At 37.2% G+C, this 113,673-nt stretch overlaps 8 protein-coding genes across 11 annotated transcripts; 4 read left to right on the forward strand and 4 right to left on the reverse strand.

The window, feature by feature from the left end:
• The first annotated feature begins 3,113 nt into the window (after positions 1-3,113).
• LOC120632803 (DDB1- and CUL4-associated factor 12) lies at positions 3,114-14,144 on the forward strand. Of its 2 annotated transcripts, XM_039902814.1 has the most exons (10): positions 3,114-3,482; positions 4,859-5,015; positions 6,959-7,111; positions 8,209-8,330; positions 9,318-9,417; positions 9,935-10,085; positions 10,933-11,090; positions 11,511-11,667; positions 13,447-13,544; positions 13,949-14,144. In XM_039902814.1, exons 1-10 carry the CDS (start codon positions 3,385-3,387, stop codon positions 14,099-14,101), a joined length of 1,347 nt encoding a protein of 448 aa, XP_039758748.1. In that variant the 5' UTR covers positions 3,114-3,384; the 3' UTR covers positions 14,102-14,144. The 2 variants fall into 2 exon arrangements, with proteins under 2 accessions (XP_039758748.1, XP_039758749.1); XM_039902815.1 differs by lacking the exon at positions 3,114-3,482 and having other exon boundaries at positions 4,990-5,015; positions 6,942-7,111.
• A 10,957-nt stretch (positions 14,145-25,101) lies between these two features.
• LOC120632759 lies at positions 25,102-29,295 on the reverse strand. The gene is made up of 4 exons (XM_039902749.1): positions 28,689-29,295; positions 27,732-27,918; positions 26,369-26,591; positions 25,102-25,285 (listed from the first exon to the last, which is right to left on the reverse strand). Exons 1-4 carry the CDS (start codon positions 29,256-29,258, stop codon positions 25,201-25,203), a joined length of 1,065 nt encoding a protein of 354 aa, XP_039758683.1. The 5' UTR covers positions 29,259-29,295; the 3' UTR covers positions 25,102-25,200.
• A 3-nt stretch (positions 29,296-29,298) lies between these two features.
• On the reverse strand, positions 29,299-31,176 carry LOC120632760 (tubulin-specific chaperone A). Its single transcript, XM_039902750.1, has 2 exons — positions 30,872-31,176; positions 29,299-29,448 (listed from the first exon to the last, which is right to left on the reverse strand). Exons 1-2 carry the CDS (start codon positions 31,078-31,080, stop codon positions 29,319-29,321), a joined length of 339 nt encoding a protein of 112 aa, XP_039758684.1. The 5' UTR covers positions 31,081-31,176; the 3' UTR covers positions 29,299-29,318.
• A 4,171-nt stretch (positions 31,177-35,347) lies between these two features.
• On the forward strand, positions 35,348-42,200 carry LOC120632648 (myogenesis-regulating glycosidase-like). Its single transcript, XM_039902597.1, has 9 exons — positions 35,348-35,397; positions 36,232-36,330; positions 36,981-37,148; positions 37,557-38,217; positions 38,383-38,575; positions 38,820-38,929; positions 39,509-39,764; positions 40,877-41,033; positions 41,999-42,200. The coding sequence occupies exons 1-9, from the start codon at positions 35,373-35,375 to the stop codon at positions 42,184-42,186; spliced, it is 1,857 nt and encodes a 618-aa protein (XP_039758531.1). The 5' UTR covers positions 35,348-35,372; the 3' UTR covers positions 42,187-42,200.
• Positions 42,201-45,125: 2,925 nt separating this feature from the next.
• On the forward strand, positions 45,126-54,660 carry LOC120632744 (myogenesis-regulating glycosidase-like). The gene is made up of 9 exons (XM_039902731.1): positions 45,126-45,150; positions 47,288-47,404; positions 48,736-48,942; positions 49,359-50,019; positions 50,723-50,915; positions 51,477-51,586; positions 51,923-52,196; positions 53,120-53,276; positions 54,383-54,660. Exons 1-9 carry the CDS (start codon positions 45,126-45,128, stop codon positions 54,658-54,660), a joined length of 2,022 nt encoding a protein of 673 aa, XP_039758665.1.
• A 3,393-nt stretch (positions 54,661-58,053) lies between these two features.
• On the forward strand, positions 58,054-66,992 carry LOC120632639 (myogenesis-regulating glycosidase-like). Its single transcript, XM_039902587.1, has 9 exons — positions 58,054-58,111; positions 59,204-59,323; positions 59,589-59,798; positions 61,501-62,164; positions 63,032-63,224; positions 63,795-63,904; positions 65,171-65,429; positions 65,601-65,757; positions 66,338-66,992. The coding sequence occupies exons 1-9, from the start codon at positions 58,096-58,098 to the stop codon at positions 66,610-66,612; spliced, it is 2,004 nt and encodes a 667-aa protein (XP_039758521.1). The 5' UTR covers positions 58,054-58,095; the 3' UTR covers positions 66,613-66,992.
• An 890-nt stretch (positions 66,993-67,882) lies between these two features.
• LOC120632591 (nucleolar protein 6) lies at positions 67,883-87,206 on the reverse strand. Its single transcript, XM_039902514.1, has 15 exons — positions 87,107-87,206; positions 85,867-86,668; positions 84,607-84,879; positions 83,302-83,572; positions 80,894-81,112; positions 80,101-80,205; positions 78,062-78,204; positions 76,503-76,682; positions 75,276-75,434; positions 74,076-74,376; positions 72,638-72,888; positions 71,783-71,997; positions 70,723-70,914; positions 68,936-69,037; positions 67,883-68,258 (listed from the first exon to the last, which is right to left on the reverse strand). Exons 1-15 carry the CDS (start codon positions 87,116-87,118, stop codon positions 68,121-68,123), a joined length of 3,363 nt encoding a protein of 1,120 aa, XP_039758448.1. The 5' UTR covers positions 87,119-87,206; the 3' UTR covers positions 67,883-68,120.
• Positions 87,207-88,184: 978 nt separating this feature from the next.
• On the reverse strand, positions 88,185-110,954 carry LOC120632537 (probable isocitrate dehydrogenase [NAD] subunit alpha, mitochondrial). 3 transcript variants are annotated; one of them, XM_039902363.1, is made up of 7 exons: positions 110,563-110,810; positions 110,318-110,485; positions 108,990-109,168; positions 102,477-102,692; positions 99,044-99,179; positions 97,893-98,006; positions 88,185-88,763 (listed from the first exon to the last, which is right to left on the reverse strand). In XM_039902363.1, exons 1-7 carry the CDS (start codon positions 110,689-110,691, stop codon positions 88,536-88,538), a joined length of 1,170 nt encoding a protein of 389 aa, XP_039758297.1. In that variant the 5' UTR covers positions 110,692-110,810; the 3' UTR covers positions 88,185-88,535. The 3 variants fall into 3 exon arrangements, with proteins under 3 accessions (XP_039758297.1, XP_039758300.1, XP_039758298.1); XM_039902366.1 differs by lacking the exon at positions 110,563-110,810 and adding an exon at positions 110,817-110,954 and having other exon boundaries at positions 88,187-88,763; XM_039902364.1 differs by lacking the exon at positions 88,185-88,763 and adding an exon at positions 91,605-93,432.
• Positions 110,955-113,673: the final 2,719 nt, after the last annotated feature.

The following is a 113,673-nucleotide window of genomic DNA, read 5'->3' on the forward strand; positions in this document are numbered from 1 at the left end:
AGCTCAACTCAGATACATAACCACTGTTATTTACCTACTTTTAAGATTTACTTTGTTACATTGTACTTTATTTTACCCTACAGTTAGCATTATTAAAGAAAAAACAATTATAAACTGTAGTGTTTTCTTTAAAGGTATCATAATTTTTCTGTGTAGAGTAAGTAGGTACCTTACTGTATTTTTTGCTGTGCTGAGAGTTTTTCATTATTTTGAAGCATATCCTTCAAATATACATATATAAACATAAGCTATTCCTGAATAACCTACATGTATTATAAGATAATAAAAATATTTTAAACGATATTAACTTTTCATTTATTCAATAAAAGAAAAAACAAGTTGTCTTAAATGCCAAAAAGGGTAACATGAATTAATAAATAAGAAAAAGATACTGCATAAATAAATAATGCTATGCAATAGCTTTACCGCGGGACTCGCCGAGTGCCACATGTTTTTTAGCTTAATTTAAATTTACTGGAAGATGGTGATAACAAAAAAATTAATTTACCCGGCTAAGTTTGTTGTGGGCTCTTCTTAGACCAGGGCGCGTTTGGAACCCTCGTAGCTTTAGATTTAAGTAGGCGAACGAAGTTATCACCATCCCGTCTGTATACAAAAGTGTGCACATTTTCTTTTACCTCGGAAACTTCTTTTCCGAGGTAAAATTTGCGAGGGATTTCAAAAAGTGACCTTGCACCTATTATAGTCCAGTCAACAAGTTCAAAACTGTATATTTAGTAGAATGATTAAAAATTAACACTAATTATAAGTATATTATCTATGATGAACACTAGCACTTTACATCGTAATAATATTAAAAATTCAAAATTCAAAATTCATTTATTTCAAGTAGGCCTAATATAAGCACTTTTGAAACGTCAAGTCTGTCTGTGTGTAGTGACTCTACCACCGGTTCGGAAGGCAGATTGTACCGAGAAGAAGCCGGCAAGAAACTCAGCAGTTGCTCTTTTCCTACATTAACAATTTACATTTTACATTTCAAAATTAATTTTTCTATCTTGTGAGAGATGAAAGCGGAGCCGGATGCTTCCAAGCAACCTTGTCATTAAGAAATTCATCAATTGTATAATAACCTCGCTGTAATAAATGTGTTTTACATTCTTTAAACTTATGCATTGGTAAGTCCAAAATTACCTTAGGAATCATATTATAAAAGCGTATACTCCGTCCCACAAATGACTTCTGCACCTTTCGCAGACGATATTATGCAGATGTCACTAATTTATGACCATTTCTTGTAAGTCGACTGTTTATATCCACTTTTTGTTTATAAAGACTAATATGTTGTCTTACAAATACTATATTGTTATAAATATATTGTGAGGCTACCGTAAGTAGTAGTACTAATATAGTAATATAATAATAGTAGTACAGTACCTTATTTCTTTAAATTTTTCACGGAGGGATTCACGTGATTTAAGTTTATAGATTGACCGTACAGCTCTTTTCTGCAATATGAATATAGTTTCAATATCAGCAGCTTTGCCCCATAATAAGATCCCGTAAGACATCACACTATGAAAGTACGCAAAGTAAACAAGTCTTGCTGTTTCTACGTCAGTAATCTGTCTAATTTTCCTGACGGCGTAGGCAGCCGAGCTTAGTTTACCTGCTAGTGTATCTATATGGGTACCCCACTGAAGCTTGCAATCTAAGTTCATGCCCAGAAAAACTGTGGAATCTTCAATTTTTAGTGATTCTCCATTTATTATTATATTTTTATTAACTTTCTTTACATTTGGTAAAATAAATTCCACACACTTCGTTTTTTTTGCGATTATGAACCCATTACCAGTCCACTGCAGGGCACGCCGAACGGGTCTCCTTCCGCAATGAGAAGGGTTGTGGCCGTAGTCCACCAATCTTCACGCGCGCTGGCCAAGTGCTGATTGATAGTCTAGTCGACCAGTTGAAAATGGTTCAAATATAGATACTGCTTTTAAAATATGTGCGATAACTCATTGGATCCGGAATGGCGCCTAAAATGTGCCAGAAGCATGTAGCACAAAAGCACATATAAAATTGCAAAGGTTATAAACAATTAAAGATGAAAAAAAATTACATTTCGTATTTTGACAATATATCATAAGCTATAATATACACGCTTTTGGCAGATTTTTCTAGGCGCCATTCCGGATCCAGTGAGCTATCGCACATAATTTTATGAGCAGTATCTCTATTTTGTACCATTTTCAACTAGACTATCGTGGCCTTCACACGCCTTTGAGAACAGTATGGAGAACTCATAGACATTTACTCACGATGTTTTCGTTCACCGTTGAAGCGAGTGATATTTTATTGCTTTGAACGCACAAAATTTATAAAAGTTAGAGGTGCAAGCTGGGATTAGAACTCGGCCCCCTGAAAGTGAAGCCAAAGTCCTACCCACTAGGCTATTATCGCTTCATCGCTATCACAAAACGCCAAATAATTTAATAATGAATTTTATAGTTTTTTTATATAGGTAGGTACCAAAAGTTTTGTTTCACTGATTGCTTAAACAGCCAACGAATAAAATATTTCGTTCGCTGGTTGTTAATCTTTCATATAGCACAATTTATTACCGTTAACAAACCAGTTTTAAAAAGAGGTTGACCTACTTTTTACCAGTTTAGAGCAATACCTCATGAATAACTATAGGTATATTGATTTCTCAAATTTGTATTCACAGGAGAAAAAAGTTATTAAATCTGTGATGAAAAATAGAAAGAACATAGTACAACCGAATGCTAGAGCGAGATGATAGGGGTCACTATCAAAAATTTTATGGGCGCTTATTTTCCAAAATAACAAGTTATATGTGTAATTTAGAGTTTTTTTCAAGTGAGTGATTAGTAAACCGTAATTATTGAAAATATGTAGAAAAGTTGCAAAACACTTCAAAGGAAAGTTTGATACTGTATCTGTAGTTTTATTGCTGTATCTTCATAAATTACCGATAATATGCATTGTATAGTGTATACACTTATGTGAATACATATAGTTTATATTAATTTTATGGTTCCGAGTAATAGACTACCCAGTGCAGGAGTAATGCTATGGCATGTTATTTGACAGCTTGTCAAGCATTTTTGCTAGTATCTGTGGTAAGGTTATTATTTTTCTATTGCAAATAGTACGTGATTATAGAGACAATCTTTATCTAATTTAGATATTATAAATTATATTGGATGTGTTTTGTTTAACAAAGTGCCTAATGGTGGAGAGCGAAAAGTATCCCTATAATGGAAACAAGATCGCAATAATGAAAGATGTCGCATTATGGATCCATGTACAACAGGACAAAACGAAAGTGACGAGTTGATCGTTTTTGTGCTTAGTTTTAATAATTAAAGGCTTAGGTTTTGTTAATTAGTTTATAAAATGGCGCAAACTGTGCGACGTGCCATCGAGGGGAGGTATCCGTCTTGCTACCTCACCAATAGAATAAAGGAAAGAAGAGCCAAAGTCAAAGCGTTAAGGTAAAAACATTTTTATTTCTTTTGCATACGTAGTGAAAAGAATATCGATTAGCAAGAAAAAAAAATTTTATTCTTATTACTTGAATAATTCTAATGGTGTTTTTAAAGCGCTTTCAACGAAAGAAACGAAAAATAAATTGTGTGTATATTTCCTAGCAATTCTACAGTAAATAGCTACATACCCTGACAACAATAATCAAATTACGTAAAATATTATGCATTGTTGAATGTACAACTTTGGGCTATTAATAACCATGCCTAGGAAATTAGCTTTTCCATGAACTCAAATTTGAAAATTTAAAGCATTGTAAGGTTGCCTGTGTCAGATTTTTACAATGTATAACTTGGAGGGCATGCTTGTAAACAATTTAATCTGGTCCCTCCACACTTTTATCAATCAAACGATGTGACATTGTAGGATTGTTCACCCTTATAGTCCCTGGCCCATAGCTAAATGCTTCATCACTTCTTATATGCAACCCAAAGATTTGAACAGCCCTTTTATCTATTTTACCCACCATGTGAGTACCTTCAAATCATGAGTGAAAAGGCATCTTCTAGGACACCACTACATTTTAGGCTACCCCCTGATCACAATTTTTTATATGTGTTGAAGCCTTATGTTAAATAACCATCTTTTAAAAGTCTGCTTTCTTGGGGTTAAAAGAGTTGTCAAATCAAATTTTTAGTTCCAGAGATATTTGCATTCAACCAAACTCTTCAGCTTTATTATTAGTGTAAATAATGTTGAGGATGAAGAACAAGCTTGCAGACTAGAGACCTTATTTCTTTGAGGTATTGTTGCATCGTCTAAGTCTGAATACAAGAAAATGCACCCGAATTTATACCAAAATACCCACTGACACAATGTTGTGATCATTGGCTGTGAATCAAATATAAATTTAATTATCTTTTAAATGATTTATTAATTAAAACATTGAAGGAACATGTTGTGAGGAAACCTTCATGCCTCTCTGAACATAACATTCTCAAATGGATGTGAAGTGAACCAATTCACACTGAGTCAGCGTGAGTGGACGATAGTACCCTTCTTATTCTCAGCAGTGACTCAGAATAAGAAGCCCCTGTAGTGAGCTGGTAATGGGTTGATGATGATGATGATTCTTTAATTTAAAAAACAATTATGAAAACATTATTTAAAATGCTAATCAATTTAATAAAATATCTGGAACATATTAATTTATATTTAGCAAAAGTTTAGTTGTTTCCCCACTTTACAAGATTAATCTAACAGAGTTATGTATTTAAGATCCATATCACTGTTGCATGTCATTTATTATTAAAAAATCCCAGCTGACTGACATTAATTATGCTGACAATAATGATTATTAACTGACAGTAGCTTTATCTTCCAGGCTAGAACAACAGCGGAAGCCGGACAAACCAGAAGATTTTGTGTGCTATTCAGACAGCGACAGCGAAGAAGAGACTCCCACACAGCAGCACAAAATTTTGTCCACATCCTACAATTTTGTAGACTACATAAGATCAAGGGAAATATTAGCACCAGAGGTGAGATTCTTGTTCATGAGGTATTGTTCCACATAAGCTTCTTTAACTGAATGATTTATTAATTCCTGAATAATTTTGTGTTTTGACAATTGTTACATATGAAATTTTATCATTAGACTGATTACCTGCCAGTGGTAATATCAACCACTGAAAAAAGGAAAAATATATACTATATAGGTTTGTGTATTTGATAATAATAAAGCTTTATTTATTCTATCTAATTAACAAAAAAGTTTCAATCCTTACAAACTACTCTTAGTTTATGGTAGTGTGATTTTCAATAAACTCTTAAGTTAGTGTTGGTATGTTAGTCCTTATGTTAAATGGATCCCATAGGGTGAATGCCTTCTCCATATCTTTCCGCACTCTTCTGTCTTGTGCAGCTTTCATCCACTCTGTCCCAGTGATGTGGATTATATCATCAGCCCATCTTTTCTTAGGTCTGCCCATGTTCCTTTGACAGCTTTGTCTTACCCTATTTGTTAGAATTGTAGTTCATCTTTCATCTTTGCACCTGGAGTCAAGTCATTTCAATAGTTAACAATTTGCAAATATTTGTTTTTTTCTTCTTTAGTGTATTTGGATTTTGGTTAATTAATTAAAAACTACCAGTCGTTTTTTAATAGCTCATAATATTTTGGAAACCACAAAAATAATCCTTGACATTAATCAATATAAGTTTTATGAGAGACCTTGATCTGAGATTTCTTCACACTGTTCTCAAAGGCTTGTGAAGTCTACCAATCTGCTGTTCGGACTTTGACGTTGTGGACTACAGCATTCTGAGAGGAAATCTTTACTCTGTAGTTAGCTGGTAATAGGTTGATAATGGTGATGATTTTATATAACCCATGCTTTTTTAGAATGTATTTATAAAAAGTGACCCAAGCTGTCACATTTGCATAATAGAATTAAAACTTGACCACACTCTTAGCTTGTGGTAACCAGGCTGCACTGTTAGGAATTAAATTCAAATTCAAATTCAAATCTTTATTTGCGTGATTGCAGGTTAACAAGTTTGATCTTATAATAAAACAAAACAAGTTACGTGCTACAATCTGCCATTCTATGGCATGCAAATTATAATAACACCTTAATTATAAAATTATTTTTCCAATTTATACAAAACGACAGAAAAATTAAGGTATCAAAAAATTGTGAAATTAAATTACAATGTCAACTTAAAATTAAATAATGTAAAGTAATATTGGATAGAAGCATTTCGTTACTTTGCGGAAATCCATGATATATTATCAAAATTAAGCTTAATTTGCTATACTCCGCGAAAAGCAGGAGAATCTGTGTGGTGTAATTTATAATTTCTTCAATCCTTATACTCCACACCAAACAGATCTTCGGCTTTGGAAATTATAAATTACACCACACAGATTCTCCTGCTTTTCGCGGAGTATAGCAAATTAATCTTAATTTTGATAATGTAAAGTAAACCAAAATATAAACCTAGAAATACAATAATTTAAGCCTTTAGTTTTAGATATTCGTCTACTGAATAAAATTGACGAAGCATAAGCTATTCAATAATTTCAATCCTAAAGTATTTGGTAATTTGTTATAAATTGTTATTGCCATACAATAAACATTTCTTTTATATAAAGCCATTAGTCAGTTTCTACGCAACATCGTAACGGAACGCTAAATCGCTCAGAGCAGCACTATTTTGTCGGTAGTGGTGTAACAAGACACGGCCTCCCACCGGACCTGACCAGGGAAAATTCAGAAATTATAACCTCGGACCCCTGACCTGCAACATAAAACCATAGCGCTCAACGCTGCGCTAAGGAGGGTGTCAAATGTTCGCACGGCCGTGTATTGGGCGAAAGAGATAGCCCAACATCGGCCGCCTTTTATAAATCTATTCTTTAATAGCGCGGGTTATACTACTCTTTACTTTAGTTATTCCAGTAGTGATGCTTTGTGTCCAGCCGCGGTCGGTGGAGCCCTCGTACGCGACCCGTCATATGCTTACCAACGACATGTTCCGCGAGTCGCCCGTCAACCTCGGCAACATGAATAAGGTGTTCTGCTCGCAGTGGCTCTCCGACAGACAGGTCGTCTTTGGGACAAAGTGCAATAAGGTGAGTTAACAATAATAATCTCTTCTTCTTCTTCATCGTATGCTCATGGCTGAAGGCCGTGATCATCAGTGGCCTGCATACAGGGTGTGCACAGGGTATGCGAATATAAAATTAAGTAAATCTTCAGTACGAGTTATAAATACTTAAGGTTAGGCTTTTTAGAACTCTTGCAATGCCAATACTTAAGTTTTTTTATAACTTGTACGGGAGATTTTCTTCATTTTATATCATCTGCATACCCTCTATGCCAGCTTTTCTTATTAATGCTCGCCAGGCGGTACGATCTAGAGCCTTTCCAAATTAGACTTGGTAATCGTGCGAGTGCATACAAATGCTGTCAATCAATTGGGTTGATAGTCTTCCTCTGCTACTCTTACTCTCCACGCGGCCCGCTATAATAAGGCGTTCTAACATGAGAGCTGTCTTTGAGCACATAGAAGAGAGAGATGGGTCTGGATCTTCAGCTCCTACAGGATAGACAAGTTTGTGTCCGGACACCTAACAATTTGTGCCAGCACTACATTTTGAATGCATCAATTCTGAAGGGGATATATAACTATAATAAGTTTTATTGACAAAAAGAGAGAGAAAGAATAACAAATAACTAAAATGTATGCTGCTTCCCTGTGGACAATTAAAATTAAAATTGATATTCATTTATTTAAGGCTTCTCCCATAGGAATAAAAACAAAATATATAAAATTTCATTGATTTATTTTTATGGTAATTAAAATAACCACTCTTTGAACAACACATTACAAACAAACATTAGTATTTACAAAAAATTAAATTGAAATGGAAAATAAAATCAAAGATGAAATTAAAAATAAAACCAAATCATTTATTTTTAATCTAATATTTCACTTCCTCGGCCCTGTGATGCATCATGGCAGTAGGTACCTGCCAAAGAATACTGAAACGCTGATTTTCAGGACCCAACATACTAGATATGTGTATATATATATATATATATATATATATATATATATATATATATATATATATAATGGGTAGTTGAAATAAAGTAATATAATTATTACTATATATATACACAAATATAATTATATATATAAATACGATGATGATGATGATTACAGCTCATGGTTTACGACGTCCGCTCCCGCTCGCTCGACGCGATTCCCACACTGCGTCCGCGCGCGCCGTGGCCCGGCGCAGAGAACCAAACTGGCATACACGCTCTACAAATCAACCCCTCTAGGTAAAAATATACAAAAAATAAAATTTGTTCTCTTGAATACTGGCTATGTTTATAGTAAAAATTATAATTATGAAAAGAAATATTAATTAAAGAATAATGCCAAAAGATATAATTAGGTCATGCTTTGAGAAAAAAAAACGTTTCATTAACTCTTATGCCAGTTTGCCAACTACAATTACTTTGCAAAATCATTGACAAAAAACGATCAACACAATTCTACCCGCGTTAAAGTGTTGTTTTTTTTTTTTTTTGTAGATCGTCAGCTTTCAGCTTTCTTTTTACAAGCCAGTTCGAAATAGGAGAAAACTTAAAACAATGGTTGCAAAAGTGCTTTTACGATATCCCAGAATTTCTATATATTCATTTTACAAGAATTACCTATGCAATGAAGGTTTATATTATTATTAATTTTTATCTTTACCTTTATCCTTTATTCTTAATTGAAGTGTTATATAAAATTAAAAAATAACAATCTGACGATAAACAATAACTTTGACAAACCATTCTCCAATATTACAATCTGACTGGAATTTTAATTTAATTTAATTATTCTGTTTTGTTATAACATGTAAATTATTTAACATTATAATATTGTAATCTTTTAGTATAACAATGAATAAAGGAAAGTAAATAATTATGTTTGAAACACCCTGACAGGATCTCATATACCTACATAATAGCAAACTATTTTAAATAAAGGATGTACAATTAAAGTTAAATAAAATCTTCGATAAGTTACCTCCTTGTTGCCATGCTTCGGAGTAAAGAGTTCCATTCTTAAATTACACGACAGCTAGGAGTGTAATGAGATATAATTTTATTTGGCAGATAGATAAAGATTTTCACACAACTTTTGACGGGCGCTGCTCGCATGTTTTTGGCCAGTACAGCAATTTCGATTAATCTGGAAGAAGGTTGTCAAAATAATGCTCAAATTTCCAAGCATATTAAAGAATATATTTAAGTGTAGGAATAATACAATTTCAGAACGTTGCTGGCGACCGGCGGTCGCAACTCGTGTGAGCTCGCCATATACAGTCTGCCCACACTCGACCCCGTGTGCGTGGGAGAAGCGCACAGAGACTGGGTATGTGTCAGAACCACGTAGTATGCGTTGCGAAGTTTTTGTCATCCTTTGAAACGTCAAACCTGTAGTGGATCTAAAACCGGTTCAGATTGCAGATTCTAAAGCAAGAAGATGGCGGGAATTTTGGGACGTTTTTTGAAAAAAGTGAATTTTAAGCAATCTTGTCATTATCAATTGCGTATCTGTCCTTTATGACCCTTCTTTAGCTTCTCACACTGTCAATAGTATTTATCAATAAACACGTATAAAGGTTGCAAGTATCTTTTATGAAAGTTTACTATGTCTCATGAAAAGGTTGCAAGTGTCTTTTATGCAATTTAAGTACGTCTCGTATACGGACTTATTAAAAATAGGTTTACTCCATAAGCAATTTTAAAAAGGTTAAGTATTTTTGTATCTTTCCCCTTTGCGCAAGTCAGGTTTTATTTATTTATTTATATTTGTCTATCTTTCGAGAGCTCAAAAGCTATTCGCGTACCAAAACCATCGGTCATAAGCATTTGGCGCGTCTTTGCAGATCCTGGACATGTGCTGGCTGGACGACGAGTTCCTGGTGACGGGGTCGCGCGACTCCAAGCTGGCGCTGTGGCGCGCGCCCGCGCCCGCCGCGCAGCCCGCGCCGCACCACGGCTACGTCGCGCCCGTCGCGTTGCGTGACTGCAAAGCGGGTGAGTTGCTGGGGATGGGGTCGCGTGACTGCTAGGCGGGTGAGTGTCTGGGGACGGGGTCGCGTGACTGCTAAGCGGGTTAGTTGCTGGGGGCGGGGTTGCGTTACTGCAAAGCGGGTGAGTTGCTGGGGACGGGGTCGCGTGACTGCTAGGCGGGTGAGTGTCTGGGGACGGGGTCGCGTGACTGCTAAGCGGGTTAGTTGCTGGGGGCGGGGTTGCGTTACTGCAAAGCGGGTGAGTTGCTGGGGACGGGGTCGCGTGACTGCTAAGCGGGTGAGTGTCTGGGGACGGGGTCGCGTGACTGCTAAGCGGGTTAGTTGCTGGGGGCGGGGTTGCGTTACTGCAAAGCGGGTGAGTTGCTGGGGACGGGGTCGCGTGACTGCTAGGCGGGTGAGTGTCTGGGGACGGGGTCGCGTGACTGCTAAGCGGGTTAGTTGCTGGGGGCGGGGTTGCGTTACTGCAAAGCGGGTGAGTTGCTGGGGACGGGGTCGCGTGACTGCTAGGCGGGTGAGTGTCTGGGGACGGGGTCGCGTGACTGCTAAGCGGGTTAGTTGCTGGGGGCGGGGTTGCGTTACTGCAAAGCGGGTGAGTTGCTGGGGACGGGGTCGCGTGACTGCTAAGCGGGTGAGTGTCTGGGGACGGGGTCGCGTGACTGCTAAGCGGGTGAGTTGCTGAGGGCGGGGTCGCGTGACTGCAAAGCGGGCAAGTTGCTGGGGACAGGGTCGCACGACACCTAAGACGCGATTTATAAAACATTATCAAGTAAATAAAAAAGATCGGATGGACGGTTGAGCCGAAGACAAACAAAAACACTTTCGCATTTATAATATTAGTATGCATTCCGCAGGTCAGAAGGTCCGCGCGATCACGTTCAACGAGAAGTGGCGCGAGATCGCGGCGCTAACGCTAAACGGGTACATCCACGTGTGGAACGCGGCCACGTTCCGCCAGACGCTGTCGCGCAAGCTGCCCTCCTGCCAGGACCTCGTGTGCCTCGCCACGCAGGTCAGCGCTCCACTGCCTTCACTTTTAAATCACATTGGCAATATCGTATAATATGTTCTAAAGTTTTGGAGGCGAACACCCTCGAACATTCTTATCTGCAAAAACTTGTAGTGAAATAATAATAAAAAAAAACAAATGTTAAAGGTGAATCCTTAGGACTGATTAAGTGATTTATAATTTTCGAATTGGTGGTTTGTGGTGAATTTTAAAAAAAAGTTTAAGGTGAATATTTTGGGGGTAGTTAGGTGATTTATAATTTTCGATTTTTCTCCCGTCTTGTCTGTGGTAGATTAAAAAAAAGTTTAAGGTGAATCCTTTGGGGTAATTAAGTGATTTTGGTATGTACATCAGATTTATAATTTCCGAATTTTCTCTTTTGTCTGGTCTGTGGTGGATTAAAAAAAAATAATAACGTTACAGGAGAGCGGCATCTACGCGATCGGCTGCAAGTCGTACACGCTGCTCCTAGACTGCCGCACGCTGCAGTCCGTGAAAAAGATCACGTCGCGCTACAACAGCTGTGGCATCCGCTCCGCCAGCTTCCGTGGCGACATGCTCACCATCGGCACGGGGCTCGGTGAGGAAAATCGGCTAGTTCTATCTTTTTTACCACAGTTTAAAAAAATTTTTTTTTTCGTCTAATATTTCTTTTTTCAAATAGTTACATAGATGGCACTTTTGATGCGTAAATTACATGTAAAATATGACATATAAATGAGTTGACGGCGTTAACTAAATTCGTCAATTTAAAACTGAAGTTACGAGGGCTCCAAACGCGCCCTGGTCTAATGATAACATTGGGAGAGAATACCAATTTATTAAATGTAAAAAATACGCAGAATTTAGAATATACAGAAACCGTGTGCACGACAAATATTGAAGAGTCAAAAACCACTCCATTTTGGAGTGGTTGTTCGAATAAACTGCTAGTCACTTAATATCAATATAAATAATTAACAAAAAACAGATTTAAGAATATGCAGAAACTGTGTACACGACTAATATTGAAGAGTCAAAACCACTCCTCTTTAGAATGGTTGTTCGAACAAACGGCTAGTCACTTCATACCATTTAGCAATTGACAGTAATTATTTTACCTCTAATGTTCTAAGCACTCACCATAAAATGGGAAAATGGGAAAAAAATTGTGAGCTAGCAGCATTCCGCAGGTATAAAGTGAACGTGCGCTGGGCGTTTCCATTGTCTTTTGACACAATGCACTGCATACAATAATGGCTGAATGAGGATTCTGTATGTTCTTAGTCAATGTTAAAATGCATACGAAAATTTCGAAACTGACAGGATTTGAACCTGCTACTCTGGCAAGTGCCTGAACGCTTGACCATTAAGCTACAGCTCTCCTACCGCCGAAGCCGAAAATGGGATAGGGCATATACTAACTTTACATCAGTCTTATAGCGACCGTACCGCCATCTAGCAGGAAACATTGTAGTTTTCAAAAGTCCATATTAAAATTTATTTAATTTATTTCGTCCATATACAGGTAAAAACACTAGTTACAAATTAGAGAAAAAGCAATTTGCACACTCTTGTATAAAAACCGTTATTTGTGGTTTACAAATAAAGTGTATAAATAAAATATTAAAAATAAATAAAAAGTGTCTCATTGTAATAAGAACCTACTAGATGGTGCTACAGTCGCTATAAGACTGATACAAAAGGTTTAAAGTCACGTGTATGGAGGGTAGAGGTAAGGAGAGTCATCTTATATGGGAGAAAAGTTGAAAAAGTGTCCAGTGTATGCGCTAAATAACAGTTCAAAATCCTCCACAATGGCGCTGCATGCACAGGGTATGGTATGAATGTAGCAATCGTAGATGTATTGAAGTATGCCGAGTTAAAAAATTTAATTTCATTATCGACTAAAGTAGTCAATTATTGAGAATTTCAACAACTTACGTTGTACAAAATATTGTGGTAAATATAACCTTACTTCCTTGTATCTCCATACTTCCTTGTTTATTTTTCAAGCCTACTCTAACAATATTTATATTTGGCGCTTCTTTTAAGAGTTACCCTGATGCAAATGTGGCGCCATCTTAATTTAATACATTTTGACGACACTTTTTCATATACACAGATGACTCTCCTTACCTCTACCCTCCATAGTCACGTGAGTCTTAAGACTAAATAGAACACAATGACCTTTGTGATCACTTAAACTTGTCCCGGAATTAAATGTTTTATTGTATGATTTATTAAAGAAATTATACTTCAGAAAAAATATTTATTTTATTTTTTTATGTAAATTCGCCAGGTTTCTCTTGTCAACTTTATTTATTTCGAATTATTTTATATCACATACGCTATATTTAACCTAGCCTTTTCTTTTCAGGTTTACTAATGTTTTACGACTTGCGAGCGGGCAAATATTTAGAAAGCAATATCCACTCGTCCAAAACCGTCACACTAAAAGCCTCCAGAGGATATGTGGTGAGGTTTCATAAATATATTAATTTATTTTTATCTATTTATTTGGAAAGCATTTTACATAATTCTAATTAGTTTAGATATTAGAATAATTTGTAGGTACATATTTACTACGTACATTTCCCGAACGGTTAGATGTTTATTTATTATTGATGTTAACCTTTTATTATATTTGTTCACTAGCGGTTGCCCGCGGCTTCGTCCGCCTTATTATTGGTTTTCCATGAATCCCGCGGGAACGGCACATTTTTTTAGGTATATCTATCTCGATCGTCAAATTAGTTCAGTAATGTTAAACATCTATCCATCCATCCATATAATCTTTCGCATTTATAATATTAGTAGGACAATACCTACCGACTGCGCCAACTTTATGATCAAATTGCTAAACCTAACTTTCTTTACAGTTTCCGGACGAAGAAGCGGACGGCTTCAACCAAGTCAAATACGTACCAGCGATCTACACACACTGTTACGACGACAGTGGGACTCGGATATTTACCGCGGGGGGCCCGCTGTCCGCGCCGCTCATAGGAAACTACGCGGGGATATGGCAATAGCGGCACCTGTTCCACCGATGGTACCTACCATGAAGGTCACCATAGTTCACCACGGATGGTCACCATGAAAAATAAGTGCCAACGATCTACGATTAGATCAACGGCCGCAGGAAACTACACACGGGATATGGCAATAGCAAAAATACACATGCACTTCTAATGGCTACCACAATATGATAGCAACGGTCACGCCAGTATACTACTAAAAGTAAACACAGTTTTGTGTTTACGGTCATGAAATTATACTTCTAAAGGGAGAAGAGAGCATAACAACAATAACGATCGGTAATATTCGCCGCGGAAGGCAGAAAAATTAAGAATAAACTTAAGATGACCATATCTCATCAACCCCCATGGCCAGCCCACTACAGGGCACGGGTCTAGTCTTAGTCCACAACGCTGGCCCAGAGCGGACTGGTGGACTCAACACGCCTTTTAGAACGTTATGGAGAATCTCTCAGGCATGCAGGTTCCCTCACGATGTTTTCCTGCTCTGTTAAAGCAAGTGATATTGTAATTGCTTACAACGCACAGTGACGTGCACTGGGTTTCTTACCAAGGTGTGCATACAGTAAGGCAAAATCCTCCTCTTATACAAGTTAAACATAATTTTTTGGGTTGGCAGTGCTTTTATACATATATGAAGTGCACGCCACTGACAACGCATATGACTTTAAAAAGGTTAGAGGTGAGTGCTGGGATTCCAACTCGACGCAGCACAAACTGATGGCAACTAGTTAATAAGTTGCTACAGTATACTGAATGTTACTTCAATCAAAGCAGTATATACTGCAAAAGGTCACCATTACAAATACATGTCATTGACGCACTTTTACGGTGACAGAAGCACCCGGATATTCTCGTGGCGGGTTGATATAGTGACACGACACATTTACTACCATTTGTTACCACAGTACTGATCACCGTTCTACTAACTGCACACCACGATCACATACTACTGTTTGTGGAATTCTATAGTTTATCTATGGTCTAAAACTGAACGTCCATTGGTTGTTACCATTACGCGATAATCTGGGACAATTAAATCTTAACTACACACGAAATATGAAGGGTAGAGGTAAGGAGAGTCATCTTATATGGGAGAAAAGTTGAGAAAGTGTCCTGACACTGCGCTAAATAACAGTTCAAAAATCCTCCACAATGGCGCTGGTGGATGCACAGGGTATGGTATGAATGTAGCAATCGTAGATGAATTGAAGTATGCCGAGTTAAAAAATTTAATGCCATTATCGACTAAAGTAGTTAATTATTGAGAATTTCAACAACTTACGTTCTCCATACTTACGTTGTACAAAATATTGTGGTAAATATAACCTTACTTCCTTGTTTATTTTTCAAGCCTACTCTAACAATATTTGGCGCTTCTTTTAAGAGTTACCTTGATGCAAATGTGGCGCCATCCTAATTTAATACATTTTGACGACACTTTTTCATATACACAGATGATTCTTCTTACCTCTACCCTCCATGACACGAAATTAACATCGTGACGTCAATTTTAACACTTAGAAAAAGGAAGTTATCAACAGGACTGCCATTTTTATATCACAATAATCTAATAAGTAACCGTTTATTCCAAGATTGCGACGTTTAGAATTAAATTGATTCATAATCAGTGCGCAATACTGACTATCTATATATTAGTATTTAAATTTTAAAAAGCGACGTTTTAAACGTAAGCGCGTATAATAGTGAAATTCGACTGTTTTTTTAACATTCTTAAATGATATTTTATAGCTAACAATATATATATATATCTCGTCGCAATTTCCAGTATTGTATAAAATTTTATAAACGAATTTAATCTTATAAATTTGGCGCCAAAACGCTTGGTTTGGGGTCACGTGACTGCAATGGCGTCACGAGTCTATAAAAATGTAAACTGCAGTGTCGCGCGTTTAAGTCTAGTTTTACGTGCTTATTAATGTGAAACGATGTTTTATATCCTATTTTTGAATATATGAGAAACATTTCAAACATGTTCAAACATGAATCCAAGATACACTATATAGTAAAACGCGATTATAAAATTTAAGTCCCTGGTCTTTATAACAATAGCGATTCCACATTGTTCACAATCTTGTGACAGTTATAAGACTAAATAGAGAGTCGACGAATCACTGAAATAATTTTATTGTAAGATTTATAAAAAAAAATATACTCCTTTTAGTTTTCTGAAATGAAATATTACTAAAATATAATTACTTTATCATTTATTGATTTACATTTTTTTTATTCTTACCATTGTTAAATTATATATTATAATTCAAAAAAATTCAGAATTCATAATTCAGTTGAAATAAATGAATTTTGAATTTTTTGAATTTATAAATAAAAACAGCACTATTTAAAATTTATAAAAAAAAGCGACCAGCGGTGAGAGGCCTCTAGAGTGAGGAACCTTCTCACAATATGCGTTCTTTCAACGACTGCCTTCAGAATCCGACCCTTGATCCAACAACCAAGCGAAAGCTTCTTAAGATGTTAACATTGACTAAAACGACTATCGGAACAATAAAGGTCGACTCAACACTTCACTTCACAACGGTAATCGCGCGAGCAAGGTCCAAGTATTTAGATACTTCAAAAAATGATTATCTTTATGGATTACACTAGCACAAGTGATATTTTTAATACATTCAAATACCCTTAAATGCCTATTTATTCTAGTGTGTGTAATATTGTGCTACATTAAAATATATTTAGATCATTGTGAAATGAACTGCATATTTATAACTATATAGGCCATTGTACATTTACATTTATACAAAATAAAGAGCAATAACATATTGGCAATAAGTTGTACAAAAGACTTAATTATAAAATGTATTAGGGAGTAGGTTAGATTTCGCTAGTTCAAAATTAATTGAAGTTTGGAGTGAAAAATAAATGATACAGCAGCCTTAGTATAGGATTTTTGCGTCTCAAATTCGTCTAAATTTTTACAGCCAGCATACAACGCTTTTAAAAAACATTTCTACGTGCAGTGCCGGCCACTAGTGATGAAAGTAAAATTTCGTTAATTAATTTCAATTGAAGTCATATTTTATTAAAAGCTTGTTCTTCAATATATTAAAGTACATATTGATCGTTAAAAGTAAGATTATATCAATTGTCATATTACAATTAAGTATGCCACAAGGTGCACACTATATATGTATATTAAATATAAATCTATTTTGCTGACTCGCTCCATATACACAGTGGTTTGCACATGGTTTCAGACTAAGATAAAGCAGAAAGTTGGGATGAAATGAAAAGGAAACCCTTTTCATAAACGAGTTATGTACAGGGTTATCCAAAAAATACCACAAAGCTCTCGGCCTTGTAGTTTAAAGTAACAATTTTTGTTCTACGACTTATTCAATTCATTATTAAATAATTTCATACAAAAAAATATCATATTACTTCGTAATAACAATTCGTCAACGTCGCGTAGTCGGGTCAGTGACCGCGCGATGGAGACGTGGTTCGCGCGCTATTGTCGATGTTTCATTAGAGTTGTAACAAGTATATTTCACAAACTATCGATTTAAAAATAAGTAATACTTAGAACAAGTTGTTAGTGTTAATATTAACAACTACAGGTCGAGAGCTTTCTGGAATGAATTATATAACCCTGTTTATTTTTTAAGGTAGGCAGAGCTTCTGGGTTTGAATGAAATGTTTTACGTACCGGCGTAAGATAGTACGAAAAAAGTTAATGCCACTGTGTATTTTTTCTCCCACATATAACGTACTATGAGTCTTTACATAAAGACGTCGTAAAAACTTAATTTTTTAATTTTCTTAAAAGAAGTTATTGATTGCTGAACGTTTCACTTCCATAAAAATCTACTAGTACACAGTTTGTGATTCTAAAACATAAAGTCCTTTTTCCGGCAACAAGCAAATCCTATACTAAGGCCTTAGCGTAGATACACAATCAAAGATTTGAATCTTTAGATATACACGCCCTAATGCCCGATTTACATTGGTCGAGTAAAGTACGGCAGTCAGTGGTAAAAACAAAACTTATCTCATAGAAATAGAACGACATAATGGAAGATATAACAATTATCTCGTGGCTTGCATGTCTGCCTACGGGACAAGACTGTTTGTACTTCTGCCTGGTAAAAGCCCGTGACCAGACTACTGACATTCAGAGCATTCCGGCACGCGTCGCTCAGGGTACGGGTTTAATATACCCGCTAACATGTTAGTCCGCTACCATCTTTGACTACATCATCACTTAACACCTGATTTCGGACTGCAGTCTAGGGCTAGTGTAGTGTAATAAAAATAACGGACAAGTAACTTTAAATATAAGTGGGATTATGCAAAAATTGTTTTCATTATCATGAAGCAGCTAGAAGTGTTAGACCAAATAAATAAACCAAAATGAATACGACAGTGCAGTGCAAATATCTCTTAAAAATGACACGCGGCTTTTCACGTTACACATCACTTACACATTGCAAATTTGACTGTTTATACCAAGCCAGTGCCGAGTCAAGCGACACGCATGAGTATAATCGGGCGCACATGAGATGAACTTGCTTCTAACGAAATAGATATCAATTATGTTTATAACTAGTTAATTTACTACAGTCTGATCAGGCTACTGTACTTGTCTACTTCGCTAAACACTTGACAAATGTAAATCGGGCATAATTTCACACTGGAAACTTTTCAACGGTAAATGAGTAAGCTCATTCAAACGTGTGTGGTGTATACCAATATATGTTGACACGCGGTTATACTAAGCACTCTTTCTAGTAGGGATCATCTACAGGTCGACATGGAGCCTTAAAACGTTGAAAGATCATATCTACGATTGAAATCTTTGGATAAGCAAATGTAGCGGTAAACTCTAGCTCTTTAGAGATTTCCAATGAATTTGTCAAGTCTAATTAACTTTGTCACTCTTTAGTTTAAATATATTTTGGATTACGACTTCAAAACAAACAGAATAAACCACCTTTTACCAAATTGCTTGGTAAACAAACTATACATCGCTGGTTGTATCTGTTATTTTAACAGATACAACCTGCGATGTATAGTTTGACTTGAAAACATAAAGTTTGTAAAAATTGGAAATCCTTAAATAATTAGAGTAAACGCAAGTAACGCAGGGCCATACAAAAACTTGTATTAAATTATATTATATAATAATTAAGAGGATTTTAGAAAAGTCAACTAATTTTAATGTTCTTTTATACAACGGGCGCAGTTTTATTGTTGTGGAGTACCACCGGTGTAAAATTACAAATCGTCGATATCATAAAATAGGTCGCTATAGATCTATAAAAATATTCCACAAATGTCATTAATTACAATGACTTGTGGCAAGAATTTCATTGGCTTATGGCATGTATTTCATTGATATATGGCATGAATTTCATTGATATACGTCATGAAATGCATTGATATGCGGCTTGAAATTCATTGGCTTCCAGAATCAATTTCATTGGATTGTGGCAAGATTTTCAATGGCTTATCGCATGTATTTCATTAATATATGGCATGAATTTCATTGATATATGCCATGAAATGTATTAATATGCGGCGTGAAATTAATGCAGAATCAATTTCATTGGGTTTTGTCATGAATTTTATTGGTATTTCTTGTAAATATCTTGGTTTTCGACCAATGAAAATGCGTCCTACAAATGGCTGTAAAATATACTGTTAACTAATTTATGGCAGTGAGAGTAATCACCTTTGAAATTTCAGTCTTCCATCACCCGCGATCCTATTTTCTGATCTTTAAATGTATATGGGACCACCCCTATCCATACCAAGTGATAAAACGAGGTAAAAATTAAAGAAAATTAAAATCTTTCAATTCACTTATAATGTGTAACCAGCTCTAATGTGACACCAAATGCATGATAACTAATGTGTAAACCACATCAAGAAAATGGTATCAGGAACACACAACCTAGAACATGTGTCACATACCTACACACCTGTAATACGAAGTTATACTTGAACAACGACGTACCGTACCTAAATACATCTTTTCTTACTTTTATAAACAATCAATTCATTACTGTTTAGTATATTATTTATTTTAAAAATATCACAAATGTTTTTCTTTTAATTCAATTTAACACAAGTGTTTTTTTTTCTATTTTAAAAACACTAAAGAAGTAATGAAAAGATTGTATCCATGAGACTAGTTATAAAAAAGTTGAGTGTAAATATTTTAAGCGTCCAAATTAGAACTTACTCGTGTTTGATATCTGTGTATTTTCTGTACAAAAAAAAAGGGTGTTGTGTACATTTTGTCGTGAAGTTTGTAACAAACAATAAAGTTGCACTAAAAATATATCTAAATATATAACTATCGGCAGGCATTTACCAATAGAGTGTTTATCGGAAAGCTGCGTACAGACTGGTGGGTTATTTCGACCTTATTGCCAAGACCTTGTCGTATAAGCGACAGATAAATAGAAGTTTCTATTGAAACGCGATCGTGACGGCGACAAAACCGACGAAGTAACAGTATTGGCGTAGTGCAGTACACTATTGCGCGTTTTCACTAACGACTAAACAAGTAACGCGTAATCAAAGAAGATTCCTAGAAATACGTTTACCTTTCACCGATCGATTATCGCTAGGCAACTCATAACCTAACTTGTCTACGAGTCTTGCAACAATCATATTTTTCATTATTCGCATGGATTTAAAGAAGGTTATAAAAAAAACGAATTTAAATATTTTTCATCTGTCAAGTGTCAGGTGTCAGTTTACGAGTTCACTAAACAGTACGCACCATCGGTTCAGTGTCGTAACTGTAGATGGCGCCTCACGTCGTTAGTCATCCTAAAGAGTTAGTGAAACTTTTTTTTCTTCACGCATCATCAAAATCATTAGCAACAGGCATATATTGAACATATTAAGGAAAAAAGCTATCTCTTAATAATAATAAGCGTAGCCCATATGCATTGAAATTAACATTTGAAGGAAATACAATTCTATCCTAAAATTAATTCCAATCACAATAAAAACTATTAAAATTAATATATTTAGACTGCAGACGCGTAGATTTAATTCGATCACAGCCGCGATAACTTAGATAGCCCTCAATCCTGGTTTCATCATCATCGTAGTCGACTTTTGCGCGATTTTTACTTATATGCAGAATGTAATAACAATAACGTTTTATGCTACTTTATATTTAATGAGGTAAAATCTCGATCTTATTTAACCTATACAACAACATAATCTCTATGAAAAAGTCTTCCATCTAATGATCTTCCAAAAGTTATTAATGTACAGTAAAGTTTATTATAGGATAAATAATATCTTATAGAGATCAATCCTCACTGCTTTATTAAACAAACACATTTGCGCTGGCTGGGACACTTTAATAGATTGACTCCTTCTCGTTTAACGCGTCAAGTTCGTCAAGTAGCACACGCAAAGAGAACTGTGGGTAAACCGCGGCTACGCTTTAAAGCGAGAAATATGGCCGACGCCAGAATTTCATCACGAAGATTGGGGGAAGCCGACAATACCGCATGGTTTGTTTTTGCACTGAGGATAGCGGTGAATCAGTCTGGACTGCGTCTGTGGGCGTCAGTTTTTGCTGTAGCAGATGTGGACGAAGTTTTCGCTCCCAAATTTGTATGTCACAAGAGAAGACAGTATTTGGGTCGTCTAACACAGGCGACAAGGCCTTAATGATAGAGCTAAAAAGAAGACAGACAATATATTGTTACAAGTTAAGGTTGAACAGTTGGAAATATTAAAATAGAAGATATTAGAATCAGCTCCATAAATTTTAATATTTTAGTTGTTGGTATTTAGCGTAACGACCATCTATAAATACTGAGTTTACCCGATAAATGGACCAATGTTTTAAGCGTGGAAACATTGTTTCGCTTGGCGCAAGACCGCGAGAAGCTCGCTGAGCTGACGGCCAACCTCCAGTAGTGGAGAAGCACAAAAAGAGAAGAGAGAGAGAGAGACTAAATGATAACCAAATCTTGTTATCTGGATTAATATTACATTACAATATTTACTTAAATACACTAAACAGTGAATGATTAAGTCAGATGATATTTAATAATTATTGAGAAAAGTTAGGAATAAAATACATAAGTCGCGCGATCGGTCGCGCTTTCCATGTCGTAGGTATTCGCTATTTATATTTGAATACTGCTTTTACCATAAAACCTATTAGGTCGATCTATCTTTGTCGCGAGTCAATGTGAACTTCTATTCGTGCAATGAGACAGGCGACAAAAATGCATTTATATAATTTTACAGTTTTTACGTAGGCAAAGTCATCGTCCGCATGGGTTGGTTTCACCAGAATAAGGTAACACTTAATAATTTGTACAGCAACAGAATCGTGTTCCGTCGCTGTCTGAAAGAAAACTAACAAACGAAAACATTTTTTTCATTCATAAAATTACTGTGATGTTTACAGGCTGTGAAAAATGTTATGCTATTTTGTCGCGACACACGAATCTATCGCTTATACGACCAAGACCCAATGAAAAGTTTAAAAAAAAATATCCTATTAGAATACGTCTTGCGTATTTTAATATCACCTGGTACCTTTACGATGGAATTTAGCTAGCCAGTCTGTACGCTGCCAAAGTCTTATCGTCAAACTAAAGTGGTGCCTACACTATCGACAGAATAGCAACGTTAAAAATTCGCGCATTTGAACCGACCGCTATTATTTCGCCAGTGTGAACCGCCCTTACCATAATTCTAAAAAAAAAAAAAAGGTCATATTAGTATTTAAAACAATTTATATAATATAGTGTATTATGTAAAATTAGAAGTTTGCTAGATGATTGTGTTCTTCCTTAAAATTAATATGCCTACCGTTCACTTAATATTGAAATGCTCTAACGTCAAAGTAAAAAGGACCTTATTTCCATGTCTTAAAGCCTTATATGTAAGTATATATGTATATCGAACCCATTAAAGAAGGCTGGGTCACAGTAAGATGGATCTAATATAACTCGCTTTAGAGTCGTAAATTCTATACTATTTATTTTACCAATATTGCATCCAGGGCTATTTAATTTGAGCTTTAAAACACGGATTATAAGTTTCATTTTAATTTGACGTCATTGTTTCGATACTCGAATTATCGATTGCCTAGGAATGCGAGAGTTCAAATCTTACGACGCGTCGCGTAAAAAGAACTCTGGAGGTATAATATAACTGCGGAAGGTGCATTTAATACAAATTAAATAAAACAGTTTTTATTCTTTAGTTATGGTATATTATACGTAAGCTTCAAATTTAATATTATATGTATCTCCGTTTATTGTTTTCGAAAAAAACGAGTGGGAAACGGCGGTAGAGCTAGCTCCTTTTGCAGATGCTAGTCCTGAAACTCAGATTGAGCAAAATGACAAAAGTCCCCTTTTTCAGATTGCACAAAGAACACCAAATAATGGGGCAATTTTTTTGTATGGGGAAGTTAACAGAGGGATGTTATCAAGACAACTGAAAACTTTGGCGGTGTTTTTGTTACTTGTCAGTTTTCATAGTTATCGGTAGGGCTGTCACTCAGTAGATATAATGTAGGTATCGAAACAAAGCCTATTAATATGTGTGAATTTCTATTTTTATATGCAACTATTTATTAAAACGTGCATTGTTGTGATGTACACAACGATCCACTATGCTAGAAAAGTAAGGAAATCGACAGTTCGTTGGTAATAAACATATGACGCCCTCTTCGGAATTAATTGATAAAAGTCTTCAACAATCAATTTAGTTTGTACACAAAAATCAACATACTATTACTTATTATGATTGCACTCATTTCTACTTCTGCGCAGGCCTACCACCAGAGCTATTTTTACGTGATCAACAAGTGACAGGATAAGGGTCTTACTAGTATCGCTTACAGCAGCATAGTTTTAATATTGTTGACGTTTTGTCTCAGGGTTTAATGTTCTTAAACGAAAAGGCGCCAATTCAGATTTGAAGAGTACAAAGAATAACAACTGTCAATTTTGTCTCAGGGTTTAATGTTCTTAAACGAAAATTCGCCAATTCAGATTTGAAGAGTACAAAGAATAACAACTGTCAATTTTACAAGTAGTTTCACATTTACAGCGTTTCTAATAAATATGGCGCAAAAGTTAGGTAGTGTTTTTTTCTGTAAGTTACCGTGTGAGGATCACGGCTTAGCTATTGCGAAGTTATGCCACGTTTATTTCCAAGGCCCTAAATGTTTTTAAAGCAACCTTGATGTCGATGGAATCCTCTTTGTTTATTATTGGACATAGTTTAACTACCTCTAGTTAAGGATCCTCGTTTTAAGGCGTCTAGGCACCTATTTCAATTGATATTTTAAAATAATACTGCCTTAAGCGCTAGTAGTAAGTGTCTTGTAAGTTCAACTGTGAAGGTACTTTAGCAACGGTGAGTTAAACGGTAGACCTTTATATATAAAGAAATTGTAAATTTTTAATAAATTAATATTCAATTTGTATACTCTCTGTGTAAGCATTTATTTTATCTGCACGCGCCTATGGTGGAACTTCACATCCCTATTTAAAGAAGGAACTACCTGCCTTCCTTTGGATTCATCACATCCACCTATTACCGGCCCACTACAGAACACGTCGAGAAGGGGTTAAGGTCGTAGTCCACCACGCTGGCCTAGTGCGGATTGGCTCCACACACCTTTGAGATCATTATGTCGAACTCTCAGGACTGCAGGTTTCCTTCACCGTTGAAGAAAGTGATATTTTTATTTCTTAAAACGCACATAACTTGGAAAAGTTAGAGGTGCGTGCCGGGATTCGAACTCGCTCCCCCGAAAGCGAAGTCAAGCTCATACCCAATGCGCTATCACCGCTTCCTTCGGGTTCAGATAGGGGCAATTTGGAATCTTGTGATCTCTGTATTGTCTCAGACATGTGACCATTTTTTAACACAAGTACAAAAGAGGCAGTCTTATTTCTAACATGGCAAACACCGTAAGCAATGGAGCCAAATAAAAAACAAAATTAATTATTACAAATACAATTTATCGTCAAGCATAAACACATAAAAACATCAATTCTACAAAGTTTATGCAAAAATATAGTAAGACTTTCAAGTCGCAACTAATTCGTTGAGTTGGGGACAACCCACCCCATGGGGAGAGGGGTTGATTCCGCACCTTCATCTATGTAGCAATCCCATTGCGATCTGTAACAATTAAACTAAATAACTTTAAAAAACCACCGACTTCAAATTACTTAATTTTAGTTTGAGCCTTTTGAGCTATTTTGAGCAGTTTTCAAATTACAAGAGCAAAGTGCCTCCCATATTATGAACACCTAAGATAAGTCATTGGACCTTATTTTTAAATATAAACTAATTTGCAAGGTTATGTTCAAAATATGTAACTAATTAGTCTAACTTTATGGAAGGGAAAAAAATATAATTGTTTGGCGGAAGCAACTAAATATCATTAAACTTTTACGGGGAGGGAATCTGCATGCCTGGGTGTTCTCCATAATGTTCTGAAAAATAAGTCTACACACCTGGGCAGTGTAAAGTCAAAGTCAAAAATATCTTTATTCAAGTAGGCCCACAGGTGGCACTTTTGATGCGTAAATAAGAATTACACGGTAGTGAGATGATGGCGATAACCACATTCGTAAACTTAAAACTAAAGCTACGAGGGTTCCAAACGCGTCCCGGTCTAAGAAGAAGCCCACAACAAACTTAGCCGGGTGTTTTTTTTTTGTTCTCACCATCTCACAATGTCATTTTAAATTATTAGAAGAGCAACCTGGTTAGAGCAATAATTTACACCCAAGCTTTTTTATCGTTTACGTAGTCCTATATACTATAATAGGACTTTTCTATAAGCTTACGTTTAATACAAACTTTGAACTTTTTAAGAGACCTCCAAGATGTCAATTGGTAGTTTATTGTAGAATTGTAAAGAATTGTAAACTATTCTGATTCTGAGTAAGAGGGTACCCGTGACCTGTAGTGGGGCCGTTAAAATTGTAGTTTTATTTTAAATTCCACTACAAGTTCGCCCTTGACTGCAATCTCACCTGGTGGAGCTAAGCGATTTAGTGTTCCGGTGCGATGACGCGTGGAAACCGATTAGGGGTATGGCTACAATACTCCCTGACAGTAAGCCCGCACCATCATCTTAGATGGCGGGATTGTAATAAAGTCCGAACTTTGAGACATAAAATAAAATAGTCGGCAATTTTGCTGCAATAGACTAAAACTGTTGGGTGTCAAAAACGTAATATATTAAATACATACCTAACATCAATAAACCTCGCCACATCCCCTTTGAAATCGACCTGAGGGTACACATCCCCACCGAACAACACCTGCCTCCACTTCACCAAGTTGCCTTTGACCTCGGTCTCCATTAAAGTTGAGGAATCTGTTTGTTTGTTGTTCTGTGCCATTTGAGCTCGCGACTCTGATTCTTCTTGTTCGTACGTAAGAAGTTTGAGTTCCCATAGTTTTTTGATCCGTTCTGTTGAAAAAGAGATTTTATTGAAATTACAAACTGCAGCGTAGCTAACGAGCGGTTCGCATGATGGTAAGTGTTTTCCGCAGCCTAAGAACATCTTCAGCGCCAGACAAGCTAGCATTGAGGATTTTTTATCTGTACCCCATCATCATATCAACCAATTACCGGCCCACTACTGGGCACGGGTCTCCTCCCACCATGAGAATAGTAGTTAAGGTTTTAGTCCACCACGCTGTCGCAATGTAGATTGGTGGACTCCACACGCCTTTGAGAACATTATGTAGAACTCTCAGGCATGAATGAATAAATGAACATACTTTTATTGCACACCACAAAAAGTACATAAAAAAGTATAACAAAACAACGTATACAACTTGGCTCGCAGATTGCAAGGGCTATTTTAATTACTTAAAACGCACATAACTTAGAAAGGTAGAGGTGCGTGCTGGGATTCGAACTCGGCCCCCCAAAAGTGAAGTCGAGCTTCTACCCACTGGGCTACCACCGTCAAATAACTCCAAATGCCAGAAGGGTTACTGCCATTGCTTAAAGCAGTACTATAATAATACTAGGTTTGCGTCCGCGTTTATGACGGTGTTAACAATCCTGTGGAAATGTTTTTGTGTCCTGGGATAAAAAGAAGCCTTGCTCTGTGTCCTTTTAAGTTACTCTAAGTCAAAAACCAAGTTGTAGAACAAACAATTTTGTTGATATATGATATGATTGAAAGATGGAGGAGGCCTTTACCTGCAGATGGATACCCAACTAACTTTAATGCATGTATATTATTTAGATTTTCTTTATTTGGTTTATTTCTTTTTTTTTTTTTTGTAAATCGATGTTTAATATGTTACTTTTGATTATATAGCTTATTTATTTATTATTTTTATTTATTTATGCTATGATTGTTAATTGTTGATGCACTTGTTTCAGAATATCTTATAAAACCATAATTTTAAGATAAATTGTAATTTTTCTTTGAAATTGAAAAATATCTAAATGGTTGAAACAAACTTTTGATGAGCAAATCTGGTAAACTACAATTAATTTTTTCATCAAAATGTATGTTATACTCTTACTAAATATTTACCAGTTTTATAAGACAGTCTGATGTTGGCAGATGTTTTCTGAATGACTACTTACCAATATTATTTTGGAAGGTAGTTGCCTCAGTATCTGATACATCTTGCCCTCTCCCTCTAGCAGTGTTCTGCCGCGCTTTTCTTAACTTCAGAAGTGCTTCTAATTTTGCTATACTCTTATTGGCATCGTGTTTCTTTCTTATTACTTCTTTCAAGAAGATGTCAGCTTGAATTTTTGCTTCTTCCTCCTATAAATAAGATCAAATAAACCTTTAGAAAGCGGAACCGGTGATACCGTGCCGTAGTGGGTTCGGCTTTGTTTTCGTAGAGACAGAGTTCGAACCCGGTACGCACCGTTGACTTTTGGGAGTTATGTGAGTTTTAATTCAAGCAATTTTAATATTGCTTTAAACGGTGAAGGAAAACGTCTTGAGGAAACCTGCATGCCTGAGAGTTCTCCATAATATTCTCAAGAACATGTGAAGTCTACCAACCCCCTTCTCATTCTGAGAGTAGACCAGGGACCACTACCGGGTTGTGGGCCGGCAATCGATTGATGAGGATGATGATGATATCTTTCCAAGTATGGACATGGTCCTAAAGATGTTTTACAACTATATCTTACTATTACTATCCTGTGGAAACCACTTTTTTCCTTGGAATAAAAGTAACCTATATTACTCTTCGTGCTTTCAACTAAGTACATGCCAAAAACCAAGTTGATTTGCTAATGGCGATGCTAACAAAGAAACAAAAACACTATCGCATCTATAATATTAGTAAGGCTGATTCAAAGACAATTAAGAAAATGTCTTAATAAGTTACGCCTAATCTAAGGAATTTCGTAACATAAACCATTTGCCAATACATAGTTATTAGAGTTTGTGAAAAGTTGTTTTTCTAAAGGTATGGATCAAATTATTAGACATTCGATTTAGACAATACCCTGGTTTAGTGAAAAGAAAGAGGGATAAATGAAAGTAATGATATCTTAAGCATCTTCATAGCTCATAATCACCTGTTTAGCTCTCTGAATATCATCTTTTATTTTCTGCAAATTCTCATCAATCTTGCGGGATCTCTCTTCCAACTGCTTTGTTCTTTCCTTCTTTTCTATCTTTCTTTCCTCTTTGAGCCTTTTCAGCCGTAATCTCTTTGCTGTTCTTTTTGCAATAAGCTTCTTGCTCATATCTAAATATGAACTGCTTAGTTTTGCTATCACACTTTGTATAACATTTTTATTCACTTTTATATTATCGAGTGCGGCCTTCCATTCTTCTTCAGATAATTTATCAATATTGTTAGACAGATTTCCTTCTTGAATTTTCATATCATTCAATGATAAAACTAATTCATAGATATTGTCATGAAGTTCTGATATGTTAAGTGTATTAACTTTTCGCTTGACCTCATTAGGTATGCGATTTTCAAACTTTTTCAAGAAATCCTGGTCAGTTAGTTCAGGGGTTAATGAAAAAGGGGTGACAGGAGGTGGAGGGAAGGGAGGTAAAGGATAATGTGTGGGATTAATTTGAAAATTTTGGAATGTAAAATTGCTGTTGTCATAAAAGCCCGACATATAAGACATGATTATTATATTATTAATAATTATAAATATGTAAAAGTGTTATTAAAGCTTCTGTACAGGTTACGTTGATTTAGGCAGCTGGCACTCAGCGTCTTTTAATGCTTGTTCGGCTGCTTGGTAATCTTCGTGCTCTTTGAGATCTTGTTCTGTGTCAAGAGTGTTTTTAAGATCTGTGAATGCTTTTGCTAACCTGGAATAAGAGGGATTATTATTATTATATGCCATGTGGTGCTGGCAGATCAGAATGAAGTTGCCATCGCCTCTCTTTTACCCGTGGGCATGAGGCAACTAAGGGTATGTTACCGAGAATGGGCAACAGCTGAACACAGTTCTCTGTTGCTACTACTAACTGCTGCAATCACTTCTACCCAGAGCTGTGATCATGGGTAAAACTTCCTGTTGAGACAGGCCTTTAGCAGTGGACTGTTAAAAGCTAATGCTTATTATTAACTTATCTTCAACTGTTTTAGACCAGTTTTCTGATTTATCTAAATTTGATGAAACTGCCCAGTTTTGTAACACCTTGTTGGTCTAGTTATTAGACAGCTATATCAAAGGGCCATTGCCCTGGATTACATAGAATTGCTACATTTGAGTTTTATATTTGAAATTCTCAGCTCAAGCCCACTAACAAGTCATAGTAATCATAATACTCCATCAACCACCATTAAATAAATAAATAAATATATTAAGACAACACACACATCGCCATCTAGCCCCAAAGTAAGCGTAGCTTGTGTTATGGGCACTAAGATGACTGTGGAATATCTTTATAAACAATATAGATAAATACTTAGAATATACAATATAAACACCCAGACACTGAAAAACATTCATGCTCATCACACAAACATTTTCCAGTTGTGGGAATTGAACCCACAGCCTTGGACTCTGAAAGCAGGGCAGCTGCAAACGTCATGGATCAGCCCTGTCTCTAACACCCTGTGAGGCCTGTTCAACAGTGGAAGTTAAAAGGCTGTTGATGAATGAATTCCTAGTGATAGCACAGGGCCACTCATAGTGCCAGTGAGTCATGAATACATTGGACACAATTGAGTGGTATAGATAAGGACTGGCAACATCGCATGTTCTATATAGAACAGGAGAGTATGTTACAAGGCAAATAAAAGGCTAGTTCAAAAGGCCTCTAAAGTTGATCACCCATACAGTCGGACTAAATTTCAGATCAATTCAGTGATTTGTGCTGCAACATAGTGACACAAATTTGGGTTTACCTAAACTAAATTAAAAACTCAGCTTATATCAATATTTACTCATGGCAAAAATTCATTTATCTGATATACTTTAAGTAAAAGGTTTTACTCATGGCAAAAATTCATTTATCTGATATACTTTAAGTAAAAGGTACATGGTTTGGATTGGACTGAGAAATAAACAAAAAGTTATTAACTACGACTTTTTCTTTATTTCTTATGTATATACATAAAAAGTAACGTTCGGTTCGGTTAATAAGCTATTGAAAAAAGCTTTTATAACCTACAAACCATCTGCAACCACAAAGACAAATATCTCAGTAAATACGGTCTCTGGACAAAAAATACACTTTACGGGACCATCCCGATGTGTAAATTAAAATTTAGAACACAACTCACCGCCGTTGGCAGTCAGGTACCATCATAAGTGACTCCTGCAGAACTTCTTCCTGCTTCCTTATATTGTGTTCGTCCTGTCCTTCGTCTTTTATCTTTTGTATTCTAATTTTTTGCTTTTCGGCCTCCTTTTCGTAAACAACCTTTTCCTTTGCTATACGCTTAACAACGCCGGTTTTGATCTTTATTTGCCTGATACGGGGATCTGCCATTGTATAAGACGCGCTCGGTTTTAGAAATTTGAATTTTTGTCTTTTTCGAAAAGTGAATCAGTCTGAATCATTTGACGCAAATTTGACAGTACCTATAAAACTAGTGACATTGATTGTCATTTTTTTTAACGTCAGATTTGACCTTCCTGCCATACTTCCTGCGGCCCTAAAACCGGTCACACGGCTCTGAGCTCGAGTTCTTCCGTCTTATGCAAGGAGGATACAACCGTACTGCGAGCGTGCTACAGGAAATGGAAAATAATCACAGAGAAAATCAAAAGTAAGAGAAATGAAAGTTTGAAAGTCAGGGACATATCGTGTGCCATCACAAATGCATAAATGTAGTGTTATATTCTCTTTGAAATGCACAGTGCATTTCAAGGCAAACGAAAACCTAGCCGAAGGCGAATTTTCTTTCTGTAAAATGTTTAGTAATCTTTCATTATAAGTACCAACTCACTATCTAGGAACATTCAAAACCCCTAATATTTAGCCATTGTTGCATGAAGAGCATTGTGTCAAAAAAATTGAAACACCATGCGCACGTCGTATTTCTCACCCGCGCCTCGTAGTGTTGCTAGCTCACAAACTTTTCCCATTTTTTTCATTTTATGGTAAATGTTTAGAATATTAGAGTTAAAATAATTACTGTCAACTGCTAAATGGGGAGAAGTAACTAACCGCCTGTTCAAGAAACACTACTAAAGTGGAGTGGTTCTTGATGTTTCAATTTTAATCCTGTACACGCTTTCTGTATTTTCTTAATTCTATGAGTACAGCTAGCCCTAATGGTTGCCGACATCCGATAGGACTGGAAGATGTTGAGAAAATTCGTATTCTCTTAATACCAAGGCAATCAAAATATTACGGCTACTTTTTCTAAGCAAACCAGACGCACTGTCAAATTGTATGTTATTCAATAAAAAAAAATAACGAAGGTAGACGTTGCCCGCGTTCTTCGTACACGTTTGTATTGGTTTTTTTACAAGTTTAAGTCGTTGTGTTCCTGGAACAAAAATTAGCCTATGAGAGGTACATAGGCTACTTTTTCGTCCGTTCAACTAACTCTATGCCAAAAATCAAGTGGATCGGTTGCTTGGTTAAGGCGTAAAGGAAGGACAAACGAAGGTACAAACAAACACAGTTTCGCATTTATAATATTAGTAGGTAAGGATTGTGACAGTGCCAGATTGAGAAGTCCTCTTTAGGGTGCCTTTCCACCAGAGATGTGCTATGCAGCTATGCTGCGAAGATGTGAAATCTACGCTACGAAAATATGTGACTGTTTCCACCGATACTAAGCTATGTAGCTGTGCGAGGAGGATGCGCTATGAAGATGCGCCGCCGCAAAGTAGCTGCGCGAGAAAGAGACGCAGCTCGAGCTATGAGATGTATCGATAGTTGGGAAGTGGCATGTCTACTTTCAGCGACAGACGCGGGCATACTGTAGGTACTCTGCTCTGCACATAGCTACACCACTCGCAACGGCCCATAGCAGGCATCCATAGCACGGATCTTTCCATATAAAAACATATCTTAGTTGAATCCGTTTCCACCAGGGCCAAGCTATGTGCACCAATGAATATGATTGGTGGATATCAAACGCATCCATAGCAACGTAGCATAGCAAAAAAAGCAGCCTTATGCCCAACCAATCCACGTCCGACATAGCTCAGCGAACAATCGAACAATCAGTCGAACAATCGATGGACGTCGAGGTCCTAAGGTGATAGAATGGCCACACCACACCGTTAAACGTAGCGTGTGTCGGCCCTCAATAATGTGGACAGAAGACATCAAGCAAGTCGCTGGAAGCCGCTGACAACAAGTGGCCCAGTACTCCCTATGAAAGACCTATGTAAATAAATAAATACCTATAATAAATAAATATATTACTACAATCCACACATCGCCATCTAGCCCCAATGTAAGCGTAGCTTGTGTTATGGGTACTAAGATAACTGATAAATATCTTTTATAAATAATATACTATACATAAATACTTGTAATATATAGATAAACACCCAGACATTTTCCAGTTGTGGGAATCGAACCCACGGCCTTGGACTCAGAAAGCAGGAACGCTACAAACTGCGCCAATCGGCCGTCGTGAACGTAATGTCCAGCAGTGAACGTAAATCGGTTGAAATGATGATGATGATGACGATGACTCAGTAATGGTTGGATTTGAATCCGACCATGTGTCTTAAGTACCATGTAATATGCCTGCCTGTGAAAGAAATTTAATGCCAAAGGGTTTTTGCTTTTAGGGCACTTATATTAAGCACTAACAAATAAATTATATTATGTAAAAAGGAATAAACAAAATACTTGATATGAATGACTGTATCTTATCAAATAGCCAATTGATTTCTTTTTATTGATAAAATGCCTGGCGAACTCGCTTGGAAGCTACTTCAGATTGGATTAAATAACTCAAAGTAACACCATGAAATAAAATGTTACATCTTCATGCTCTAAGAAACGTATGATAAGGTTTGGGGTTCCGTACTTACTTTAAAATATCTTAGTTAAAATAAAAATCCAACCACTCATCGCAACTTTTACGAACAACGAATTTAAGTCACGAACCTTTTTAAAAATGCCTGACGCATACGACATCGTTCGACTAGTTATGTGAATCTTGTACTCAATAAAACACTAATAACAAGCTACTCAGCTAATCAAGTGAAGCTCGCTCGTTGACTTTGTGGGAATTTGGTCACCATCCAGAACTTTCAGAACGTGCATTAAGAAAAACAATCAACCAACATAAAAATAACGGTTTATTCATTAGTTAGTAGTAGCGTCTCGATAGCCTATAGCCTAAATAACCAATGAATATTGGTTCTTTAGGCTATGTGCCCGCGTATTGCCACTTCAACTTAGAGACTCGTTGAGTTTCGTCGGTAACTCTGCTGCTTCTACGGATCTCGGAGTATGTCTAAGTGATAGAACAAGGAATGACCTTGTTCACTCATCACTTCATATACTCCGAGAATAGTTTTCTTTATTGCCCACCGAGTGTCTCTCGAGTCTGGCTAGTAAACGACCGATTTAGAGCCGTAAGTCATTACTGGCCATAAACACAATTCGAAGAATTTGGAAAAAAAAATACCTTAATGCATGAAGACCAAAGTCTTCGAAGGAGTATATAAGTATACTTATTTTAATGGTCTATGTAAATGAGTTAGGTGCTAGATGGTTATAGTCGCATCGACTTGAAATTCAGTTTTACAAATCGCATGGGAACCATGGATTTCCGCAGAGTCAAATGTAACCTTTATATTAATCCAGGGTATAATCTATAGCCATTTCAAAATCCAATCAATTTCGTTTAGTAGTTTATGCGTGAAATAGTAAAACATCCATAAGTCCTCCTAAACTTTCTCGTTTATACTAGCCTTTTACCTATAGTATATACCTATAGTATATACTACCTGTTACCCGCCACATCGACCCCGTATGCGTTTTTAAATCGTATTTTAAGTTGTCTTTTAAAAATATTCGGGTGTGCTTTTAAAAGGCTTCAATTTTTTTAAACTCTATATAACTTCTGCATTCTGTCAGATTGAAACGAATTACTTAACTGCTATATAAACCCATGATGATAAAACTATTTATTTGAATAAGAATTCAATTAATATAGGTATATGCCCTCGCGTAATATATCTAACTATCTCATTTGTTATGTTTTTTGTAGGTAGGTAACAATGAGTACTTTGATCATGTAATACATAATTTTTATGAATAATCAATAGTTTTCTCAGCACACGCCAAGTAATGTTAAATGGCAAAATTTTGCTACTTTGGGTTCCATTATTGCAATTTTCTTAATGACCTGAACTTTTTTGAAAATAATATAGCCTATTTTATTTCGTGGTAGGTTTGCTTTCTTTTGGAGAAATTAGATCCAATACCGTCGCTTCCAATTGGGTACAAACAAACAAACAAAAAATCTTTCCTCTTTATAACATTACCACAGACGTAGGAAGAAGGCCAGTAGGATAACCTAATTATACCTACATACTCATCTACCTATATACAATATACCTGTTTATCTACGTGTTGAATTGGTAAGGGTAACTACCGGGAATTGGTGTACAGAACACTTAAGATAGAAAAAGTATTGTGGAACCATTCTTTTACCTATAGATACAAGATTTTAAGATAGGTACTTAGGTCTGACATGCGTTATCCAAGCGAGAGGAGCCGATAAGAGTTGATAGTGGTAATCATAAAAGTAATGTACACCTTGCCCCGTCGACCCACAAGGCAGGAGGTCTGCCAAAATGAAGTTGTTGCTACTTCTGGCAGGTATGTCTAGAATAATCTTTGATATTTTTTAATTCACTGATCTTATACCCGCGCGTCGTATTAAACCATGTCAAAATGAATCATCATTATCAGGGCACGAATATCCTGCCACAATGAGATGTTGTTAAGGCCGTAGTCCACCACGCTGACCCAGTACGGATTGGTGGGTCAGCGTGTTCATACACCTTTGAGAACATTATGGAGAACTCTCAGGTATGCAAGGTTCCTCACGATGTTTTGCTTCACCGTTGATTCCTGCTGGGCGCCGCGAAAGTGAAATCGAGCTTGTAATCAATGCGCTATTACCGCTTGCTCCGCTGCCCAGTATTGCAACTAAGTAATTGGTGGTCCTGCAATCCTACTTAATATTATAAATGTGAAAGTGTGGATGTTTGTTACTCAATCACGCAAAAACGACTAAAAGGATTTGGATGAAATTTAGCATGCATGTATCCTTTGGCATAGGCTACCTTTTATCCCGATTCCTTTAGTAGTTCCCGAGGGAAATTTGAAAACTGTTAACGAGTGAATCTTTAGACCTAATCTGAATGCCATGCAGGCGAAGTCGCGGTCAGAAGCTAGTACCTTATAAATCGTAGTTAGTTTTCGCGCGCTCGAATACCTAAACAGGTAGAAAATTTAGCTTGAGGCACTCAGTTCATATTGGAGCACGCATACCTAATAGTGTACTCTTTTGTTTTCCTTGAGCAGGTGCCTTATCGCTATGTAGCGATAAGGCCGCCAAATTGTATACTTTTTGTTAAATTTTTACTTTTAATTTGTTATGTTTATGTGGTGTACAATAAAAGTGTATTCATTCATTCATTCATTCAGGTTTGGCAGTGGCACTGGCAGTCCCCAGGTTGCCTAAGGCACGCGACTTTTATGTGGAGGAGCGTGATGATGATGGTTTAACATTAATCGTCCTTACGGGTAAGTTCTGAATTATTTTTTTACTCATCGATATAAGCCAAGGGCTCCAAATTAGGCCAAAAAGAAGAAATAAAAAATCCTCAGAAGATTTTACAATGGGTTAAGGAAAAAAATAAAATATATATATATATAAAATTTTATCTATATATAAAATATATAGATAAAATGTTTTTAGCATTAAAATTATTCATTGTAAAGTCAACCTCTCCTGAGGATGCTCCGGTGCTCCGGTATGTTCGTAGAGAGTATTTGCCGAAGATCTGTTTGGTGTAGAGTATACCTAAAGATTGAAGACGTTATAAATTACACCATACGTTTTGGGTTGCCTTCGCGGAGTATAGCAAATTAAGCCTCATTTTCACAATATCTCTCATCTCTGTACAAATTTTACAATGAATAAAACTGTATCGAATTATTGGTAAAATAATTACTATCAACTTCTAAATGGACTGAAATTACTAAACGTCTGTACGATAAACACTACTAAAGTGTGCGTGAGCGGTTTTCGTTGCTTCAATATTCGTGGTGTACACGGTTTCTCTATGTTCTTAGTCTATGCAACAGACATAATTTTTGTGAGAGAGTCGGACTAGCACTTTGCCGGTCTTCTGTGGTGCACAATAAAAGTGAAGTCATTCATTCATTTGCAGAAGGCGAACGCATCGTCCTTGGAAAGATCGGCAGGAAGGTAGACAAGCAAGACGATGAGGTGTTCTTCCAGATGACAGAGGAGCGGGATGCAGCCAGCGGCGCATACCACGTCACTATCACGTGGGACGGCCCCAGTGATAGGGTGTTTGAAGACTGCTTTGACTTTGGTGAGAATACCAATAAGTTTGATATTCCTGTAAAATCCACCACCCATTTCAAGAATTCTAAGCTTAATAATACACAGACAAAAATCTAACATAAAATTATGATAGGTGACAGTAGACTTCTTCAGCATTTGCTCCCTCCCAAAGTGGTAGACCTCTGATCCCGTTTGGATAAGCATTGAGACTTTATCAATTTCAATGTCCAGCTTTGTAAAACTTGATTTTTAAAAGATTTCTTTTATAAGGACCACCAAATAAACAAAATAGCTCTTGACTTGTTTGAACGAAAATTGCTTTTAAAATCTGTTCATTTTTCATAAGTTTAAAAGTACTTAACTTGTCGTCGACAAGAACTCAACACAATAAGTAACACTGACTGTGTTATAGACTAAAAAAAATTTAACATTTCAGGTAACAGACAATGGTACGGTGGCCCAGAACAGAAAGAGCAATACTGGCCAATACAAACCTCAAAAATCGAGAAATATTCGATAATTTCAAAGGAAGCCGATAATTCTGCAGTCTCTGAAAGATATTGGGTCAACTCAAATGGATGGTACATTTACATCCAACCAGAGGCACCCTTATTCGTGGACCACCACAATATCTTGGATAACCACATTTGCTTCGTCGCTGAGGTTGCAGCTCCTTATTCTACAAAACGTTTGCACAATGTTCTGCAGTACGACCTTTGGTTCTTCGACGACGTTAAGCAAGCGCATCAACACGCAGTTGACACGTACTTAGGTAAACCATCAGGGATTCCCGACTACAGAATGATCCAATACCCTGTTTGGTCTACCTGGGCAAGATACTCTAGAGAAATTGACCAAAGCAGTCTTTGGGATTTCGCCAACGAAATTAAAGACAGTGGGTTCCCCAACGCCCAATTTGAGATCGATGATCTGTGGGAAATTTGCTACGGATCTCTAACTGTTGACGAGAGGAAACTTCCTGATTTAAAACAACTTGTTCAGGATATTAAGGGTCTCGGATTCAGAGTTTCGATTTGGGTGCACCCCTTCATCAATAAGGACTGCGAGCCGTGGTACTCCGATGCTTTGAACAAAGGGTAAGTTAAAAAACATATCATATAGCATACTTAAAAACTATTCACGGAAGGCAGAACTAACTGTAATATATACCTATTTAAAGTTTTGATAATTCCGTTGTTTTAGTTGTTTTCCGAACCAAATTTCTGTTCGACTGAAATACACCCAATATATATTTTTTGCAGTTACCTAGTCCTGAACGAAAATGGTAGTCCAGATAGCTCCTGGTGGAACAACAACGGCTCAGTGCCCGCCTACATCGACTTCACGAACCCTGAAGCAGCTGACTGGTACAGCAAGAGAATCCAAAACATTTTGGATACTTACGATATTGACAGCATTAAATTTGATGCTGGAGAATCTAGTTGGTCTCCTCAGGTAAGGAAAGGTCTTTACACAGTGTGTTGCAACCTTTTGAAGCCATAATTTTGGACCCATAAGTTATCCTTTTTCTTGATATATAATAATGTCAGTTAGATTTATAAATCCCTGATCGCGTATCATTCAAAGCACGTTTACATAAAGTGAACATTGGAACAAGGTACTGGAATCAGGTCTGCAGCTTCCTAGAAGTCTTCTTTATTAGTTTATTTTATAAAAAAATATTATTTATTATTTCTAGATTCCAGTTCAAAATGGCGATATTGATCTACATCCCGGACACATCGTGCAATCTTACGTGAGGACTGTTGCCCAGTTCGGACCTATGATCGAAATCAGATCTGGAATGAGGTACGTAACTTACAAAATCGGTAAATTTTATGTTTATAGTTGCAAAGACCGAAACCAACTAAAGCAGAAGTTAGTAAAAAGTGCGATTACATATTTCCCTTATTTCCGCTAACAACCAACTTTGCTCGACCCATAATCCCTTAGCCATAACCAATGCCAGTGCCGGAGTTTAATTTCCAGTTACAATGATTAATCCTAGGGTTTCTTACACTTATAATCTTATATTTTTTGTATAGTGATAGAAATAAAATGTCCCTAAAACGTTCGGTGGCCTTTTTGGTGCCAGTACTCAATTTATATCTTGTGTCATTTAGTAAATAGGACACTTTAGAATTATTATCCTAAGGTATCCCCTGGAGTAAAATGAAACTTTCTTGATTAAGACTACCACATTACCGAGATATCCCCATTACTTAGATATTGCACACTGTAACGTACTACTAGTATCACTTTACTAGGAGTATTGAAAGTAGTGGCCTATGGAGACAACTGGCATACTGGATTCAATGGCTGGTGTCCCAGTTTAATGGGGGACACAATCTACGGATATGCAGGATTAAAAAGACAATATTTTTCTAGGACCCAAGACCTCCCAGTGTTTATTCGTATGGTAGACAAGGACACGTACTGGGGCTACAACAACGGGCTCATCACCCTCGTAACCACGTTGCTCACCATGAACCTCAATGGCTACACACTGGTGCTGCCCGACATGATCGGCGGCAACGGCTACAACGACAAACCTTCCAAGGAACTGTTTGTGAGATGGTTACAAGCTAATGTATTCATGCCCACGCTGCAGTACTCCTTTGTGCCGTGGGATCATGATGAAGAGGTTAGTAATTTTTTGCTCCAGAAACTATCCATACTAATATTATAAATGCGAGAGTGGTGCCAATTGTTCAGTTGTACACGAATCCCTTAAATAAACTAGATTGGTTTAAAACTAGGGCTATCCTTTGAGCCCCAGGATACTTTGAGACCTGTCAATTTAGTTTGGATTGAAGATTTCTGTACTATAGCGGCTCCAGGGTCTGTTCGTTTCTTTGCTAATTATTTGGTACCCAAGTTTGGCTCAAGCACATTTACGATGACAAAATTGTGCATTTTGGAGACGGACTTATAATACTTTTTAGTCTATAAAAGCAACAGAGATTTAAAAATAGGCTTGGTTGTCGAGAGATTAACCAATCTAATCGACTTTTAGATAGATAGCTTTATCTCTAAATTAGCGTCCGTGATATATATGATTATTAATTATCTTATAGAAACTAACAGTTCCACTGGTTTATTATATAACCAACGGCAATGGCAACAACTAGATTTATATTAGTAAGTTAGGATCAATCTAGCTGGTAATATCCCTATTATAAAGTTCTACCGATGCCCAAAAACTATGCAGCATCAGATAACTGAAATATGTGCAGGTGCAGTTTTCAGTAAAGCCTAGGATGTGCCTCTTATTTTTACTAAGAAGTAACGTCATGCTTTAGGGTTAGAAAGTTCTAGAATTAGCTTATAATCGCCCATCGCAGAAAGAAGTGGTTGCCAGTACGTCAGTAAATATTATTATCGAACTGATAAGAAGTGGTTTCGCTACTCGTTAGTACCATGTCGTGTCGTGGAATTTTTTGTGTACCTAATGTTCCTATCATTATTATCAACCCATTAGCAGCCCACTACAGGTCACGGATTTCCTCTCAGAATGAGCTCTTAGTCCACCACGCTAGCCACGTTATGGATAACTCTGGCAAGCAGGTTTCCTCACAATGTTTTCCTTCGCCGTTAAAGCAATTGATATTTTATATTTCTTGAATTAAAAACCATTCATCTTTTTGTTCCAATCCAGGGATTCACGGCCTGGTCTGTTATCCCGGGATAACAGACCAGGCCGTGAATCGTTCGTTACTTTATGTTTCTAAATTACATAAATACTGATTTGTTCAGGCGGTTGAGATTTGCCGTCGCTACACGCAATTGCACGCAGACTACGCGGATGAGATCGTTGCCGCCATGCAAGCTTCGGTCGACAAGGGTACTCCGGTCAACCCTCCCATCTGGTGGATTGACCCTACCGACCAAGAAGCCCTAGCAGTTGGAGATGGTAAGATATTTCTTCGGAATTTCCTAAGCTTATTAAGAAGTATTCTGATTTCTGTTGATATGTAATCAACCGGAGCTATCTGGCTAGTAACCGACATAATCGCTCAAAGAGTTGCGAAGCTAAAGTGACAATGGCTGAGGCACCTAGCTCGGAGAATCGATAGACATTGGGGTCTCAAGGTGCTGGACCTGGTGGTGACCTCGCACCGGTAAACGCAGCGTTGGTTGGCACCCTGACTAAGTGGACGCACGACATCGAGCGAGTCGCAATGAGCCACAGGACCCAAGCAGCAAGACCGTACTAATTGTAACCGTAACTCCCTACAAAAGACTCCCTATGACCAGCAGTGGACGTCCATTGGTTGACTGATAATCAACCATTGCGGAACGGATTCCAACCGTATCTTCTCTGGCAATCCCCACTGGAGTGTATTAGTAAATTCAGTAAGGGTTTACATAACCAAATAAATAAACTTCAGATTTTCTTCAAATCAATGATGAGAAAGCCTAGGTCTAAGTCATAGCGGACTTGCTTAGAATGTTTATTCACTCTTACCTTGAAGGTATACTACTACCTATTCATCATCATCGTCATCATCGTAATCATCATCGACCCGTTAACGAGGGTTACAAGGGATGAGTCTCCTCTCGAGATGAGAATGGTTAAGGCCGTGGTTCACCACGCTGGCCATTGCGGATTGGTAGACTCCACTCGCCCTTGAAAACATTTTGGAGAACTCTTTCCTCATAGTGTGTTCCTTCACCGTTAAAGCAAGTGATATGTAATTAAATATTTAGGAACGAATACTAAGCGCGTAACATTGATGCCGGAAAAGCACACCTTAGTGTTTCGTATCACAAACGCGGGTAGAAGCACTATTTCCCTCTCTTCCTATAAGAGAGCATGAGACTAGCAGAAGATAATTATTTAAGCTGATGGTAGACTATAGAAAAATATTTTTTCAGAATTCCTCTTGGGCGAACGCATACTAGCAGCGCCAGTGTTAGTTGAGGGGGCAGTATCTCGAGACATCTATCTTCCTAAAGGCCAGTGGCGGGATGGTGTGACTGGCGAGCTGGTGTCTGGACCAACATGGCTGCGGGACTACCCAGCACCGTTGGACACTCTGCCTTACTTCACGCTTGAAGACTAAGATCTTTTGTAAAACATAACTTATGTACATATTTAAAGAATAGAAGTACACCAGTAATACTTAAGAATTTTCTAGTTTTATTTTAATTCCTCAACGCGGCTTTTCGCTTTTACTGTATCGTCCTTACAATGTAATATAAAAATAAATTTCGCATTTTAAAATAAATTTTTAAATGCGAAAGTTGCTGCGTGCAGAGAGACAAAAATGCAGTTTTTCAGGTACGTGATAACTTGACTTTGACGGCCGATTGACGCAGTAAGCAGCGACCCTGCTTTCTGAGTCAAGGCTGTGGGTTCGATTACCACAACTGGAAAATGTTTGTGTGATGAACATGAATGTTTTTCCGGTACCTGGGTATTTATTTCTATATTATAGGTATTTATGTAGACTATTCATAAAAAATCTTCGTCAGCCATCTTAGTACCATAACATAAGCTACGCTTACTTTGGGGCTAGATAGGGTGTGTATTGTCGTAGAAAAAAAATACTATAGTATGATTTTTCATGTAGAAAGTAACCTATTTGTCGACAAGACATACCTTAATACATCATCTAAAAATGATTATTGATTTTAGTTTCTATGAAGAGCTAATAAGAGATTTAGATCTGCCCCGCAACCCAGCAATTTGTCTGGGATAGAGAGCAACCTGGCATCGGTTAGCCCATACCCTTGTACAAATAAATCATGTGAATCCGTGGCTCTGTTGCTAGAAAAGCTCTGAAAATACAAAAAGACAGAGACATACTGTGGTATCATCGTCATCATCATCATATCAACCGATGAGCGCTCACTGGGCATTGCTGGACATAGGTCTCCGAATCTCTAGGTGTTATAAGACCGTAGAGGTCTTATGACACCTAGTAGGGTCTATCGACGTTTTAGACTTATGTACGCAACTCCAGCAGAGATACCAATATCCTTCCCCGATCCTTCCTCTTCAGATTCGCTCTCGTTAAATCCGGTACATCTACGAATCCCTTAATTTCTGAGCATAGGACTTTCAAACATGTACCTAATAACAATACAGAAGAAAGTTATACTTATAGTACGTGACGAGTATAGTATTATCGACATATTTTATAAATTTGTTGCCTAGTAGGTAAAAGGCACTTGATATTGAAATAAATGGTATTCCCTAACTCTACATGAGCCTGTTCAAGATTTCCACTTATCATGATATCTTATCTGTCCAGTGTCCAGTAGTATCGGAACATATAGGGCCTTTGCATAATCTCATCTAAAAATATAATTCAATGTTTTACTCTAGCTTTTGCACACGACTTTACGTTTTAGCTTAGCTTTGGACTATCCTTTTTTGTAAAAATAACATTGATCAGTTGCTGTATGTCATCATCATTAATGGAATCGACAGAACAGAACAGAACACAGATCAGTCTACTGCTGGACTAAAGGCTTCTCTCTCCCAACGCGAGGTTTTGCCCTTAGGTACTTAATCACCATGCTTAGCAAAAGTGTTGGTGGTCGAGCTGGTGGCAGTAGCACAGAGCTACTGCCCGCTCTCTGCTTTATTCCCTTAGTCGCATCGTACGACAACCGCGGGAAGAGGAGCGGCGGCGACAAATGTTTTCTGTACTCCGTCACCACACGACAAATACTACGTGTACATAGGACATACTGCAAGTTCATCGAGAATGAACAGAAGAATGATATTCTGATAATTTTTGTATGGTGATTCGTTCGGTTCGGGCCACCTTCCTCATCATCATTCTCAGCCCGTTAGTATCAACTATCCGGGTTCAGTCTTTCGCTCTCACGGACGAGGATTGTGACCTTTCACACAGCTCGAAAACGGATTGATGGGCTTCATCTATCGAGCGTCCCTTGAACATCTACATGTCCAAACCGCTGTTCTATCTAAATGGAAAACTACTACTCTGATTTTCAACATTTCCTGAAGATGCATCCTACGTTGAACATATTATCCCTATTACCCCATATTTGAGCACGAGAATCAGAACTATCCACCAGGAATATACGCAACATTGAATATCTAAGCTTTCAAGTTTTACAAAAGTTAGATTACGAGTTAGAATTGAAACATCATCTACGTACTCCAAATCGTTTTTTGCTGAAAATTTTACTGTTCAACGATTATTATTGTCACAAGCTGATAACTGATACATTTAGGCGTAAGTAAAAACCTGCACAAGGCATTTTTTTATAGTTACTAGGTAAAACATGCGGCTAAGTTTGTTGTGGGCTTCTTCGAAGCTTTAGTTTTAAGTTTACAAATGTAGTTATCGCCAACAACTCATTTCTTAGTCTCATATTGTTTTCAAACCAGAGTAGGCATTACCCTTGCGCATGCAACTGAATGCGGTTCGGTAGATTAAACGGGACCGACGTCGTCCATTATGGCCCGACCCAAATCGGTCTAAGAAAGCAGTAAGGGCCACTTATTTTGACGCCCTCCCAGGCGCAACGGTGAGCGTTGTGAATTTAAGAACGAGGTCCCGCCGTAGCGGGTTCGATTCCCAGCAGGAGCATTTTGGGAATTATTAATTTCTGAATTTTCTCTGGTCTGGTCAAGTGGGAGGCTTTGGCCGTGGCTAGTTACCACCCTAATGACAAAGACGTGCCGCTAAGCGATTTAATATTCCGGTGCGAAGTCGTGTAGAAACCGATTAGGGGTATGACTACCATACTCCCTACCGGTTAGCCCGCCACTATCTAAGACTCACTTACTACCAGGTTAGATTGCAGTCAAGGGCTAATTTGTAGTGGAAATAAAAAAAAATACTTAGTACTTACTTATTTAGTCTTATCGGAATTTTGCTGAACGAGATCGATCAAAATTGAGACTGCAATATCTAAACAAACGAAATCTCCGATAACACACAGAACAATTCCATTGGACACAATCCCCCGCGAGATAAAAGTGTCACGCGCGACAGTCTCTGGACCAAACTGATCCGAGATGGCAGCTCTTAGGATATTAATAGGTAGGTAGCTCTTGTTTAACTTTTAATGTGTTAATGTTTTAAACGTGCCGTGTATAGACGCGGCAGTGAATCAAATCTTATGTGATGGGCAGGCTAGTGTATTGACCTGGACCAAAACATCCTCGGTGCATTCGCAAGTGGGCTGTGCATTCGTGAGTATCAGGGAAACCCCCCTGACACTCGCGTGCTGTCTCAGAGAGCGAGTCATCCTTAGGATAGGTTTCAAGTAATTTTAAATACAAGTTTGTGATTCAATTGTTAAGTACTAACATAGGTAGACTTAAGATATATTACTAATAGGATACTATGGATCACGTGATGAAATGGCAATGGCAAATGGGCAGGTGCTCGACTTCCCTTTCGGGGCGCCAAGTTCGAATCCAAGCATGCACCTCTAACTTTTGTAAGTTATGTGCGTTTTAAATAATTAAAATATCACTTGCTTCAACGGTGAAGGAAAACATCGGGAGGAAACCTGCATGCCTGAGAGTTCTACATAATGTTCTCAAAGGTGTGTGGAGTTCAGCAATCCGAACAAGGCCAGCGTGTTGGACTAGCGTCTTAACCCTTTCTCATTGTGGGAGGAGACCCGTGCTCTGCAGTGGGCTGGTAAAAGGTGGATGTGATGATGATGGACCACGTCCGATTTTAATATTTTAAAGTGGTGCATGCTAGTGGGTATGACTTCGGCTTCCCTATCAATTAGAACCGAGTTCGATCCTTATGAAAGTTTTAACCAATTAAATATCACTTGCTTTAACGGTGCAGGATAAGATCGTGAGGAAACCTTCATACCTGAGAGTTCTTAATAATGTTTTCAAATGCGAAGACAGCACGTAGCCAGCGTATTGGACTATGGCTTATGCAATTTTGTGGGGAGATCTATGTGTAGGAGACTTGGCCGGTAACAGGTGGTATGCAGATGATGTATATAGCATTGGTGTAAGTTAATTACTGCTTCGATTTAAAATAAACTCTTGATTTCATTAAGTGAGCCACCCGCTGGGTCCGTCAATTATAACTACTAATAAACCTCCATCCCACAATAAGTTACGCAATGAGTCCTGTACTGAACCAAATCGAGTTACTACATAGTTATGGTATAAGGAACAATCCATGACAAGAAAAAAAAAATGTAGTAACCAGTATAATGGATCAATGATTGTGCGGTGATAGCCCAGTGGGTAGAAGCTCGACTTCACTTTCGGGGGGCCGAGTTCGAATCCCAGCACGCACCTAAAACTTTTATTAGCTATGTGCGTTTTAAGTAATTAAAATATTACTTGCTTCAACGGTGAAGGAAAACATCGTGAGGCAACCTGCCCCCTTAACCCCTTCTTTGCCCCTTCTTACCCCTTCTTTATTAGATTATGATAAGTGCTCAACTCTTTTGTTTATTCTACTTCAAGGTAACCTTTGACTGACGTTTCAGCTTTAATGATGATTCAATTCGACTTACAAGAAATGGTCATAAATTAGTGTCATCTGCATATCGTCTGCGTAAGGTACAGGGATCATTTGTGGGATTGAGAATACGCTTTTATAATATGATTCCTAAGGTGATTTTGGACCTGCCAATGCACAAGTTTAAAGAATTTGTTAAAACACATTTATTACAGCGAGGTTACTATACAATTGATGAATTTTTTAATGACAAGGTTGCTTGGAAGCATCCGGCTCCGCTTTCAGCTCTCACAAGATAGAAAAATGAATGTTAAAATGCAAAATGTAAATTGTTGATGTTGGAAAAGAGCAACTGCTGAGTTTCTTGCCGGCTCGGTAGAATCTGCCTTCCGAACCGGTGGTAGAATCACTACAAACAGACAGACTTGACGTTTCAAAAGTGCTTATATTAGGCCTACTTGAAATAAATGAATTTTGAATTTTGAATTTTCAATCTAAGATGGTACCGGACTAATATGTTAGAGGTATGGTAGTTATATTAAACTCAAACTCATATAGCTCTATACGGTTTTCACGCGACATCGTACCGGAACGCTAAATCGCTTCGCGGTAGCTACCACGCGCCACAAGTAAAAATATTATAAATTATAAAGCCTCCCACGGCCACCTCGGCGATCACCAGTGCGTTAAGGAGATTTACAAAGTATCTATTTAAGTTACTATCCTACTACAGGTTTTCTGGCGCTAACCGGTTGCGCCTTCTCAGCTGAGGTACCTCTTCGAGCTGATGGAATCGAGCTCACTTTAGAGCCTCAGATCACTGGCGGATTCCTCCTCGTTCTGACTAAAGGTAAGCAGTTCTGAAGACGGCACTTCACCTCATTAATTACGCATTTTCATTAGTTTGCCTCAGCAGTCAGCATGCGTCAGGGGAATTTACCACAGCCGTTAGTGAGTGGTGAACTTTATGGCGTTAACATACAGTTTTTACTGTCTAGTGCTATGCTCAATCATGCCAGGACGGCTGAGTGGTTCTTGATGACTTGAGATTCTAGTCCAAAAACGCATAGTTAACATCAATACAAACAAAAATAACTCGTAGAGTGTACATACTTGTACATACTTCGAAGATATAAGCATCCAAATTTTTTATTTTTTTTTACTTCATTCTCGTCTTTGAAATAAAGGTTTAACTTCTCTTGAAATGAAATGAAATACTTTTTTTGAAGAAAATATGCATGTGCTTTTACAAAACAAAACATTCTAACGGCCCATAGCATAGCGACACTTTCAGTTAAGAGCCAAAATACAGATTCTCAAAAATCAAATCTTATGTTATAGTGAAATACATGACAGAAAATAGAAGCCTATCAATATTCAGTGACAACACACAATCTTATCACATTTCGCGCGGTACTCAATAGCATCAACGGCATTTCTGACGCATCATGCCCTTCAATAATGAGATATGAATTGTGCAATAGTTTTTTTAACAACCACTTGTAGGTACCGACTACCGCGCCTCTTAGTACGTATTTTTTTTTTAGAGGGGGGGGGGGGGACACACACCCTCATCTATTTTCACTTCTCAAAATAGATAGTGGTTATGTCGGACTCGTACCGGCTACAACCCCACGGTGTTAAAACAATTCGCCTGGTGGCAGGGAATGCTTTTGCACACAACCGCGACATATTATTTTCTAAAATAACCTAACCTTGCTTCTCAAATACATTTGGATCCATAATGGCCGTCTACAACATTCCGTTTTACGCTAACTAATTCACAAACTATATGAAATATATACCTAGCTGCATTTAGTTTATTACAATCGAACCATTTGTTTTTCTGGGATAAAAAGAAGTATCTCTCCGTTTTTAACTAGCTCTGTGCCAAAAAAAAAACAAGTCGATTGATGCTGAGTTTGGGCATGAAGAACATCATGAAGAAACCTACATGCCTGAGAGATAATTATATTAATAGATAATGTTGTCAACGGTGTGTGAAGTCTACCAATCTGTACTTGGCCAACGTGGAGAACTGTTGCCTAAACCCTTTTCATTCTAAGAGAAGTATCGTGCCATGTAGTCATGGGCTTATGAAAATGATGATAATGACGGAAGTGATGATTAGCAAGGATGGGAAAGATAATATTAGAATATGTATTTTCTACCTATTTGCAGGTGATGAGAGAACTGTCTACGGTCACATAGGTCGCACCCTTTACTCAGCTTACACCTCCGAGGATGTGGAGGGCGGGGTGAACATATTCATTGGCACAGCGAATCTAACAGTGCGCACAGTGCGCGACGACGCAGTGGATGCCAGGGGAATCAAGATCAAATGGGACTCTTATGAACCAATAAGATTTGAAGACTGCCTTGATTTTGGTAAATAATATAATTATATAATAGAAGCATAGAAGCAGATTATTTACATAAACATAAATCTTAACATCTAAGCTAAATCGCTTGACGGCACGGCGTTGTTGTTTAGGTGGTAACTAGCCGTGACCTTGAAAGCTCCCTCCAGGCCCAAATCTCAGTCTCAGAATTAAATAAAAAACTCAGAATGAATAAACAGATTGTTAAAATTTTTAAACCTGAGACTACGGCCCATTGAGACCACATTCGTTGTAAAATTTCTCCGCAACAGCAATAAATAAAATTGCGACTTTTATTAAATAAACTGCAATTTATTTACTTTTTTGGAGAACTCTGTAGTGTAGTAGTGTAGGTACAAACATGAATCATTAAATCCTGCTGTTATTTCATAAATAATATTATTTCTCCACACTGAATTCAAGGTTCAAAACACTGGTACGCCGGACCAATGCAAATAGACCAAATATATCCAATAGAAGGTGCACACCAGAACTACAGTGCCTATGTTTCCAAAGAGTTGGACAATGGAGCTATCGTCGAGAGATATTGGCTAAACTCTGCCGGAGAATACATTTACGTGAACCCACAAGTGCCACTATTCGTGGACTACAATTTGATACATCCCAACCATATATGCTTGGGAGCTCAGCTAGCAGCGCCATATTCAACAAGAAGAAACTACACGGAGCTGTCTTACGATTTCTGGTTTTTGCCTAATGTTAAAAAAGCTCATAAACATGCTATTGCTCACTATTTAGGCAAACCGTCGGGATTGCCAGATTTCAGAATGGTCCAGCATCCTATCTGGTCAACATGGGCTCAATATTCCCAAAATATAACTGGAGAGAAAGTCATAGAATATGCAAATCAAATAATAGCACACGGATTCAATAACTCGCAATTAGAAATCGACGATCTATGGGAAACTTGCTACGGGTCTTTAGAAGTAGATACGAATAAGTTCCCAAATCTAACACATTTGGTCGAAGAGGTTAAGGCCCTTGGATTCAGGGTAACAATTTGGGTTCATCCATTCATTAACAGCAACTGTGATCCGGTTTATACTGATGCGCTAAATAATGGGTGAGATTGCATTTTCAATTAAATTTGCGTATTGATCACTATTTTTTCTTTTTTTCTCGCTCTTACTTTTTCTGTAAGTTCTATACTTTCTCTCTGACCCTATCTACTGAAGCCGAGGATTGAATCCCCAGAAGAAATAGGGCTGCGTGTTTCAAAATTCAAAATTCATTTATTTCAAGTAGGCCTAATATAAGCACTTTTGAAACGTCAAGTCTGTCTGTTTGTAGTGATTCTACCACCGGTTCGGAAGGCAGATTCTACCGAGAAGAAGCCGGCAAGAAACTCAGCAGTTGCTCTTTTCTAACATCAACAATTTACATTTTGCATTTTAACATACATTTTTCTATCTTGTGAGAGCTGAAAGCGGAGCCGGATGCTTCCAAGCAACCTTGTCATTAAAAAATTCATCAATTGTATAGTAACCTCGCTGTAATAAATGTGTTTTAACAAATTCTTTAAACTTGTGCATTGGCAGGTCCAAAATCACCTTTATTCCCCGGTGTTCTTTGGGGGTAGGTAGGTAATGATTGCTATTAGAAAATTCTAGTTACCCTTGAATTCCAGATTCAATTCTATAGAAATATAATTGAGAGGGGTACCAACTTTTTTTAGGTAATGTATTTGTTTATTAATCATCATAAATGAACTGTACCTAGTTTGAAAGTTATACAAACTTTTCCTACTTAGTTTTATTTCATTGTAGGTATCTAGTCCTAGATGAAGCGGGCACAGCGGCTGCAAACTGGTGGAATCCAAACGGCTCCATCCCTGGTCTGGTGGACTTCACCAAGCCGGCCGCGGCTGAGTGGTGGTACAACCGTGTTAAGAATCTCATCGACACTTACGGCATTGATAGCATTAAGTTTGATGCTGGCGAGAGCAGCTTTTCACCACAGGTATTTTCGAGCATGCATTATACCAACTTACAGAGTGTATTGTTGTTTTTTTAATCTCAGGTATAAAATTACTTGTAACATTATTACAATCATCGAGCCAATGTGAAACAGATTTCTTCAACTCCTGCTGACAAGAAGAATTAATAGAACTCTCATCTCATCTCAGTAAACTATTAAAAGCGATTTCTTACAGATGTTGACTTAGAGATCGTTCCAGTTTCTGACTCTTCTTCTACTTGCCCTTATGTTACTCGTATATATATCTGGGTTTGGCATAACATGTATTTTACGTATTTAAAGCCAGAGTTGTTGTTTAGATTTTGACATATTTTTACCACCGACTGCCTGTCTGAAGTCAAATCTCATTTGGAATGTCTTTCGGTTATAAGGGGTAAGGTTGTGGTCTCCTTTTAATTATAAAGTCAGTCAGTCTCCCTGAATATCCGCATTTACCGCATACGTTTTTGATTCTGCATGAGACAAAGCGCAACCGAGCCGTCCTAAATACGAACTATTGGAAGATATAGCTATAGGAACCTACGAGTATGTTATATGTTCTAGATTGCTGTTCAAGAAGGTGACATAGACTTACATCCCCATAACATCGTTGATGCTTACGTGCGAACCTGTGCTCGATTTGGAGATATGATAGAAGTGCGTGCTGGGTTTAGGTAAAACTACAATTTATTTTATTTACTTATGAATTAAGAAGCCACAACTCTTCTCATTTTGGCAGGAGACCCTTACCCTGTAGCTGGCCAGCAATTAGTTGATAATGATCAGTTTTTATCGGAACATATCTTTAATAGATGCCAAAAAAAGAGAAAAGTGGAATTTGCTCTGTTTCAGGGGTTATTTCAGAACGGTTCTAGTGGTTTATCTTATAGGAACCCTTTCTTTAAATGCATTGCCGTAACGTTTGATTAAATTATTAATAATTTATTAGTTTAGGCTATAATTAGCAAAGTATATTAAAAAAATATTCATTAAGTGTGATTAATTTCCAGGACGCAAGACCTCCCCATTTTCGTACGAATGGTGGATAGAGATTCCATCTGGGGTTTAAACAACGGTCTTCCCACAATCGTCACTACAACTATACAGATGAATCTCAATGGCTACTCCCTGGTGCTTCCCGACATGATAGGAGGGAATGGGTACAACCTGAACCACGCGCAGGCAGATCTGCCCAGCAAGGAGCTGTTTATACGCTGGGCGCAAGCTAACACGTTTTTACCAGCCATGCAGTATTCTTTTGCACCTTGGAATTTCGATAATGAGGTAAAATTATATTTATTATCAACTAGCGGTCCGCTAACATGGTCTGCGCATGAGTCAACCTCAAAAAAAATATACATACTATGCTGTCAAGGATTTTTTTAGAAAAGAGGAATAACTCCGTCATACATTGTTTTCGCACGCAACGGAAAGTCACAAAAGGAATATTTTTCCCCTTTTTAACTTTTTATTGATGCGCCGCTCCTGTTGACCGTATAACGTATGTTACAAAGCATATCTTCCTCGATAAATGATCTATTCAACACAAAATGATTCTGTAAATTTAAAAAAGTAGTCCCTGAGATTAGCGCGTTTAACCAAACAAACTCTTCGGCTATTATAACTTTAGTATAGATTTCAGAATCTCTGAAATTCTACATTCTATTGACGGGTTTTTTATAGATTAACTACAATACTCCCCCTATTGCACGTAACTTCGTTTGGGCGAGCCATCTACATTCCCATCTTCACTATGTATATTTCAATGCAAACATTCGTCAATAAAGCTATAGCTCTGTAGCGTTGCATAATGAAAGCTATATTTTTACATCCCCCGGGAAAATCCTGATGTTTTTCGGGGACAAAAAGTATCCTATAACCATCTCCAATATGCTATAGGTATATGTATTGATTAAATGAAACGAACATAGGTAATAAACAACCAATCAAATACACAATCAGAGATATTTTCTTATTCAAAAATATGAATGCTTTGCCAAGAACATAAAAAATTTGCCAAGATTGGCAATATTAAATACCTATCTTTTATTTCATGTGTTACAGTGTCGTCAGGATGGATCAGGGTTCACCTTGATTCTTCAGGGCTTGAATCATATAAAAAAATATAAGGGTCATCTGAAAGATAAAACATTTTAAATTGTCTTATTTGTCCACAATTTTAACTCTATTTAATTATTTCGTGTCAGACAGTGGAAATAAGCAAGAAGTACACAGAGCTACACGCTGAATACGCAGAAGTTATATACGCAGCTATGCAGGCCTCCGTGGAAAATGGCTCGCCAGTCAACCCGCCGTTGTGGTGGCTAGATCCTACGGACGAAGAGGCCCTCACCATATGGGATGGTATGTTGATGGTGAACTATGTTAGCATCAACTAGGTATAATGGTAGGTTCAATCCTTCTCCGAAGAAACTGAAATGCTTATGGGTACCTATAGGATTATAATATTAAGGATTACTTAAACGAAAAAAAGCTTGGGTGTGAATTGCTCTAGCTTCATAGCTTAATTTAAATTTACTGTGAGATAGAGATAACAAAAAAAAATTACCCGGCTAAGTTTGTTGTGGGCTCTTCTTAGACCAGGGCGCGTTTGGAACCCTCGTAGCTTTAGGTTTAAGTTGGCGAACGTAGTTATCACCATCCCCTTACAATTATGTAAACATATATGTATGAACGCTTCATAAGTGCCTTTGATAAGCCTACATGAATAAAGAAATTTTGAATTTGAATACCTGATAATGGTAGTTTACTCTAGTTTTTTATTATTGGATTCACGCATAAGATTTCTTCAATACGAAAAAAATGCATGAAATGGAGATACATTGCTCTACAGCTATTTGCCGTTTAAATTTATAAAAAGTAGCGGGCTAATTAGTTAGAGTATGGTAGTCATACCCCTAATCGGTTTCTACGCGACATCGCACCGGAACGCTAAATCGCTTAGCGGCACTTCTTTGTGGTAGATATGTAGCCACGGCCAAAGCCTTCCGTTAGACTAGACCAGAGAAAATTCAAAATTTATTTAATCCCAAATTGTCCCTGCCGGGAATCGAACCCGGGACCTTCTACTTAAATCCACAGGAGAACGTAAAAAGGTTAAATCAAAGCCAAACTCCAAGCTCAAGAGTAGCAAGGGGGGCCGCAACCTATCCTAACCTATTGTAAGGGGAATCCTCAAAGCCTCGATTTTCTCTTTAAATTCAAAATTCTAAAAATTGAAATTCAATATTCATTTATTTCAAGTAGGCTGAAAAGTCAAGTCGTCAAGTCTGCTGTGTGTAGTGTACTCTACCACCGGTTCGGAAGGCAGATTCTACCGAGAAGAAGCCGGCAAGAAACTCAGCAGTTGCTCTTTTCGAATATCAACAATTTCCATTTCACATTTTAAAAACACATTTGAAAGCGGAGCCTCTCCATCTAATATATTAATTTTTCCCATAAACTTTCAGAATATCTTCTGGGTGACAGGATCTTAGTTGCACCAGTGTTGAATGAAGGCGTCACAGTCCGTGACATCTACCTACCCGTTGGCACGTGGCTGGACCAAGGTGACCCCGAGAAGGTCCATGAAGGGCCGGCTTGGATCAGGAATTACCCAGCCCCCATCGACGTGCTGCCGTACTTTGTGAGAGAACAGGACGATGTACCAGATATGGCGAACACTCCTTCAGTAGCTGTTCTATTGATAGTTTTAGTATTATCTGTAGGTTTTAATAATTTACGATAAAAATGGTGTGTGTAAATAATGTTAAAAGTACTGTTTCTAATAAATTGTTGAGTTTCAGAAACAAAAATTTTTTTTAGTATAAATTTTCTTTTTTTATTTACGTGATTTTTCATTTATCAGTAATCAGACTCATTGGACAAAGCCATACGCGGCGACTGAGGTAATAAAACAGATAACATAATATGTCAAATATTACCTACTATAAAAAAAATATAATAGGAAAATACAATTAAAAACAGCTAGTTTTCGGAGAGGTTTTACTTACCGCTGATTAATATTGAACTTAATTAGACGAAACTGAGTGGCAAAAGATTATTTGTATGATTCAAAAATTATTTTACCTGTTTCTGGTCGTCGATAACATTTTGTTCGTTTTCAGTTCAAGGTTGCATAAATAGCTGAACTACCAAATTAATATTTAAATTACTTCACAATGTTTCACAACAATAATTTAACCTTAACAATAATAGCTTATCATAAGTACGTAGGCACCCTGAAAATGCTTCTTGAAATCTTGAGGAGTTTTGTCAGCGATTAGGTACCTTCTGCAAGTTGATAGTCATAATGACGTTTTGGAATCGTCACTTCCTTATGGTATACGCACAATGATTGGATGTATAATAGTAGTAGAGTATATTGGATAGAAGCAGGCGTTACTTTGCAGATATCCATCCATAAAGTCTACATCCCCTGAGTTTACAATGAAACAACAAGTATTCATTGTAAAGTCAACATCTCCTGAGTTTACAATGAAACAACAATTATTCATTGTAAAGTCAACATCTCCTGAGTTTACAATGAAACAACAATTATTCATTGTAAAGTCAACATCTCCTGAGGATGCTCCGGTTTCAGAGCGAAACGTGCGTAGAGGGTGCATTGCCGAGGACCTGTTTGGTGTGGAGTATACGGATTGAAGTACCTAATTATAAATTACACCATACAGATTCTCCTGCTGTTTTTTTATTGTTTTTTTTATGTACCATAAATTGTGATTGTGAACGTAAGATACATAAAGTGTACAAAGGAAAGTTTATCCCTACAAGAGATCTCTTCCAGCTACCCCAGGATGTGAGTAAGATGATTTGATTGTGGTATAGGTCAAATAAAGGTACAATATACTTCATAATAACTACTAAGGATATTTAATATATCAAAATAATAACAAAATTATACAAACTTATACAATAAAATTTGAATATACTATATATACAAAATACATAAAAATAATATGATTAATATTTATATACTTAATATAAATATAAATATATACCTATAATAAGTAAACAGTGATAAATATACTAAGACAATGATAGATAATGTTCTGTAATGTACGAAAACTAGCTGTTCGTGGAGTATAGCAAATTAAGCTTAATGTTCATAATACAAGTAGTTGAGCATTTTGTGACAGCTCGTCCGGGGAAGTACTGCCACAATGCTATATATGTTTATTTTATTATATATTTATTTTATTAATTCTTATATGTGTATGTTATATAGTATGTAGTATATATATATATATATATTTTTGTCTTGCCTCTTGTGTATGTTTCTTCTTCTTGTATGCACTGCCTATCTTTCATGTTTTCTATTATTACTTTCACCAAGGGTTGCCGGTAAGAGATTGCTTTTGCAATTAGGCCGCCTTTACACACAACTGTATTTAACTTTTTTATTGTAATTTTTTTTTATTTCTTTTAATTTTACTTGTAATGTGTTTCTTGTATTGTTTCTAAGTTAGTGCAATAAAGTAGGTATATTTATTTATTTATTTAAACATCTTTATTGCGTAATAAAGGAGAAATTACAAATATAGTTAAACAAAAAATTAAAAGCAAAAGGCGACCTTGTGTGAAAAGTGATCTCTGCCAGGTAACCTTACCGATAGTACACAATAAAACATGAGAGACGGGAAATCGCAATTAAAATAAACAATACATAAATTTACACACTTAAGTACATACTACTAATAACTAATATAATAAATTATTAAAAGAGATAAATAAAATAAGATATAAATAAATATATACTAAATAACAAATAAATAAAAAAATGTTGGATATTTCTGCGGACTGCGGCCAAGCACCATTGCTGCGTTCTGGTCTGAAGGGCGTGGTTGCCGGTGTAGTTACAGCACGTGATACTTACCACGTGCGCCTCAGGTTGACGGACACATGACGGCAATTCGTAGGTCGTACTCTTTGCATGCCCTTCGGAATTCTATTTCTAGGCGCGTTTTCACTTACCATCATATCAACCCATTACCGGCCACGGGTCACCTCCCACAATGAGAAGGGGTTAAGGCCGTAGTCCACGACGCTGGCCCAGTGCGGATTGGTGGACTTTACAGACCTTCGAGGACGTAATTGTGTAAAAGTAAAAGAATTATCCAAGAAAAAAGAAACATAAAAATAGAAGCAGAATACAAAAGCAGCCTTATCGCTTAGTAGCGATATCTGCCAGGCAACCTTAGAATTAGGAAAAACAAAGAGCAGAACAAACTGCAGGTAGTACAAAATTTTAAATAAATACATACGAATAACTTAACACTAATATAAACTAATATACACAAATGCATCTAACATATAATAAATATTAAAAAAAACACTAATAATATATTATTTACCACATAATAAATACTTAGATAAGAGTAAATGTACGGGAGCTATGGTGATACGCTCGACCGTAACAATAGGAAGATCTTCCTCCGAGCGGGTGATCGTGCTCGGGGACCGAGGTATGAACATTCATTTTTGGAAGTTATATATATAGGCATTCTTCGTGAGCACTTCGCTAGCGCGATGCAGGATTTTTGTAGCGCCATCTAGTTCTGTGATGTGGAGACCGCTACAGTAAATAAATACTATTAGAAATCGTCTTCAGTTGGGCATATAATCCTCTCAACCTGGTTACAGCGCCCTCACAGGGTTTTATTTCAAATGTAAACATTAGATTGACATTCTTTTTGAAAAATATAATAATTATGTAATCTATATGACATTGTAATGGACTTGTATTTGAATAAATAAATAAATAAATATATAATGACAACCGCTTTTTAAAATAGAGCCAGTGACGTTATGGACAAATCCCAGTCATGCAGGTAGGAAACCTGCAATGTTTTTCCTTCATATTATGAATTCCCATATTTCCACCGCGTAGAATCGAACCCAGAACGTACACTTGTAAGACCATAGCGCTTACTACTGAGCCAGGGAGGATGGTAAAATAAAGTATTTATTTTTGGTAGGGTTTCGCTGAACTCCGCGAAAGAGTTCCCAGTCAATGAGAAAGGTATCCAAAGAGCCTCGTAACTTCTTCACGTATTATCTATAATTTTAATACATGATTAACACACAGATAGTGTGTTAAGTATATGTGTTCATAATAACATACAATAGCCTTCAGTGGGACAGTGTCTGCCGGCTGAGCAAGATGTTCGGGACACTTGGTGAGTGCAGGTTTACAAGATAACTGAAGGCAGGGCCCTATTGAGAAATTATAAGATACTAGCTGTTGCCCGTCTTCGTTTGTTTTTGTTTTTTGACACATGGACATTAAATTTAGGTGTAGTTGTACTGAAATATTTAAGTTGTGTACTCATATAAAAAATCCTCCTATCACTTACAAAAAATGGTAATCGTTATAGGACGAATCGGAATCGCATTGTTAGTTAATTTATATGCTAAAGGTTAACGAAGAACATTTTATTATTTTGTATATAGTCCTTGTGTAAAACCGTCAAACTTTTCCATCACCTCTCCCAAACTGAGCTTAATTTCGTAATAAAAAGTATCCTATATTACTTCTATTACCTCCAAGAATATGTTTCCAAAGTTTCATGATGATAGGTTCAGTACTTTTTGCGTGAAAGCGTAATAAACAAACTTACATTCACATTTATAATATTAGTAGGGATTTACTCTTAAGATGCTAATTATGCCAAAATGAGGTTCAAAGAACATATACTATCCTATATCTGCTTTCCGAATACAAGGCTAGCTTGGGCAGGAGACAATTATCTCCCCGGGAAAGGATAAAAATCCATCTTCTCCCATAGCTTTATCAACTCCCAGAGCTCTAGTGCACAAGTGGAAATTACATCCAAATAATATATCTGTAATAAATAAATGGGGGTAAACTTCTCCTATTCCAAGTTTGTTAGATTTTTGTGTTAGATTTAGCGTTCTGGTGCGATGTTACGAGGAAACCGATTACCGGCCTGACTACCATACTCTCTAACAAGTGAGCCCGCTACCATTTTAGACTGCATCATCACTTACTACCAGAAGCGTGCATAGAGGGTATGCACAGGATATACAGATGATATAAAATGAAGAAAATCTCCAGTAAGAGTTATAAAAAACTTAAGGATAGGAATTGTAAGAGTGCCTCTATGCACGCCACGGCTAACTACCAGAGATTGCAGTCAAGGGCTAACTTGTAGAGGAATAAAAAAAAAAATCAATGCAATAGTACTTCGCGGGATAAGCTTACAAAAAGCTCTGGTACTTACTCTGTTTTGACACTGATTGTTTTGCAGTGCTAGCTGCGCTAGTCGCGGGCTCGCTAGCGGTCGACGTGGCCTTGGTGAGCGAAGAAGAACTCGGCGTGCGGGTGCAGGACCACACGAGCGGAGGCCTCAACATAATTGTGACCAGGAGTGAGTTACCTGCATAATCAGCCACGACTTGGAACACCTTTTAGGCACTTTTTCACAAATTGTAAATTGCAACTTCTAAATTGGAGAGTCGTATCGATCTATTAGTGCTTTCAGAATGCCGTTACTGCTGATTCTATTTCTATTCTATTCGATTTCTTCTGATGGCAAAAAAGTTACAGTATGAGCCATTTTTATCTGTGAAACCGAAACGCTAATAGTTTTTAAGCCCGGGGCTGGGATTTCTAGCTGTATGCCATGTGTGCAGACAACTCCGCAAGCACGCTCATGTGGATCGGCCGCTACGCCGGAGTAGCCACGGGCAGCGTGGTGGACGAGGATCTGTTAGTGTACTTCAGCAACAACGTGAGCGTGCGCATCAGCAGCCGCCAGATACAAGTGCCCAAGAGAGGAACTGTCATCAGCGTCGCGTGGCGCGCGCCGACCAATGCGCGCCTGATCGACTGTCTCAACTTAGGTCAGTATATAATAATAATTTTTCCAACATCAAAAATTTACATTTTAAGTACATTTTAACATTCATTTTTCTATCTTGTGAGAGATGAAAGCGGAGCCGGATGCTTCCAAGCAACCTTGTCATTAAGAGACTCATCAATTGTATAATAACCTCGCTTTAATAAATGTGTTTAAACACATTATTTAAACTTATGCATTGGTAGGTCTAAAATTACCTTAGGAATCATATTATAAAAGCGTATACTCAATCCCACAAATGACTTCTGCACCTTTCGCAGACGATATGCAGATGTCACTAATTTATGACCATTTCTTGTAAGTCGACTGTTTATATCAACTAAACTGAGTATAAACTCGTATGATAGTTACCAGTGCTCTCCCCAGTTAACAGTTGCAATAAGAGATAAGCTTTGTGCTTATAATTACAAAATTTCAAAGTACTTAATAATTAATATCTAGTCTATCTAATAATAGTAGTTTTGTGAGTATATGAATGTGTGTATTTATGTGTATGTGTACGGTAGGTATTTTATTCTTGTATAGAAAGTAAATTTTCAGTCTTATCATAATCTAAATCTAGGAGCCACTTATTTATTTCTTTTTTACAATTATGGGAAGATAGTGAGCCAATGGAAAGAACCTTATTGCATTTATTGTACAAAAAACTACCCAGGAAAGCAAAAACATTGTTAGAGAAAGTTGTGCTACGCATAGGAATATCACATACTACATTTTTACGACGTTTATCTTTTAATTTTCGTAGAATATTAGGGTCTTTCTCTTATACTGCTTTAAAATAACCTTTTGTATAAATTTAACTGTCTTACTGTGAGAACTTTACTTTCTTAAAATAACGTAGTAGTGGGAAATCTATAAGGTAGAAAAGAACTAACTTTGACTGCCCTCTGTGCTCGCTCCAACTTATGAAGCCGGGTTTTTGATGCACCTCCCCAAGAATCAATACAATACGTCGTAGTATAATCTTACAACTTTTGCTCCGCGATATATCTATCCATGGACGTGTTTACCAAAAGGGCAATGGTGGAAAATTATGTAGAACTCGCAGGCATGCAGGTTTCCTCACGATGTTTTCCTTCACCGTCGAAGTAAATGATACTTTTAATTCCGTAAAATGCACATAACTTAGAAATGTTATAGGTGCGTGCTGGCATTCGAACTCGGCCCTCGAAAGTGAAGTCGAGCTCCTGCCCACTGCGCTATCAACGCTTATGAATTTACTTAAAATATTAGTAGTTAATGCAAATAGTAGGTACAGCACATAAAGCCGCCTGCGGCTGCACTTCCGGCATTGAAAAAAAATGGTTTTTCACTTTGTTTATATCATGCCTTTATAGTTTCTCCATTCATAATAATTACTCACATAAACAAACCATTGCAATTTTCAATAGCAATTATTATAGGGCTTCCAAATTACCGATCCAGCTCAATAAATTTTAAAATACCCTACGTATCTATAACTAGAAAGCTTTATAGCAATTAAATGTTTATGATCGACGTCGACTTCAATGTCGGAACAGAAGCTTGTCAAAATATGTGCGTTTTAAAAAATTAAATATCACTGGATTTAAAACTGCGGAAAAACAACGTGAGGCGATACTTCAAGCCTGAGAGCTCTCCATAATGTTCTCAAACCGAAACCTTCTCATTCTAGAGGAAACCTGTTGAATAATAATCATTTATAGGTACAAACAACTGGTACGGAGGTCCTCAGCAGAAACGTCAGTTGTGGCCGATCGATAACCTCGTGCTCCCGGACTACTCCTACGTCACCAAAGAGGCTGACAACTGCGGTATTGCGGAGCCCTACTGGCTCGGTTCCGACGGCACATATCTGTTCTTCGACAAGAGAGTCCCATTGTTCGTCGACCAGAACGTCATACAACAGAGAACGACGTGCTTCGTAGCTGAAGTGAGAGCCCCGTATTCATCCAGCAGAAGGGACCGGTTGGAGATGCCCTACGTAATCGGGATTTTCGACAACGTCAGAGAGGCGCATGAACACGCAGTCGCCACGGTTTTGGGCAAACCAACCGGGTATCCTGACGAGAAGATGATCAGATCTCCTATTTGGTCTACGTGGGCCCGCTACAAAAGCGCCATCAACCACGACGTGGTACTGGAATTTGCGGACGAAATCAACCGTTACAATTTCTCAAACAGTCAGTTCGAACTTGACGACCTTTGGGAGATATGCTACGGTTCTTTGACGGTTGATGTAAACCGTTTCCCGAATATGTCGAATACAGTGAGCGCTTTGAAGTCGAGAGGATTCCGAGTGACCATTTGGATGCATCCTTTCATGAATAAGGGCTGCGAGCCTTGGTACACTGACGCGTTGAATGACAAGTAAGTTTAAAGTAGTTTTCCTATGTATTAGTATCTATGAACTTTTATCCGCTAGAACAGGGCTATCCTGGGAGGCGTAGAAAGTACTGAGTTGCATAAAGGAGAATGCCAGAACACAGTTTCGTTTTTTAGTAATGTATTGTATTGTATTAAACCCTTCAAAATGAGATAAATTCCAAGAAGGCACCTTATAAGTACTCGTACTATGTGGAACCAAATCCTATACTACATCCGGCATTCTCCTCTTGGATAGTCTTTGTGCAAATGCTTGTCTAAAACTTTGAAAAATTTTGTGGAGATCACCAAGCTCAGCCATCCCATTGTTGGTGTAATTTTATTTTTCTTAATTCTTTGTTAAAATTGATTTTTAGTAGGGTCTTTTTAGATATTTTTTTTGCGTCTATCTGCCTAACTAACAAGTACCTAAATAGATAAAACCTTTTCCTAACTAATTGAAATAAACTAGTTAGGTAAAGGCGCGGGCGTCGTGACAAATTTCTTAACTCGTAAATGCGCCGCTCATCCGTGGAAATCGGAGGGGTGATGACAACTCGAAAAAAACAAAATTCATTGATTCCAATGAAACCTAGTTAAGAAGCACTTTTAAAAAGTCGTCTGTTTGTAGTGACTCTACCACCGGTTCGGAAGGCACCAATTCTACCAAGAAGAGCCGGCAACCAACTAAGCAGATTGCTCTTTTCAGAACTGTATTCTGGTCTGCCCTAACCACCGTAAAGATATATTAAAGATCAATTTATTAAGCCAACCAGTCTGCGCTGGAGCACCGTGGTGGGACAACTCTCCTATGAGAGAGGAGGCGTTAGAAGGTTGATGAAGATATTGTATTGAAATTGTGAATTCCTTCAGCTACCTGGTCCTCTCGGAAGAGGGCTCAGAGGTAACGAGCTGGTGGAACGACAACGGTACCACGGCCGCCTACGTGGACTACACAAAGCCCGAAGCCCGCAAGTGGTACAACGACCGGGTACAACTGCTACGGGACCAGTACGGCATCGACAGCTTCAAGTTCGACGGCGGGGAGACCAGCTGGTCTCCGCAGGTAACAATGAACCGCAAACTTCATTTGTTTGCTTGTTTGTACCCAATAGGCGCAACGGTGGGCACTGTGAATTTAAGTAGGAGGTACCGGGTTCGATTCCCGGCAGGGGTATTTGGGAATTTATAATTTCTGAATTTCCTCAGGTCCGGTCTGGTGGTAGGCTTTGGCCGTGCCAGGTTACCACGCTACCGACAAAGCCGTGCCGTTGAGCCATTTAGTGTTCCGGTGCGTAGAAACTGATTTGGGGTATGACTTCGATACTCCCTAACAAGTAAGCCCGCTACCATTATATACTGCATCATCACTTACCACCACTTTTTATTAGCTTTGATAATAAGATATGTAGTTAGATTATAGGCAATGTCATACCATAATCAGAACACAGAGAGTCAACTTCTTTGTACCTATACTCATTGAAAGAACCAGCGCGCAAGAAAAACCAGTCTTCCGCAGGCGTTTCGTATACCTATTTGCATTTTCAAGCGATCGGATTGACTTGCTATTTATACTGCACATATATGCAGTGGGGAATGTGAGGCCTTATAATACCTATAGGTTTGTTTTTTCCAGATTCCTGTTCTGCAAAGCGACATTGACGGGCAGCCGTCGGCGATAACAACGGAATACGTTAAAAGCGTCGCACAGTTTGGTCCAATGGTCGAAGTACGGTCCGGATACGGGTAAAAGCAACTTTTTTATTATTGTGATAATAGTAAATACCTATATTTAATATTAATCGAACAGTCTAGGTACCCTACATCTATAGAACATATTTTATGTCCTTGTTTGCCTGAAAAAGATCTATATGGCCGTCAAATTGTACCTTGGCACTCTTTTTATCTTCTTTTCCTTCCGTAACTTGACGGCCGGAACCGTCCGTCCGTTGATAAAACCTAACCTTGTATTTGCATTTTTTTTATAATTTTTCTGTGTGGTGTACATTTTATTTTATCATTTGCATTAGGCGTCTGTATCTTCAGAAACTGCATCAACAGCCTATCACGGTTACATGTCATCCCTCTTGAGATATGGCATAATTATATGGGGCAATTCAACGGCAATTCAATCACACTATTTCGAGTACAAAAAAATTTATCAGAATCATAGTATTCTGATATTTTTTTAGCCTATTCTCCGAAGCTGCAAATCTTTATTCAAATACACAAAAGTTTTACCGCTTCCGAGTTTATAAGTATACTTATTTATGAAGCGGCATCATTACCTATAAATACTTAAATTTATTTTAAACTTCATTCTCCAATCCATCCATACAAAAGTAAGGGGTACCCAAATAACATTAGTCAGAAATTAAACCTCTACAGCGGGATTTGCTATTGCATGGTCATAAAAAAAATTATACATGACCAAATTATTATTAAGGAACGCAATTTCTCACAATTTAAAAAATACCTCTTGGGCCATTGTTTATACTCGATAAAAGAATAAGTATAAATTTATCTATTTATTTTAGGATTCTAATTTTAGACGTAGTTTAATTGTAAAAGCAGTAGCTTAATTTTCTTGCTTGAATTTTAAATGATTGGTCATCGGTAACGACAAAATATGAATGTAACTAAATATATTATTGAGATCTGTATTGGCAGCATATTTTTCCAAACGAAAATTGGCAAAAATGGCCATAAAACAAATAGGAACGATATACTAAAATAAAACCTGAAAACCTGCAATTTTATTTTAGCATACGAAATACGAAAATTCAATCATACAGCGTGGCGATGCGTCGCCACGGCCTGTGTCGCCACACCAAAAATCTGGTTTACCCTCCGCCTATAGATGTTTCACATCGAAAGACCTATGTAAGAAAAGCAATGAAAAGCATCCTGATTATACGTAAACCTTTCCGTTGGGAGAGTCCTTTAGCCTTTTAGAGAGTGAACTGTTATAGGACGGACCAAGCAGTTGGCTCAGTATTTCATTTGTCGTAGAACGCAAGACCTGCCGATCTTCGTGCGCATGATCGACAAGGACTCGTACTTCACGTTCGAGAACGGGCTGCCAACTCTCATCACCACGCTGCTGCAGATGAACCTCAACGGATACACGCTGGTGCTGCCCGACATGATCGGCGGCAACGGCTACAACAACACCACGCCTTCCAAGGAGCTGTTCATCCGGTGGCTGCAGGCCAACGTGTTCATGCCAAGCATGCAGTTCTCTTACGTGCCGTGGGATTACGATGACGAGGTCGGGTCATCAAACATCTTCAACCATTGGCTTCTGTACAATCGTTATCGACTCATTAGAAACGGCTATAGAAATCCCTTTTAACAGTTTTAGTACAGCGATAGGGATACTTTATCTTTGACTGCGGAGCACTATTTATCGCAAAGATTTCAAATTTTGATATATATACAGACGGTGCAGATCAGCCGTGAGTTAGTAGCGCTCCACGAGCAATACGCTCCGGACATCATCAGGGCCTGCCAGCGATCCGTGGCGGACGGCTCGCCTGTCAACGCGCCCATCTGGTGGATTGCGCCGGAAGATACCACCGCGCACGCGATATGGGATGGTAAGTACGATAATTAAGCTGATTATGCTATACGCAAAACTGGAAACTATTTAAAGTTGGCGGATTGAAGTAGTGTTGTCTTTTTAACCGTCAAAAACTACGGGGTGTTATAAGATAGACATGTCGCACTGTGTGTCTGTGGCATCGTTACAAACAAACGGATGAACCGATTTTTTTGGTGAATTAGTCGGGAGTGTTCTACACACCTATTTGATAGAAATGGGTGCAAGATGGCCGCAGCCACAAAATGGCGGATTGGGTACATATTTTTTCAGAACTCCCTCTATATGGGTATCAATTTACTGTATCGCGGGTTTTTATATAATGAAACATTTTCCGTGAAAAAGGATAGAAGGTAATATTCTAGAATGTTTAAAGATTCAACAGATAGCATAGGCAAGACACATAAATGTTTGGTCCGGTATTAAAAATCCTAGAGGTAGGTACTCTAAATATGTGGTATATTTAGAGTACCAGAGTAGGGGGGTAACTAGCCACGTTTATTCCCCGCCGGGAATCGCCATCAAAACGCTGTCAAAAGTCAGTTTTTTATTTTATTTCAAAATCGTATTATTTCCAGAATTCCTTCTCGGCGAAAATATCTTAGCAGCTCCCGTAGTAACTCAGGGCGCGACCAGTCGCGACATCTACCTTCCCGCTGGTAGGTGGAAGGAATTAGGCAACTCCTCATTGATCCACGAAGGACCGATCTGGATCAGAAACTACGCAGCTCCGCTGAACGTGCTCCCTTACTTCATCAGAGACCTTAGTAGTCCAAATTCTGCTAGCACTCCTTGTGTAGCTGCTCTCCTGGTAGTTTTAGGATTGGTAATTAACATTTTAATTAAAAACTAGATAATAATATTAATACTAAACAAAAAGTTTTGTGTTGTGTCCCGTCGTGACAACGTTCCATGCAACTGGGTCTAAATATCGACAAATCCAAAATATTATCACGGTATGTACCCGTTGAACTATATTTAAGAAAAGTTTTGTGTATTTTTGAAAAATGAATAAAATGTAACTACAAAATTCCCATTTCCCATCTGTAGCTCGATTTGGGTCGTGCTATTTTAATTATTAGGTTAGAAGCCAATTATTATTCATTTCCTAAATATGCCTTATTTTTTATTTCATTAATTTATTTTAGGATTCATTAAATTAGTACGTATTAGACCTATTGTAAAAAGTCACTCATAAATATTTATATTTGAAAAATATAATATTACAACTCTCTATAGTTACTTTAGTATTATTTGTAATCATAATTAATTAATTTGTATTATAAACCAATTGTAATTGTACAAAATAATTATATTTAATACTTTTTACTCTATTTATTTAAAACATAATGAAATGCAAATCACTATTTCCTTACAAACCATAGGACAATAAATACAGAGTCAGGTTTAGTTGTTTCATGACGATTATTGTAATTATTATCGTTTATTTCCGCTAAACATACAAAATTGTTTCTACGTAGTTAACGAGTCACTAGGGACATACTCGTATAAATAATACTATTGTTTTACACAATTGTATTGTATCGTATAATTCTTTACTGCCTAGTAGTTCAATGTTTTACTTTAGTTCACTAGGTTCTTGGTTCAAAGTCTAAGTCAAAAATATCTTTATTCAACTAGGCCCATAGGTGGCACTTTTGATGCGTACATAACATAAGAAGTACTACCGTGGTAGTGAGATGATTGCGATAACCATATTCCTAAACTTAAAACTAAAGCTACGAGGGTTCAAATTGCGTCCTGGTCTAAGCCCACAACAAAATTAGCCGGGTGTTTTTTTTGTTATCACCATGTCACTTTGTCATTTAAAATTATTAGAAAAGCAACCTGGTTAGAGCAATAGTTCACACCCAAGATTTGTATAGATAACCAAGTGCTCTATATTATAATAGGACTTTTATATAAGCTTAGGTTTAATACAAACTTTGAACGTTCGATTCCCGGATCGGGTCAAAAGTTCATCTCTTAGGTTTAGATTTTCATGTCAAGGCTCCAATACCGCGCCGTAGTTTGGAAATCAGACGCAGACGAAGTCGCGGGCAACAGCTAGTAATATATAAATATTTAGATCATAAAAGGAAGTCTCCTAGTTCTATGTTAATCTAAAAGCGAAGTCTTTCATGGTCTCCACGATACAGGATACCTAGTGTGGAGACCACTAGCAATTGATTTTTTTAATCTTTTTGAAAATAAAGATATTTTATTTTATTTTATTATTTTATTTCGGTTTTCATATACACGTTGTATAAACACATTTTAGATGTTTTTGATTGTCCGATTGCCTATTGTATATCAGATGTGGCCATCTTCAATTATTTATTAGGCATTGGTGGCCGTCGTTTATTTAGAATTTATGGTGACTTCCTTCACAAGTCCCGTTCCTATTATCCTAAAGTCTTCGATGATCGCTTCAATGTTCACTTTGTATTTCGTCTCGCCGTCAACTGTTATTTGTTTGAGCGCCTTGGCGTTTAAAATCTAAAAAAGAAACAAAAAATGAGTTATAGTCTAGAGTTTGCGTCGCGTAGGTACTTACCTTTTAATATATAGCATATATTAAAAGGTAGTAAAGTGCTCTCCTTAAATTGTTGTCTCGATGATTGAGTGTATAATTCTGCGTGTGTGAGTTTGCGTCGCGTAGGTACATACACACAATCATCGAGACAACAATTTAAGTAGAGCACTGTCGCCTGTAATACAGGTTTTTACCTAAATCAGGGACAGTAGATTTTAAATGGCACCATTACATACATGTATTACATACACACCAATATAACTTGTGAGATACGCATTTGTTTGTATAATTATTATAATTACTTTATAAAATAATAAGTTAACCAGGTGCGTTTATTTGCGTGTGTGTGCGTGTGTGTGTGTGTATGTGTGCGTGTGTTGTACACATACACACACACATAACCACACCGATTTGGTTAGGTGTTGTCTGAAAAGTGTATTAAATGATAGGGCTTGACTAATAGAATAATGTACACTGTATTGAAAGTGAATGAGCTATATTTACTAACGTAATAAATATATTGATGAGGAACTTATGACCAAGACCTAACGAATTATTTATTTATTTTAGCTTTAAGTACATCATATTATGTCGGTAGATTTTTTACATTTTTTATTCAATTTCATACTAAATACTGTACCTGGAAATCTTTCAATTCCTGGATGTCTGGTTTCCACAGAACAGCAATTACATCCCCGCCGTAGCGGTCGTGGAAGAATAATGCGAACTCGCTGTACGCACTCTGAAAATAATAAAAAAAAACAAGCTTTAATTTTGATATAGACCGAAAACTGCATATATAAGTTTTTAAGTAGTTAGAATATCATATTAGTCATATCATATTTTAAATGAGAAAGTGTGTTTGTTTCTCTGTCTCTTTCCTCCACGCCCTGACGAAGCATAAAATCGACTTGATTTTTGGAATAGAGATAGTTGAAAGGACGGAGAGTAACAAAAGCTGTTCGAATCCCAGCACGCATTTTTAACTTTTCTAAGTTATGTGCGTTTAAGCGACTAAAATATCACTTGCTTCAAGGGTGAAGGAAAACCGGCATGCCTGAGAGTTCTCCATAATGTTCTCAAAAGTGTCGTGAAATCGATTCGGCGGATCGTTAAGTTTGGGGGACATGTAAAGCTACGCTTACTTTGGGACTAGATGGCGATGTGTGTATTTTCGTAGTAAGTATTATGTGTCTCTTGATACATATATTTTTTTTAATCTGTATTTTTTTCTGAGCATTTCATGCTCGGACGAGTAGCCGGCTGTTTCTGGTCCCAAATTTCTGGTTCAATCTGGTAACAATTCATTAAGAAGCTTCCATCCATTAATATAAAAGTTATAATAGAAAATGCCGCTCAAACGCTGTATGTGCTAGCATTACGAAAAATAAAGCACATAAGTTTGAAGAGTGTATAAAAGCACATTGAATACATCGAGGTGAATATACTATTGATGAATTTCTTGATGACAAGGTTGTCTGGAAGAAGGCTGCTCCGCTTTCATCTCATATAAAAGATAGAACAATTATTGTCTTTAATAATAATTAAGCCTTTATTGTGTCTCATTTGCAACGGATTTTCATCATCTAAGAAACGGTAAAAACTGTTTTATTTAAAAAACTGTGTTACAGCTATTTCACGCCCACCTTCGAGTTTGCTTAAATACAGAAAGTCTATGCCAAAGAAAATTAAAACAAACAAATAACTAAAACAATTACTGCTTACAATTGTATAATGTACGTGTGCACGTTGCGTGTGCGTGTTGCGTGTGCGTGTTGCGTGTGAGTGTTTGTGCGTGTGTGTTAAATTGGAACAACGATTTTTAAATTGTAAAATGATGTTGGAAAAGAGCAACTGCTGAGTTTCTTGCCGGCTACTTCTCAGTAGAATCTGCCTTCCGAACCGATGGTAGAGTCACTGCAAACACACATACTTGACGTTTCAACAGTGCTTATATTAGGCCTACTTGAAATAAACGAATTTGTGCATATGTGTATTCTATTAAAAATCGTTAGTGGAAACGTAACTATATGACTAGGAATCGCGTTAGACAATTTTTTTTTTCTTTTATTAGGTTCACCAACAGTTTATACACTGAAACAAGCTTAGCAACTACAAAGTTGAGAAACATAAAGTTGTAGTGTAAACCCAATTACTGGTAAACCGGCATGCGTATCTGAAAAAAAAACACACAAGTGCGGGTTCGCAAGTTTACAATAATATTATTGTTGTAACGAAGGAAACACTGTATGATGAAGTCGAAAACGGAAAACAAAAACATAACTTAAATTAAAACAAAACAGAAATGTACGAGGCAATTATCAACTAGACAACTATCAATTAGACTAGACTTTACTTCCTGAGGTATTACTTTACTTATTCGACGTTAGTGAAACCGGGCATAAGCTCGTAAGGCCGCTGACTTACCCTCAACTCCTCCAAGTATCTGTCGACGGGGTGGAACTCCACCACGGGTATGACGGGCGGCGCACCCTCGGGCGGGGGCTCCGCGCGCGGGCGGCGCGGCCGGGAGTCCAGGCGCTCCGAGCAGTGCGGCACCAGCCCCCTCTGCAGGCGGAGCAACACGTCGTACCCCGACAGCGACGGCACGAAGGCAGGCTGCCAACAAGTTTTGGATAGAAACGGGCGTAACTTTGCGGAAATCCCTGATATATTATGAAGTCAAAGTCAAAGTCAAATATTTCTTTATTCAAATAGGCACATAGATGGCACTTTTGATGCGTTATTATATACAAAATGTGTACATAGCAGTGAGTAGTGATGGCGATAACTACAATCGTAAACTTAAAACTAAAGCTACGAGGGTTCCAATCGCGCACTGGTTTAAGAAGAAGCCCACAACAAACTTAGCCGGGTAAAAAGCCGGGTATGAAAATTAATTTGCTATAGTCCGCGAAAAGTAGGAGAATCTGTATGGTGTAATTTATAATTCGGTACGTGTCGCACCAAACAGATCTTCGGCAATGTACCATGTACGCACGTTTCGCTCCGAATCTGGAGCATCCTCAGGAGATGTTGACTTTACAGTGAGTAATTGTACAAGTTTTCCTCGACAGACAGCCGATTGGCGCAGTAACCAGTGACCCTGATGTCCGAGTCCAATACCATGGGCTCGATTCCCACAACTAGAAAGTTTATGTGTGATGAACATAAATGTTTTAGCATGCATAAAGAAGAAAGGTGACAAAAAAAAGGAAAATATTTAAGCCTTCATGAGTTATAATTTCTTTAGGATAGGCAGTGCTTCTGTGCATGTATGAAGTGCACGCCACTAATGACTATGTTAAGGCAGGGATGCGGGTAAATAAATAAATAGTAGTTTTAATCTTATAAATAGTAAAAAACATGGTTCATCCAATCGGGGGCTACGATGCCACAGCAGACACAAAAACGCACACCCACAGACACACACACATGTCAAACTTTGTCCCATCGTTTTGCGTCGAGGGTTATAAAAGAACCTTACCAAAATATTATCTTCCATATCCTCCAACAGGGCTTTCTCAAGGTAAGCCAAGGTGGCCTTTGCTATCTGCTGGGTGCGCAACACCACTTGCTTGGTAGGTGATCTCCGGCTCCACACGGACGGCAGGTCTCCGTCGTACGCAGTCGCGATGAACAGGTAGGGGGTTTGGTCTTCGCGCGAGTTGAACTTGCGCTCCACTTCCGCTATATCTTCACCTATATTTTGAAAAGTGGTGATAACTGATAGCCTAGTGGTTAGGAATTCAGCTTCACTTACGGGGGGGACGAATTCGAACCCCGGCGAAACGGTCTTAAGCAATTTAAGCACTTACTTTCAACTATGGAAGAAAAAATCGCTAGGCTAACACCGCTTCTTAAGCCACCGCCGCTTTTTAGTCTATCACCGCTTGTTAGTCTATAACCGCATTTTAGGCTCTCATCTCTTCTTAACCATTTAACGTTGGATATTTAATTAAATGAATATGATTATCTTAACAATATTGAAACATAATATAATTTTACAATTTCCGGAAGATGTAAATTCACTTTAAAAGAAGACGCGAAACTTAATAAAGATGTAACGTCGCGTACGTTCGAATCGTATTCCTTTCTCCTTTTCCTTCCTTTCCTAAGTAAAAAGCGGTTATAGACTAAGTACTATAACCGCTTTTTAGGCTCTCACCGCTTCTAAAGCTATCACCGCTTCTTAGCTTCTTAAGCTATCACCGCTTCTTAAGCTATGACCGCTTCTTAGCTTCTTAAGCTATGACCGCTTCTTAGCTTCTCAAGCTATCACCGCTTCTTAGCTTCTTAAGCTATCACCGCTTTAGGTGGCCAATGAGGAAGCAATACTCACGCGACATGTCGTCATTGAAGTCCAGCAGCAACATCTGACTGGTCCAGTCGGTGTTACCAAGTAGCTTCAGCACCCGGTACAGAGCCGACACGGGCTGCGCGGGCGGCCGCAGCGGCGCGTGGTGAGTGAACACCGCCGCCACCAACAGCTCCGCAACACTGCGCGGCCAGTGGTCACCCAGCAGGTGGCAGCTCAACCAGCGCAGCAGCAGGCACACCGTGGGCCCAAACGCGGGTTGCTTCTGGTGGAGACTACATCCAACGGAGTTTTAATACCACTTTGCATCATAGAACAGTAGGCACAGAGCGAGGTAGGTCGGTAGGCACAGAGCGACGCTTAAGAACTATGGATATGCTTTAAAATAATATAATTTAAAAGTATTATATAATTTAAAAAAAAAATTAAGAAATGTGTAATAATAAATACAAATAATATAAAATAATTGTATACATATATATTATTTTGTTACAGCGATCAAACCGATAAAATGAAATAAAAAAGAATAAACACACGCAGGCACGCTTGTTCGAATGTTTTAAAGATATTCTCCTAATTTCTTTTTAAAAGAGAATTTATTTTCAGTAAATATTATAGATATAGATCGAATACACAGAATAAAGAACATACAGAACCCTCACAACTTCACACCCGCGGAATGTTGCTAGCTAACAAACTTTTTTTCCCATTTTATGGTAAACGTTGAACATTACAAATAAATTATTACTGCCAACTGCTAAATGGTATGAAGTGTCTAACCACCTGTTGGGGAAACTTAAGCGTAATTTGAAGGAATTGTTAATGAATTAAAGTTCCTATGCTATGACCTATATAATGACTATCTCATAGATAAGGTGTGACATTAATTTGACATAATTTTTAATTTTAACTTATATACCGACACGACTTGCATGCTGTTAAGCGGAATTTGGTTAAGAGCTAACCATAATATTTAAGACCTTTATACTAACCTAAATTCGCAAGGAAATAAATAAATAAATAATACACTACTAAACTGGAGTGGTTTTTGTTGCTCCAATATTACTCGTGTACGCGGTTTCTATATGTTCTTACTTCTGGGACAAACACATGCCCATGCAGAGCGCCTCTGAGCCGTGGAAGTAGGTAAGTTTGTGAGCTAGAAACATTCCGTCGGTGTGGAGTTTTTGGACACTGTTATTGTATGCAGTGCAAATTCAAATTCAAATTCAAAATTTCTTTATTCACGTAGGCCTATCACAGGCATTTATGAAGCCTTCATACATATATGTTAACATAATTGTAAGGGGATGGTGATAACTTCGTTCGCCAACTTAAATCTAAAGCGCCCTCGTAGCTTTAGGTTTATGTTGGCGAACGAACGAAGTGCATTACTGCATACAATAATTTCTGCATTTTCTGTAGGGTTCTGTATGTTCTTACTTCTGTGACAAACACATACCCATGCAAAGCGCCTCTGAGCCGCGGTAGTATCACAGTCTCGCACTGCAGAGAGACACTGTCCTCGCTCTCCGCGAATTTCACGACGCCTCTCTGCACGTCTCTCCGCAGCAACGTGACTTCCTTGGCGTGCGCGACCTGCAGGCGGAACACCAGGCCGTTCTTGAGCACGTCCACGTGGCTGTCGTGGGCGTGCGCGGGCAGCGAGAACTGCTTGTTGAGCCGCTCCGCTATCTGCACGTGGAAGGCCGCCTTGAGGCAGCGGAACGCCTCGATGTCGCCCGGCCACTTGCCGCTGTGACCTACAATGACCAGATTTTTGAAGTTACACTTCTTTTGGTGCGTTAGGGAAAAATTACAGCTTTTTATCCCAGCGCGGCTAGCATGGACTACACACAATTATATCCCCGGGGGAAGGATAAAAATGTATATGTAGCGACGGCCGATTGGCGCAGTTTGCAGCGACCCTGCTTTCTGAGTCCGAGGCCGTGGGTTCGATTCCCACAACTGGAAAATGTTTGTGTGATGAGCATGAATGTTTTTCAGTGTCTGGGTGTTTATATGTATATTATAAGTATTTATGTATTATATTCATAAAAATATTAAACAGCTATCTTAGTACCCATAACACAAGCTACGCTTACTTTGGGGCTAGGTGGCGATGTGTGTATTGTCGTAGTATATTTATTTTTTATTTTTATCTACTCGCAGAGTTTTATCAACTCTCAGAGCATTGGCGCACAAGTGGAAATAATATCCAAATAATATATTTGTAATTATGAACAGGGGTAAACTTCTCCTGGTTCCTATTCAAGCCTGCCTGGCTGTCGCCTGTAATACAGGTTTTTACCTAAATCAGGGACAGTAGATTTTAAATTACATTACATACATTTATTACATACACACCAATATAAGTTGTGAGGCACGCATTTGTTTGTATAAATATTATAATAATTACTTTACATTATAAAAAACTGTATGTATTCTTGTGAATAAACTATTTTATTTTGTTTTTATTTTTTTTTTATTCCCTTGCTTAGGTAGGTGGACCCGTTAATTATATCTCTTGTCAAGGGATATAATCGGGAATATAATTTTTGTCTACTGTGCTAGCCCTGCAGGACAGCAAACGGTCCCCACGGGACGTTAAAAAAAAAGCCGCAATAAATATATTTAAAAAAAAATGTAAAACGCAACTTACTCAACTCCACGATAGCTTTGTTGACCGGAGTGTATTCGGGCAGCCTGGTGTTGTGTAGCTCCTTTATCAGCGAGGCGTGGGCGCGGCGCCGCGGGTTGCGGTCCAGGTTTAAGCCCAGCGCTGGGAACGGCTCGCAGTAGCTGAACACCGGGGATATACCTGGAGTAAAATACTAATAATAAATAATAACACTGATATTCCACTCTCTATATCCCATTAGCACACACCGCATGCTTCGTTCCCCGACCTTGGACCCCAGTTGACAGTTGACAGCTGACAGTTGACAGTTGACACTTGGCATTTGACTCTCCTCTACCGCAACCTCTATCTAATGACAAGGTTGCTTGGAAGCATCCGGCTCCGCTTTCATCTCTCACAAGATAGAAAAATGAATTTTAAATGTAACTTGTTGATATTCGAAGAGAGCAACTGCTGAGTTTCTTGCCGGCTTCTTCTCGGTAGAATCTGCCTTCCGAACCGGTGGTAGAGTCACTACAAACATACAGACTTGACATTTCAAAAGTGCTTATATTAGGCCTACTTGAAATAAATTAATTTTGAATATTACCTATACACGACACCTGGCAACCCGGTACAGTACAACATATCAAACCCAACTTCTCTTTAATGAAGACAAATTAAAAAATAAATCTCCGTCCTTCAATATAATGTACATTATTCTACTAGTCAAGCCCTTTCTTTTGATACCCATATTATGTAGCTGTGAAAAATAATGTAAACCACCATTTTGGCGGCGGCCATCTTGATAATTTCGACGAAAGATTCCCGACGAATTTAGCTTTCAAACAAAAAAAAAACAATGAGTGTTCATTTGCGGAATTCCATGATATATTATGTATAAAATTAAAGTAAGAAAAGTAAAAAAGGCGACACATTTAGTGAATTTTTCACTTAAAAATTATTCATTGTAAAGTCAACAGCTCCCGAGGATGCTCCGGTGTCGGAGCGAAATATGCGTAGAGGGTACACTGCCGAAGATGAGTTTGGTGTGGAGTATAAGGATTGAAGAAATTATAAATTACACCATACAGATTCTCCTGCTTTTCGCGGAGTATAGCAAATTAAGCTTAATTTTCATAAGATATCAAAATCGTTTCATCGGTTATATTACCTCGAACGACACCTGCGGGAAGACGAGGGTTGGTGACAACTGCACTCTGACCTGCCGTCACCACACGGCATTTAGCCAGACTCCTTCAAACGTACCATAAACAGCGCTAATGTCCAAAGGCAGCTGGCTCAACGCGCGCAGATCTCTCCTCAGCTCGTCAAACGCTTGCAGCACTGACAGCGCCGACTCCTCCATCTGCTGGCAGTTCGCAGACTTCCTCGCCGTCAGGTCGTTTAGTTGTGAGCAGATGTGGTACAGTTCCGTTGCAGGTATATCTGTAATTAAAGGTGAAATTTAAGGCCTCAATTAAATGCACCAGAAATACTGTTAATTGAGCCACTGAAGACAAAAACACGTATCATTGAAGGTACATCTGAAATTGAGTCTTCATTTGAAGATATATCAGGATTTTGTGACGGAGCTCGTGAAATTCATTTTCAAAATTTCTTTATTCATGTAGGCCTATCACAGGCACTTATGAAGCGTTCATACATATATGTTTACATAATTGTAAGGGGATGTTGATAACTTCGTTCGCCAACTTAACAGCTTTTGCCGGACGTTTTGCGCAGTTTGCAGCGACAGTGATTTCTGAGCCCAAGGCCGTAGGTTCGATTCCCACAATTGGAAAATGTTTGTGTGATGAGCATGAAAGTTTTTCAGTGTCTGGGTGCTTATATATAGTTTCTTAGTATTTATGTATATTATTCATAAAAATATTCATCAGGCATCTTAGTACCCATAACACAAGCTACGCTTACTTTGGGACTAGATGGCGATGTGTGTATTGTCGCAGTATATTTATAAATGTCCACCAGTCCGCACTGGGTCATTGGTGGGCCACGGTGGTAGACTACGACCTCAACACCTTCTCATGGTAGACCGGGGCCGGTATTGGGTTGATGTGATGATGATGATGATGAATGAATGAATGAATGAATTATTGAATGAATATACTTTTATTGCACACCACAAAAAGTACATAGAACAAGAAGAAAAGTATAACAAAACAACGTATACAATTTGGCGGCCTCATCGCTACATAGCGATTTCTTCCAGGCAACCAATGGCGAAGATAAAAAACAGTTACAGAAAAAAGTTAGGTGGTGCATATATACATATACCCATAAAATACATATTTCATTACTTTTATTTGATATTTGATGATGATGAATATTAAATGTTATGTTAAATAGAATTATTCAATTAAAATTAAAATGTCAGTCGGATAGTAATATTTACGTGTCTCTACGTGGCTTTTTCTTAGACAGACGCGTTTGGAACCCTCGTAGCTTGAGTATTTAGTTCACGAATATGGTTATCGCCATCATCTCAACTTGTACACATTTTTCATGTAATAAATGCATCGTAATGTATCAATGGGCCTACATGGCGTACTACAGTGGCGTGCACTTCGTAGATGCACAAAAGCTAGCCTACCCTAAAATTGATGTATAACTCGTATAGGAGGAGGATTTTTGCCGTTATACGCAATTTTTCCGCTGTATGCATACCCTGGTAATAAACCCAGTGTACATGAATAAAGATATTTTTGACTTTGACTTTGACTTTGACCATCTTCTTCTTATGCTGGTTCTGCGGGGGCTGCTGGAGCCAACTTCTTGTTCTGTCAGAAAAAAAAGACATAACTCACCATACTTGAGATGTAGAAGATAATCTACAATCTGGCGACTTATTGACCGCCGCTCCGCGAGAGTGCTAGCGTCCCACACGCACGCCTCGGTGATGGAGCCGTCTTGAAACCGACGCAGCTCCGACTTGTCGCCCCAGAAGGCCCTGATCAAATAGTCAATGGTCAATAGTCATTTATTCGTAAATATTAATATTATACGTCACATAGCAATTATTAAATAATAAATTATCTCATGCAAATGTATATGACTTCATAAATTCATTATAATATTATTCTATAATAACAAATAAGTAAAGTCAATCTTCACAATATTTCACTTTCCAAGAATTCATTACTGTAGAAACTGTAGAAAGCCTTCTCGACAAGTCAAGTCTTCAGTTTTTTCCTGAATAAATTATTATTTGGTGAATCTCTTATGCTACCTGGTATCCTAAAGAATATCAATTTTAATTGTAATTTAATTTATTCTAATTTAAATTTTGTTTTTTGATTTTAACTAACAATTGTTTTTTTTTAATCCGAGTGTCTTTTACATTCATTTTATTTGAATCTTTGAATTTTCAAAAATCTCTGTTTTATAAATGTAACCTATGTAAAACTTATTAAAACTTATTGGGAAATGTTATTATACCATCCAAGAATATTTAACAGACACAATATTATAGGTTTGACGTTTACAGTGATATTATAATTTGACATGAATTAATTAGATATTTGTAATTTTGTATCAATATCAGTCTTAAAGTTTATTCTTATTTTAATAATGTGGATTGACTTAGGATAGTATTATTATAGTAAGTAGGAATTAGTGTACGATCATATATATTTTTTGCATGCCATCTAAGGCGGATTGTTTGTCCCTATGTTTTGTGTACCTACTAACAATGTAATACCAATCTGCAAATAAACGATTTGATTTGATTTGAATAAAATCTAAAACATCTTCGAAACCACCGCAGCGAGGCACAGTTCCTAAGATGCTGGCAGCATTGCCCCTTTGGATGGCCAAACTAATTAGACAAGGTAACTGCCCGCTCTAGGACCAACGTAGACTCGATAACCCTTTTCGATAATTCTTTGAAAACAGCTTGTGCTTCCGGACCCCACGGTATAAAATATATCAAAATAAATAAATGTATTTATCAATATATACAATTATGTAAATGGGTCCCCGACCTGAAATAAAATGATTTTATTTATATTTTTATTTATTAATTATTAACATTAACGGCTCACTACAGCGCACAATGAGAGGGTCTCCTCCCACAATGAGAACGAGTCAAGGCTGTCCACCGAGCTGGCCCAGTGCGGTTTGGTGGACTCCACACACCGTTGAGAACATAAAAGAACTCTCATGCATGCCGGTTTTCTCACGATGTTTTTCTTCACCGTTGAAGCAAGTGATATTTTGATTGCTTAAAACGCACATAACTTAGAAAAGTTAGAGGTGCGTTCCATTCGAACTCGACTCCACGAATATGAAGTCGAAGTTCTACCCACTGGGCCATCACATATTACCATATATATATTCATGAGTTTTTTTTTAAATAAAAAGTATTAAGTTTTTTTTTTATTGTTATTTGAAAACTTTATAGTAAATAAAACTTAATAAATGTTTGCATACTATGTCATTAGTTGAACTTAAAGGGTTACAAATTGAAATAGCAAAAGAACCACACATCAGTAAATAAAGATAGTCTACTCTATTCTATTCTTACCATCAGGTGAGATTGAGATGGTGAAAACAAAAAAAAACCTGGCTAATATTGTTGTGGGCTCTTAAGCATTAGACCAGGGTGCGTTTACCCTCCAAAAACCCTCCTAGCTTTAGTTTTAAGCTAACGAATGCAGTTATCACCATCACTAACATTAGTGTTAAAATGTTAATGTATGAACGTTTAACACTTCATAAGTGCCTGTGATAAGGTCTACATGAATAAAATATTTTTGAATTTCAATTTGAATAGCCATCAAGGTCTAACCTGTTTTGCCAACTTGTAGTAACTTAATAAATAAACCATTGTATGTATAAATCTCACCTGAACTCTTCAGCCTCGGGTAAGTTGGCGGGCGGGCCCTTATCCACGATATTTATTGCGTTCTCGGGGTTCAGAATCAAGCCAAATGAGAGCTTTTCCACGTAACTACAATAATAAGGAATAAAAAAAACATCTGTATAATGTTTTCAATAATAAATAAATTCAGAATAAGCTTAACAGTTTTTTGTTTAACTGTGGAACTATAAAACTTGACTCGATATAACTCGATAAAACGTGTACCATATTAATTGCCATTTTTAATGTAACTCACTCCGTAACTCAAAAAAGAAGGATTTTCATACTAACAGGTATGAATGTTAATATTATAACCTCTTTATTATTTATATGTATCTTTCTACGAGAATTGGACTATGAAATGCAAAAAAAAAACTTTGTATTTCAACTTGTAGTTCCAGAAATTACCGCGTTCGAACAAACAATAAAACCGAATCTTCAGTAATTTTAAAATTTTTTCAGTGTCTTTACCTACACTTGGAGAAATTATCAGTTTTTATAAATTTAAAATGTATATAATTTTTTATGTATTATATACATTAAAAGCGCTGTCTATGTAGTATCTAATAATTAATCTATCTAAGTAACCTATGTAGCAATATTTGAATGAATGAATACACTTTTATTGCACACCACATAAAAATACAGGAAAAAATTTAAACATTAAGCTTACACGATTTATAAACGGTAGAAGGTATAGGAGGTAGTATATATATTAATATAACTTTGATAAATTATTTAACTAAAGTTAATGGAAATAAATAGTCTCCTAGCTTACCCATCTTTTCTTGCGTTTTTTACAGTTTTAGTGACAGGCCACGAGAAATCAGCTTCCACTATCTGCAGTATCAAGTCAACTCTATCTCCCAGGCCTTTACTTAGCAAGTTGTACAAAGTGTCAGTAACCAGTGCTAACTGGTCCAGCCCGTAGTTAACTTTACGTGATTTGGGAGCTTTATCTAATATGGACTCCTTCAGCTTGGGAAGATTCTTAAACCTGGAACGTTAAGGGTAAGATTTATCAGACCAGCATTGTACGAAAGCGACCCTAACAGTTTATTAAATCAACATAGCTTCCGTACAAGGGAAAAACAGAAATCCAGAATCCAGATAATATTGAAAATAGCTAGTTAATTTTATGAATATAAACACTGGAAGATATTACAAAGCGTATTTGAAACATTTACCACAAGTTTTTCCAACTTACTAAAAGTATACAACGTGTAAATAAAAACCGAAATAATACTTCTGAGGCTTTAGAGGTACATTATGTACTGTCTCTGAGACTTAGCTGTGAAGCCGAAAACCTAATAGCAATTGAGGAAACCATCAGATACATTACGTGCTAAAATAAAAATGGCTTTATTTTAGTAATAAGATAAACCCTTAACCAAAATAATTTGTAACGCTGTTGGAATACTAATAAATAAATAAAATAATGTGTCTCCTCTCACTTTATTAGGTACGCGTAATGTAGCGGTACTATGTGCGCGTCGGTCTTTTGTCTTCAACAGGGTTGTCAAAAGTAAACACTTAGAATGTTTTGAATTTGTTTGTATGGAAAAATAAATATACTTCTTTTGATTTAATATTTTTACGGTGTGATTCCTTATGAGATATACTTATGCATTCTTCATCATTATTATTATTATTAAACTCTTTATTTGTATACCACAACATTTAAAATATAACAAAAACAGAATCATCGAAAGAAGTAGTAATACAAAAGGCGGCCTTATCGCTTAATAGCGATCTCTGCCAGGCAACCTTAGAATTAGGAAAAAAAAAGAAGAGGAGAATAGACTGCTGGTGGTACAAATATTAAAATACATACATGCAAATAACTACATGCTAATACATAAACTAGTGTGCACAAATAGATAAAAAGTAACTAATATAATAAATAAATAAATATAAAAATAAACTAATATATATAATAACAACACTTACATAATTAAATACTTTAACATACAATAAATGAGTAAGTACATATATACATACTATTAAAAGTCGTTAACAATATAATGGGCCTTAACTGCTCTTTTAAATATCGCCAGTGATTTGGATCGTCGTATGCTCAATGGAAGCGCATTCCACAATTCCACAGCTCGTACGCTAAACGAACGCTTATAAAATTTTGTCCTATGATAAGGCATACACAGCGTCAGCGCACGGCACGATCTTACACCAGATTGCTCACCAAGAAAAGTGAACTTCTCTTTTAAATACGAGGGAGTATTTAGATGAAATAACACACAGTACAGAAGAGAAAGTACATGCATATCCCGGCGACGACGAATAGGAAGCCACTTGAGTTTTTGTCGAAATTCGGAAACATGGTCATATTTGCGAAGGCCAAATATGAACCGAATAGCAAGATTTTGAAGACGCTCAAGTTTATTAAGCTGATCCTCGGTCAGATTAAGAAAGCTTGCATCCGCATAATCGAGAATAGATAGAAAGAGAGAATGTGCTAGCATAACTTTGGTCGGAATTGGAAGAAATGATTGCAGCCTTCGCAACGAGCTCATCGCCACAAACACTTTCTGACTCAGCTCTTTGACATGCACTGTCCATGACAATTCCCGGTCGAGGTATACACCAAGATCTTTAACAGAGTCACAAAAAGGAATAGCGATGCCATTATAAATAACAGAAGGAATGCTCAGCCAATCAACCCTCGCGATCATTCCTGAGCTACCAATAACGAGAGCTTTTGATTTTGCAGGATTGACCTTCAGCCCATATTGCCTGCTCCACTCAGAAATTGCAGCCATATCATTATTTATAGCTGCAACAGCAGAACCAAGATTTTGAAGGGTAGATGAGCGATATATTTGGATATCATCTGCATACATGTGATAGAGAGAAGAGATGTTTTGAGTAATAGAATCATTATTTCGTAATTCGTTGACACGTTGTATATTTTCAATTATTTTTTAATTGACATTCCATGATTAAATTTATTATTCCATACAGTAAAATTAATGTCATTTTTATTGTATTCAGCCGACATATTTTGGTTATTTTGATTTTGTTTATTTTGATGTTATTTTAGTTATTATATAAATGAATTTGTTTAAATTAAGATTTGCATGTCATATATTATGACTAAACATGCATACCTACAATGTTTTATGCAAATAAAAGATTTTGAATATGAATTTGAATTTGGAATTCTTTTACCTCAATATATGGTCAAACTGCATCAAAACTGTCACAGGCGTCATGAAAAGCGGTATAAAGCTGTTAATCTTCCCATTGTCCAACATATCAACTGCTAATCCACTCTCCCTTCTCAAAGCATAATAAGTGCCTTTACACATCTGCCAGCATGTGTTATAATACCCGGTCTTGTCTAGGAAAACTATTGGAAAATGTGTATGGAATTCTTCTACAGATGGTGTGCCTTGACCTTTATACAGGGATATACCGTTTTTATCCCATTCTGATGATTCTATAAAATAAATAAATTAATTAATATACTACGACGATATACATATCGCCATCTAGCCTTAAAGTAAGCGTAACTTGTGTTATGGGTACTAAGATAGCCGATGAATATGTTAATGAATAAAATATAAATAAATGCTTATAATACACAGATAAACACCCAGACACTGAAAAACATTCGTCTTTATCACATTAACATTTTCCAGTTGCGGGAATCGAACCCACGGCCTGGGACTCAGCAAACATGGTCGCAGCCTACTGCGCCAATCGGCTGTCTAGTAATAGTCTATAAGACACAGAAATAAATAGATAGATTTGTCTGGTTGGAGGCTTTGGCGTCGGCTAGTTACCGCCCTACTGACAGAGATGTGGGATTTCATAACTCTAACAGGTTAGTTCGCTCTATCTCAGATTGCAAAATATCATCTAACTAGTTCAATCTAGATTTGGATGGACTAATAGTCACTACAAACAGACATACTTGACGTTTCTTATATTGGGCCTACTTGAAATAAATGAATTTTGAATTTTTTGAATTTAATCATCATCATCATCATCATCAACACATCAACCCATTACCGGCTCACTACGTGAGCACGGGTCTCCTCCCACAGTGAGAAGGGGTTAAGGCAGTAGTCCACCACGCTGGTCCAGTGCGGATTGGTGGACTCCACATACCTTTGAGAACATTCAGAGAACTCTGAGGCTTGCAGGTTTTCTCTCGCTGCTTTCCTTCAATGTTGAAGAAAGTGATATTCTAATTACTGAAAACGCACATAACTTAAAAAATTTGAGGGGCATGCTAGGATTCGAACTCGCCCGCCGAAATTGCGAGCTCCTACCCAATGCGGTAACACCGCTTTTTTTAAATTTAATATAGATTGTTAGATACTATGCCAGTCATGCTTGTGTGAACTGGTGCTAAGAATGCTTGCCGTATTTCCAAGCTCAACAGCCAGGTTGATCTATCCCTTTGTCTACCAGATGGAGCATTTAAACACTGTGTACTGAATAGTAATTCAAAGGAATTCTGCTTACTTAAATAAATCCAAACATTCCTCACTATCTGATAGCTGCTCATAATATTATTGATTCTCTTAGCTTGCACCAGATAAGCTATTAGCAAGCTTATGACATGACCTGACACTTTCAAGTTACGCTGTCGCACCCAAATCTTTAACAGGACTATTGCTTGTTTTAAATTTTCCTTGTTTATTAGGGTCTCGTTTAGAAATGTCTGATTTTCAAGAGCTGTTAGGTCCGTCAATATGCTGCTGTTATAATAAGGTGTAGGTGGTCCGATTTCTGTACCTTTAAAAGAAAATAATATTCTTAACTTTACCTGTACCTGGGGAGTGAAGTTCACTGCCAGTCTTGCTATGAAACAGTTTGTGGGTTAACTAGGGATATAAAGCATATGCAAACACTTTTGAAGAAGTATGTTGTGTATAAATTCTAAATAGATCAATTACTTTCGACTTTAACTTACAGTAACAAATGGATGCTGAATTTGTACATATCAATGTAATGACAAGGATTGACCTCCTGTCTCAAAGCATATGTATTATTGATTAAAGTAGAGTTCATCCAGATATTGTGGAGTATGAGGATTCTTAGAAGGATGACATGTTTGAATCCAAGTGAGATTTACAATAACTTCTAAGGTATTCACATTTTCAATGCTTATGCAAGAAAGAACATAAGGAGGCATAAGACCTTTAGGCAGGAAGTAAGAAGACAGCAACATAAGTAAGAGGTCTTGGTTAGTAGAAGGCTTGAGAAACAAAACCATGTGTAATTCAACTGCCATAGCCCCAACAGCCTGCTACCATCTCTTAGACTGCATCGTAAATAACCTGGTAGGTGAGGTTATAGTGAAGGGCTAACTAGTAGCAGAGTAAAACAAAAGGATAGAGGAAAATCTATACATACATAGACATATCATCATCATCATATCAACTTATTACTGGCCTACTACAGGGGCACAGGTCTCCACCCAAAATGAGATGGGGCTAACCTAGGGCCTGGTTTGGTGCAGTTTGGTGGACTCCACCCACCTTTTGAGAACATTATGTAGAACTCTCAGGCATGCAGATTTCCTCACAATGTTTTCCTTCAACGTTGAAGCAAGTGATATTTTAATTGCTGATTAAAAAGCACATAACTTCGAAAAGTCAAACTTTTCACTAAAGGCGTGCTGGGTCTCAGCCCTCTGAAAGTGAAGTCAAAGTCCGAACTGCTGGGCTATCACCACTTTTAAACTTAAACTTATACAAACAATGTAAATAAATGGATTACCTTCTTGTTCTGTTGAAAATAGCCATGATTCTCTTAAATTATTGCGAGACGGACTAAACCTATGTAATTTATATGTTTCATCATCACACACTATATTCACATGTACCAATAAATTATTACCCAACTTCCCACTTGGTTTAATATAAATGAGAGGCTTGGTGGTGCAATTATTGAGGTATGTGTATTTAATTTCTTGTATTGATTCAAGTTTAGATATATGTGAAGCAATGTAAGCAAGGTATGCTGATCTTTTAAGATGATATTTATAGTTTACTGAGTCATTCTTAGTAAAAGTCTCTGCTGGAACTGTGATTTGTAAATCAACTATTAATTTTGAGTTGATAGAACATCCTAATGTGTAAGAACCAACAATTCCAACATCAGTAAATTTATGAAATCGAAACACCACTTTTGTCTTTCTTACTTCATTGCTAACAGGTAGTTTGACTTTTAAACATTTTTCAAAAGATTTCTCAGTTAAATCATACTTAGTTGTATCCTCAGGTATGGACAAGAGGTATGTTTTTAAATTATTATACCATTCCTGAAATCTTTTCACTGTTTTCTCTTTAACGCTGACTTCTTGAAGTACCTCTTCGACTTGGAGACGGAAAAGATTGGAATTAAACAAGTTTTCTGTTTCTTGTAGTCGATTGAGCTCGTTCGCTGTTGGCTGGCGATACAGGCTCTTTGTTTTAAGACGTTTCGGACCATCTTTATTTGCAGGCTCGGCAAGTCTCTTGCCATTGTCATTAACTATATCCGATCCAGCCTCATCCTCAGAAACAGAGTTTTTTAATTCCTACAAATAGTAATCATAATCATCATCATCATCATCATCATCATCATCATCATAATCATCATCATCATCATCATAATCATAATCATCAAATCGACCCATTACCTGCCCACTACAGGGCACGGGTCTCCTCCCACAAGTAGAATGGGTTAAGGCCGTTGTTCGCACGCTGGCCCAGTGCGGATTGGTGGACTTCACACACCTCTGAGAAAATTACGGAAAACTCTCAGGCATGTAGGTTTTAAGCAAGTGATGCTTTAACTACTTAAAACTAATATAACTTTGAAAAGTTGGAGGTGCGTGCTGGGTTTCGAACTCGTTTAAAGTGAAGTTGATCACCGCTTCTAATCTTTGTATACACTTAAATAAGCTCATTAAAATGCAGTTTTAAATAAAATTGTTACATATAGAACATAATTATTTAATAAAATAAATACTCACACGCTTAACCATATTTAATAAACAATTTTTCAATTTCAAAACATAATTTAGGGGTTATATTTTTGTAAACAACACATTTTCGCATGGTTGACGGCCATGGTTGACGGCACGTTGACGGCATGAAGAGTTTGACATTTGTCTTTTTTTTAAACATGGTCTATAGCTCTGGATTACAACTCTTTTGACCCTGACATCTAAAAACTGACTCATTGTTTACACATAAGTAGTGAATACTGAGTATTTAAAAAATGGGTTTAAAAGTAAGCGTCAACCGAGCTGCTTTACATAATATCTAGAATTCCCCACGGCTTCTCGTTTTTTCCTTCTCTCACGACGCCCGCTTAGATTCATAACTTTGTTTACTGTCTTATCTAAATCTGACTGAAATCCCTCATACTGTATTATAACAAAATACTAAAGATCGATTTTCAAAATAATACGGTTAGAACTTGTGAATCCATATATACCCATCTATTGACTACTAAGAAAACTGAAGAGTTGTAGTACTGAGAACTGAGAGTAACCGTCTATAGTCGGATTTGAATAATCTGTTTTGTATTTGATAGCACATTTTCGAGAAAGGAATATTGTATTTCAATCCCCAAATGTATTCTAAAAAAGGGAATGAAAAATTGTGTGAACTAAACTTGCGAAGTACCAGTCTGATTCAAAATATACTGTCTCCAATTCATAGCCCAAGTCTCTAAGATGATCGGGAATGAAATAGTCTATCTATTTAACATTACACTACATTCATAAGGAGCCCAGCAAGCGAAGTATTAGTGCGGGCAGGCGACATAATGTGACGCAGTAGGTTGGAGTCTCAAGAGTTCCTCATCACTACTCGCCTACTGCTCATCTAACTGCATTGAAGCAAGTATATAACGGGCCTCTCAATGAACGAACCATTGAACAAGTCTCTAATTATTAATTTCGTTTCTCTCACCTCTTTTAACTAAAAAAGTTCGCGGCAACAGCTAGTATTAGAAAAAAACAAAGGTTTTGTTTTTTCATGTTTTATTTATAAATTAATAATATCTATACATTGTTTAACAATGATGTATTCATCAATTTAATACATAACTTAGGACTATTTTATTCTCTTTTGAATGTTCTTTAAGATATATAATTCAGTATATCTCAATAATATTTGAATCGTTTATAATGATATAATATTAAATATTATGTTTATAAGTAAACATTTCAGAGTAAAATTTAACACTTTGGTATCTCGTATTGGAGTTAATTAGGCACTGAAAAATAAAACAGTGAATGACTTAGAAAATTTCTAATAATATTACTAAAGGATCCTAAGATCAGACTCCAAATCGCAAACAAACTGTCTATGGTAACAAAGTATTTTTCTAAAAATAAGCCAATAGGGCGGATTTTTCTAATAGCGGGAAATGATTTTTTATTTAGGATTGATTTAGTTAAGCTTCGAAATAATTGCGTTGGTGTATTCGCTACACTTCCCAGTGCCTCCCAAGTCTCCGGTCAGTGATTTTCCTTCCCGCAGGACTTCGTAGCAAGCATTTTGAACTCTATCTGCATGGTCGTTGAGCTGCAAATGCCGCAGCATCATGATGGCAGAAAGAAGCAGGGCAGTGGGGTTTGCCATGTCTTTTCCGGCAATGTCCGGGGCCGTTCCGTGGACCTGGAAAATGTAAAATTAACTGAGTTATAAAGAGAAACAAAACGAAATCATACATTTGGTTTTATTGTTTTAGACTAGTAAATTTAGTTTAATTTAGGGGACAAAAAGGAATAAAAGTGCGGTCTGTCCCCCTGCTCCGGACTTGGGGATAGATCTAACTATTTTTTTTCCGGTCTGTCTGGACTCATAAGAATAAGATGTTTGATCTGTGGGCAGTAGGAGGACATATCGAAGTAATTCTTTCCGGTCTGTCCCGATTTCGCCAACAAACTAATCGAAAAAATCAGACAGATTAAACAAATGATTCCCATTATCGATCTGCCAAAATAAAAATCAATACGCGGTGACAGCCTAGTGGGCAAGGCTTCGGCTCGGCCCGGCACTAATCTTTAACTTTCCCCAGTTATGGGCGTTTTAAAATTAAATATTGGATAGATGCAACTTAAAAATTATTCAATGTAAAGTCAATATCACCCGAGGATGCTCCGGTGTAGGAGCGTAACATGCGTATAGAATACATTGCCAAATGTATGATATGTTTATATGGGGGGATATAAAGATTGAAGAATTTAATAAATTATATTGTACAAGTTCTCCTGCTCGGAGAGCATAACAAATTAAGCTTGACTTGAAGCTGAAATAATAACAACTATATTTTGGAAATTATTTATTTCCGAACACTTTATTAGTATCATCATTCAAACAGATTAAAATAACTAAGGGATATATAAATGCAAAATATATAATTCATAATATTCAGATTCTAATTCTAGAGTAACATTTATTGTCAGATTACATCTGAAACTTTGCAATAAATAAATAACACACTAAACAAACAGCTGAAATTCACGGTAATTTTAATTTTAGAAGTCAATTTTAGTTTACTTCGCACCCCATAGTGCTAGCTCATGGCTCCTAAACTAGTCCAGCATACTCCGAAAAAAATACCTACGAATTTTAGCCGTTTTATTTATATTCTGTGCATCACTCAAAACAGTTAAAACGCTAAATAAATTTAAAAAAAACATATAAACGATAAAATGTTGGTATACCAATAATACTTTCAAGTATTTAAAATTAAGGTAAACATGTTCAAATAAATATTAAATTATTATAAACTACAAATGAGGAAACCTACATCACAAATTGAGGAACTAATAAACGGTTACCACAGACTAAAAGTTTAATGTTTTAAAAACATAATTTTTCGCGCGAATGTTGTAACATCCCTTACGAAGGACAGATCAAAGCCAGCGAACCGCCGCCGGCTAGTGTGCATATTTCTTTAGTCTTTAACGGTAACTAAAACTAAAACTACAGGAAACTATTCTTTAATCTATTTCATAAGTGAATACTGTTGCTTTATGGCTGATATTGGTACCGATTTGTACAAAAGTTATAGTAAAATTAATTGAGAAGATAACCTTTTTTTGAAGGTTATCTGCAGTAAAACCTGCGTTTAACATTAAGATAGCGTTTGCCTTGTTGCAGCCTTTCTTTGTTTTTTTCAGTGTCTGACGCGAAATTATTATTAAAATTAGTACAAAAAGAATCCTTTTTTTCGACCGGGAAATAAATAACTAATCACATAAAACAGCCACATATTATCACATCAAACGGATGCTTAGGGGAGATATGCACATATTGTGCGGGTCGGCAGATTCGATTACTATTATTGAGCAGAAAAAAAATACCTAAAGTAGGTACACCGGTTTGTGCCGATGGGTAGTCCTAAAAACTTGATTCATACAACCCAGCAGTGACAATTCATACGTTGACTGTACCAACCGTTTTGCAGGCTTTATCTCGAATATTTATTGCACAAAAGACATTGTCAAATAGTATTTTTAGGACCTGAAAAGTAGGCTTACTTGAAATAAACAATTTTAGTACTATGCATGGCGCAATATCGATTTATATTGCAGTGTGCCGATCCGCATAACTATGTGATATAGAACGCCTAATGGTAACAAAATACAAATGATTAACTTAAAACTACATCGTCTTATTCAATTGAATTTTAGACCAACTGTAAATTTGTTAATACTATTTATTTCTAATATGAATCGATACAAAACGATTGTACTTCAATCTGTGTACTTGACATTGGCTTATCTGTGTATAGCCAGAAAAAAAGCCCTGATATTCCATAAATGTCAAAGTGTTGAACTTTTACCAAAGTAAAAAAATACGTCACAAAATGAATGCAAAAAAGGAACCGGTGCACTGACCTCTAGTATTATTACTGGACATTTTGTTTGTGTCTCTAACGCCATTTTTGCGCTGTAATACACTATTTTAATACCAGAGACACGATTACTTCGCAATTGAAATTCTCAAGATTTTGAGGATTCACAAATACCCGTTACATTTTTGTGTCTTTTTTTTAAATTCAAAAGTTTACTAATACTATAAATAAGACATTGTGTTGTTTGCCTTCCTTCAAGCCACAACTAAGATACCAATAAACTTTTTAGCATAGGCTTAATTGAAAGAATGGAGTGAAACATAGGTAACTTTTTATTAAAAGAAAACAAACGTTTTCCATGGCATTTGTAAATATTCGATTTTTGAATGACATGAGAATGGTTTAAAGGTTATGCGACGTTTTGGCGCTACAGATGCAAACAAAATTGAAACTGTTAATTTTTATGCAGAGAAAGTCCAGCGTTAATAAGAGGTCAATGGCCATGTAAAATATAAAAATGTTTTGGTGCGTCAATCAATTCCGCTTTATTTATTAACGATTTTAAATCGAATCCATAAATTATTTTTAAATGCAAATTTTTATTTATGCTTCGGTAACATTTTTAATAAATAAAAATCAATGACGAATGCATAAAGTAAAAAAAAATACTTCTAAAGTTATAACTTAGCAGCCATTTTAAATATCTTTTGTAATTGACGACATCCCGACTACACGCTACTCGTGTTGCGTCAAAAGAAATCGTATTTTCAATGACTCCACACAAGTAGAGTCATATTCTTGTCATAAATAAACTAGCCTATTTTTTTCTTAAACAAATCTCACAGAAACCTGAAGCCATAATATAAGATTTGCTCGCTCGCAATCGAGGAGTAATTTTGGAGTATAGAAACACTTGAACATCGCAGTAAAATAGATCTTATTTGCATTTAATTAAAGCTTAACTTTGCCTACGATACTTTAGCTTAGGCATTTGTAGTATAAAAATCAGACGAACGGGATTTTAGACTTTTTAAGAAGTATAATAAGGTCCATTTTACATTATAGAGTTTGATATACAAACACGAATCTTCGATTGCGAGCGAGACAGTCACGTACCGAGGCCACTGTAAGATACGCGCTTGGAGAAATTCTGACTTTCTAGCCGCGACCAAACAACGGTATTCGTTGATAAAAGCTATTATTTATAAATTGATTGCCGATTTCATTTTATTATAGCTAATGTTTAGTTTCGCTATGGCCTAGGAAATGACGTCATTGTGTCCTCGTATCAAACGGAATAAGCTCATATAAAATTAAAGTCCTAACATTTTATTTTAATGACGTCGTTACAATATGCTTTTTTAGTTTTCAACGAAAATAGTTAAAATTTATTGTTAAATTCATCTAATTGAACTAGTTTTCTCAGCTGCTGCGGTTTAACATGAAACCTCATTGAGCTATGCATATGACTTTTCGGGATATATAACTCCGATCAACGGATACTCGATTATTTATTACTGTTCCTAGCATACTAGTTCTACGACTTGCCTGGCATAGTGGTGAGTGCTGTACTCCTATACTAGTTCCTGGGTTCTATCACCAGCGGGGACAATTTGGGAGATTTTAATATCTTTATTTTCTCTTGTGAGAGTCTTCGGTCGGGCCTGGTTGGAGGCAGTGGCGAGTTACCGACAAAATCGTGCCACCCAGTTATTTAGCATTCCAGTACAATATCGTGTAAATACCAAGTTGGAATATGAGTTGAGCCCTTGACTGTAGTATGCAACTGCTGGTAAGAGATGATGCAGCCTAACAAGGCAACGGGCTAACCTGTTAGGGGTATAGCAATTATATTAAACCCTTACCCCTACTCGGTTTTAGGCGACATCGTTTATAACGTTTTATCGCTTAGCAGTACGTATTTGTCGGTACGGTGGTAACTAGCCACGGCCGAAGCCGCTTACCAGCCGCCATATTCCCATATTGTGCTTTTAGGATCAACCTATCTGGTGGAAGGATGGGCCATGGCTAGTTACTACCTTAATGACAAAGACGAGCAGCTAAGCTAAATGTCAGTTAGAACCCACCCCTTTTACAGCGAAATTTATTCAGAATATACCCCAGCCGGGGATCGTTTTCGGGACTCTTAAAACCACAGCTCTCACCACAGCACGAGATTGGTTATCAAAAAAATCTATGCAATTAAATAACCGAAGTAAACATTTCCAACGGAGCAGCAACCAATCGGAACTCCTAATTCATATTCCTGATGATCTCATTGGTGTACTCCGTGCAAGTACTCTTCCCGCCCAAGTCCTCCGTGAGAACTCTCCCCTCCTTCAGGACCGCGAAGCAGGAGCCCTCGATCTTGTCCGCGAAGTCGTACAGCCGCAGGTGACGAAGCATCATCACTCCGGAGAGGAGCAGAGCCGTAGGGTTGGCCTTGTCTTGCCCGGCGATAGATGGCGCTGTGCCGTGCACCTGGAATGTGTTAGTTGCTGAGAGGCAGGCCACGCGCACACGGGTTAGCAACCATACAGTTGGGCTACGTGCATTCGAACCAACATCGACTCAAGATAGCGGGACATGATTTGTATGCAGTGGCTTGCATAGAGGGTATTCAGATGATATATGTATTTATATAATGAAGAAAAAATCAAGTACGAGTTATAAAAAACTTAAAGAGAGGCTGAACTCATACGGGAGGTTTTCTTCATTTTATACCTATGCACGCTACTATTTGTATGAGATGTGGGAGTAAAGAGCTTAATTCGCTATAATATATAAATCGACAGGCTACGTGATTGGTTTTTTTTTAATTCAACTGCAAGTCCACCTTGACTGCATTCTAACCGGGTGATAAGTCTATGATAGTCTAAGTTATATTAAACCAATATCTTTAGGGCAGTCTTTTTCGGTAAGGTGACAACTTTAGCCCCCTTTTAATAAACGTGGCATAACGTTGGATTGGAGCGGTGTTAGCCCAGTGGTTAGGACTTCGGAATTTACTTTTAGGGTGCCGAGTACAAACCTCTCAACAAACCTCACAACTCAATTACTAAAACATCACTTGCTTCAAAGGTGAAGGAAAACTGCAAGTTTGCGAGCTCTCCATAATGTTTTCAAAGTCGTACCAATCCGCACTGGACAAGCGTTGTGGACGAAGGCCTTAAACCCCTTCTCATTGTGGGAAGAGACCCGTGTCGGGTTTATATTATGAACGTACGGATAACGGATTTAGTTAACTAATAATGCAGTTCTTTTTCGTACTACAAATGACAGCTTCTTTTACAATTGTCAGACTATATATTCCAACGTTATGTCACTTTTATACATTTTACAACATTAAAAATTCAAATAACGACAACTAGAACCATTTTGAGGTAACAAAACTCGTCACTGGAGTTGAAGTTTTTTTGTTCATCGACCGATTTATCAATGTAAGATAAACTGATTTGAAATAACCCACAATAGCGTTTGATCATTTACGATATGCTTATTGAAGTTATTTCAAGCAAAACATGTAATCCCGCTCTGTTTAGAGCTTGTTTTGAAATGTCTTAATATTGGGAGTTAAACTGCACTGTTATGGCCAAACTGTATGATTGCTAAACTGCGGAATGGGTTATTCAAAACGCCTGCAAAAATTCCCACAAGATGCACCAATAATAATAGGGTATTCTATTGGTTTCATTAAGTTTTCCTCAAAAATATTTTTTTTTGTCAAATACCATATTATATTCATGTGTTTAATATGGGGTTAAATTACCATGGGGTTGAAAATATCAGCGGTGGAGACATTTGCGACCCCAGTGGAACAATGTTAATTATTATTTTTGTTATATAATTTCCTAAAACACATGCTGTTCGGTTACACAATAGTTTATAACAATACGAAAAAGTAAGATAAAAATATTAGTTCAAAATTTTAAAATACCTTGACTCTAATTTAATATTACCTAGCTATCTACTAGTCAAGCCATTTAACTAGTCAATACCCATATTGTGGGAGTTGTGGCAAAATATGTAGCCCGCCATTTTGTAGCGGCGGCCATCTTGGACCGACATTCATTAAACATAGTTTTAATTTGACAGTTTCTAACATCTATGCAACTTTAATGTTTCAAGCAAATAAATTTATTCTGATTCAAGCTAAGAACACCCCCGACTAATATTCACCTTTACAAAAAGAAACTAAATCAAAATCGGGAGCTACGACGCCACAGACAGACAAATACAACGACGAGTCCAACTAATAACACTCCGTCGTTTTTGCGTTGGGGTTTTATAACGTGTAACTTTTGTGTATCAACGAATGTTTAATATTTAAAAGTTATGTGTCCCTAGTTGTTTTCATCTAATGCAAAAAGAAATTGCGGCTTGTACGAAACTGAATTGAACAGTCTGTGCAGAATTATTTTTTTCTACTTACTAAATTATTATATACTATACTAGCGACCCGTGTGACAGAATTACTTAATAATATTGATGAAGGATGCAGTGTATTTCATAAGAAAACACGCTGTAAAAATATTAAATCAAAAGAAGCATATGTATATATCCATACAAATGAATTGAAAACATTCTGAGTTTTTACATATGACAACCCTATTGACGATAAAAGACCGCCACGAGCATTGTACCTACGCTACGCGACGCGTACCTAATGAATTGACAAGAGTAACATGATTTTAATTTTGAATGTGATGTTAGGGCTGTGTCTGATTTCTTTCAGTAAAAACTATGGCAGTGGTGTACGCAAAAACTATTAGGTGAAATTTGACACCTTGCTTATTTAGGGCGTGAAGGAAGGAAAAACAAACAATCATTCCAAATTATGATATTAGTTAGGATTAACCATAACACACTTTAGGGACAAACATTAAAGTACATGTTAGAACCATTGATACCGTGACACTTCTCGCAAATATTATTAGTCGCCATTGACCAGAAGATTTGCGAAAACTGCATTCGACTTTGTATGAAACATACACAAGATCATACATAACACATAATGTCCATGCAAAAAGAAATGTTTTAGTAATATCGCACACAAACACCCGTTAGTCCAACACCTCATCACATATATATTATGTCTGGATGAGACTTACATTTTCAATGATTTTTTCATCGGCATTATTGCTTCCCTGGTTTGTTTACTAACGGTCCATTAACTAACGATCCACTTACTAACGGCCCCTTCCCCCAACCTCAGAATCACTAAACCAACGTGATTTTTGTGCCACCGGGAGTTCCTAATTCTAAGGTTGCCTGGCAGAGATCGCAACTAAGCGATAATGCCGCCTTTTTTGTTTTCTACTTCTATTTCCATGTTTCTCTGTTCTTGTATATTATGTCCTTTACTTCATTATTTTTTTATTAATATATTAAAGTGTAGTTTCCAATTTTTTTTTTTTAACTCTCAATTAAAATCAATAATGTAAATTCTATAATTTAAATCACGTAAAAGTCACGTCACCAATTTATCAAATGTTCAATGTCTAAAAATATTCTTAAGCGTCGAAATAAGTTATCTGTCGCCGACTAAAAACGATTATAAGAACCATTTAAAGACAGGTCTTGTTGATTTAAATATTTAGGTTTGGAAAACAAGAAAGACTATAAAAAGCAACCAATAATAAAGCAAGACGTTGCGCGCGTAAATGATGCTTATTGATTGGCTAACACATTTTCGCGCCTAAGATAAAGACTGCGCCTGCGTACATTATTGTATGTTTAGGTAGTACTACTGTAATAGATAATGAAAGCACATTATCAACCTATTAAGGTTAAACACTCCAGTAAATGCATCGTTTATAATCTAGTAGAGTACCACTCGAGATGCATTTTTAAATTGCCAATCTTATCAAGTTATCAGTAGCTAAAAATAACGTATACATTTTAAAATTGAATCATATCTTTGGGCTTTTGATTAAAAGCTGAATACTGCATATGTAAGGAAATTGGTAGAGGCTTTTTGTGAACTCTTGGATAGTCTCCAAAACGGGTACGCAATCTAAGATGATAATGGGCTGACCTTTTAAGGTTTTCGCAGTTCTGTTAAACCGATACCCGTTTCATAGAACCGGGGACATCCCACTTTAAACCACAGCGCTCACCGCTGAGAACGTTCGTTAATACGAGAAACATAAGGTTCATTCAGCTCTGTACTTTATAAAGTTTCGATACTCGAAATCGACTCTACGATTAGCGTGAAAATCTCATACTAAGGGTGCTGCTAAGACCCCAATCCTTACGTGTTTTATAATTTAACGGCCTTAATACACCATATCGACTCAACACCGATTTCACTAAAACTAAAGCATTGGATAGCTTTATTTTATGTGTTATGAAGCAAAATTTTAATATTTTTGTGGCAGTAGGCATAGGTCTGTTGACCACGGGTCATGCACCTCGAACGACACGTTATGTCACACGATTAATTTATTTTTTAGTCGTACTTATAGTTACTCTTATGTCTAATGTATACTATTTATCGGTAAAAAAAAATAGAAGGTTAAATTAATAGTTTGGTGTAAAAGAAGCATCCTATATCGAGTGCCAGCGGCGCGGTGCACTGGTGGTATCTAAATAATCAATCGCGGTCGTTTTGCAGCGGATAGGTACTTAAAGCTGCATCTAAATTTCTAATTGCAGTAGTTAATGTTTTATTTTTTGTATGACTGGTGTACTATACTTCTTATATTTATAATATTGCTTTGAGTTACTTTAGATCTGATAAATAAAAATAAACTGCAGTCTGTAAAACACAAATTTCAATGCTATAAAACGAGTGGAATTGGGGGTTGAGTCGATATGATTAAGTTCATTAACATAGCTAAAATGTACCTTTTTATGTAAAAGCTTAAATACTTCAAATTGAGGTCGGTTATCAGTAAAGCATATGTGGGTGAATCCTAAGTTAGTGGAGTTATACTTACAGACTCGAATAGAGCTCCGTTTTTGCCGATGTTTCCGGAGGGCGTGAGGCCCAGACCTCCCACCAGACCTGAGCACATGTCCGACATGATGTCACCGTACAAGTTCGGCATAACCTGAAAAATAACAATAGAATTTGTAATACTATGATTTTAAAAAAAACAAAGCCGAATTCTTACTGTTATGTAGATACTTGTGCAATGATCGTAAGATAACAAATATTCTTTTACATCATAATAACATTTTTCGAGAAGCATTTTACTTAATTTATTCTTAAACATATTAAGATTCATGTTTTCAAAATCGGTTGGTTGGTTTACTGCATTAATCTGAATGGTTTGATTTTAAGGTTCTACCTTTTTGTTCTTTACACGGTAAATGAATCATTTACAAAACCAACCAACCGATTTTGAAAACATGAATCTTAATATGTTTAAGAATAAATTAAGTAAAATGCTTCTCGAAAAATGTTATTATGATGTAAAAGAATATTTGTTATTAGTTTATAACAAATATTATTTTACATCCAACCATTTTAAATATAAATTATGGATCATTATTTCGATGTGGTTATTTATTTATTTATTTATTTACTGTCATTTTTAATTTTATCATGTGTTTGTAGTGTTTATTTTAATTTAATTTGACATTTAATTAAGGTTGATCTTTTTAATACCCAAGAACCAAATTTGCACACTATTAATTTAGTAGAATGTTATGCTCTCTAAATTAACTATATTGTTTACCAACATCTTTATATTGTACAAACGTTCTTGCAAATAAATGATTATTATTATTATTAAAATAAAGAGACGACACAAAGTGAAACGAGCGAGTGAGCCAACGCTACAAAAAAAAACAAAAATGCACAAGGTACGTTTCGTTACGTCAAAGAGGATTCAAAACAACTTTATAAAGATGTCCATTTGTTCCTTACTCGATAAATGAATCTTTTTCATAGACGACACAAAGTGCAACGAGCGAACGAGCCAACGCTATAATTAAAAACAAAGACGCACATGGTACGTTACGTTACGTCAAAGACGATACAAAACAAACACCTATCTCAATATGAAATATTATCTCCCTTTCTACATATTTATGGGTTACTTGCTAACCAAGCATCGCAAATATTTGCTGAAATATTACTTACGAGTACGTCGAATTTCGATGGATCCTGCACCATGTTGAGGCACACTGTATCAAGGTAGCGTTCTTCGAAGGTCACACTGGGGTACTTAGTGGCCAGGTCTCGACAACACCGCAAGAACAGACCGTCGGACATACGCCTGTAACAATATGTATTTACATATAAACACTCGAAAGTTAGAGGGGTTAGAAAAAACAATAAACCTTATAATTGGGCCTACACGCAAATATAAAAGTCTTTGACAATTAACAAGCGCAATGATCCTAAAAGATTCTTAACCTAGCTAGTTTGCTGGGCCTATTAAGATCAAGAAGCTGAACTTCCAGACCGGAATTAAACCCCGATAGCGGACTCATAAAATATCTGGACTAGGAGCGGCGGTTAGTATGTTTAAAAGCAAAATGTAGATGTTGCAACACTCAATGTATGGAGGTTTAGTAGAACTATGAAGCCTCGGTCAGAAAATTATTGTCCTTCGACCGTCGAAAAATTCGCGATTGCGCATGTCTTGCAGGCCGGTGAGGAGCACACGCTAATGTAAAAATTTGGTGAGAAAATTTAAAAACTCACCGCAGCGAAACTGCGCTGATAACGAAAGATTCTTTATATGAAATCGCATGAGCCGATTTAATTAATCATTCAATGTGATTTAAGATATTAATGCAGGGCAGATCATCCACTGTTTAACACAGGCTTTTCCCAAAAAGCGCAGACATTTAATATACACCCCGCTAAAATGCGACGCCGACCACGATTCACATCCAAGGTAGTGGAAAACTTTTAGGATGATTGCTATACAAGCTTGAAAACCCCTAAATACCCTGCCGCGTGCACTTACGAGGTGCTGTAGACAAAACAGGCATGTTCAAACTAAAGCGGGATATAATGTATGTAGATTCTGCGAAAGGCAGGTGTACGCTAATACAAAATAATCTGTTCTAGGTGTGTGATTTACTACTACTGGGGAATAGTATTGTCTTCTTCTTCTTCTGTTCGCCTGGTCCCTGGTGTCACGTCGACCGGTTACGATATATTATAAAAAAAAAAAAAATCGTTAAGAAACAAAGTGGTATCAACATATCGCGGAAGTCTTCGTTTAAAAGTAGTATTACTACCCCTAGTCAGAAGACTCCGCGCTTCCGTTACAATTAAAATAAATTACTATAAAAGGAAGGCGGTATATATAGTGACGCCACTTCCAGCATTTTGCTGGAAGAAATTAAGCATCTTCTGGTTGTATTATATATTTCCCCAAAGGAATGCTGCGCTTATGCATCTACGCGGGGCAGCGGCGTCCTCTTTGCAGAGTCTGCATAGATCTGTGTCCTACAGCTTTAGGTTGAACCTGTTAAGCCCACAGTGCCTCTTAAATGCTCGCACTAGGATGCATAGGTTTACTTCTGTTGAATGGTTTGGTTGAATTAGCACTCGAGAATGGTTCGTTCCTGGGAGTCTTCTCCAGCCAATGAGTGTGCGTAATAGTCTTGTCACTAGATGGCGCTCGTTGGATTCCATACAAATCGAAAATTTCACTATCGAATAGATAATACGTAAATTTCATTTTTTCTAACTACTCTTATAAAGCAAGCAATGTTTTCATTACTTTCTGGTGAACAAACAAAATAAAATGATATTTTCTTGATGTGGGTATGTTTATAATATTTTCTTTACAATTAATTACCAGCTAAAAAGTAACGAAAGGATGTTTAAATTATAAGGAAAATTAGACTCTAGGTACAAAATCTCGCACCCTGATACATAAACATGGCGTCTTCTGGAAAAATACAAGCAGAAGTTGCTATTTCCAGCGACGAAACTGCTGCTGCTCTTGGCGATAACAAACATTGGTTGGACGATTTAAACTGTGAAGTTACGATATAGCGTACCGATAGACGTGACACTACACACCCATAAACCTGAAGCCCCAAAAGAAACGTAATTCTACAGACATGTAGTTTCCCTCAAAAAAACCAGTAAATCAATTATACTCTGAAAATGATGTTAGCATAATTTGTATACCGCTATATGTTTATAACAATGGTACTTGACACCGTCTCATTAGCGCCAATAAAGACGAACGTAATACTAGTACGATCATTTCATTGCAGGTACTACACGATATGAGCCGAGGTCACCCGTATCGCCTTCAAACAATTGCCTCGTGAAATACGATATTTACTTAATCGTTATAGTAATTGTTGTTTAGCAGAAAATAGACGAGGATTTTATGAAAGTTGGAACATCGGTATAGGGTAATAATTTTTAAAGTCCAAACTATCTTGGTATTAAATCATTTGGGTATGTTTAGACTCGCACTCTAAGGGTTCGGCATTAGAACTATCAACAGCCTACACCGGTCTTCTTCTTCTTTGTCGTTACACTCTTGACAGAGTGGTCGTGGTCATCATGAAGCGTCTTTGAGGGCAGATGTCACACGCCCCACGAGCATCCGCCACTTCTCTCGGCTGGCCGAAAGCCTGGCCACCCACAGCAGACTTAATCTGATCGGTCCATCGCATGGGTGACCTTCCTCGACCTCTAGTGCCCACCACCTTGCCCTGCACGACAAGACGCTCTATGGAGTCACTCTCACGCCGGGAGACGTGCCCGAAGACTTTTAAGATGCGACTCTGTACTAACGCCGAAAGACGTTTTTTAATGCCGATTTCTTGGAGTATAGAGATGTTGGTACGATAGAGATGTTGATACACCGGTATATTGCTAGACTAAAGGCTCTCCCAACGGGGGAGTTTAAGCATTTTCACCATGCTGTGTAATTAAAATATCACTTGCTACCGTTGAGGTGAAGGGAAACATGCATGCCTGAAATTTCTACATAAAGTTCTCAAAGGTATGTGGAGTCAACCAATCCACCTGGACCAGCGTGGTGGACTACGGCCATAACTCTTTCTCATTGTGGGAGGAGACCCGTGCACTGTAATGGGCCGGTAATGGTAATGTCACTCATTCCTGATTCCAAAAAAAAAAAACTGCATCAACATATTAGTAAAGCTATTTGATAATGAATGAATGAATGAATGAATGAATACACTTTTATTGTACACCACAGAGAAAATTTACAGAGATACAAATACAACAGCACAATAAGGTAGAACGTACAATTTGGCGGCCTTATCGATAAATAGCGATCTCTTCCAGGCAACCAAAATGTAATGTGTAATTGCCTCGTACATTTCTGTTTTGTTTTAACTTAAGTTATGTTTTCTGTTTCTGTTCTGAACCTCATTACAGTGTTTCTTTCGTTACAACAATAATATCATTGTAAACTTACGAACCCGCAGTTGTATTTTATCAATTTCTCAATTTTGTAGTTCCTAAGCTAGTTTCAGTGTCAATCTGTTGGTGAAACTTATAAATAAATAAATTTAAAAAAGCAATCATTAAGGAGGGGGAAACAAAATGGCGGCTAGCTCACATGATGTTGGCCTTGTGCACGGCGGTGACCTTCTTCCGCTTGTTTTCCTGCGCGAACTGGAACGCGAACTCGGCCACGCGCTTGCTGGCCTCCTCGGTGATGAGCTTGATGCTCTGCACCACGCCGTCGACGATCTCGTGCTCGATGCCCGAGTACTCGCCCTCCGTGTTCTCTCGGATGGTCACCACGTCCACGTTGTCGTACAGCGTCTTGATGCTGCCAAAAAACGTAATATTCTAAATTCCAAGTCAAGGACAAACATTTCATGCTTTTTTCTATCTATTGCGCTTGATCACAATCACGCCCGAAAATAAGTGATGATGCGGCCTAGAGTGGAGCGCGCTTGTCGAGGAGATGCCTATTCACTCTTGACTTGTAGGAACCCATATTATAGGTATCGGGGAAGACGGAAGCCGGAAGGACATTCCAGATTTTTGTGGTGCGAATTAGGAACGAAACGTGCGTAGAAATTGCCGAAGATCTGTTTGGTGTGAGGTACAAAGATTAAAGTACAGTTTCTCCTGCTTTTTTCGGAGCATAGCTAATTGAGCTGGATTTTGCTTTGTATAAACATTTATTTTTCAATAAATGAATCCTTATATAAATTATAAGTTTAAAATTTGAAAACCACCGACTTTGAATATTATTTAGTGTTAAAATGCAACAATTAGTGTGTAATAGCAACATTCTATTATATATTTTATCTATGCACTTGTCTATGCGTGTATCTGCTTTCTGATCCTTCCTTTTTGTGCCTCGGATCTCGGTCACATTATGCATTGAATTTCGTAATTAATTGTATGCAGTACCACCATTTGGTCAAGTAAAACTGATCAGGAAGATCAGTGATGGCCACATGAACTACACAATAATAAGTATTAAACTAGTTGCGTTTCGATTATTGTATACAGTAGGTAAGCAATTTATGCTCGTCACAATAAAAGAGCTGATGGTGAAGCGCCAGGAGAACTCCTTAAGCATTAACACACCGGCTTCGGGAAAAGCAATGTTTTGTAGAATGTAGTTATGAGCAGTTGACATTCGGCTTTTAAGTCGGTGCCAAGTAAAATGTAGAATCTACTGGTACTTTCCTTGCTTCTATATAAAAAGGTATACGAAGTATACGTAGTAACTTAGTATATGAGTCCTGAAAACTTTTGTTATTTCACGTGCGCGGTTAGCTAAACGACAAAATATTCATTTGTTTTATATAACACATGCTATAATCGTAAAATATATAATTGTTATTTGTTAACTTGGATCTGGCGAAATTATCGATAATCTATTCTGAGCTGGAGCAACAGAACGGAAGCGCACATACACATCCAAGATTTCCACCTGATAGCATTCCTTAATATCATTGTTGTAAATAAATGAAGCGCATCACTTTGATACTACAATGTCTGACCCAATTGGCACGGTAGGGTGCCATGCAACCAGGAATTAAATTACATTGTAAATGGCGTTGTTCGCGTTATATTGGCATCAATACAGATTTTTCTTCTTGTATATTGACGAGTGCAAAGTAAATAAAAGTTAACTGGTATTTTGGGATTTTTTGATTATTGCGGTAGCCAAACGGAAATATCATGTTCTACGAAATAGCAAAAATTACAAACATTGCCTTATTATTGGTACTTCTGTCACAAAGACAACATCGCCTGTTTTTAAAATTATGTACTCTCCTGAAATGCAGTTGTTTTGTTTTATATAACTCATTTCACTTTACACCCCTCGATATTACATCGCACATTGACACGTGTTTTCTTTAAATATGAAAACGGACTTGTTCTATTGGTTTTGGGATATTTTTAACGATCTGCCTTTTTATTATTCCAGCTCGGCTGCCCGCCTATGCTAAGGCAGGAGACAATTCCCGGAGAAAGGACAAAAATTCACCTTCTCCCACAGCTATTTCGTGGACAGTGTAAGTGGACATGGTAATATCCCCCATTATATCCTAAATGGGGGATATAGGGGATTTAATGGGGGTTTATAATCTTTGTGCTAAGTGCTTAAGTGTAGTGCTAGTGCAATTTTAAGATTACAATAACAATGTATGTCTTATATTATTACCCTAAGTCATTGGACCTAGTTCTTAGATAAACTAATTTATAAGTTAAGGTTAAAAAAAATGTTACTAATAAGTCTTAATAAGTCTCACGCGTGCATGGAAGTTTATGTAAGAAACAAAAATTAAAAAAATGTTAGGGTTTGACTGTAATCTCACCCGGTGATTAAGGTAAGTTATGCAGACTAAGTTGGTAGCGGGGTAACCTGCTTTTGAGTATGGCAATTATATGAAACCTAAACCTATAATCAAAAAGGGGTAAAGTAAATCTAGGGGTTACTAGCTACAGATGAAGCCTCCCTGTACCTATGCCCAGAGTGAGATTTACCATCTAATAATACTTATTCGATCGCCTAAAAGTTAACTATGATTTTTATGATATCGAAAGACCGCCATCTATTGACAGTACGTTTTCCCAGTATTGCCACTAGTTTGCCGCGCTTCTGCGATACCATATTATACATCGTAGTTAAATTTCGCTTACTGGAATAAGTAAACGTAGGTAAAAAATCACATCATTTGACACTCTGAGTACTACACATTTTACAATAATTCACTAGGCAATTTATATTTTTTATCCATTATTCTTAATTTAAGTGTTATATAAGATTAAATAATTACAATCTGACGATAAACAATACCTTTTACATGCCTATCCGCAATATTAATATCGGACTGACATTTTAATTTTAATTTAATTTAATAGATAATCCTATTTTGTTATTATTTAATTGTAATTATTTAATATTTTATAAAATGTAATTATTTAATATTATAATATTGTAATCTTTTAGTGTAACCATGAATAAAGCAAAGTAAAAAACTATGTTTGCGACGCCCTTCTCATGTACCTACATAACAGCAAACTATCCCTACTAATCCCTATCCCTACTAATATTATAAATGTGAATGTAAGTTTGTTTGTTACGCGTTTACGCAAAAACTACTAAACCGATCATCACGAAACTTTGTACACATATTTCTTAAGGTATTAAAAGTAATATAGGATGCTTTTTATCCCGAAATTAAGCTCAGTTCTCTCGGGAAGGGGACGAAAGTGTTTGACGATTTTACACCAGACTTAGCTATCCTAAGTACATTAAGTGCCGCCACATTTATAAGGCACATGTCTTCCGAAAAACAAAAACAAAAGCGGACGAAGTCGCGGGCAACAGCTAGTATGAAATAAATAAATGAGCGTAGTATCATAACCTTGCGATAGCAGTTCGTACAAACGACAAATTGAAATAGATGAATTTGCCACTACCGATTAGAAAATTATCATATCAACCTAAACCTTGTAGTAGCAAACCTGAATGCAGTCATGCGATAACGCTTATAGAGTTATTCTCGCACTGAATCAGCACTTATCGCCATTGAATTGAGATGCGTTAGGGGGCGTCCATAAATTACGTGAGGTGTTGTTTTAAAATGACGGCCGATTGGCGCAGTTTGCAGCGACCCTGCTTTCTGAGTCCAAGGCCGTGGGTTCGATTCCCACAACTGGAAAATGTTTGTGCGATGAGTATGAATGTTTTTCAGTGTCTGGGTGTTTATATGTATATTATAAGTATTTATGTATTATATTCATAAAAATATTCAACAGCTATCTTAGTACCCATAACACAAGCTACGCTTACTATGGGGCTAGGTGGCGAAATAAATATACTACGACAATACGTCGTAGTATATTTATTTATTTATTTATTAAATTTACTGACCCTCCCACTGGTGAGATGTCGTTAGATTATATTCAACCCCATCCCCCAATCTCACGTGAGATTTTTCAAAATGTGGGTTTCTTACGTTAACGCGTTGGATTGTAATTGTAAAAAGACCAATGGACCAAAATAGTAAATTTTTTTATGTTTCAATCAGAAAAAAAATTGCGTGCTATTTGCCGAGACCCCCCTCTCTCCAACGTAGGATTAGATGAGATTTGACTTGACCCCCTCCCCCCCATAAACATCTTACATATTTTATGAACGCCCATTTTATGGAGTAGATACTAACGCCTTTTCACGGTCATTACTCATTAGATACTAGGATACTAGTTTTTATTATCAAGATCATATTGGGGACTTTACCAATCACTTGTAGTTGTAGTTCCAGAGCGACAGTTTTTTTTTAATACTATTACTAGTGAGCCCTTGTTGGCGGCGGACTAATCTGTAATGGATATGGCAGTTAATCGTATATTAATTACTGCCTGCCTTCGCAACCGGTGGTAGTCACTACAGACAGAGAGTTTTAAAACTTAACTTCTTTGTGAGTAGAGTGGTAACTAGCCACGGCCTAAGTCTCCCATAAGGCACGAAAAACAATTAGGTACGGGATAATATATTAAGTTCGAATCTATGTAATCTAACATAAAGCTAAAGAAATTTGAATAACGATTAAGAATTTGTTTGGCTGTTTGAACGCGCTAATCTATGGAACTACGAATTTGATTTCAAAAATCTATTCTGCATTTAATAATTTACTGGTTGAGGAAAGTTATACGCGTAATGCTATACAACGAAAGCTATAAACATTTTTTTTGGTCAATTGAGGGGGTGATAGGACACAGTGGGTATGACTTCAACTTCGCTTTCGTGGGGCAGAGTTCGAATCCCAGCACCTCTTACTTTTCCAATTGTTTAAGGAATTGAAATATTGCTTTCTTCAATGAAGAAGGAAAACATCATGGCTTCAGCGGTGGAGGAAACATCGTGAGGAAACCTGCATGCCTGAGAGTTCTCCATAACGTTCTCAAAGGCGTGTGAAGTTCACCAATACGTACTGGGCCAGCATGGTGAACTACGGCCTTAACCCCTTCTCATTGCGGCAGGAGACCCTGGCCGATAATGGGTTGATATGATGTCAAGATCAAGGAAACGTTTAAAACTTTGGAGCATGTGACTAATCTTATCAAAATGGTAACGCGTCATAAGAAATTCCAATAATATCGACGCATCCATCATTGATAGCGAGTGTTATCGTACGACAATACTACCGAATTACATAAAAAAGTACAAAAAATGCTACTTTAATGAATGCATAACTAGTTCTTATCGACAAATTCGATTTTATCACTACCTGTTAGCCTTTTGCTGCCATCTCACCAGACGGTAAGCGCTGATGCAGTGTAATATGGTAGCGGGATAACCAATTTAGAGAAGCTAATTAGGTATGGCAGCTTAACCAGTTTCTACGCGGCGTTTTACCGGAACGCTAAATTTCTTGGTTGCACGTCTTTGCCGGTAGGGTGGTAGCTAGCCACGGCCAAAGCCTCCCGGACCAGGTCAGAGAAAATCCGGAAATTAGGACGTCGTTGCACACAAATCCAGATTACGCTTTGCTTAGCTTAGCTTTAGGTAAGGTGGCGCCAAAACCTCTTTGGGTTATATTTGTTAGCTTTTAAGTTTGAGAGACTAATTTGAAATTAATTTTACGGTTTTAGAATAATATGCAACCTTTAAATGCTCCACTTTCCAGTCAGTCTTATTAGCATATTCCAGACTCTTTTTCCATTACAGGTCCAACAGATAAGATCTGTTAACTTCTGATAAAACTTCGGGAATTACCTTGTTTTATCTGCAAGTCGGAATTCTAAATAAACAGAAATGGTTTCAGCATGATTCATAAATAACCACATGCAATAATTTGTAACTTAATACCTAGTGCACTGCAATATACCTACAAATTATGTAGAATATGCTAATGCATCAATTGATATCATCAGTAACATGATTCTAATGGAGTGTAAATGATGGAGTCTAAATCAGACCTGACTTTAACATCTTCTTTTTAACTAAAAAAAAAAGGTTATCTTTTAATATGTTTTATATAACCCTTATAAAATTGGGCTTAACTATGTCTTGGAACATAAAACTTGTGGTTGAGACTGTCGTGTGATTAGAATGATTCGTAACTTCTGCACCAGATCTAGATCTTTTTTTTATAAGTCTTCAATTTAATGTGGCAAATTTTTCCCATTTAAACTTTGTGAGTATGGTTTTGTTTTGGTGAATCTTTTACTCTTTTATTGGTGTTGATGTTTCCACAGCACAAATAAGTAACACACTAGTAAATTACCTTCTGCCTTAACCTTCACCATAAACCTTTAAGATCCTTTTAACCAAAATGTAGGAGGCATAATGTACCTATGTTAAAATAAATGGATCAGATGGAATGATGATGAACTTCTAAAGTTAAAATTTATCTTAGTATCATTAATATTTTTTAATTTTATTTCTTAATTCTTTTTTTCTTTATATTGTTTAAGAACATCTAAATTTCATGATGCACAAAGTGTTAGCCTGCAAGTGGGTTATACAATGGATAATTTATAATATTATTATTATGTTTTAAGGCATTCTATACAACATTGGTAATAAATAATTAATAAATAAATAAAAAAAGAAGTTAATAAAATATCTAAGTACATAGATAACACTTACCCATCTAAACTTTTGCAAGGCCGAACATTTGCATATAAGTCAAACTCCTTACGAAGGGCCAAGTTGAGGGATCGGTAACCTTTCCCAACTGGTGTCATGAGTGGGCCTTTAAGACCGATTTTGTTTGCATTTACAGAGTCAATAGCCTTTTGTGGAATACCAAACTTGCCATCTGGACCCTGGAACAAATTTTTAAATTATGTTTTAGGTTATGATTATTATTATATGAATCAAGAATAGACATAGTAATTCTTCTTTCTCCTGGGCTTGCCTCTGTACATGGTTGGCCGGAACCTGCAGTTGTAGTGCCACTGGTACGGCTCCCCGCTGCGTCACTCCAGCCAGCCGAGCTAACTCCAGAAGCTTTGCAGGCCGCCCCGGTGGCAAAGTGAATTTACATAGTTTTGGGTTTGTTTAAATTAGCATTCAGCATTATATACAGTGGATCAAGACCTCCTAGTTTTGATTTTCGGGTAAGACAAGGTGCCTGTTTTCTGATAAGAAATTTGCAGTGCTATTTAGAGTAATGAAAATTGGCACTGTGTGGCCAGTAATTAAGCCCTAGCTGAGTATATTAACATGTGATTATAATGTTAAAGCCAGCTGACCTGTACTGGAGCATTGTGGTGGGTTCAAGCTATAAGCTTATTCTTATGAGAGAAAAGATCTGTGCCCAATATATACAAACAGATATGTTCTATATGAACATGTTCATACGATAACATAAATGTTCTAATATCACATACTATATAAACTGTGGTAGTGTTTTATAATTGAGACAATAATTATGTGCTATCTAAACTTAATGATTTACAATTAAGATTTGCAAACATAATGTGAGTAAAATACAAATGAACAAAAAAATAAAAATACTATGAAAATACACACATCACCATCTAGCCCCAAAGTAAGAGTAGCTTATGTTAAAGATACTAACCTTATTGATGAATATTTTTATGAATAATATATATTACTACTTCTATACAGATAAACACCCAGACACTGAAAAACATTAACGTTTGTCACACATTGTCCAGTTGTAGGAATCGAACCCACAGGCTTGGACTCTGAAAGCAGGCATGCCTACTGTGCCAATCGGCTGAAATTGATCAACTATTTCCCAATGACTAATTTTGAATACTCTTACAAATAAAAGTTCCACCAAACACGCTCACATAATCTAAAAGGAGGAAAACAGTTAATTTTCCTGTTAGATTACACATTGTTTTACATTGAAATTCACTTTTAATAAAATTTTAATATACATAAAAATGTTTACAAATAATAAACAATCATAATTGGATACGTATAAGATTTTCGGCACTTACCCTAACAGCTGTGACATCAACCTCGTCCCATTCTATGGGTACTTTGGCAGCTTCGAATATTTTCTGAACAGCTACAGTGATCTCTGGGCCAATTCCGTGCCCAGGAATGAGTGTCACCTTCCGCACCCCCGTGCTGTACTGAGCAGCGCCTGTTCGCCCCGCTGGGACCTGGCAATGACCAGAAAAACCCATCGCATAACCTCTACCATAATACCGGATTTAATGAAACAAAATTTTATGTTAACCTCATTTTTCACGCCTCCAACCCCTCCAGAAGACTTATTCGCTTCAGACTCAAACAATTTCAGTAAGCTCTCAACGACTTTACTCTCACGAAAAGGCTTCAAAAGCGCATTTATGTAATTCTTCGACATACTATAAGTCTATTTTTGGATGGCAAAAGAAATTAAACGAGCCGTCGCACAGGGGTCATTAAATAAGGGGGGCATGCAGAAACATATTAGGAATCTGGTATCAACATCGCTATCTACGAACTTACGATTTTTCTGATAATTCTTGCTGCCATTTCACTAAATTTAATTTTACGACGACAAAAGACACTCCGCGGCAAAGGGGCAGAACGGGGAGGGGGGGACACTGCGAACTCTACAACGACGCATGACCGGAAATTAATTGTCAAGGACGAAGTTTCCCGGCTATTGTCTTGAAATTAAATTTTTAACCAACCGTAAGTAGTTGCAGCTATGAGAAATTGATAGCTTAAAAGACAACTTTACACTAAATATTTTTTTTTAAGATAATTAGGCTAAAAACCCTAATTATTTCATTTCAGCTTAGTAAAGTATGGCAATTTTTTTAAAATGTTAAAAATTGTACGTATGGTAATGAATGACGTTCCAGGCAATTGACATTGCCTGATCTAACTTAAGTCTCGTCAACAATAATCCCAATTGACATCTATCAGCTGTGTAAAATTATGCCACTTTGCTTATTAAAGATAATCTTAGAGGAAATAATTATATTTTGTTTATAATTGATAGATAGATGTCCGAAAACGGAGGAGTGAAGTGATCAGCAGCAGCAGTAAATTGAATGTACGTTTGTAAACGAGGTAAATGATTTACTCAAATACTCAGTTGTTGTAGTTTTAGATCTTAGAGCTACATCAGCTGAATGTATAATTTATAGTTCTGTCATATGTGGCGATAATATTCTCAGCGTAATGGCAACTCTGCATTATCCGTCAAGTGTCAATCAAATTAAGACTATGTTGACGGTTTGTCAAATGGCAATTGTCAATACAATAGCTGGTGTCTGGGAGTGAGTACTTTGTTTTTGTGTTGGTGATAGGTGGTGAAGGGCTAATGGAGGTTCAACCCCCACCTAAACCCCCTGATCCGGGGGGAAATATGAATATTTCGGCAGAGCAGGTCGAGAGCCCACATTTTATACCTATGGACTCTGAATCTACCCACCGTGGCACTAAGCGAACTATTCCTTTAAATGACACTTATAAAACGGGTTCTCTCCCTAAAAAAACTATTACAGATCCTGGCTCAACAGCTCCCTCTATGCAATCTGTTTACCTGCATCCCTCTCTCTCTGATTGTCCAAAAAAATACTTTAATGATGATAAAGGCCCATATATAGTATACGTCTCGCGTGAAGTCGCTGACCCTTCAGCCGGCGCTTCTATGAGAGCAATTAAATTTGGTCAGTTTCTACACAAGAACAAAATCACGTCAGTACTCAATGATGGTGTGAAAAGTGTTGGAAGAAATAAAATATCAGTGGAGTTCTCATCTGGGCAGGCGGCCAATGAATTTATAGATAACCCTATACTTGATACTTCTAACTTTACAGCTTTTATCCCCACATTTAATATTACCCGTATGGGATTAGTAAGAGGAGTTCCCACTGATTGGCACCTGGATGAGTTTATTGACTCTCTAGAGCTCCCCGCAGGTTGTGGGGAGATTCTTAAAGCTCGTCGTCTTAATCGTAAGGTAACAACCGATAGCGTGGTGACCTGGATTCCAACACAGTCTGTCGTTCTGACTTTTAGAGGGCAAACCCTCCCACCCAAGATTTTTTCTTATCACACTTCTCTCCCTATCCATACTTACAGACTCCCTACTATCCAATGTTTAAATTGCTGTCGATTTGGGCACATCAAGGACCAATGTAGATCGAAACCGCGTTGTTTCAAATGCTCCCAACCCCACTCAGGTGAATCTTGTGAGATAGAAACTGAAAACTCGACTTGCCTTCTGTGCTCTGGCAAACATATGGCCACAAACAAAAGCTGCCCAGAACACTCCCGGCAGCAATCAATAAAAATGTTAATGTCAGAGGAAAACTTATCGTATCAGGATGCCTCTGCTAGATTCCCTCCAGTGCGACGCTCTTATGCTGACATGACAAAAGAGTTATTCACTAAACCCACTTACTCCCCAGTCTTTTCTATTCCCAATTCTAATAGGGTACACTATCCCCAAACGCCAAGAAATTCTTACAGGCAAACAATTTTCCGTACTCCTCGTCTCAGGCTTCAACCAACAAAGGGCTACGATCGTCAAGCACACCATGACATCATCCGGAACTGCCCCACATCTTTTCCCAATGGTAGTGCTTTAAATATTGAGCACGACTACGCTTTGCCACCCGATGATAGAAGTATACCTTCCCTCACCAATTCATTAAAGAACATTCTTGAAAATATAAATCAACATCCCCTACCGCCCAACGTTGCACAAATTATTATCAAAATCGCATCTCTTCTCAACAATGGCGTCCATGGAGATAATTCAATGGAATAGTCAAAGTATACGCCGCAAAAAACATGAGCTTTTTCATATTATCAATGAACATAAACCCGCTGTACTTGCAATCTCTGAGACATGGCTCTTGCCGGATTCTCGCTTCAGAGTTCCAGGTTATGCTTGCCTTAGGGATGACAGAGATGATGGATATGCAGGTAGTGCCCTCTTTCTTAAGCGCTCTCTTGCATATACCTGTCTTACCTTACCGGCTCACTCACGTCAGTTTAACGCTGTGGCTGTGAGAGCACTTGAAGTATCTTTTCTATCAATTTATATCCCTCACCCTAATCATTCTATTATTTCTGAACTTAAATCAGTTATTTCTTCTCTTCCGCCTCCAATACTCGTGATGGGGGATTTCAACTCCCATCACACAATCTGGGGTTCCCACTTCTCAGATAACTTTTCGACTCTCTTGTTAGATATTCTGGATGAATTAAGTTTGTGTATACTCAATGACGGTTCTCCAACAAGGAGAGTATACCCTCACCAAAATCCTAAGTCTGCCGTCGATCTAACTCTCTGTTCTCCCTCTTTAGCATCTCTTACTTCCTGGAGAACTCTCCCAAGTTG

Source organism: Pararge aegeria, chromosome 20, assembly GCF_905163445.1.
Source record: "Pararge aegeria chromosome 20, ilParAegt1.1, whole genome shotgun sequence".
In the NCBI taxonomy this organism is placed as follows: domain Eukaryota; kingdom Metazoa; phylum Arthropoda; class Insecta; order Lepidoptera; family Nymphalidae; genus Pararge; species Pararge aegeria.

What these genes read in the sequence shown, in the direction of transcription:
- LOC120632648 (XM_039902597.1), top strand. Translation starts at nt 35,373, where the DNA reads ATGAAGTTGTTGCTACTTCTGGCAG. An exon ending in GTTGTTGCTACTTCTGGCAG is followed by an intron (nt 35,398 to 36,231) that starts GTATGTCTAGAA and finishes TCATTCATTCAG; the next exon opens with GTTTGGCAGTGGCACTGGCA. An exon ending in AGCCCTAGCAGTTGGAGATG is followed by an intron (nt 41,034 to 41,998) that starts GTAAGATATTTC and finishes ATATTTTTTCAG; the next exon opens with AATTCCTCTTGGGCGAACGC.
- LOC120632639 (XM_039902587.1), top strand. An exon ending in GAAGTACGGTCCGGATACGG is followed by an intron (nt 63,905 to 65,170) that starts GTAAAAGCAACT and finishes CATTTGTCGTAG; the next exon opens with AACGCAAGACCTGCCGATCT. An exon ending in CGCGCACGCGATATGGGATG is followed by an intron (nt 65,758 to 66,337) that starts GTAAGTACGATA and finishes TATTATTTCCAG; the next exon opens with AATTCCTTCTCGGCGAAAAT.
- LOC120632591 (XM_039902514.1), bottom strand. An exon ending in ATTTTCAACAGAACAAGAAG is followed by an intron (nt 84,880 to 85,866) that starts GTAATCCATTTA and finishes TTTCTTTTAAAG; the next exon opens with GTACAGAAATCGGACCACCT. An exon ending in CTTCAATGACGACATGTCGC is followed by an intron (nt 71,998 to 72,637) that starts GTGAGTATTGCT and finishes TTCAAAATATAG; the next exon opens with GTGAAGATATAGCGGAAGTG.
- LOC120632744 (XM_039902731.1), top strand. Translation starts at nt 45,126, where the DNA reads ATGGCAGCTCTTAGGATATTAATAG. An exon ending in TGAAGACTGCCTTGATTTTG is followed by an intron (nt 48,943 to 49,358) that starts GTAAATAATATA and finishes ACTGAATTCAAG; the next exon opens with GTTCAAAACACTGGTACGCC. An exon ending in AGAGCAGCTTTTCACCACAG is followed by an intron (nt 50,916 to 51,476) that starts GTATTTTCGAGC and finishes TATATGTTCTAG; the next exon opens with ATTGCTGTTCAAGAAGGTGA.
- LOC120632537 (XM_039902363.1), bottom strand. Translation starts at nt 110,691, where the DNA reads ATGTCGAAGAATTACATAAATGCGCTTTTGAAGCCTTTTCGTGAGAGT. An exon ending in GTGCACAAGGCCAACATCAT is followed by an intron (nt 99,180 to 102,476) that starts GTGAGCTAGCCG and finishes ATATTGTTACAG; the next exon opens with GCGTATGTCCGACGGTCTGT. An exon ending in ACGGAGCTCTATTCGAGTCT is followed by an intron (nt 88,764 to 97,892) that starts GTAAGTATAACT and finishes TACATTTTCCAG; the next exon opens with GTCCACGGAACGGCCCCGGA.
- LOC120632760 (XM_039902750.1), bottom strand. Translation starts at nt 31,080, where the DNA reads ATGGCAGATCCCCGTATCAGGCAAATAAAGATCAAAACCGGCGTTGTT. An exon ending in GTACCTGACTGCCAACGGCG is followed by an intron (nt 29,449 to 30,871) that starts GTGAGTTGTGTT and finishes CTCTTATTCCAG; the next exon opens with GTTAGCAAAAGCATTCACAG.
- LOC120632803 (XM_039902814.1), top strand. Translation starts at nt 3,385, where the DNA reads ATGGCGCAAACTGTGCGACGTGCCATCGAGGGGAGGTATCCGTCTTGC. An exon ending in TCGTGTGCCTCGCCACGCAG is followed by an intron (nt 11,091 to 11,510) that starts GTCAGCGCTCCA and finishes ATAACGTTACAG; the next exon opens with GAGAGCGGCATCTACGCGAT. An exon ending in CACCATCGGCACGGGGCTCG is followed by an intron (nt 11,668 to 13,446) that starts GTGAGGAAAATC and finishes TTTTCTTTTCAG; the next exon opens with GTTTACTAATGTTTTACGAC.
- LOC120632759 (XM_039902749.1), bottom strand. Translation starts at nt 29,258, where the DNA reads ATGTCTTATATGTCGGGCTTTTATGACAACAGCAATTTTACATTCCAA. An exon ending in ATATTCAGAGAGCTAAACAG is followed by an intron (nt 27,919 to 28,688) that starts GTGATTATGAGC and finishes TCTTATTTATAG; the next exon opens with GAGGAAGAAGCAAAAATTCA. An exon ending in GCGAGGTTTATTGATGTTAG is followed by an intron (nt 25,286 to 26,368) that starts GTATGTATTTAA and finishes TAATTGTTACAG; the next exon opens with ATCGCAATGGGATTGCTACA.